The sequence below is a fragment of the Oryzias latipes genome, chromosome 20 (assembly GCF_053564925.1).
Source record: "Oryzias latipes strain Hd-rR chromosome 20, Olatipes_Hd-rR_3.1".
NCBI lineage: Eukaryota > Metazoa > Chordata > Actinopteri > Beloniformes > Adrianichthyidae > Oryzias > Oryzias latipes.
In genome coordinates this window covers 10,724,588-10,868,766 of record NC_136256.1, presented here as the reverse complement: position 1 = coordinate 10,868,766, position 144,179 = coordinate 10,724,588, and the positions used below count along the sequence as shown (strand labels likewise).

Sequence of the window (144,179 nt, the reverse complement as noted above, 5' to 3'; positions counted from 1 at the left end):
ATCAGAGACATGGACTGAGTCACCCTTCCCCTTCTGGCGCTCCAAACAGGAAGTACTTGCTGGCTCCCAGAAGCCAAAATGGCAGAGAAATAAACAGTTTGTAACTCAGTCATTCTGTTGGTCAGAATCACCGTTCTTGCTCTTCAAGCTTTTCTAACATGTGGATGATCCTAATTATTTTTTCAGGACATTTATTAATCAAGTCATAAACTACAATTTAGTATTAGAACCACCATGAAAGAAAAACAAATGAATATAAGAGAATAAATGTGGTAAAAATATGAGTTAAAACACTCAACATTTCATGAGAATAAAGTTGTAAAACTATAAAAAAATAAACATATTGTAACCTTACAAGGAAAAAGGCAAACTTTTTTCCAAAATAAAGTTGAGTAAGCCTCCGTCCACATTACGTGTAGACAAAATCCATCGATGTTTATGCCATAAGGCTGGATGACAGGAATCCATGGGCCGTAAAGCATGCAGACCTCTGCAACTATACTGCAGACGGCGTAAAACGGCGCCGGCACCGGAATTCCACTCCTGGTGGGTCAAGAATCATCTGCTGAAGAAGCCCAGTTTCCTGCAAATTCTTGTCTGTCTTCTTATACTTACAATAAGTCAACGTTGACTCAATTATAGACGCAGTCTTTCCTTTTTTGTGAAACAGTAACGCTTACAATGCAGTCGAAATCTCTCCGACTGGAACACAATATTGCTTTGTTTTGTTGTTGCTATCTTTTTCTTAGTACACAGCCTTTTGTCTCATAAATTTATGACTTTAATCACATGAAGTCTCAATTTATAATTTATGAAATAACTTTCGTTTTGTAAAATTATGACTATTTTTATCATCATTTTACGATGTTATTCTCGTATAATTACAACTTTCTTTCTTATGATACAACTTCATTCTCGTACATTTTTTACTTTTGTTCTCACATATTTGTTGCCCATTCTTTATCGACGTAACGTAATGTGTCTTTTCATTTTTATGGTTGTCATAATAAACTGACCAATCAGATGCCTGATTAAAAGTACGTGATCTAACATCAATTATTCAAAACGTTTAACTGTGTAGCCCGCTTTCCAGTGGAAGGGGTGTGGACTTCTAACCAGCTCACTCCTGATTGGCCAGAGTGGTTGCCATAGAAACATTGACTCAGACCAATCACTGCTTACTGTTGTTGTCTGGCTCCAACATGGCGGTGTCTGCATTGTGAAAAAAATGAATTCACCTCATTTGGCTGGAGCCGGATGTGAGCCCCGGGTGACATCGCACTCACTCAGTCCAGTTCTCGTATACAATCATGATGCTGCTCTGGGTCCTCCTTTTTGCATACAGCTTCACTCCTGTTGGGGTGATGGGCGAGGTTCAGATACAAGGTTCAGGTCTTGCATGTAAGCTTTCCTCACACTCTAAAAAAAAAAACTCAAATATTTGAGCTTTTTGCCACAATCGTTGGGTTAAATCTTCTAGAAACACTGCGGTTTAAAGGTGGCGGGGTGGGGGTGGGGGGTATGTGCCAAACGGGATCAGATTAAACCACAACATGTCAAAGCTCCATGAAGACAGCTCCATTGGATGTAGGAGCTGGGGGGGAGGCGCGGTCGGCTGCTTTTTAAGGCTACAGTCCCTCCAAACAGCCAACAGGAAGTGTAATGCTAAGATGTGTGGAGGCGCAATAATACTGAAGGGTTGGCAGCTCCTCTGCAGGTAAACCAAGCCGCTTGTAGTGCACAGGATTCTCTCATTCAACTCCCAACTTAACAAAATACTGACTTCTTTTTTTTTTGTTCATTGGCAATAAAAAGATATAGAAATATCTCCCAACTGTACAGCTTTAGAGGTTAAAATATGAGCGATAAAATTAGTAATACTGATAGAAAGAAAGGACTGAAGGGTTTTAGTAACAAATCATTTTTCTAAAACCAGTCGGCTCGAGCTTCCAGTCTGTGATCCTTCGTTTCTGGACAGACGGCCACGCTCTACTCCTTCCAGCAGGAGGCGCTGCGCTTTTCAGGCACACCTGGATTTCTACACAGTAGTGAAGTGTCGGAGGACCGCTCTTTGCCTCCTGCGCTCCTCCTCCTCGACAGGAGGAGTCTGATTGCGTTGCCTGCAGGAGTCTGCTCCTCAGTCAGTGTCTCCTTTCGTCTCCTTATTGTCCTTCGTCTCCCCTTCGTTCTCCTCTGTTTCCATCGCCTCGTCTTTCTCGGGGCTCCCAGGTGCCTCCTCCTCCTCCTCCTCCTCCCTTGACTTCACCTGCTCCTCCACCTTTTCTGTGACCTCCTCTCCGCCCTTGATCAGCTCCGCTCTCTCCTCCTCCTCGTCTCCTTCGTCTTCTCCTATCTGCACAACCTGGATCTCATCCATGTCCACCATGCCTTCCTCCTCCTCTTCGCTCTCCTCCTCCTCTCTGGTGCTACTCCCTCTTTCATCCAAGTCCAGCAGGGAGGGGGGGAACAGCTCGCTCTGCACCCGGCTCAGAGCCTCGCCGTCCTCGGGGCTCTCCTGCCCTGCGGCCTGGCTCTGCGCCTCCTTCTTGCAGTAAGAGTAGCGGTGGTTCATGTGCTGCGAGTAGGAGCCGGAGTGGGAGAAGCGCTTGCCGCACTTGTCACACTGATAGGGCTTCTCTCCGGAGTGGAGGCGCATGTGCTCGATCAGGTGGTGTTTGTGTTTGAAGGCCTTGCTGCAGATGCCGCACTCGTGAGGCCGCTTCCCTGCAGACACACACAGATAGAGGAGCGTGAGGAGATGAGGTCACCGCTACAACGTCAGAGCCCCTCCAACCCGGCCGGGCCGCAGAGTCCTCCAAATCACAAGCAGAGCTCTTGCAACACTCAACGGCGGCTGCTGGCAGAGCCGGGGTGGGGAGCTGCTGGAAACAAACTCTCAGACCTCTTCTGAGCATGTTGAGTAATACCTGCTGGAATGGGGGTGTCCACCCAAAAATCCCCCTCTGCTGTGAGTCATCGCTCCGAGAGGAGTGATGTGAGAAGTTCCGGCTTGGTGCTGCTGTGTGTGTCTGTGTGTTCACCTGTGTGTTCGTATTTGTGCCTCAGCAGCGAGCTGCTCTTTTGGAAGATTTTGTCGCACAGGTCGCAGGCGTACATGCCGCTCTCCGTCTTCTTCATCTTCTTCCTGGCGGGGCCCGAGTCCGAGTCGTTCTGCTCCTCCAGCATGGAGTTGGCCTCGGAGCTCAGGTCCGGCTTCTCCTCCTGAGGAAGAGGAGAAGTTGGTCAAAAAGCAGGAATGCACGTTGGGTTCCTCTCATTCACAGGAGGATGCTGAATCACCGCCCGCTCAGGCCTCTGTGGGATGACCGGAAACATAACATCACTCCCCCTTCTGAACACGGCTCCTCGCCTCTGATAGCGGGAGGATTTCTGCTGGAGGCTCTTCTCCAGGTTCATCTTTGTCAATCCACTTAACACAACAGCAGGGAATCAATGCAGGCGGCACAGGAGCTGCGTTTAGACAGAGTCCAACAGATCGATATGGTCTGAGGAGCAGAGTGAGGACGCCGTCCTCTGACAGCACAGCTACATCATTTACCTCCAGCTCCTCTGAGGCCACATTCTGACGATTCTGCAAAGCTTTCAAAGCCTTCAGGAAAATCTGACAATGATTAGACTTTTTTGGAGGAACTGAGATTTCTGGAGGAGAAGCAGAACCCGTGAGGTCTGAGTTGGACTTCCTGAGGGGTTTCTGCTCAGGTGCTCCTGAGCAACATGGGTGTGTCCAAACCAGAGGAGTCTGGTTTGGATCATAGTTATTTTCTTCATTATTCTGCTTCCTTGGGCAGGTGTGAAAGCTTAACTGGACTCGGGTGCGATTCTGGCCGCTGAAGCAAATAGAGGAAGTTAAGCAGAAACGTACTGATGTAAACACCAAGCAATGTCAGCTGCAATTAGACAATCTTCACAGACATGCTTTAACAAAAAGAATAAAAACTCACAATACAAATTAGAAAAAGTGGAAGTTGATTATATCACTGACTTCCACTCCCTTCAAGCAATTAGTCCATCTTCATTAAAATGAATGGATTCAATGTGTCATGTTCTGTATGGATAGGTGCAGATATGTCTGTTTATGATTTAGAGCAATTATAAAGTCTATTAATTATTTCATTTATTATACCATGGTCCCGATGAATACTCGATTCTGATTGGCTGCTGGGTATGCGTTAAAACCTGATAACCGCACGGTGAAAAAGTTCCGGTCGGCTAGCTTAAATGATTTGTATCACTGCGCCGGCTTCTGTAAAACAACCTTTTGCTTCATCATCTGGGCAAAAACAAGCGGTAAGCGATTAACTTTCCCTCTGAATTGATGCTTTATTCAACCCATCGGGATGATCAGCATATATTATATATCGCCGAATCTTGACTGCAGCGGTGGTGCTGCGCGACGCGGACTACCATGGTATAAGCGGGTTAATGGCCGACGAAGTGTGCGGTTACTACTTTTTATTAATGCACGCCGTGGAAGCCTGAAGTTCTGAACCGCTTCGCGTCGGACGGTTCAGGCTTCCACGGCGTGCATTAAAAAGTAGTAACCGCACACTTCGTCGGCCATTAACCCTTACTTAATGAATCCTTTGATAATCGAATTAACATACGCACATCCATTCTTTGACGGTTTATGACGGTTGATTCTGATGAGTGTTGATATGTTGACTGTATGAGAACTGGGCCGAGTAACTGTGACGTCACGCAGAGAACATGCTTTTCTTCCAGCTCCAGCCACATGAAGTCAATTCAGTCGCCCCTTTTTGGCGATGCGGCCTTCACGAGGTCGGAACCAGACGTCATCACTCAGAAGGGATCGGTCCGAGTTGGTCAACGTTTTTACGGCAACCACTATTGCCAATCAGAAGTGAGCTTGTTGGAAGGCCACACCCCAACAGCTTGAGCGCAGCCTCAGGAGAATCTGTCAATCAAACATTTGCCGCGGGTCCACATACTTTTATTGAGGCATCTGATTGGTCAGTTTATAACTTGAACTACAGAAAAAAACTAGGATTATCAAGAATATGTTGAATAAAGGTATCAGATCAAGAATGGTTATGTTTATGTCCCAGAGGTGAATGGAACAACGGTACTTCCTGTTTGAACGTGAGGGGGGAGGGGTCTCTCAGTCTGGTTCTCATAAACACATCACTAACCTGAAGTGTTGCATATCAGCGCAAACTTCAGATTCCACTGACTTCTGTTAATTTCCAAAACATTCAAAGAGTTCCAGTAATTCAAAGAATGTAAAGACTGGAGCTGAAGCTCTGGTGTTGAAGAGTTAAAATCCCACAAAGATTTGATATATCCATGTATTTTTATTTTATTGCCTTTTTCCTTTGTTTTTATTGCTTCAAACTGTTTAAAATAAACCAATCAATCCAACATTTAGCAGCAGCTGTCCTGGTCTCAACAACTTGAGTTCATTTTGTGTAAAGAAACATTTCTTCCGCTTAATCATTTAATGGAAGAAACACTTTTTATTTTGTGGATTCACCCAAACTTCACAGGTAAGGTAATTCTTGAGCAGTTTGCTGGACCTGAACTGACCTTGATTCCGTTGATATGGACGCCGTCGTGCGTCTCGCTGCCTGCAGGGCTGCTCGCCGCAGTGGTGTAGGTGTAGGCCAGCTGGGGGATCAGGATGGCCTGCTTGTTGTTGGTGGCGAGCGCTCTGAGGCATTGCATTGTGGTTACAATATCGAGGTGTTTGGCACTTGGCTGGTGGGCGTGCAGTGCGGCGGGGCTCCCCCACGTGGACGAGAGTGGCGATGCGTTGTTCTTTGTGCAAGTTAAGTTCAGGGGCTGCTCCTGTTTGGGGGAGCCAGAGGAGGCGGAGAGGAAGACGGGGGCTTTCACCGCCACTCTCTCCGCCTCTTCTCTGGCCGGCTTTGGCAGAGACAGGTCCAGGGGTCCCTCAGTGCTCTGTGGGGTGACAGCTTGGACGGGACCGCCTGCCGTCAGGTTTAGTGGTGTGGGGGAGGCCGGGAAACTGTGAGTGCCGTTGACTTCAGCCGGGGTAGCTTCAGTGGGGCTGTCCCGGCTCACAGAAGGGCTTTTAGTAGCTGCGTCCCCCCCTGGGATCAGGGACACCACACTGTGAGCCTCACAGGTGTCCTCCTCCTCTGAGGGAGGCGTGGGAGCGCCCAGGGATATCTGCCCCTCCTGCATCTTGTCAAACCATTTCTTGACCACGTGGACCGGCAGGCTGACAGAATCGGAGATCTTGGCCAGCTCATCCTTGGTGGGCTCCGCATTCAAGGCGAAGTAGGCCTTGAGCAGGGACAGGATGTTCTTGGATGGGTGGCAGAACCCCCCTTCTGACAGCAAGGCGGCGATGGCGGACTCGGATCGGTCCCGGCCCGCTCCGTTTAGCCGGAGGACGTCCTTCTTGCAGTGCTTCAGAGCATGGAGCGCCTCCAAGCCCCCAGGACAGTTTTCACACAGGAGACAGTTTTTAGTGGTCTTTTCCTCTTTGATCTCGGGGGGTTTGGGACCTCTGACGGTGAGGTCTTCAGGAAGCTTTTGGAGATAAGGGGACAGCGTCTCCTCACGCTCTTTCTTCAGGTTATGCGCAGTGAGCTGGCCCTGGCTGGGGTCCAGGCTATAGTTTATAATGATTTTGGCGTTTCCGTCCTGGCCGACGATGGGCAGACTGATGGCTGAGATGAGCTGTTGCTGTGGGGGGTGGAGTGTTCCAGTGGTTAACCCCGCGCTCGCCTGCACTTTGTTTTCCAGCACCTGGCGTATGACGCTACCGTCCACCGCCACCTTCAGGGCATTCTGCAGGTCTGCCAGGTTGATGCTGATGGGTGACACCAGCCCCATGGTGGGCAGGACCACCGCCTGCACCGTGCCCTGCAGAGGAGCCGCGGCACCGCCGGCGAACACCCCCCCGCCGCTCATGGCAGTCATGTTGGGCGGCGTCCCCAAGGCCGGCTTGTACTCGTAGTCCACAGGCTCAGTCTTGATCTGGTTGAGGGGCAGCTGCTCCTGCAGCGGCTTGGTGTGTTCCAGCTTTTCCCTGATCTGGGTGCAGAGGGCCGAGGGTGAAGTGGACAGGGTCGGTGAGGGGCCCTGGGTTTTAGCCCCCCCCACGCGCTGCCTGCCGTTCATTGAGATGATGCTGATGCACTTCTTACTGCTGATGTGGGAGCTGTATGAGCCGGAGTGGGAGAAGCGCTTCTTACAGTTGGAGCACTCGTAGGGTTTCTCTCCTGTAGAAAAGAACAATGTGCAGAAGGGGGGGGGGGGGTCCATTAGTAAATGAACTAAATGAGGAAGCTTGGCTATGAGGGTTACAACAGGAAAAGGCTCTAATGCATTTCAATGATGCTTAAACGCTGATGTAACGGCACCGCTGGGAGAAGCCCGGCTCTAATTGCTGTCCCATAACACCAGCACAAACACTATTATGGCACATTAAGGAGAAACGCACAACGCAGCCAACCGCCATGATGAATCTACAACCAGAGGATCGTAAATGAAACCTACAGTTGTCACTCTGCAGATGTAAACATCTGCATTCAACAGAGACGTGACGAGGATGGCGTCCACTCACCGCTGTGAATGCGGAGGTGCTCCTTCAGGTGGTGCTTGTATTTAAACGCTTTGCCACACTCGGTGCACTTGAATTTACGATTGCCCCCAGACTGTGTGATGTGCCTCTGTCGAGAGAGGGGGGGAGAAGTCCATCAGACAGATAAACAACGACAACACAACCTTTGAACTGCTGCTAATTCATGTCAGTGTCGCTGATCAATTTAGGGCAAAAGTTCATGTTTATTTTCATGCATATTTTTTGGACCCGCTGTAGTGTTTTTCCCATGTTCTTGACTTCTGATGATGGAGGATATATATAAGGAAATCCAGATTAAAATTGCATTTCTGAGATTTTCTTTATTCTAACTCTCGGTGAGTCAGGAGCAGATGAAAATTTGTATTTGTAACGTAGAAAAAACGCTCGGTGCAGCGCTAGCTCCCTGCTCCGCTCCATTCTGACGCATCCACTTGTGGACAACTAGGTCCATGTGCGTCTTCGTTTTCCTCCTCCAAGCTGGCATCTCTTTGAAAAAATTAGATAGCTCCAATTTTGCTCTCCTAGGTTTTTTTTAATTTGGATTAAAATGGTACACTCATGATTAAAAGACAACTGGGAACGCTGTAAAATAGATCAACAGATGATTGGAGTTGGACTTTAAAGTGAGAAGACTTGGGTCCTGTAACCCCCTCCACACATTGCAGGTGGTTTTGGCGGGTCCTCACCTGATCCCTTCCATTCCTGTGGACCGTCATGTGCCTCTCCAGCTGAGCGCGGTACGCAAAGCTGTAGCTGCACTCCGGGCAGCTGAAGCTCTCGTCCGTCTTCTCGTGCCGATACTTGATGTGCTCCTTCAGGGAGCTGTAGCGCTTGTAGCCGCGGGAGCAGTAGGGACAGGTGAGCAGCTGGGAGAAGGAGTCAGGAGTCCCTGATTAAAAAATGGGAAAGCGGCATGAGAAAGAGGAAGCATGTTGGGTGGGGGGCATTCTTTGATGTTATTAATGACTCGTCTCTGTAACATTCCTCCGCTCTTTGACTAATCACTGACAGATCCACCCCCACAGGTAAACAGCACCCAGGTAAGCAGAAAGATCAAAGCAGGTCTGGGTGTATTGAACTCTTCCTGCAGCCATGTGACTGTATGTCAGCCTCCTTTGACGGAAAGGAGGTTAATAAATTGCAGCGCTCACTCCCTTGAAAGTCCATTTTTGATTGGCTCTAATAAATCAGGGGAGCGCTGTGTGTCCGCGTGTGTGTGTGTGAGGGAAGGAGAGCCTGGTGAACAGCCGCCGCCCACCTGGAGCTGCAGCGCCTCAGTTGGTCGGCTCCCACACAGGTAAAGCATTACCTCGTTAACAGCTGATGTATTAAGTCTCCCCTGTGGGACAGGTGAGGGCCTCGGGATGAGAATGCACACACATTATCACCCAGGTAGCATTGAGTCAGAGCTCGCACAGACGTGACAAATTTACTCAGGTGTTGCCGTTTCTCTAACCCCCCCCCACCTTCCTTTTTTCCCTTCTCAGTGGAAACAGGTAAAAGTCAAAGCCCCGGACCGTAAAGGCTGCACTTAACAAAGAGACTGTTGACTATAAAGACGTCGGAGTGGTGTTAATGGGGTGGAGTTAACACCTGAGCTGACACAGAGCAGGTAGAGCCGTCCCCCGGGGGGATAATTACTGCTCTCAGATGGAAGCTGCTGTGTGTTTTAGAGTGGGAGGTGTGATTTTATTGAACAGCTCGTACCGTTCTCATCGTGGACGCCGGTGTCTGGCGTTCCCTGCCGTGGAGGCTCGTCGTCGGGGGCCTCGGGGTAGATGACTGCCGTGTCCCCCTGCTGGAGCATCTTCTCCACCAGGGCGTCTGTGCTCACGTCATCCTCGCCGTTTGAGGGACAGTCTTCCTTCACTGTGAAGGACAAACCGGCTCTGATCACACCGACACGCCCACAAAAACAGGCTCTTCACTGATTAGTCTGTGGGGCAGCAGGAGGTCTGGATCAGGACCCGGTGAGCAGGCCGGGATGAGGCCCGCAGAAACCTAACATCCTGATGTCCCCAACGGGATGAGAAAAGTCATTAGCATCAAAGGCAGGAGGCGCCGCGGCCTGTGTGCTTACTGAATGGGAAGCTTCCATTGGCAGTGTTAGAGGGCGGTAATAAGGTGATGAATTTTTTTCATGTGTTACAGCAGCACACAATTATCAGACCACACACCTCCCTTTGGAGAGGCTTCACTTTCACACTGTTCAGGAGATGAAGGTTGATGTTGGATCTGACGGTGTTCCTCCTCCTCATCACAGGCCCAGCCAGCAGGTCTGCAGGTCTCTCATCACCGCCCCCCTGCAGCTCCAGAGGCTGAGCAGCTGTTTTTCCAGTATCCAGTAAGGAATGACATCAAGCTTATTGTTTGCTGAAAACACGCTGGCCTACAGAAGGAAGACCTGCACCACACCAGCGTCCACGTAACCGTGTTCTGGACAGTTTTGTTGCATCGTGCCAGAGCACAGAGCAGACTGATCATGCCAACTTTACCTTGTAGTCAAACGCAAGTGTGGTGGGAGTGTGACTGTATGGACTAAATCCCAGCATGTCTGTTGAAGCTGATGTTAATATGCAGCTGTAGGATCATCCTGTGTGTCATTAAAGAATAACTGCTTCCTGACACAAAAACTGTGACGGGCCACAGCCTTAAGAAAAGGCTAGCTAGACTTTAGTCAACTTTCCAAGCAGTTTGACTGAAAGTCTTTATGAAAATGCAGGTTGAGAAAATAAATTGTTGAAACCAAACTTTATCAGTTGCAAGTCCAGTCCAGCATGGGCCACAAAAGATTGAGTATTAAACACCAACTCAGATGAAAATTGTGTTTTTGGAGTGTTTGACATGTTCTTGAGGAATTTTTCTGACGTTGGAGGACAGTAATTAAGAAAATTAAGCTAAATTTGTATTTCTGAGTATTTCCTAATTCAAATCGGGATGAATCAGGAGCAGACCAAAAAATGATGTTTGAAATTTTGTTGGGCGGCCCACAAGCTCCCTGCTCCGCTCCATTCTGATGCATCCACTTATAGACAAATAGATCCATGAACGTCTTTGTTTTCCCCGTCTGAGCTGGAATCTGGAGCAAAACTGTACTGCTGGATAACTCTGATGTTGCTCGTCTTTTTTTTTAGTTGGAGTTGTGACGGGCTGTAAGCTAGCAGGAGAGCACATACAGATGGGTGACAGGAAGTGGGGGCGGGGTTGCTCCATGCCAACACAACTCATAGGAGAATTTCTGTTACGCTCCTATCACTCTTCAGGAACTATGTCCTAAAAAACAACAGTTGTTTTTTTTTAGGTTGGCTAAAAACTGCATAATCATAATTTCTGGGAAGACTTTACAATAGATAAAAAGATGACTGGAGTGGGACTTTAAGCAATAACTCCAGAGGAGGAGTTAGATGTTGACTCACAATAAAACAACTCCAGTTTGGCACTGAGGAAGTTTAATTAACACCAACTAAAGTTAGATTTAGGAATGAATCCTAACAATCCTAAAACACTTTGGTCTTTCTTCCCCCTAACAGCCAGAGGTTTTACTGCAGAGACGGGTTGTGGTGGATCTGTCCCTCAGTGGACGTTTACGGGGACAGATACAAGCCCCGCCTCCCCTGGAGGAACTATGAACTGTGTCTGTTTGTAAAGACGGGGCCAGCTGTGATCTCCTCGGAGACGGGAACAGGTGTAGCTCTTCATGACTCACAGTGAATACCAACAGTCTCACACCGCCTCGCGCCGGCTTCCTCTGGTGCACCTCAACAAAGCTGTGGAACAATACGGCTGCGCTCATTTGTTGCTATGGTTATTAAAGAAACCTCCTGCCCTGTCTGAACCCTGAGAGACATCACACACACACACACAAAGAGGCTGTGTTTGGCGGAGCGCGTGTGTCTGAAGCAGGTGTTGAGAAAGTGCTGGGATCATCCTGCATTAGGCCGTCTAGCCCCCGTGTTTCATACAGCTTCTCTCCCATGACCTCAGCAGCACCGCAGACATGTGCACCGCATTCTTCATGTTGGGAGCAGCACTGAGGGACTCTGGGAAACATGCTAGTTGGATCTCTGACCAAGCTTTAAATGGAGAAAATCAATAGCAGCTTATGTTTCAGGTCACTGCTTTATGTTTTATTTGCAGCATATTACAGGCGTTTACCGCTGATGTGTGAGGAGACAAATGCAGAAGTGCTGATGGAGCAGCATCCAGCACTCACCTCAGGCTACTAAATGTTGAGCGTGTGTGTGAAGCTGCCTCCCAAACGGCATGTGTGTGCGTGTGTGAAAAGCTGCGACAAGCTCTTGTCCTTCTGTGTGTCTGTGTTCCTCGCTCAGATGCAGGCTGGGGGAGGGGTCACAGCCCTGCTGAGGTGGCTCCGTGTTATCCGGCGTCTCCCCTGACATGAGGCATCGCTCAGGACGTTTATGTGCTGACGCAGGGATGTGAACGCACCGCTGCGCGCGCCGAGGATCAGCTGGAGGAGCCTGGGGTCTGCGGTGCCGAGAGCCTCCGCAGATCTGGTCTTCGCGCACCGATGGTACATCTTCAGACAGAAAAACCTCAGACCACCCACTCGCTCCCCTCTCATCCTTCCATGTAACATGATACAGCCGTGTCCTGTGATGCATTTCCTGCCTGGGCTGACCTCTGACCTCTCCACTTCCTGTGGTCGTGCATTTAGAGCAGTTAGCAGATTATATCTTAGATTGGAAGCAATCAAACTTGGAAAAGACTTCTTAAGTACAACTCAGTCATTACTGAAGATACATATCTACCGGTATTTTTTTTTTTTTTCAAGAAAAAAGGATTTGCTGCGTTCAAGCTTTGGCAACAAGCGTTCAAGCAGACACTTGCAATAAAAAGTCGATGTAAACGGATGTATATCTGGCTTCCACTTTCATAACTCTTGTGTTCATGCCTCACTTTACAAGTTAAACAAGTGTGTTTCAGGCTATGCGTACAAAACGCGTGACCATTGAACATGCCTTTAAAGTTGAACCAGTTGAACTTTGACCAATCAGGGACTCTGATTTGGTGTCCAGTGTAAACACCGTAGCATTGGATGAAGGATCTTAACCCTTGTGCTATCTTAGATGACACCACCCATACTTTGAAGTGTTCTTCCTACAATGACAAAAGTGGATAAAGGTGGAAAGATTTCATGTAATCTATAGACACCAGTGAAGATCACAAATCATTGAAGAAAAAAGGTTCAGAGCACTGTCTAGTGGGTCTAGATGACCCAAATCCCAATGTTAAAGTGCCTAGGATAGCACAAGGGTTAAACATTATGGCCCGGATGTCTGCAGTGGACAACGCCCAAACAAACCCTCTGGGAAGGAGGCAGAACCATCTGAAATGTCAGAGTTTTACTAGAATTTCTACAAGAGCATCAGACATCCATCATCACCATGCATTCCCATTCGTTCCTCCAAACGAATGGTTTGATGTCTGGCGTTCCCTCCACCTCCACCTCACATCTCCCAATCCCCTTTACATGCTGCTTCATCTGCATGAAGGACCTTCAACATCACGCGCTCAGGAGTCCAAGCAGGAGCAGTCAGGAGGAAAAAGAGTTAAAAGTTTGCTTTGGTCCGCTGAAGTCTCAGGGGAAAGGGTGTTGAGGCTTTAATTTGGGGCGATGCTGAGGAGAAGATTAGTGGGTGGTGTTCACTTGTCACGGCCACACCAGAGAAAGCACCAGAGAGCGGGACGGAGGCACAGGAGGTGTGCTTGTTTAAAGGACTGCGGTTTTCCCCGTTTTATCACCAAACAGCAAAGATGCAGCTTGATGCACGAGCGTGTGTGAAGGCAGAGAAAAGATACGTCTGTGTGAGTGCAACTCCTGCCTTTGAAGGGTTTAATGCTCAGAGGGTCCAGCTCCAGCCAGTGACACCACTCCTCCTCCAACTCGGCCGTTCTGCGAGGAAACACAGCTGTCGAACCTCCATGAGGAAGAATATATGGAGCTGCTGTGTGAAGACGTGTTCCAGTGCAACTCAAACTGAGGAAGACTCATTTGACTGGAATTTGAAAGAGCCCCTCCCTAAACTTAAAGTGATATGTCACTTTTCATACGTGTGGGTTTGACCTCTCCATAAATAACAGCCCACACCTAACACATCTGTCACTGCAGCAAGCTGCAACACGCTGAAGTAAATGTTTCTGTGCCTGAACATCTAATTAGCTTTCATGAGAACGTGTCATGAATGACAGGTTGGGGGGGGGGCACAAGGTGCTCAAACTGTCTGGAAACTCGCGGGCGGCATGAGGTCAGCTGCACGCTGGAGAGGCCTTGAGCCCACTCGAAACATCCTTCAGCACCTGCCATTGTTTTGCAGGCGGCAAAGCGCGTGACGTCAGCCCTTCCTGTGGTAAGCAGCCGTCTCTGATGTCACTTCCATGCGGCTGGAGGTAGAAAATTCACGGCAGTCCCTTCAGTGCCCAGCAGACCTGTAAAGCTCTTCCTGGGCACTTGGCTGTCCGCTGTACTCGAAGGTCTCTCCCTCCGCTAGCATTGTCTCTGTTGAATGTCAGGCTTCCTGCTTCAGTCAGAGCCGCTCTGCCTCCAGTGGCGTTTCACAGCCTGACATCGTCGGGTCAAAGCACCAATCCAACGGCATATGATACCAGGTTTTTGGACTATAAGTCATAGCAGCAAAAAAATCATATATAAGTCGTACTTTTAGGAGAAAAGTGCAATGCTTCTGAAAAACGGCCCCAAGCCGGATGTAAAGCTGCGTTCAGACGCAGTTCACGCATCAAATTTAGTCAGAGGAGGGAAAAAATGAAAAGAAGAACAAAAACTATCATAAAGTTCAGGAGAACAATCAGCTTTTCCTTCATGTTTGTTCTGAACGGCGCTTCTTCTGAGTCGCTGTCAGTAGAAAATACTAATACACACATCTACAATGCTCTTTAGTGGTTGTTGGTGGGAAACAACCACTAAAGAGCAATTGGTTGTGAATAGGAAAATAACAAATATACCCGTATACAGTTAGTCACACCACTGGCGTTGAATTAACTCCAAACGATATGGTAGTTGTGTGTTTAACGAAGCCCATCGAGACAAATGTTGAATTGAAATTGAATTAAATTAACATGAAGCAAACAATCTCATGGTGTCTGTATGATGCGTTTCTTGAGAACTAAGCAACAGTCTCACCTGGGTCCCACTGGAGCACCCCTTGGTGTTCATCGTCCTGCAGGGTGCCGTCACAGTCGGCGCCGTCTTCCTCCACGATGTGCAGCTTGTCCTCGTCGTCTGAGTCTGAGCCGGCCTCCACCACATTGTTGTAGTTACTCACTGCACACAGACAAAGGTTCTGGTCAGGGGTCTTGTTTTTCTGAATCAGTCTTTGAAGCAAAGTGGGGACGCTGCCAGGTTTAGTGCGGCGCAAAGATAATGGGAGGTGTGCTGCGTCTGCTTCTTAATTATGAGTGCTCAATGTGAAAGGCTGCGAGCCAGCGAGGTTAAATATATGTGCTATGTCATTTAAATGTCAAAACTATTAAAGGCGCCGCTCGAGGAGGAAGACGGACCACGGAGCTGGAAACACCAATTAAACAGCGCAAAGCAACTTAAATAGATTAGATGAAACTAGAAATGACCCCTGTGGGGGGAGAGGTTGTTAAAACTGGAGGGAGTAAAACCTCCCGGGTAATAACTACCCAGTGAACAGGACCTATTAGAAGTAATGCATTTGATGCTTCTGATGGCCCAGCGCAGTAAAACCAGAGGAATAAACGGATCAAACGGTGACGGCAAACTTGGTGTTGTAGAGGAAGAGGGAAAATTCACACATGCACAACTGTTGTGTGAGGTTGGGAGTGGTGTGTGTGTGTGTGTGTGTGGGAGCTGGTGTGATCCGGTCGCCTGTGTGATGGGCTGCAGGAGCCAGGACACACATATTATTACCAAGAGTACATTTTCCTCACAGAATGTCTGCTTCTGATGCTCCTGTGTGTTTTTATGCGCTGTTGTGTCTTCTTTTCATTTCCACCCTGTTTCTTCCATCTCTCAATTCCACCTGTGTTACTTGCCCCCCCCCCCCCCCCCCCCCCCCCCCCAGCATCCCTCCGCTCCACAGAGAGAGCAACAGATCCACTCGGAGGCCAAATCAATTCTCCGGTGAGAGCAGCCCCAAAACACACTCGCTGAACATGCGCTGCTGCTACAAAGCACCTCACTTTTTTACTTCATCTCCTCTCTTCTGCGCTCGCCCACCGCTTTCTGAAGAGGCTGTAATTTTTGTGTGTGTGTGGTTTTTTTTTTTTTCTCCTCCGGAGGAGGCGTATCTGGGAGAGCTGTGAGCCTTCAATCAATGAGGATTGTTTCGCTGAGGTCTCTCTCCTTCTCCCAGCACCGAGCAGGTCATTACAACCGGTTGGTATTCACTCAGACTCGGTAGACGCGCAGGGTTCAGGCTGAGGGGGAGGCGGGAGGAAGGAGGTGTGGGGGCGGGAGGGAGCGAAAGGTGACGAAGGAGGAGGGAGAAGCTCTGTTATTTGTCGAGCTGTTGGTGGGGTCATCACCGCAGTGCTGCAGCTGTGAAATCCTGCAGGGCTTCGTGGAGAGCTTTCTTTCACTTGGATGTTTTTCACCGACCATGATGTAAACGCTGTTGCTGGCTGCAGACTCAGAGACCGGCTGCTGGTACTGCTGAGGCCATACAGGCTTGAATGTGGTACACAAAATCCCCTGTATTTAACCCTTGTGTTATTCTAAGCACTTTAAATTGGGAGTGGGGTCTTCTAGACCCAAACTGTGACTATGAGACACTAGATGACTATCACAACACACCGTCATCAAGCAATCAAGAACTCAACGCAAACTGCATCAGGAGGAGGTGAAAAAAAACTTCTATCTCATTTTTACATAATACTGCTGAGAATATAGTCTACAGATTCCAAGAATAGAGAGAAATAGTTGAAACTTCTAAGAAACTTTAGTTTCACACCATTTTCAAACACTTTGCTTCACCATTAGGGGTGTAACAATTCATTTCGACTACAGTTCCATTTATTTCATAATTTGTGCCTTTATCCACCTTTGTCATGGTAGGGAGAACACGTCAATGTAAGGGTGGGGTCATCTAAGATAGCACAAGGGTTAATTGATCTGATTCACTGATCTAAAAGCGACATCTTTAGCCAAAACTAAAGACTCAAGAGTCGAAATTGAAAAGAAATAGTTGAACCCACTAAGAACATTTTCTGCATCAGTTTTATTTTTGTATTAATCCATTTCCATTTAAAATGACGTCTGAATTTTGACTTAATCCTTGAACCTTTTTTGAATCTTCCCATTGATTTTTGAAGCTCAGTGTTTTCATTGTTATATTTGGGTTTCTGCTTCTGTCCACGTCATGCTCTCTCCAAATTTTGGTTGGGATTCACAAAAGCTGGTTGTGATTTTACTGAATGCATTCACTCGAGCACATTTGGTGTTTGTCTTCCAGCTGCCCGCTCATTTTGGCAGGTGTGAAAGCTCACCTGGACTCTGGTGTGGATCAAACAAGTGAACCGTGAATGTGAACTACAAAAAGTGGGCCTGGTCGTTGTGCCTTATGATTATTCAAAAGTAAAAAGTGATCCTGAAAAGAGCAAAACCCAAACTTGAAAAAATACGAATCTCGACAAAGTTAGATAATTGTCTCATATAGTCATATAGGATCTTATCAGTAGCTGATATTTTTTCACATGCATTTTTCTGTTTGGGGTACTGCTCCCGAATCAGACCCTGGAAACCAAAGACAGAGGACTTAGTTGCTCAGGGTCAGATGCTCTGTTCTGTAACTTTGTTTTGATCATTTTACTTTTCGTTTTGCTAAAGAAAATTTCAGATCGGGTTCAGATTTCAGGGGAGATTTTTTTAGTCAAACTTCTGTCTTTTCTAAATCTTGAAGTCTATGTTCTGTATTTGCTTCTTGGCCTTTTTTATGACCACATTTGGGATCACTGACAATGAAATCTACTAAGGTCAACCCAACACAATACAAATCATTACTCCTCCCCCACCATGCTTGACACTTGGTGTTAAAATGTCTGTACGCATCTATTTTTGACGGGGGTTACTTCCTTCGGTTTTTTTTTGTTTTTTGTATTAATATATTGAGAAAAGAAGGGCCGATCCACCATACCTTTAGAGTATTTTCATTGTTCTGTCACAAACTTTCAGGTTTACCAACAGATGATCAGGTCAATCTGCTTAGTCGTAGCTGACACCTTCCCTTGTAACTAATTTTTAAACAAGCAGCTAGAGGCTAGTCCCTGTAGATGTGATGTTTTTTTAATGGAACAGCTGTTTAAACTTGAGGATACATTTTAATAAACGAGTCAACAAAACAATAGAACACCACATGAGGAACTGCAGTCATCTTGCTTCCACTCCTGTCTGAGAGTTTCTCCTCCAGGTGACGCATTGTGCAATCAGCAACCCAAACAGGGTGCAACACCTCCCTGTCGAACAGACGTCAAGTCTGGGAGGATGTCTGGGGTCACTCAGGTGTGGAGTTAAGGTCAAAGGTTACAAAGACGACACCGTGTACCCTAGGACTGTCAGGAGAAAACAGTCAACTACAGAGCTGAAAGAGAAAATGGATGTTCTAGTGTGTGCCGTTGGAGGTGGCAACAGTGTGGGACCACAAAAGCTGATGTAAGGGTGGAAGAAAGAGTAGAGATGGTGGTGGTGTTTGCGGTGTGTGATGGGGTGAATAGACACGGCCTTCCTGTGCCAAATGTTTGGTGGTGTTGAGACAAGAGTGTTTGCTCCAGCAGGAGATGTAACACCTTGCATCAACAAAGGCTGCAGCCCCTTCTGGCTGAGCAGGCTGAGCGTTTGGACAGCTGGCCTTATTAGCACGAGCATGCTAGCACACAACAGGAGGATGACTCCTACGCATCGGAGACAGAAAGCCTCGGAAGGTGGAGGAGGTGGCGAGCTCACTTCTCAAAGTGAGCTCTTCTGCATAGTTGCAATGTCCTGAACAACAGGAGCTGCAGAACACAAAAGCACTGTCACAGAAGGAAACCTTCTGACAGACGTCTGTTGCAGATACCTGCCCAACGAGGCAACAATGACCGAACTGTCAATAGATTGATCTGCAGGACTTTTATTTACAGTTTTCTCTTAACAACCTTCCGCAAGGCGATGCAGGAACGTCTCAGAGCAGCCTGGAGTTGTTGTGAAAACAGGCCATAGATTAAGGATGCTTCCATGTGGAAAAGTATGATCCCATGGAATGGGGTCAAAAAGGAGGAGATCGCTAAGAAATTTCACATCTTCATTAGGTCTGTCGGCTGGCCCTAAAGTGCAATATCTTCAATGTGTAAAAGTTTGTCTTTCAGTTTTATTATTTTAGGTACCAGATGTATTTAAAGGTAAAACAAATTTACAATAGTTTACTCACTTTTAAACTTTCCACCAGTTCCTTATTTTTTAACACCATTAGGTCGTACTTTGTTTGGAATAAAATAGTAATAAAAATAAACACTTTGTTTTGATTAAAATGATGAATCCCTGTCCAGACTCAGTTTTGAGCCCCAAATTTTCAAAATGAGTCTCATGACGTCAAAAATACAACAAACTGGTGTTGATTTATATGTTTATTGAATATTTTTCCATCAGAAAATGAACTCGATTTTTCAAAAGGTCCATGTGTTTGACCTTTAACCTCACCAAAGCTAACACACACACATACACACATACCATGGGTCAGAACCGTCCTCTCCAGACAGTCCATGGACTCCATGTTAGCCCCACTGACATGAGGCAGCAGCAGCCACGGGCTGGGTTGTTATGACACCTGCCAGCCCGTATCAATTACTACCAAAAGAATGGACAAGTATCTGGGCTGGTCCAAAAACAGGTTCAGTATTTCCCCATTGGGGATGCGGGGGGGTCAGCTTGGCAAACAGATCTGTCAGCAGAGTGGAACATGAGGTGCCGTACTGGCTTCAGCCATGTTTCTGATGCTGATCTTGAGTCCTGGGACAACACAAACACTTGATATAATTAAAGCTTTAGTATGTAAATGTCTGCCTAAGTGATTATTTCAGAAATGACACAATCATTGCTGAGAGGGATAACCAAAGTTATCCTTCAGGTGGAAGGAAGGATTTTTGGACTCAGAGAAGCACATATTGACTGTGAACAACAACAACGTCTTAGAGAAATCAACACCCTTCTGTAGATTTATCACCTGTGGGGACTTTGGTGAGAAATCTACACCTATACTTCTTATGAGCAGACCAGCCGCTCTGCACCCGAATGTGTGGGAGGTATGTCTGGAATGTCAAACCAAAACACTTTTCTCCGAGTTCGGCTCTTGAAAAGACAGATCAAAGGCTGCGCTCTCCCCCATGCTACTAATTTCAGTCAACTGACCGACACGTATTGTGAAGTCTGCTGGTGTTCTGCTTGCGATTAGACAGATTGACTCATTGTGAGCAGCAGCGACTCTTTGGTTGCCCTTCTACCTCTCCCCTGTCTCTATCTTTAGCCTTGGTACAGGCTCCTTCTTTGAGGTGCGCCACACGTTTCTTCATAGTGTTCAGGACCAGGCAGACAGGCAGAAACGACCACAGGCATCCTTCGAGATGACCGACTATGTCGTCAGAAAGTCTGCCCTTGTGGCTCTGCGATGCCGTTTTCTCAGGGAAACCAACCACTACAAAAAAAACCCAACTCAAACCAAAGCAAAACAAAGCCTTGCCATTCAAAACCTCAAGTATCCTGTCTCAAGGTGAGGCGCCTCATTCAGTGCTGAGGTAAAACTGATGTTTTTTTTCCCCCCTCAAACAGCCGTCCTCCCACGGAGTCAGGAAGGTCAACTCCAGTCCTGATAAGGAAACAAAAGAATCAGGGATTTTCACGTTTGACTCGCTCATTGGCAGCTCCAGACTCTCAAGGATGTTTAGCTTTAACTGCACTTCACAGATACACTGTAAATACAAATAGAGCCCTTTACAAAGTCAGGTCCGTTCCAGAAATCCATGACTATCAGAGACTGGATTTCTATAGATCTGTGCAGAAACACGCTCACTGTCAAAACATCAGGTGATTCATGGTCATTGGACAGGGATGCCAAAAAGCAGAAGATCTGGACAAAAATAGTCCCAAACAGTCCTGACAATTAGTCATTTTCTTGCAGTACTACACACAGCTTCTGCTGATCTCAAATATTCCCTTCGCAGTAGGTTTTTTGGGCGGAACTCACAAAATCAACAAATGGGTAAGGTTGTGGGATCAAAACCTGCAGAGGTAACTGGTCAGTTATGGAAAAGGCAAGACAGAGCCTTAGTCTGCATAATGATGCTGATCAAGGTTCAGCATGTAAACTAATGAGCCCCTGCTATCATTCATCTTCAACTCTTTTCAGGACAACAGTGTTGCTAATGACAGCCATTGTTGTCTTAATCTAAGACGATATGTGAAAGAGTAAAGGAGACCAGAGTGTTCATGAGTGAAGGCAAAGAGAAAAACATCAGCTTCAAAGATGATAGAATTCTGAAAAAAAATAAAAATAAAAGGTCAAACTTCTTGACGTGCACTGTGTCAATTGACTGTATATGAGAACTGGACTGAGTGACTCCTCCCCCTGGCGTTCCAAACAGGAAGTAGCCTCTGGTTTCAAGAAGCAAAAATCCCAGATTTTCCTAGAGAAATACACAGCTGTTACTCAGTCTATTAGTCAGAATAGCCATTCTTACTCTGATGCCCTTTTTAACATGTTCCTGCCTATCCTAATTTTATGTCAGGATAATTTGTCTCTAGTGAAATGTATTCAAAGTTTAAACTGGCCAATCAGAAACCTATGTAGTCTTACGTCGAACGTGGACTACCAACAGGTCCTGATTGGTGAGAGTAGTTGAGAGTAGTGTGGTGCTCACACTGGGCTGTTGCTGCTCGATACCAGTACTTTTGTGTCACCTACAGCCGAAAGATGCTTGGTGTGAAATGAAAAAACAAGGAAAAACTCGCTAATCTTGCTCTTGGCTTTTTCTTTCACAGCTTTTTTTGAAAGCCTTGCTGTCGTATATTCCCAGATGAGCACAAACCGTAATTATTATTTTCTCCGACATTATCAATTTTTAAAGAGTTTGCACTTTTGTGAATGAACAGAGACGCCAGATGTCATTTCCAAATCCGAGTCCCTGATTGGTAAAAGTTTCATGTTCAATGGCAGCGCTTTTTGTATGTAGAGCTCGAAAACTCTCAGAGAAACTTGCATAGCTACACGTGAACGCGAGAGTTTTGAACGCAGAAGCCAGACAAGCACATTTTTGCTGTTTCCATAGACTTTTCATTGGAAGTAGCCGCTTGAATGTGAATGGCAGAGGGCGGTGTACACATAGGTTCATACCGACTTGGACCAATTACTGCTTACTGACGGCGTATGGCACCCACATAGCCGCATCCCCATCATGAAAATATAGTGACTGAACTGACTTTTGTTGGAGCCGGTAATAAGTCATTTTCTGTGGGTGATGCCACATTTACTCGGCCCAGTTCTCATTTACAGTCAAAGGCTGGGTCTTCAGTGCTTCCCAAGCTCCACTTTTGTCCTAATTGTGATGCTGAGCCCCAAATGACCCCCAGCACTGTGTACAAAGCTTAGTGGCCCTCTCTCTGACTTGTGAGCATGTTAATGAGCCAAACACATGCAGTTTGACTGGACGCAGCAGCTCTGGAGACCGCCGGGGCTTTCTTAGCTCTTCTAAATATGGACAGGTGGGCTGATAGGACCAGAGGGTGTCTTCACAGCGGAGGCCCGGCCATTAAATTATACAGTGATCCCATTGTTTATGTTGGAGGTGAGACAGTACCATCCAAGGTAATAACACCAGCACACCTAAGTGAGAGCGTGTGGTCTCTATGCCGAGCTGTTAATAGACAGCTTTGGCATGCCGGCCCGGTCCTTATAGAGCTCACATGACTTAGGCTGAGAATTCACAACAGATGGCCTCAACGAACCATCAGATTGTTCCCTTGGTGAACGCAAAAGTTACTCCAAGACCAACGCTGCCCACTTCCAGCATCCCCCCAGAGAGGAGGCCTGCATGTTCTCAAACACTCAGCAGGACTGCGCTGAGAGGTCCTCATGAGGCAGCCGGGCCACATGCAGGACGGGCAGGTGAGTGAGGACGATATGCTGCGGGAGGAGGAGGAGGAGGAGGGAGGTGAGGTGAAGAGAGGAAACATCTGCTGCTCATTCTGGTAAACCCAGAAAACCTGCAGTCACGCTTCCGGCAGCTACATTCCTTCTGTTCTCTTTCTCTATTCTTCTTTTCGGGTTCCTCACGGTTCATTTGTCGCCGTTTTCCCGTTTCTCAGTTACTTAACAGAACAAACTACGCTTGTTGCTCTCTTCAACTGTGCCGGAATTAACCTTGAGCAGAGACACAACACCAAAAACTACACACATATGTAAAAAGAGGAACACAAATATTTAGCCAGAACAGAAACCCCTCAGCACACACCTGGGTAAACAGTTGTTTCCCTTTCTGCTCCAGGTTAAGCACAACACATCTGCCGTTGTATAAAGGCAGACAAACATGAATGCAGCTGCTGCAGCGTTAGCCGCCTTCAGCTCTTATCAGAGAGTGCCGTGCGCGTCCCTGTCACCTCTGCTGTCTGACTCCATTCAGCCGCCATGCTCACACTGATGGCTTCTGAAGGCTGGGTGGCACCACAACAGGGCTCTTCTCCACTCGTGTCTCGGCCTGACTTTTTGAGTGGAGGCTAATATTAGAGTCAGTCACATCAGTAGCATCAGACTTCATTATGCAGCTTGTTTGCTTTTCTTCACTAACCATAGGTCGGGTTGGTGGAAACAGTGGAGAGCGTGCACGTCCGCGTGTGCGGCGGCATCAGGGTGGGACGCAAATGCATGCAGAGCAGAGGTTATTGCTTGTTATCAACAAGTGGCAGGCTGAACTGTTGGGACTGAGGTCAGAGATGTTGGGCAGCGAGGGAAGTAATGCAAGACTGAAAACAGAAATCACTCTAATTGCCTAACGTGACTCACATTTCCACATGGTAGAACTGTGGCTCACCGGTGAGCAGGGGAGTTTAAAAAAACACACAATGAGCAACAACATTGTTATCCAACCAGGTTGTGTGGTGCACGTCTATATTAGGTTAGTGTAGCACAGGGCTGTTGCATTTTAGGAGCAGGTGACTGCACATTCCTGCCTGTATTAGGACTGACAATTTACTGTGGAGGAGGACAGAGGAGGGAGAGTTGCACAGGGATATGAAGAGGGAGGCTGGGAGGTGCAGGGCCAAACAATGCTCCATCTGGAAACTTTTCATCAAACCCCGCTTACCTGCATGCAAACGTCCCTGCATCATCGAGGAGGTCAGGGCTATTGCGCTTATTTTTCAACTTTGAATTTTGGACCAAAGTTTGGGCTTTTTATGTAAATTAATACAAAGGTCGCAGGTTAGAAGCAAACTATGTGCAAACAGTCCCATAAAAGAGACAGCAAAGACAAACAGTGAGATGGAAGGATGGAAAAAGGTGGGAGGAGGAGAGGAGCTGCTAATGGCTTAAAAAGACAAAGCTGGCCTGTCACATGTGATGCTCTTCTTAGCTGATAGCAGCCCCAGGGAGGGAGTGTCACAAACTGTCAGAGATGAGGGAAAGAAAGAGCAGACTAGGAGATGAAAGCTGGGGAAAAGAGACAGTTAAGGTTGAGATAAAGGCGGCTGCGTGCGACAATTAAGGAAATGACAAGAAAGTGCAACAGCAGAGAGGAATGAGAGGCAAAACGCTTGAGGGGGGAAAATGTGTGTAGGTTTGATGGACGAGTCAAGCCCGGGAGTAACCTGACACATTAAAAACAAGGACGCACGCATTCGATGGCAGCGGAAAACACCTACAAGTGCTCTTTTTATGTTTTTATACCTGATTTGACAAAGTTGCAAGTTTTTTTTTTCCAGGGATCAGCAGGTCAGCACACCTCAGTGAAGCCCTCATCTATGCTGACAGCTTAATGTGGCTGCACTAATTCTGACACTCACATGCAAAGAAGCGCAGAAAGCCCGTCCTTTTTTTGGTAAATCCTGTGCTTTGTGGCATTTTGACAACAGCTGACAACTCCTGAACGTCAGCGCTGTCACAAGACTCCAGAGGCCAGGCGTCCTGCACAACCTCTGACACGCAGCGCAGAATCAAACACGGCGCCTGAGGCCGCCGCTCGCCCTGTCACAGTGCCTTCTTGTTACTCATGTGGAGAGCGGAGAGAAAGGGGTTAACGCACTAAACTTAGATCCACAAAAGCTCTTTTGTCACTTGGGTCCAAACCCCCACCACCATCTTCATCATCCCTTCTTTAATCCCTCGGGCAAAGTGGCCTTTCCCCGTGTGATCAGGAGCAGTCCCCTCCTCTCTGGACTACATCCACCTCCAGGGCGACAGCGACCATGAGGGGGCGCTGCCTGTTGTGTTGACCATTTTGAAAATCTGCCCCGCAATAGAAGGCCGGAAGGGATTCCTGTTTGTTCACATGGCAGGTAGGGATGTGAACCAGGCTTTAGAGGTCACATGCAGCAGCATGCTGCCCCCTGCACAGACTCGGTAACCGTGACTTAGGACAAAAAGATGAAAGGGCCCCTGGAAGAAAAAGCGCAGCGGTGATCTATGAACTCTCAAGCTACATTCACACCACAGCAACACTCGCTTAAGATACCACTTTCATTGAAAAGTCAATGTAAAGGCGCGTTTCTGGATTTGGTAGTGACGTATGGACGGCGTCCCAAACGTCAACCATTTGAAAATTGATCATGGAGGAGAAATTAATAATTGGATGTAGCATTGGAGGCTATGCGTAAAAACAGGCAGTGGAGCACTGATGTGTTGTAGGGGCTCTTCTCGTCCATTACGCCCATCGGTGCAGGGATGGTGCGTGGGCTGCTGCCAGCCCAGGGAAACCATTAGTTGACTGTGTCAGAATTTAAATGGGAGTATTGACAGTCCAGCTGGGCCGATCAATAGGCACAGATCTCTCATTCCTCTTTGGCATCTGTGTAAATGGGCCTGCAGTCAAACGCTGGCCTTGTTCTCTCCACTGTACAGAGAAAAATTAGGTGTTGCTTCTGAAAGGACGGAGGAAACAGGGGGAGCCAAATGAAAAAAAAAAAAGAATGATCACATTTATTTAAGAGGAAAATCTTGCAGTGGCGCTTTTAACTGGTTGTTGGTTTGATTCTGCTGGGTGTTGTTTCATCCATCTTACTGCAAATGATGCTGTTAGAGGCTAAATACTGAAGCCAAATGGGATTTTCTGAGCAAACGGTGCCCAACAAGGGCGGAAACTGGATGATTTCAGCAATCATTAGGTTGGCCTCTCAATGTGATGTCGTCCTCAATGTGAGGTCACTGATGAAAACAGCCAACATTTAATGGGTCAGGACTTTTTCAGACTAGTTTTGTGGGGAACTCCGGCACTACAATGAGTACCACAGGTTCTGGTTGTTTTGGGTCTGTGCTGTTCTGGGGGAATTCCATCGGTCAGTGCGTGACCCTGAACACTGGTCTTCCTGTTCATTTGTGGTGATGTTACTGAAAGTGGAAGAAAGACAGCTCTATCCAAGGATGAGCTTCCTTTTGGGCTATGAATCATAGCATTTGTGTGTGAATTTCTACAATGTCTCTGTGTTATCTTTGGAAGACGACACTTGTAGCGTTTGTTTATTTGGTCACCAACCATGAAGCTGAAGAAATGCACACATAGAGCGGCATGGTCCCTCCCTGCATGCAGTCAGCTGGAGTCGCACTTTGTGATGTGTGCAGATGTTGTCAAAGCGATCGGTGACAGCCTTTTAATAAACTCTAAGCCGCAGCGTGTTTGTGTGTGTGTTAGTGTTTTAAAGTGTGTGTGCAGCTTGCTGAAAGGATCTGGGCGTGTGATTGATGCATGCTTCGGCACAGTAAACACACACACACACACACACACAGTGGCAGTGGGTGGAGAGAGGGGTGGTCATATGCAGCTAACATTATTCATCTGGTGCTCATCTGTGAGAGCTGAGCCCAGCCCTCTCCATACTGATGAGCCAGCCAGAACCAATGAGTCATTTTACATACATGACTGCACACACAAGAACTGGGAGAGTGGGAGATGAAAATTGAAATTCATATGAGTTGTTCTTGTGTTTGGTTAGACTCCTTACATCTGTTGTTTGTGCGATGTAGAGAAAAGGAGGGTGAAGGAGGGCGGCCACGAGAGAGCGGGCAATAAGGGGGAGAGGTTATTTTGGAGTCTCTGAACTGTAATCACCACCTACAGCTGCTTCCTCCCAGGTGTTCGAAGTGGACATGAAGGCAGAGAAAGGGAGGAAGGGAGAAGAGCTGGCTCTGCAAAGGAGTGCTGAAGAGGTTCTGCTGATTGGCTTGCCAGCAATTAGTCTAAACTTCCATTAATCACCACATGATAGCCTCGTCTGCATCGGAACGGCTCAGATTTCCACCGCAGACGGACTGTAAAGTGTTTCCACAGGTTTGAGACCTTACAGACAAGGAGGAAGCTTTATATCGGGAGAAAGAGGAAGTTGAGGAGGACACTCTACCTGCCAGGAAACAGGATGGTGACTGCACTTGAAAAAGTTGGAGCAAAACCACGTGACTGTTGACAAACGACTCAGCTGAGTTCAGCACATGGTTCTATAAACACTGTTGAACAAAGTACATCGTAGGTGTGCCTAATGCTGCTTTAAAGCTGTGGAAGTGTGTAGGTTAACCTAATCATCTAATGCTCTTAGTCCATTAGCTGGCTTACTTCATTCCAGCACCATGTAGTAAGATGATGAAGCTGACTTCATCAGTCGGATTGAAACGGCTTCAACATGCTATCCTCATTAACTGTCAGAACAGGAGATCCAAATGTCAGGCCACTTAACCCGGGTTAATGTGGGAAAACTTCCCACTTTACAGTGTTTCTCTCATAAAACCAAGGGCAGTGTTAGGAGACAACACTGTGCATGCTACCTCTACCTTTAAAACTTGGTTTACAGAAGTAATGTTGCAGCTGCCCTGTTGTTAGAGCTGAAAATCCTTTTGCTTTTGGTTATTTTGAATAGTTTACACACAATCAATGTAAATCCGCTGATTCTGCCATGGAGAAAAGTGGCTTTGTGCAGTTAAGCAACACCTAATGTTAGTAATGTGTTAGATTTTTGTAAAGTGTTGCACATCAGAGCAAAGCCAATAAAAAAAGCTGCTTTTACGAAATGTTCAAGAGAATGTGTTACTTAGGTGTCGATGGTGACATCTCCGGTGTTACAGGGTTAAAAAGAAACTTTGACAAATGAATAAATACTAAACAAAACTAAAAATTAAATAGAATCATGGCCTTGGAATCTGTAAGAAACTATTCAAGAATTGAACTATTAACAATATGGTTCCTCTTTTATCGTACACACCAAACCAAGGATGCAGCATCTGCAGACTGGACGGATCAATCAGGTGCTGAATATTTATTTCTAGTAGTAAAAACTTCAAGTCAAGACTCAACCTTCATCCAGGTGAACCCCTTAACACCAGAGATGTCGCCGGTGACACAGAGATAGCACATGCTCTTACTGTAAATACTGTTAATCCTGGACAGTTTATCCGAACAACATAATTCAGCTGATTCTGACGCAGATAAAAGTGACTTTTCATTTCAGCTTTGTACCGATGTGCAACACATTACTAACATAAAGTGTGGTGCAACGCCGCAAAGCTGCTTCTCTACATCACGCCGTGGTTTACGTTGATTGCAAAAACACTTCAAGTGTTGCATCTCAGCAAAAAGAAAGAATGTCAACACTGGAGCTAAAGCTTCAGTGTTAAAGGGTTACGGATGTTAAGTGATTAGGCCCAAACAGCCCATATACCCGCAATGACCAATTACCTTTAGACATCTCATGTCAGGTTTCTGTCACTGTTCAGTCAGCACATTTGATGGAATATAAACACAGTTCATATCACTTCAATAAGAAACTTCCTGAACATCCTGCAGGCAGAGAAGCGGCCTGACAGGCCAAAGAATACCTTCCACCGTGGTTAAGATACATTCCAGGGGTATAAAGCCGCCATATTTCTGCATCACTGGTCTGCTGCTGGAATAAAATCCTTCCATATGCAAGAGTTCGGGTGCGTCCCTGTAAGTCATCCGTGGCAGCCTCCCATTATTGTCCAATAAAAGCTGCTGGCGCCTTGTGAGCCATACATGTCACCACCAACACCTCCACTGTCTGCTGCGTTTCCCCTGTTTTCTGCACATGGCAGCATAGTGATGAACTGACGAATATCCTTCACAGCATTGGTAAATTCTCCCACAAACAGGAAAACTGCAGTTTCGTGTGCAGTGTACAGAGTTTAGCTTTGAGTTAGTGCGGACACATCCGTATCTAGTGACATCCTGACATCATGCTTGATCGAGCACTTAACTCTGTTGCAGCTTGACAGATGTTAATCAGTCCACTGACAACAAACTAAGTCTCATACTGACATGCACAGATACATACTTGACAAAAAGCATCTATCCATTCAAGCACACAAAAGCCATTGGCAATAATAAAAAGAGCAACACTGAAAACCAGCCAAAGGTTAAGCGTGCAGCATTGTCATCCTGGTAAAACCGGCGTTTGGAGCCTGTACAAACTCAGCCTGGCTGATAAGCACGGCTGTGGCTTCAAAGCCTTCCAGATTACAGATTACCATCAAATCAGCAGCTGCAGAGAAGCTCCGGACAAGCACCTGCTACTTTACAGTAATGCCGCTCATCCACGGGGCCGGCATACAGGCCTCATCTGGACCTGCCCTCACAGGGCTTCACTAATCAGGGATGGTAAGAGCTCACTGTAAATGTTTCTGCCACATGTTTCAACTGGACTGATCCTCCATCCTCCTCTCCACACTAGAAAGATAAGTAGTACAGAGCTTCAACAAGACCTGACTGGAGCCTCAACCACAAACTGTCTAAACATTTGGAGTCCGAGGCAGAGGTCAGGACGGCATGCTGACATTCAGATGTAGCTCCATCTCTAACCCAAAGGCAGAGCACGCCTGACAGCAACATTATGGCATGTCGCAAAAAAAAAGAAAAAAAAGCCTCCGCATGCATATTTCACTCATGCCCACCCATCTGTTATCTATGAAAGACGAGGTGGGTGCACTCACACAGCAGCCGTTTGTCCTTCTAATGGAGGGGGACGCAGCAAAGAGCAACTCTCATGCTCCTTTAATGGGAATGAATAAAGGATGAGTCGAGGTTCAACACAGGTTAAAATCCTGTTTAGCACCTCTGGCGCGGCGCCTGCTTCTGGAGGCAGGAGGGGCCAGGCCTCGAAAAAGACAGCAGAGGAAGACATCAGGAAGAGTTTTAGCATCAAGGTGTGAAGTCTGTTAGTTGACTAACATAACTGACTATTGTCCTGTGTGACAGCATGAAACAAATTCATTTCCTCTGAAAAGAACATACAGCAAATGTGTCGGGCTAAAAATTCTGGTCTTTTTCCAGATTTATTGGGCATCGCATCCAAAACGCTGACAAACTGTCAAGTATTCAGTCAGTGACTGTTGACTGATGTAGTGATGAACAATTGAAAGAGCTGGAAGAGCTTTATCCTTCAAAAAAAAGTAATCGCTTACTATACTTACTATACTAGACATACATGGTCTTTAGTATACTACTCAACTATATATAATAAAATAAACTTCAAATGTAGTATTATTTGCCATGGGATGCAATAATGGAGCATCAGAACAACTCAGAAAGGTTAGGTTCTTCTTGAAAATGCAAACGTATTTTGACGCTACCTTCAGCTGCATTGCCATTGACTATGAAGTGGCACAAATTGGATTTGTGATACTACATTTGCCTAATGGAAACATGACAATTTAAAAATAACTCGCATTTATCTAAAAAAAGTTTTTTTGCTCTTAGAGGAGGTGGTTGTTTTAGAGACGTATCAACGTATTTCACAAAGCTGCAATGGAAACACTTTTTTCAACTTAAATGAGTGACGTGACCAACAGCCACATGGCAACGTGCTTCTTGGTAGGAACTGGCTGCCTTTAGCACTTCACAGCGGGTGCTACCAGAGGTCCCACAGCATCACAGCTTATCAAAAGTTGAGCATGTCAGGCAGAATTGTTGGATTCACAGCTCCTCTGTAAAAATCACCAACACCATTTCCCAAAGTCGCTTCATCCGTAGCCGCTCATACGTGTAAGGAGCTCGCCACTCCATGGCCTGATAAGGACGCCAATGTCTCCTCTCCTCCTCCTCTCATTACACTTTTTTTTCTCCAAAAGTTTTGCGCATATGTGCAATGGAAACGCAGCCAGTGTTATTCAAACTATGAGTTCAATATGCTAACAAGTTAGTTAAAAGTCACGTTTTCATCAAGAAAACACAACAATCAAAAACTTTGTTTTCAAAACTCATGAATGTAGAGACAGAACAGTATTTTAACAAACAGAAGCGAGTGAAGGGAATGGTTGACTCTTCATTCGTGGCTATGACTCTATGGGGTATGGAAGAGGACTCTTGAACAGCAGAGAAGTAGAGAAAGCTACTTGTTGACACTGAGTCTGGTTCCACACGCCTCCGCAGACCTCCGCTCTTTGATCCACCTTCGAAGAAAATGAAAGGCACTGGAAAAGGGGAAAATAAGCAAAACAGGGAGGAACAACAACCCGGGGAGACGAATCTAAATCAGTGGCTTTCGTAGAAAAGAGACGCTGATCCAAGAGGACAAAGCTGAAAGGAAACATTGTGATGGGACAACGAGCCAAGCTCGCTCAAATTAGTTGAATTATTTGACTCTGCTGCCTGTCTACAGCCGTTGTGGAGCAGGAGGAGGTGCTGATGGTGCTTCCTCAGAATGGATCAAGATGGCTGCCACCTGGCCTGAGTTAGGCAGCATGAGAGTGCTCATGGCAGCATTCTGCAACACCTGTGCTCAACAGTTAGATCACCACATCAAAACGAGTCTGAAGGACGGGGGGTGGAGCCTAAAGCGTGCCTGAAGAAGCCACAAAAGGAGCAGCTCTTTTCGTGATGCTTTTTTCCTGCAGCAGGATCAGTGACAGAGCACAGGAGGTGCTGTGAGGACTTTTGTTTTATGTGGATCTTTAGACCACAGCAGAAATTGGAATGTTTTTTGAAGTTTCTCCAAGGCTTCATAAGTTGTTCTATAAACAGGGGAGGGAGTGCACCAAAAATGGCTCCATTTGTCACCCCAAAAAAAAAAAAAAAGTATTGAAGCTGCTAACTGGGCCGTTTAGCTTGTAAAACGGCTGGGGTATATGGGGGAGATGTGGCTGATGGCTGGTGCCATGTGACATGGTGTGAGCGCATCTTATTTTAGAGTGAGAGGTTGAGATAAGGCGCTAAAGGGAGGGACAGGAATGCTGAGCTGTCCTTGCCAGCCTCACTTCAGGGTGGAGGTCAGTCAACACCCAGGTTCAATTCTGTAATAATCGCCAGTTAACTGCAAATACGTGAATGAAAACGATTGGGTTTGTCCTGAGAATTCACTTTGTTCTTGCAGGAGCTGTTCCATTTCTTTGAGTGATCCCAACATCCCGTCAAAGCTCTCACGCTGTCTCCTCTTCCCGTGCGTCTCAGTGTCCTACGCAGCAGCCTATTTAGCTGCCATGTTTACATTCCTGTTTAGTCAGCCTCACCCAGGGGGAGACGGCTGCATCTCAGCCGCTCTCTTTATAAGGGCTCAATCAGTCACACAATGGTTACAACTCGCTGGATCCCCCACAGGTTAAACTTCTGGGATTTGGGAGTATGTAAATAGAGGAAAAATGGTACAATGCTAGAGCTCGGAAAACCTTTCAACAGCGTCTCTCTCTCTCTCTTGTTATGCCTTCTGTGTAACAGTGACTCTGGGCGGGGTCGAACTACCATAACTGGATGGAGCTGGAGGACGTCCTGAGGTCCCCGGCACTTCACCGGCCTCATCATTAGACAGACTGGCTCCTGCGGCCTCCGGCGGAGTGCTGTCTGCACACCCTAATGACCACCGACTCACTCAGCACGCAGCATTGCCACATTAGTCCAGCCCACAACGGCCCCAAATAAAGAAAGATGAGAGGGAAGCGGGGATGTTCGGCGCCCCCACAGGCTTGTAAGACATCACTCTGGCCCGCATACACGTTATGTTCTCTCTGCTTAATTTCATTATGAACTCTTTCTTTATAAACCTTGGTGGCTGGCTCAGCATGTCCAGTCTCTGGGGACATTAGGCTTTAGAAACAATGTGATTAAGCATGGAAAAGAAGTTCTAACACAAAAAGTTAAGCTGAAAAGTAGAACTTTTCTCTTGTAAGTCCAAAAAGACTTTTGGTCATTTTTGACCGTCTTTGATGTCCCATCATCTTTTAAACTTTTGTAAAAGTGTTCCCAGCGGGTGTTTAATGATGATTATGCAGTTTTCAGCCAAATACACAGGTTTCTTCTTTGCCAGGATTGTTGTAGCGCACTAAGCCAGCCCCCATTTCCCATCATCCATCTGTTTACATGCTCTCCCGCTAGCTTACAGCCCCCAACCTATTATTACTGGTCCAACAAAAATGGCGAGAAATGTCGGAGCTATCCAGCCGTGTTGTTTTGAGTCTGATTCCAGCTCAGAAGAGGAAAACAAAGACGTTCACGGTTCTATTTAAAAACCTGATTTTCATCGGAGTGGGTATTTATGATGATGCAGACTAACATGTTTACAGTACAAAGAGAGGAAAAAAAACACACGTTGTTTGCGTGCCTCTGCTGAGCAAAAAAACACGGGTTTGCTAAATGAAAGCTCAGCATGGAACCCCACAGAGCCTGGTTCAAGAGATAGCCGAGGGTTAACAAGGCTGTAAAACCCACATGATGGCAGGACAGAGCGCTACTCTGTGCTCAGCTGACCACGGGAGGTAGGAGGAAGCGAAACTGTGGGATGAAGACAGGGAGAGGTTTTGTGTTGTCGTTCAAACAGAAAATCAAAAAAGAGAAAGACGGCGGCTTTGGTGTGAAACAGGTGCGCAGGTCAGGTTGTGGGACGGCAGCTGATCATGAAGAAAAGAAGAAAGGCAGGCTATGTAAAACACAGCAAGTGAAGGCAGTATCTGCCAGAAATACTCTGTAAGAACGAGTCAATGCCGCGCATTGATTACCTGCACTCGGGTTTATGCAACATCCCCACCTGAGTGTACAATGATGGTGAAATCCCAGTGCCAGGCCGGGGTTTGCGCAGCACTCCGCCTGCCATGCAAACGAGCAAAGTAAACTCTTTATGTGTGTCACGGGGGTCCTTAAATCAGACTGGACAATGTGAACTAATGGCCTGGAAACTAACAGCACTGAACTCACACAAACCCTCATGCAGAGACAGATGGAGGGGGGGGGGGGGGTATAAAGGAGGCCAAAGATGGAGGGACACAGACATGTTAAATGTCTGCAGGCCTCTGAGAAGGCTTTGACCGGGGAAGTGACCCGGGAATACAGGTATCCTGCAGGCATTAACCTGCAAGCTGCATGAAGAAGAGGGGTGAGGTGCAATCACCTGTCTTCATCGCCTTTCTTTCACAGTTGACGCCCCCCTATCTCTCTTGAAACCTAAATGCAGGATCATTTCCACCGGGACCCCGATGGGAGCTCAGAGACGGCCGTGCTTAATCGATAGCGCCAGGTTGCCAAGGCAACGTTGATTTCCTGTCTAAGTTTTTGCAGAGCGCCAGTGATTGCGCCGGGTGTCTGTTGCACCTGCCGCCTGCCCCCCTCCCCCTTGACCCCCCCCCTCCACCGTTTCATCCCACTCTCCTTATCCTCGGCTCCCTGTCCACCTTCCAGCGCCGCGGAGCCGCCACTCACAGAAAAGAAGACACTTTTACAAAAGGCAAAACAGATTAGACCCACTATGTCGCCTTTGAACAATCGGCGCGACTAGAGAATGCCGTGCCCCGTGTGCCCCCCTCCCTGTTCATGCAGATGATTTTTAAACAAACCAGAGTGCTCCGTCACCTTTCACAATGGCAGTGCGTCGCCTATGGCCCCCATCTCTGAGGCGCACCTGGGGAGCACTACCTCCAAGCTGCTCCCCGCCCCCTGAAATAAATAAATAAATACAGCTAAATAAACAAAGTGACACAAGAGGAGTCGACACGTTCAGCTTTCTTTCTTTAATGGAGAAGCCATTAATCGTGTCTGATAACCACAATGCAGGACAGAGACATGATTAAGTGTCTCACTCTCCTGTAGCTGGGTGCCTTTGGGGATAAACAGCCCAGGCTGTGTGACTATGTGTGTGTGTGGGCCGAATATTAAAGCAGGTGAAGGAGACACACTCCCAGCACTATCTCCAGGACATCTGTGGGATGCTACAGTACGTATGTTTTCACTTTCTCCAGCCAAGGCCTTCAAGCGCATCCATCTGGGACCCCACCCCACCACAGCGCAGAAGTTAACCACTCTGTAGGACTCAAGTTGGTGCCTACTTCCTGTTCAAAAAGAGGGGGAGAAAGAGCCGGGTTTGAAAGGGGGTTTGGTGTTCTTGTTTGAAGAGCTGCAGACAGTTTATACGTCCGTGTTGACATAATGGGACAGCTTCGGTCAGGGTGTCAGCTTTTGAAAGAGCCACAGTATCGAGTCATTTGTCCATTCAATAGTGCATCAGACTAGCACTAATTTGTCAGTGTCATGCATGCTGTAGGATGTAAAGCTATTGACTTTACAACACTGTACATGCAGCCATTATTCTAGACCCAAAGTTGACCTGTCCTTCCGATATGAAGGAAACAGTTGCATGCATTTATGTGTCTGCATAAATGCTGTTGTCTGTCTGCGCAGACCCTCATCATCAGAGTATTTATGGAATGGGAAACATCAATTCATCCCTTTTATTAAATGACATTGTGCTTTAAAATCACTAACTTTGAAGTATTCATAATTTTTTAAGCCCTACTCAGATGAAAATTGTGTTTTTGTTGTATTTAACATGTTCTTGTGGCATTTTCTAATGATGGAGGACATTGATAGAATAAAGCTTTAAATAGCTATCCTACATATTTCTTTATTTAAATTGATCTGAATCAGGAGAAGACAAAAAAAAATGACGTAGAAGCTACAGTCTGCAGGCCACAAGCTCCCTGCTCCGCTCCATTTTGATGAGACAGACAACTGGAATCTGGCTGGAATATAAACAGCTGGAGAGCTCTAATATTGCTTGCAATTTTTCTTGCATCAGTATTGTTAGGTTGGGGTTGTGAGGGGCTGTAAGATAGCAGGAGAGAGTGTAAATGACAGGAAGTGGTGGTGGGCTTACTGCTTCCCAACCATCCCAAACCCACAACTCAGAGGAGGATTTCTAAAATCTAGTGCCACTCTGCAGAAACTATGTCCTAGAAAACGAAAATTAAAAGGCCGGTGGGAACACTTTTACAATAAATCAAAAAATTATTGGAGTGGGACTTTAAGAAACCAGAAAAAATTAAAAGGTATTTCTTTTTATAAAATGTTGTTTTATTGTAAACAGTATTCTGCATATAAAGACTTTAAGAGAAGGCTAGTGACACCATACATGTGTTTAAAACAACTTAAAGCCAATTGAAGTGTTTATTAAACCAGTTCAGCTTCATATGCATCCAGAATACTGTCGGTATTCCTCCACTTGTTGCTGATTTACTTTCAATATCTATTTAGGAAACTTTGAAAGCATTTGTTTCTCATCTATAAGGTCAGAGATTAAAAAATGAATCACCTCAATGAATAAACCGCTGTCTTATGCGTGTACCCTCAAACAATCTGGTGCAAAGCAATGTGGTCAAGGAAAGTGTGCGCTGTGTGTCACAGAAGACGCTGGCTGTCGGACTGGATGGAGCTGATCCACGCACACACACACACACACATACAACAGGACGTGACGGCGTGAGAGCCAGAGAGCAAAGATCAGCCTGCACAGAGACGAGGCGCTGAAGCACACCAATCGTTTAGTCTTACACACACATTAAATCCAATCTGTCTGGACCAGAACCCTAATCCCCTCTCCACGGCCATGCAGACAGCAGACAGTAATCCTCCATATTTGTGTATTAATAGAAACAGCCTCCGAGGGGCCTCTCTATATGTTGTGATGTATGTTTTATTAGTTGGTTAATCTGCTTGTTTATCAGAGGGCTGGTCCATTCGAACATGGGTTTTAATAAAACACAGGCAGCCTTGACTGAGGGATAAGCTCCCCAAGGGCGGCTGGCTCCGATAGACTCATCATCAACAATAAACAGCTTTACATCAACATTATCTGTCACGGGACGATGCAATTATCAGGTGGAATTCAGACCCCCTAACAAGACGAAGGCCGGATAAAGCTTAACCCAAATATGAGCCTGCTACCTTGTTACTGTGACGCCTGCTTCATTCACCTCTGTGGGCATTTCTGCTTCACTATCTTTGAATCTCCTAAGTGCTCTACTGGAGCGGCGGAGGAACGACAGGGAACAGAGGTGAGATTCCTTCCCATCTGAATCACGTCAGCTCACCTCTCGGCTCGTCTAGACGCTGTGTCACTGCCACACCCCGCTGGACATCTGTCCTGATTCAATAGATCTGCCAGACAGCCGTTCGATTAGAAGGGCACCGTTTTAAATTAGCTGCTGAGTCGGGGAGTGATTGAGAGGCTGAAAAGCGAGGGAGCAAGGGAGACATTGTCTCTCAACAACGTGCCGGCCAGCAAAGTAGCTCCAGATAGGACTTTTTCCATGGAGGCATTTCATTCATAAGGTTCAATCTTTCCTGCATTTATAGACCCTCTCCAATGAAAATTGAGTTTTTGGTGGCTATAACATGTTTTTGTTGCATTTTTCTCATGATGGAGGCCATATGTAAAAAAAGAATTGAAGACTAAAACTGCATTTCAGAGTTTTTTTTTATTCAAATTGTATGGATAAGGCGCAGATAAAAATCCTTCATTTGAAAAAGCTTGGATTTGTGAAGCAGCAACTGAAATGGACTCTGTTCCATTCTGATGACTCCACTTGTAGACAAATAGATCCATGTATGTCTTCCTAGTCTGAGCTGGAATCTGAATCTAAAATATATCTGATAATAATATATCTGATATTACTCGATGTTTTGTGGTATCGGTAATGCTAGGTAGGGGATGTGAAGGGCTGTAAGATAGCAGGAGAGAGTGTGAGCAAAGGCATGATGGGATATCAATGGAGGGCTAGCAGTCCCGCCCACAACTCAAAGGGGAATTTTTGATGACTCCTGCTGCTCTGCAGGAAATATGTCATAAAAAAAGACACAAACCTTTAGAATTTGCCTAAAATATATATCAGTAATCATGATTGCCACATGAACATGTAAAAAACACCAAAAACGCCATTTTCATGGGCGTGGTAAGCGTCGATCCAAATGACCTCTGTAGAGTAAACAAACAGCTTTTAAACATCTGCCCAGGAGAGATAGAAAGAGAACCGGTGGGAAGCTTTTCCTCCCAGATCTGTTGATTAGGAGCAACCAGACATAAAAGGAGGAAATCAAACCAAAACAAAAAAAAAGGACTGAAGATCCTCACTAAGGTCACGCTCAGGGCACTATACAGACAATAATCAAGAAAATGTTCTCAAAAACTTTATTTAAACACACGCACACATCAAAAAAAGAAGAAGAAAAAAAGAGCACAGCCTTTCAATGCAGTGTGACCATGTGACGCTCACAAGGTAATCTCATGGGAGCATCCCCCCACCCCTGAGCTCCCCTGATGGACTGTAACAACAGGAAGCCAGCCTGGCCTGCATCATCACAGCCTGCCACACCCACAGATAACTGCTGCCTGGCTCACACACTGCCCTGCTGCCTTCATCCCTAACGCGCTGCACTTATCAGTTTAAAGCCTGATCTTCCTGAAAGTGTCCGCTGTGGGGCGGATGTATTAATGGCATAGGGCCTGGGGCACGCTGCAGCCTGGCACCATAACAAGGAAGAGGCCAGGCGCAGGCAGGGGGGGTGGGGGTGGGGGGTGGACCTTTCAGGGACTGAAAGGCCCTTGTTTATCTAGGTCTCTCTGGGAAGTCAGAGATCTGCAGTGAATAGGAACCAGTTAGGAGTGATGGCATAAAAGACCATGGAGGAAGATGGGGGCGGGGGTTGATTGAAATTCAGCTCAGGCCACTGTCATGACAGCTTACCCCATGCCAGCTGTGGCAGCAACTAAAAGAAGCAAGTGTGTCTTTTGTGGGTCAGGCTTTAGGCGCAGAGTGATCCATGATGTGTCGATGATTAATCATCAGAAATAACCATGACAGATACTTTATAACTTCCAAAATGCCCACTCTGATCAGGGGTCTCACCTAACCTGTTATGGGAATTACCGGGACACTCTTCAGTCCTAAGAAGTGAACTGTTTCTGCAGAAAGACTCCGATCGGATCGAGACCCTTTGACGAGTCTGGAGCAGGCGGGTCAGAGCTCCGTCTCCAGGCTTTCATGTTTTCTGCCCCGGTTTTTGGCCTGTGCAGCCTCTGATGAGGATCCTTAAATAGGCCGCCACAGGTGCTGGTGCTGGCTGGGCGAGGAAAGGATTTGGGGGGGGGGGCTCGGCTACAGCAGAGCAGCAGGAAGCCTCTTGTTTTCCCAGAGATAAAGGGGCTTTTAGGTTGCATCCTGGGCCGTAATCTCTCATACACTTCCTGGTTTTGTTCACTGTGAGGTAAGAGAAAACGACGCAAGTAACCTTCGCCCCGAGTTGCTGATCGATAGCCCCCTGATGAGGCAGGATGTGTTTGCAGTGGAGGTGTGTTTGAAGAGCAAAAAAAAAAAAATGACGACGCCACGCCGCAGGTTTCACTTTGAGGTGCATTCAATAATGGCCTTTGATCGGGAATGATTTATGGCTTCTTTTATTCTGAGTGCTGCTTCATTGAGGAGGATGATTGTAAAGGTATGCATAGAAATTCCTTTCTGACCTCTTCGTCTGCTTTTAGAGCACAATTAAAATGGTTCCACGCTCTTTTATCCTAATTACTGAAAAGATAACCCTCCTTCTTCAAATTCAAGCTCCTACTTAAGCAGTCACTTAGAGGCGGCCCTGTGCCTGAAAAGATCTATTTAGTAGAATTTTGCATAAAGGGCTTTATTGAAATGTTGCCGTTGAAGAAGAGTGTAAAATTCAGAGGAACAGGCCACACGCTCTCTCTGAAGGAGTTCCTCCTCTCCCTCTGCTCCTCTCTTCACATCTTTATCATGATCATGTCCTTCTTGAGAAGGCTGACGTTTGACCATGAGCCGCGTTTTCAGCAGCCTCAGATCGGCGCCTCTCCCCCCCAGCCCCACTGTGGTGCTGGCTCTCTCGTACTTTTGTCAGGTGTTATTTATGAGTTGTGTATAGCTGACTTGCTGCATGCCTGCAGCACCTGCTTTGTGCTGGAGAGCCGGTGCAGCTGCTAGAGACGCAGGGAGGGAACTTTGAGAGGAGCAGAACGCTGACCGGCCGTGTGGCGCTCACAGATTGCACAAGTATTATTGAACGTTGTAGAGGGAACAGCAAACAAACGCCGTCTTAAGTTTGACCGATAACCTGAAACTAATCACTTAAAGGCCGTGTTTTACTGACGGACTTGGGTCTCGATAAGGAAGGGGCTGTTGAGCAAACAGGCAGGAAGGCCTTATTATGGACATCCAGTACTGTCTGCTGCTCTCCCTTTTACTGAGCACTCCCAGCACACTTGCACTTATAGAAACATGCCTGAGGAGGCCCTGTGGTGTTTCACCCTTTCAACAGCTGAGCGCTGATAGCAGCGGGCTGAGCCTGGACAGGTGTGCTGAGACGGGTCAGAGGTGCCCGACTCAGTTCCAGCCTCTGCAGGGCCTCACAGACCCTCTGTAAAAATATTGTGCTTGGCTTTTTCTTGCACGAGCATGTTTGCGGAGCATATCGAAAGTCAACAGACTAAATATTATAAAGCATGTGTTCCTCACTGCAGAAAAAAGAAGAGAGAGATGGGACAAACACTGTCTTGTGTGGGAATTGTCTAAAGGTTCCTACAGTTATCACCACAGAAGAAATGACTGCATTATACACCTGCTCTGATGCTACATCCATGCCAGGCATGTGACACATGTTTAAGAATGTGCTAAACGCAGATACAAGCAGGGACGGCCTTCTTCTTCTTCTTTTTCGACTCTTTACTGGTGCATGTCCACCATCTCTAGTTTAAAGAGACTTGGTGTGAAATGTGGAAGCGGTGAAAATCTAGTGAATCTTGCTTCAGGCGTTTTCTTTCACAGCTCTATTCTGATAAGACTTGTCATATCATTGCGGTCGGGTACAAACCGTGATAATCAATTTCTCCTTCATGATCAATTATTAGGTGGTTGGCACGTCCGTGAATTTAAGTCTTTGTCATCCATTACTTACTACCAAATCTGAGTCCCTGATTGGTCAAAGTTCAAACTGGTTTAACTTTCAATGCGTGTTTAAAGGGCCTATACCATGCTTTTCATGAGCTTTTCATAGTAAACAATATCCATGTATATACTTTATTACCTTTGGTACACAAAAGAAGGATTTTTTAAAATTCAATATTTGATATTTTCTTTTCCAACCCAGAAGTAAGACGACTCGATCCCTGAGGCATTGGTGTTCTCTCTTTAGGTCTTGCCAGCATGTCTGCGTTTCACCCAAGAAGAACAAACATCATCCAAACTTTTACAAAGATAGATGTGCATATAAAAGGAAAGCATTTTGTCGATCACCACAAGTGTGTGAGCCTGGGGGCGGTGCTAGCAGCGCAGACTCTCCCTGGAAGGGGCTGTTCTCACTCATCCACGTCACAATGTGAGAACTCGCTCATTTTTTGTGGACTGGGAGGGGCTGGTGCTCAGAGAGCAGGTTAATAGAGGAATACTCAGAAACGTGTAAACGGATCAAAATACCGCTTTGGGGTTTTATTTTCATGAGGAATGAACATTATAATACAATTAAAAGCTTGAAAAATGTTTTTTGCATGATATCAGCCCTTCAATGGCTGCGCGTTTTGTACGTGGAGCCCAAAAACTGTCGTAAAAATGTGCGTAGCTACGCGTGAACGTGTTTTGAACATGGAAGTCAAAAATGTGAATATGCGCACGTTTACATAGACTCTTCGATTAAAGTGGACGTTTGAGCGTGCATGTGAACATAGCTTTTGCAGCAGCTGATGAGTACGCTTTGGATTGGCTGAAGTCTAATCGTGGTTTAATCAACTGAACCCCCACAGATGCCTCCTTGTATCCAGCCTTGTCTCAGGTTTGTCATCTCCCCTCATTAGCCCTGCATAAGTGTTTATCCATGCTGACATCCAGAATAGCAGTCAGCTTTCTGTCGGACTAACTAACAGGGTGACTAAGTTTTCTTTTTTCTGGGTGTTTTTCTTGATGGAGCTATCACTAGGCTGACCGAGCCTGGTTAGTTCAACGCACTGTGGGCATAGCGGTGGATTCGTTAGTCACTGTGGCCCCTGGGACATCGCAGAAAGGCTGTGCTACGGGAATCAGGATGTGAATATGAATGTGCAGCCCCTCAGGAGGGCCATTATCAGTTCTGTGTGCTATGGAGAGGAAAATCAATACGGTCATCATAAGAGGCTGGAAAAAAGCCAACAACTAGGCTGTGTTCAAGGAACAAAACATGGCAGTGGAGTATTCTACATCTGATGTCATCCAATTTTATCTCTGTTGATGGACTGTGGACGACAACAAGGTCAGGCCCGTCCAGCATCTCTGTAAGAAGATAAGTCTGGTGGTTTGGAGTTACACCAGAGGTTTTCCCCAATGAGTCTTTGGCACAAACACAAGCTGGTGTAGAAGCCCCACACCAGACCTCCTTCTGCCTATTGTGTCAGTAAAGTCTGTTTCATTAACCGCTCCACTGAGGACCCCGAGAAGGGGAGGGCATGGACGGGCGGGAAAGGAGGAGGTGGTGGTGATTATGAGGGGACATGGAGGGGTGTGCAGACAGACCCAGAGGGGCCCAGGGTGGGTCTGAAGAGCAGCCACCAAACATATGATTAAAATCACATATCAAGAGACGGCACCGGACATGCCGTACATGACGTTTACCTTCGCCAGGATGGCAATTCAAAGGTAATCTTTCCCTCAAGTATACGCTGCGTGGAAGGAGAATATTAACTCTCACCCCCACACCTGTGAGGATGGACCAGAGGAGGAGGAAGGAGCAGATAACACTTCTGGTAAAACAGCAGAAAGGAAAAAACCCGTCTGCGTGCACATGATTCACCAAAGAGGTTTTCTGCTCAGTTACTCTCAGCTGGGCTCTCCTCCCCGAGTCTGTTGGGACCGTTGGACACGACAAAGATCTTCTCTGAACAATCCTCACAGCATCCCTGTTCACTAATTGTACCTAAATGAACATTCATGATGGTGAGGGGCAGCCCAGGATGGTGCCATTCTGGGGGTGTGTGTGTGGGGAAGGGGGGTGGGGGGGTGGGGGGCAGGTTGCTCCAGTGCAACGGTTGTGTTTTTGTACAGTTCAATGAGCTGATGCGATGCTACAGGCTCCCACCGCCTCATGCTGGTTGTTACCCCGTCACTGCCCCACAACTCCAGCCCCTGCCCCACTCAACAACTGCAGGACACGTCTGTCCTTTCTGACGGAGGGTGCAAGTCATGTCATCATCAGTGAGGACGTCGCCAAGACACTTGCAACTCCAACTAATGCAGATGCAAAATAAGGTCTCCACGTTAAATACACGGGACAGAAACACCACGGGGACGTTTCCATGCCAACAACTAAGCATCAGGCAGGTGAGGGACACATTTCCGAGACAAAAATCTCAAACAGAGGGCTGCCTCGCAGACTCTTGAGGGCCAGAGGGCCGTGTGAGAGAAGGATTTAAAAAATTCTGTGAATGTTCCACAGATTCCACCCTCACAGGGACCTTTGCGAAAAGAATGGGTCATATGCAAATGGCATGCCCAGTATGAAGAAGGTTCCCACAAGCTGAGTGTGAAAAGGGCTCTCCCTCCCCATGCCGGGCAGCTGAATGGCCCTTTTCTTTTGGCCCTGAAAGTGTATGAGGTAGAGCAGGCAAACTGCAAAGGTAACTAGGCTCTTTCTCCTCAGGCTTTCTCACTAAAGCCTCAACACACAATGGTTCATTTAGGTATTCAGCCACGCAAACCCCAATAAAGCACGTGCATGCGCAGTTAAGGGGGTTACTGAAACTGACTCTGGGTTTAAAACTACCTCTTTATGAAGGGAGAACATCTTTTTATGGGCTAATGCTCCTCTTCTCCATGGGAGTAGCTAATCATTAAGCTGCCTTCACAGCAGCACATACATAGTCATAGATCACATCGTTTTCACTCTGGCATGGTCATATGAGCGGGCCTTCCCCTAACCCTACAAGCTTGAACCTTTCCTCACCGCAAATCTTTGTTTTATGTTTTTTCTTGATAATTAAGGACAAACCAGGGAAGAGTCTTCTTGGATTGGTCTGACCCTAAAAATGCATCTGGGAGATGGCCGCCATATGCGTCATACTTTGCATCTGCCAGCACCGACGCCTCCCCACTTGTCACCTGTTGTACCCCCCTCCAGCCCCATGGTCTGCCACAGTTGAACAGAGGAGGGGTCAGGGAGGAGTGGGGGAACAGAGGGAGGGGGTGAGGTAAACCCCCCAATCGCCCATCCTCCCTCTCTTCTTATTGAACAGAGTTGAACACAAACACAATTGGACATGCTGGAAGCCCCACAATAGCACAGAGGGGGGAAAGTGAAGTCATACTCTGAGAACGCATGGGTGCCTAGGTCAGGGGGCAATCAACAGCACCCCTAGCTACTGTGTCTTGACCCACCTCCACCCCCGCATACCCCACCCACCATCACCAAAATAAAGGACAAGCTGTGGAAGGAGGAGCGAGAGATAGAGCGACCGGGGTGGTGGGGGATTTTCTTCTTACTTGGCACTTTCAAATGAAGCTGGTGAGAAGCAGGGAGAGAAATGAAAAATTTCCTCCTCCGCTAAGCTTCCCAGACCACAGGGGTGAACCTTTAAATGTAAACAGGTGTCTTTTAAAACACCCAAGTGGCATGTGGAGGTCTGGAGCAGAACCAACATCCACTCCAGTCCTGATTGTGGCCCAAATCCGCTGCTGGTTCCACAGCACAACCATGCCATTGTTTTTCATTGTTTCCCCACAAATCTATCGTATGTGGCTGTTTAGTATCCGAGGCGTTCCGTTTACCTGATTCCAGGTCTGTGACACTCTCCAGCAAGCAGTTACATTGCAAACGCTCTATAAATGTAATGAAAATGCGGAAAAATGCCTTCTGAGTGCGAATTTAAATCTGGCCCAGCACCACAGCCCTGTTTATTTTTGCAAAGAAAGTTAATACCACACGCATTCCTCTGTTCCCCAAATTGCTGTGTTAAATTACCGTTGCAGGGAACGGCTGCTATTCCTGAGGGGAGCTGATTTGGGGGGGGGGGGGGGGGGGGGGCGACAAAGGAAGCTGCAGTATCCAGCCGATTGCAAACACCTGTCGCCCTGCTGGCTGTTAACACCTTTCTGTTTACAGCGGAAAATGAAGCTCACCTTGATGTTGCTACACCCTCTTTCTCAAGCACCTGGCTAAGTCCCTGGCATTAATCAGCAAAAAATCAACGTACATAAATTATCATTAAGAATGAAACAAAAATAAGATTTTGACACATTTTGCCAAGCCAGTAAAGCTCTACTCCTGTGTGGTTCATGGGACAGATCATTTGCCTGGTCAGAGGGAGGATAAAGTCGAAAATGTTTGACCCACACCACAATTCTTTGGATACTCCACTTCAGTTAAAAGCTCCAAAACTTTGGTGCAGATCAAAAAAACTGGTTGAGATTGAGATCTTTACTACAGTTTAAATACAGTTGAACTTCACATTAAGCAGAAAAAACAGCTCGCAGCATTAATCTCTATCAGTAGATGAGTAGTGGAGAAAGGTGTTGTTTTACGGAGGTTCATTCTGGTCAGATAACCAGCAAGACTAGTTTCTTCTTCATGCTTCTTTTTCCTTCCTGTTTTGGGCAATCGCCTCATGATTTTTTTTCCCGACGTCTGCTCCACTTCTGGCCTTGTAGGACCAAACCTGATCCACTTCAGGTTTGGTTCTGACAGTGCATCGGTTGAGGCAAACCAAAGCAGTCACAAAGGGGTGGAATATTAGCAATCCTTATTCTTTTAAAGGCTGATTACACAACACTGTCAAAGTATAAAAGTTAAGGAGAAGGTGAAACCATCGGAAGCAAAAACAAAACAAGCAAAAGCTCTGATAAAGAGAAGGACTAAAAAGTATCAACAGTAAAAAGTACAGCCACAGAACCAAACATCAACGAGAGTGAACTACACACTTTTTGTTCAGATTTATAGAATTTAAAATAGAATTTCTTTCGGAAATGAAGTTAGAAGACAACTGGAAAGAGATTCAAATCACCACAGGGGGGGAAAAAGCTGAATCAGCACGGCTCTGGAGAGTTTCACCGGTCAACACGCAGGACGAAGCTGATAAGGTCTTCCAATATTGCCCTCAACACCGGAAACGAACCTGTCCCACCAACCAAGCACTCTTAAAACGTGGCGATATGATAATTTCTCGCGTCCAAAAGAACCTGAATGTGGACATTTTTGCCAACAAAAAAGGATAAAAAAAGCACATAAATGTGTTTGGATCGCAGCAGAAACTCCGTTTGCTCTGGTTTTACAGTAAATTTAACGGGCTGGGATCAATGAGGAGACAAGAGAAGTCCACGGTCCCTCTAGAATCAGAATTCCCAGCGCGCGGCAGGACAGGATCCGCTCTCCTTATATGGGCTGCGCTCGCGCTGCTCACACAAGCGGCGCGTGAGATATCCTCGCGCTCTGGATCCCCGCTAGCTTCCAGCGGTCACTTCTCCGTGGTCAAAATAGTCAAAAAAGATCCCCAAGAAGGACGAGTGTAACGTCGGGGGAAAAATGCAAGGATGAAAAAGAAGTTCTGAAATTGACAGCTGTTCGAAAAGCGCGTCAACTCAACACACATTTTCACATTTTGTTGTCTTTTTAAAGCGTCAAAAAGTGTCCCTTGCAGCACCAAACTAAGAAATGTCCCCGCACTATTCTAAGCTAGAACACAACAGAAAGATTGGATCTGAGAGTTTACTTGTTTTTCTGTTCACAATTAAAAATAACGTGTACCTGTGAGGTCTCTTCTCACTCTTTTATTTAAGTGGTTGGTCGCGAACCGCAGCAAGAGTCAGGTATTTTTTCACAGAAAACATGTCCAAGTTTAGAGCCGGAGCCCTAAAACTTAACAAAAACCGAACAAAATCAATTAAAGTCTCCACTTTCGAGAAGACTGACTCATTTTTAGGCGTCAAAAGGGGCAAAAAGTGACGGAAAGATCCTGTCCGCTCCTGACAGAGTGAGGTGCGTATAACGGTCCGCGGCGCAGCGGACCGCTAGGCGGAGGGAGAGACGCCACCCAGGTATAACGGTACAGCGCACAGGCTGTGATACGGCGCTCACTTGCTACTTCCCACCACTTTCAGTCATTAAAAACAGGACTTCTGTGCCGCTCAACTTTCGGCCAAAATTACTCGGACGCTCAGCAGCCTCCAGACCGCCTCTGACGGAGGGAAGCACCGCGCTGGAAGTAGTTTTACTCACCGCTGGTCCTCCTCGGGTTCGCCTGCTTTCTGCGCTTACACCTGGGGCCATCCGCCATGATCCTTTCGTTGTGTCTAAATGCTGCCGAAGAGTCACCTCCTCTCTCACCCCCCCTCTCCCCCCCCCCCCCTCCTCCCTCCTGTCTCCCTCCCCTTCACCTCCCCTTCTCCGCACCTGGTTTACGACACTCGGGCTTTTACGACATCACCTTCCTGCACATCCCGACCCAGAGCGGTCCGGTCCAGGTCCGGGGAGTGAGCGCGCTGTGCTCCCACCACCCCCACCCACCCACCCATCTCCTCTTTCTCCCTGTCCCACGATCACGAACCTGCGTGATCTACTTTTGAGTGTTTGTGTCATGGATTCATGAAACATAGAAAACAAGTTCATCTTCGAATTTTTAGCAGCATGTTTAATAGGCTGCTTCATTATTTACTCATTAAATTAGACTATTGCAAATGAACTCACATTCCCAAGTTACAGACCAGCAGAGGTTAGAGGAGCACCAAATAAAAATTCAAACCATCACTCTTCCACCACCATGCCTAACAGGTACTATTCAGACATGGTCTTTTTTTTACATTATAGTTGAATCACATTTAATCAGTGATTTTCTAGCTCTACTATTATGAAGTAATAGTTTTTTAAAGCTAACTCACCTGTAAAGTTTGACACAAAAATTTCAACCTTTCCAAATACTACCAAAAATAAGAAACAAGATTTGTACTTCAAGAATGCTCTGAGCTTTATAAAGTTCCACTCCGACTGTCTTTTGATGTATTTTTGAAGTGTTTACAGTGATCTCTTATTTATAATTACACTGTTTTTAGCCACAAAACAAACAAACTAGGACATAGTTTCTGCAGAGCGGCAGGAGTTCATTAGAAATTCACCTTTGAGTTGTGGGCTAGACCGCTGGCATGGAGTAAGCCCGGCCTCACTTCCCATTATCTCTCTGTTTATGTGCTCTCCCGCTAGCTTACAGCCCTTCACAACCCCAACCTAACATTAGCGGTGCAACAAACATGTTGTCTGATATTGGAGCTATCAGATGGCAGCTCTGATGAGGAAAATAAAGACTCACATCAGCCTGATCGCCCACATGGGGACGCATCAGACTGGAACAAAGCATGGAGTTAAGAGCTTGCTGTAGTACATCATGCTTACAAGCTTTTTCAAACTGCATTTTTTCGTCTATTCGTGATTTACAATGGTTTCAATAAAGTAATACACAATTCAATTCTAAGATTCATTTTCTTTATAAATGTCCTCCATAAAAAAATAGGCCATTGCTTGTTAAAAACACAATTGTCATTCGAGTGGGTCTATAAAGTTTCCAATACTTCAGTAGACTACTGGTTGCTTGTTTTTTTTTTTCCTTTTTAAATAACAAATTAGTCTGGTGCTCACAGAGAATGAGTGGAAACCCCTATGACGTTAAGGAAACTCTTTGTTCTAACTATAACATAATATTATTTGCTAGTTTAAGTCAGTAGTGATTTACACTTTAGGTAAGCAACTCCTCTAAAATATTTCTAACCCTCTTTTTTTTCTTTTGAGGTCAAAATGCGTATTAACTTTTACTTCTAATTTTACCTGTCTTGTGAACTTTTAATCAACTGAACTAAATTTTGAAAACCATGCCAACATCTTTTCGGCTGATATTTAATTTAGAGTGTGCTTAACCCTTGTGCTATCTTAGATGACCCCACCCTTGCATTGACATATTCTCCCTACCATGACAAAGGTGGATAAAGGTGGAAAGATTTCATGTAATCCGTGGACACCAGTGAAGATCACAAATCATTGAAGAAAAAAGGTTCAGCGCACTGTCTAGTGGGTCTAGATGACCCAACTCCCAATGTTAAAGTGCCTAGGATAGCACAAGGGTCACGAGTGTGTGTTATAATCCGAACCACCTTGTATTTGGATTTATTCTGGTTGTGTTTAAGCAGTTTTGAGAGATACATGACACTCTGTCCAAATGTTTGGTTGAGTGTCATTGTAAATACGCTAATGTGGCTAACATGTAGCACTGTCGCACTGTGTTTTTTTTTAACGTGCTATAAGAATGGGAATTAGCGTAGTCACAGTTAAGTTTGTTTTAGTGATATCATTCTGTTTTTTACGTGCTGCATATAATGTTGGAAGCTATAGATATTGTAAATATGCTAATGTGTGTACAAACAAGTTCTGGAGTTACTGTGTTTAGAAAAAGTCTAATTACAGACTTATCTCTCTTTTGTATTGCTCAATGTGCCTTATACTGTAGTTTGGTGTGCCTTATCTATTACATAATTTCAAAAATAGGCCATTGAATGACGATGCGCTTTATAATCTGGTGCCCCTATAGTACAGAAAATAGGGTACCCTTGAAATTTCAGCTAACATCAGTATTTTTCTTTTTTTTGGTGGTTTTAACTGTGTTTTGTTTCTACAGCCAATTTTTCAATCAGAACACTTCATTAACTACTTCATACTTTTAAACGTCCTTTAATATTTTAGCATGCCTTAGCATCTACAGTGCAGAGGTATAGCTGTTCACATTCACACATGCATCTTAGCAGGAAATACAATATATTGTTGTTGCTAATTTAGTTAAAAAGTGTATGTCATTTTATTAGACGTGTACCAAAGTTTTGTTTGCACTGATATCAGACAAGTTATAAAGTCTACGTAACTGAATTTATTTTTAGTTTGCAAATCAGTTAAGAATTCATTACGTACACAGAGGTTTTGAATAGTGCAAAAAAATGTTTTATCTGATGTGTCATGACTGAAAAAAATGTAATTTTTTTCTCTAATTCTGACCCAAAAAGCAGTTAGGATTTAAAAAGATGCGTTTGTGAAGCACAGTGGGTTAAATCAGGGCAGACAGAGTGTGGATGTGTTAGAGAGGAAGAGGTCATGAGACTGTCATCACTGATTCAATCCTCTACCTAAAGAAAGACCCCGCTGTTCTCCTGATCCGAGCGCAGTGGCAGTGATGAGGAGGACGCAGACACGCAAGCACAATCAGCAGGTTCAGACTGTGTCCAATCAGACCTAAACACACTCACAGTGCTTAACACACAAGGCCCTGTGTAAATAAGAAAGAAAAATCCAGGATCACATGTCTGAGGTGAATTCCACTGGATGCTTGATGGGAAGATGGGCTGTTAACTCAGAGCAGAATGAAAGGATGCTGGAAGTCCCATGACTCGTAACGGCAGGACAGAGGAGCAGACGCTGCTGAGAGGCTGCAGCTTCGCTTTAAGCAGATGACTGCAATGCTTCTGCTGCCTGGACTCCTGCTATCTTAGATGTTAGTTTTTTTTTTGGCCTTTTGTTGAAGCTGAAACTTTAAAGTTTTATCCTTTTGCTTTGAGGACTGAATTGGAAAAAAAAAAAACAGCTTTTAAGGCACAAGCCTTTCTGGTCGTGTGATATTAATCTATTGGGATTCAAAATAAATCTGATCAATTAAACAAATTATTTATGAACATTAATATAGTTTTAAAAAAACTTTGAATCAAAATAAAACATCTTATAAATGTCGACTGTCACAATTTAGAATTATGTAAAATAATTTATGAAATAATACAGATTAAAAGATAACACTATCTTGGAGAAAAAAGGAAAACCAAATATACCCTGTGATTTAGTACCATCTATATTCACCTTCAGAACACCTTCAAGTCCTCGTTATCTGTGTGACTTCTCCAGTCTATATCTACAACAACTTTGCTTCCAAATTTCGTCAGTTCTTATCTAATATTTTCCATCTCTCCTAAGGTTTAGTAACAGCACGTTAACAGGTTAAATTCTGGACTTTGAATGGATTAATAAAAAGAAACGGTTTTCTTTCCAGCCTTTCTATTGTTATAGTTGTTTGAAAAAGGCCTTTTCATTTTCCTGTGAGGTTTTGCTGCGTAAACCTTCCATCTCAAGGCTTGTCCTTCTCCAGAGGTCTTTAAGGGATGTTCTTGTGCATGTCTGGCTCAACAAGCTCCTCCCCCAGTCCAGAAGCATGTGTGATGGGTTAATTGCGGATTTTAAAATGCTCCTTTTAATGAGTGTTTGTTTGTCCCTGAATGTGTGCATGTGATGGGCTTGTGACTTGTCCGAAGCATGCCGATCCTTCGCCCAAAGACGGCTGTGAAAATAAAGACGGATGACCCAGTTTCAGTAAAACAGCTGGACTCACATCCCCCAATCGTCACCTTTCCATCCCATGCCTGGCAGTGGATGTGAGGAGTTTCTGACAACAAGCTGACCCTCATCCCCCATCGTCAGGTCTCACAAGACAATGTTTAGAGGTCTTGACGTTTGTTCAGACCATAAGAATCAATGGCGTATACCTATATAGCGCTTTACCACCTTCCTTGAATGCCCAAAGCGCTTTAACGTCACAGTCCTGCTCAGCCACACACAGTCACACACTGATGGTGGCTCCGCTGCTGAACAAGCTGTGACCACCATGCAGGAGCAATGTGAGGTTCAGTATCTTGCCCAAGGACATTTCATTGTAGTTGTTGGAACACTCTAAGCAACAATGTTCCACATCCAAAAATAAAAACATTACTTACCCCATTGATTTGACAGATTCAAAGTCAGACCTGAACCCAAGGTTGCTTTTGCTCTGGACATTTCCAAAGGCTGGGTTTGAATGATGAGTAAACACAATTAAATATTACACCTTCTTTTGGTCAAGCTGGATGTCACACATGAAAGTGAGCAAAATATAGAAAAAAACTACCTGAGAATTGGAGCTCGGAATAAACTAAAAAATGACACAGGTTGTTGGATTTTTGGCTAAATAAAGCATAATTATTATCAAAAGACCACTGGGAATGCTTTTACAATAGATGAAAAGGTGATTGGAATGGGAGTTTATACAGTGTCAATGGAGGAGACATTGCAACTTTTGAAGATTCCTGCTGTGAACTTTCTTTTTTTCTGTTCTTAGACTACAGAGCTTATGACTTTACTGTCTTTGGTTCTTTTATTCACTATGTTCATTAAGAATGAGCACTCACGTTGAAGTAAACCACCTTACTTGCAAAGTAATCGGAGACCATTGTTCTTAAGTGGAAAGAGTTCTCTTGCTAGTGTGCACTAGTTCTCCTGCCAAATGAATAAGCCTGTTTGTGGAAACGCACTCTGGTGCAGATTAAATGAGGAACAAACTTTTAGGAGTGACTCCATCTCAAATTTGCTGGTGTGAACCTTGTGAATCATCCTTGTTCTTGTTTATAACTCTTTCTGTGATCAATTGGTGAAACCTAATTTTAAGTATGTGTCTTTACAATTTTTTTATTAGATGTGCCTAGTTTTCGGGACTCACACCTGATGTGAAACAACTTGCAAGTCAGAGGAAGTCTTTTATTTTCTTATGGATTCATGCCACACATGTAAATACAACATCGAAGTATTTACACATACAAACCTTTGTGATTGCTGGACAATCAGCTTATCATTCAGCTACATGTGACAGCTTGTATACAGTGGATGGCAGGTCTCCGGGGTGAATAATTCAGTAGCAGTGGAGCGCTCCAGCTCTCAGGGCAGGTTGCCCAGACAGAGAGTAATAGGTTTAGTATAAACAGTACATCCAAACTTGCTGCAGGTGGCTTCTCCTGCCTCAGAGACAGCATGAGCAGAGGGTGCCCAGCTCTGTTCTTTTGTATCTCTGCTGATGAAAAACCCGGAAACAGTCTGCATCAGCAGAGATCGATGATAAGCAGTCCAGCTAACCGAGCTGGTCAGAACGGAGTTCCATGGAAAATGAAGATGCTTGCCACCCAATGAGAAATCCTTTCTCGCTTTCCTCGCTGCACAACAACATTAACATGAAGCCCCTTTTGCACTGTCAGTGCAAAACAAGGAATTACAAGCACATTGCCAGATGACATGTCACATGTAGCTAAAAGCCCTCACAGGGATTTATTTTCTCCCCTGGACTAGGGTGTTTTGATCCGGAGAAAATTCATTCTCCAGCAAATGGGAACATGATGGAAGCAGTTATGCTAGCAGATAGTCGCCGGCGCCCTGTGACCCTTCTTGTATTTGGATGACTGGGGGTTCACAGAGGGCAATTACAAGACATAGATGTAATTCTGCAAAAACAAGCTGCTCACACCAAAGCTAACATTTCAGCTAATGAAGATGAAGGTAGTTTTTACCACAAGGGGACATTCAGCTGAATAATGACACGAGTAATAAAAGCCAGATATTGTTTAGCTAAAGTGGGCCTGAAATCAAATGTAGGGCTGACTTTTGCTCTTTCGATGGGGAGTTAAAACAGAGGCGAGGAGGGTGGAGGGATAAGCATCCATCCGCCACTACATTAAGGGATCATGCTGCTCCCTGAAAATGAGTATTGATCCTCTTAGGTCCAGGATCGTTTAGGAGATTAATGTGAGTACTGGCTGAGCCCCACGGTGTTCCACACAGGACTGGGGGATCGGCTCAGCGGGATGTCCCAACAGCCTATTGGGGAACAGAGACAGAAGGGCCGGCCTAGAAGCCGGGGGGGGGGGGGGGGGGGGGGGGGGGGGGCTGACTGGGCCACAAACTCTGTGCCATCTGGGCTTTTAACCGAGACAATCAGCTGGAAGAGTCGGAAGGGCGAAAATGAAAAAGAAGGTGCAAAAACAAGAGTGTCACATGCAAGGCGGCAAAAGAGAAGAGGAAATGAGAGTAAAAGAGAGGAACAGAAAGTGCAAAAACAAACAGAAAAAAGCAGGACAGATGAAGAGGTACACCCGGCTCCTAACAGAAAGGGAAGAAGCAGGAGGCAGTGATCGAGAGAGACCGAACTGCTTAATCTCTCCCAAGAGGCAGCAGCTAAATGTGAGGTCCTCCTCCCCTTGTTTCTGCAGACCATCAACCCCCCCCCCCCACACACACACAACATTATCACAGCCACTCTGCTCAGCTGCAGCCCAGCCTGCCAGCCATCCAGTGAAAAGACACACGCACACCGTTTAAATGGCTCAGGTGGAGCCGTCAGTGCAACTGATACTGTTATGAGCAGAAACGATCAGTTTCAGCCTTGAAGTGCGCACCGCTGCGCACGTCGAGGGCTGGAAGAGGGAGTGGGGTTCGGAGGGAAACAGCATCAGCAAATAAACACATCCCATAGAAAGCCTGAGAATTTTCTCAAGCTGTTCTCTTGAGGTCAAGCCGGCCCCATGGGGAAGCTCCTAAAATAAATAACAAGTTGAGTATTCACCAGTTGCTGAATGCAGCCTGGCAGGCTCTGAGCACCAACAATGCAGTGTTTTGGGGACTAGATGTCAATCTGAAGACAGAGTATTCTTAGCTCGCTTCCGTCTTTCTCTGTGGACTTTTTGTGTCTCCAGACAGGAAGTAGCTGGCACGCTTCCTGGAGTTAGCCACACCTCAGATGTGTGAGTTGGAAGAAAGGTGAGCAGAATTAGAGAATTACCTTTGCATCTTTTTGGAGCAAAATTGAACATAAAGTGCTCATCACTTTAACTGTAAACATGACCCTAAATATGTATAACTGCTCTGCGGTGAGTTCAACAAAGTAAAAGAAAAACAGCAAAAACAAAGCAGAAAAGCTGCTTTTTACTGAATCCTTAGAGGTCTTTTTCCCACAAATAAGACCTTACATATATGGTTTGGAAAAGTTTTAATTGCATCTTTTTTGAAAATGTTCCAAAATATATGACTTTGCTCTGTTTTTTGTATAATTTTGCTAAAGTCCCCCCAACATAATGGTGGCTTAATTCCCCCAATCCAACCCTAAGCAGAAGAATCCAGAAATAGACCTCCCTTTGTTTTTTTTGGGACAAATCTCTTTGTTTGTATGTGATTTATTTGTTTAGATTCATATTCATTATCATATATTACATAACAAGAATAATATTATTTATTATGCTTGCATACTTGACTGTTAATGTTTTCAAAGAACTTTGTGTTCAGCAGCATTTTAGCAAAACCTTTATTACCAGTGTGACTCCAACCATCCATCCTTTAATCCATTAATCCATCCATTGATCCATTAATCCATCCATCCATCCATCCATCCATCCATCCATCCATCCATCCATCCATCCATCCATCCATCCATCCATCCATCCATCCATCCATCCATCCATCCATCCATCCATTAATCCATTGCTCTCCCTCCCACCCACATGTTCTTGATAACACAGATTTTTTCCCCCTGATTTTTGTCTTTGCTATTAGTTATTCAAGCTATAAACTGACCAATCAGATGCCTCAATAAAATAAATAAAATATCTGGTCTCGCGTCAAAAGTTTGAAATGTTTGATTGACCGATTCCGTTTTAAAGTGGTGGGGTTGTGGATTTCTGACAAGCCTACTCCTGATTGTGAGAGTTGTTACCATAGAAACAATGACTCAGACCGACTTAGACCAATTTCAAACTCAGTCCAGTTCTTTTATACAGTAAATGGTTTCGGTTTAACCCTCTCCTCTTTGGCTCTCAGACTAAAATGGTGAAGAACCAATTAAGTAACTTTAAATCAACTGTTTACAAACCAGTGGATGGCACGCCGCAAGGATTTTATATACTTTGGCAAAAGGTTGTTGACCAAAAAAAAGCCTTTTTGCTGGAAAACAGAATGTTAAAATGACAGAGGATGAATGTAAGGATACATATTAAAAAGAAAAGACAGATGCAGAAAATAGTGTTTTCCAACCTTTTGACTTTTGGAAAAACAAGAGACAAAACAAAATCTCATAAAACCAATACAAAATTGATTGACCTGATTGAGTAAAACTGTCAAATCTTAGTGTTAAACTGATTTGGAAAAACTTCTATTTTTATTAAGAGTTTGGTTGTTTACACAGATTTCCCAGAGTTCCTGAATCATTCTGAAGCTGCGTTCTTGGTTGAGCCATGTCCTCGAGGCACAAAGTGATGTCCTCCTTTAGAACCAATGCTTCATATCCTTAATGTAATAGACCTAAGCAGTACAAACGTCCTTTGTGTGTCATTTGACACCTCCTTTATGTACAAATCCTCCCCGAGGGAAGATTCGTACATAAAGCCCCATACTCCCATGATTCCACAGTGAAGTGTGTCCATGGGGCAGCCAGCTTCTGACCTGCGGGTGAACGTAATGCTGCCTGTCTACATGGCAGGCCAAGATATATACTTGTTTTGGCTGGTGAGGAGTGTGTGTGAACTTATCCTGGCATACGCACGCACATACACATGAACTATCCTGCCGCGGCCGTCTTCGCCCCCTCCCTGTGGCTGTAAGGAGACATCCATCCTCTGGAAAGCCCAGTTTAAATTTATTCTGTATTTATTGGAGCTCCTATTGCATTTTACTGCTCATTTGTCCTTGTGGCTGGAAGAGAGCTTATTCTCCCCCTGAAGACGCCAAGGTTGGTCTATCAAGGTGTTATTTTTGGAGCCATCTTTTCTCACAGTTGAAATCAGAGGGTGTTTAAGTAATATGCATGACCTGAGCAATACTGCAAGAACCACATGATGTTATTAACCAGCAAAAGACTTTTTTTGCAGACTTTTTCTGCTCAAATTAGCTTGTCAGTTTATGTTTGTATGAACATGAAACTGGAGATGGAAGTTATAGTTTGGTCAGACTCTTAATTTGGTGCTTATTTTGTCATTCACTTTATGAAATGGAAAGTTCTTGGCGGTTCACTTTCTTAGTTCTTCTCTTAATTTAAAAAATGGCTCTTTAAATATTCACTCCGATGAAACATTTGTTTTTATATTTCTTATGATGAAGGATATATACAAAGATAATGAAGCTGAAAGTTGCATTTCTGAGTGTTTCTTTATTCAAATTGCTGTGAATCAGGAGCAGATGAAAAATGTTGTTGGAAAAAGTTTGTAAGGGGGATGAAGAACCTACGACTGCAAGCTACAAGCTCCCTGCTCTGCTCCGTTCTAAAGCATCCACTTGTAAACAAATGGATCCATTAACGTCCTTGTTTTTGTCCTCCGAGTTGGCATCTGACTCAGCTGTATGGCTGGATAGGTCCAACATTGCTTGCTGTTTTTGTTGCATAGGTTATGTTAGAATGAGGGTGTGAGGCAAAGAAATGATGGAAAGTGGTAGCAGGCTTACTCCATGCCAACACTTATGCTCACATCTTTAACCCTTGTGCTATCCTAGGCACTTTAACATTGGGAGTTGGGTCATCTATACCCACTAGACAGTGCGCTGAACCTTTTTTCTTCAATGATTTGTGATCTTCACTGGTGTCCACGGATTACATGAAAACTTTCCACCTTTATCCACCTTTGTCATGGTAGGGAGAACACGTCAATGCAAGGGTGGGGTCATCTAAGATAGCACAAGGGGCTAAGTGGAATATCAAATGAACTCCTGCCCCTCTGCAGAAACCATGTCCTAAAAAATGACACAGATTTTTAGATTTTTGCTAAAAACTGTATAATCATAGTTTAAAGACCACTAGGAACACTTTTACAACGGATCACAAGATGATCAGAGTGGGACATTAAATAATTAAGACACAAAATTGATTTATTTCAGTTGCATCTTGGAGATATAAAAAATTCTTGCTCAAATTGGGTTTATTGAGTCTCCAAATAAAAGTTATTCATGTTTCAAGTTGTGCTTCCAGAATCAATGAAGACATTTTCACTGAAGGTTGAACAGTTCTTCAGTAAGATGGTTTTCTGCTTACGAAAGAACACATTGTCATCTTCAATATGAATATTTTAGGGCAGAAAATGGTGGTGTGGACGAAAAACCAAGCCCCTTACTTTCTGAAAGCACCAATTGTTGCAGTTCCTCAAAATACCCTTTGAGCTGGTGGTAAAAGGGAGCAATTTTCAATTGGAATGGGGTTTTTGCTAAATTCAGGTATGAGTGAGTGAAATATCTGATTTAGTTTGTGGAATTTTAGACCTAAGGATGTAACAGTGGAACTTCCAACCCCCCTCCACTTCTCTATAGAACGAAACACTGAACACTGTGGCACCAGATGTTGTAGCATTAGCTAAACTAATGTGGGAACTGGTGTGCTTGCAAAATAAACCAAACAGTGTTGCTGTTCTCCATTTGCGCTCTGTGAAGAAGAAACAGCAGTTGCTTTATATTCAAAGCCACTCTGGGGTCTCGTGTGACTTCTGTCTCCTGTGTTTTGTTACATGCCTAAATGTAAACCTATAAAGTATACAGATGAAAGTAAAAACATGCCAGGAAGTATCATCTTTTGGAAATGTATATGTGTTAATCCCATGTCTTATTATTGAATGCCTTTTATTATCAGATAAAGAACATCCAATTATCCTGTCTACATGTTGCTGGAAAAAGTCCTATACCTTGGAAAAACAGATGTGGATCAGATAATTGGTACATGTAAACGGGTATGTTGAGTCCGACAATGAAATATCAACTTATACACAAAAAATGAAGGTATTGAAAACTTTTGGATGTTTATTGTTTTGTTTTCTATACATGACTACTGTCTGGGCTTGCGGAATATATATTTTACCAGCTATTTTGATTGTTTAAAACGTTAAAAAATTTAAAAAATGTCTTATTTTCAGAAAAAACACTTCTAAAACCAATGTTTAAAATCTAATAGTCTATTTAAACAAATTGAAATTTGTCTTTTAAAAGTTACAGGAAGCATTGATATTGTGCATTAAGACTACTAAAAAAGATGAAATCATACAGTCCTTTGTTTGCAACTCCTTTTGAACAATTTTTTCTGGTTTGTTCATCACCTTCCCAGAATCTGCCCATTTGATTATCTTTTCACTGAACATGTTTGCATTGATGATAAGCTGTATTCACAATGAAGTAAAAAGAATGAATGTGAGGATTTTACTGCATGCTACTGGTGACCTGTTGGGTGTACCACACCTTCATCCAACAGCTGGGTTGGCTCTAGAAACCCTATGATCTCAAAAGGGATTCAGCAGGTTCTGAAGATGGGTGGATTGATGATGACTACGTACTGGTACTTGATTTGTAAAGCAAAAAGTATCAGAAGAGACTCTGTATGTTACGATTGTTGTATATTTTTTACTTTAGCTGGTGTTGTTTGCAGAATAGATTTTTCTCCTCAATCTACATTTTTGAACTCCGCACAGCTAAATTCAAACTCTTCTAAATAATCTGAACAGGAATTGTAGGCCAATAAGCTGCAAAGCTCTACTTTTGGAGTAACTAAAATCGTAGCATCTGGGACATGATTGGGCAGTCATCGTGGACTCCTGACATCAAATTCTCCTAACCTTAACCCTTTTCCCTAACCTCAGTATGCATACTTTTATAGTATAAAGCTAAAGGCTGACCCAGCAGCTATCCTCTTAGGCTAACTTTTATCACAAGACTTAGGCATGAGTATTTGGAAGATAGTATGGATACGTTTAACCCTTGTGCTATCTTAGATGACCCCACCCTTGCATTGACGTGTTCTCCCTACCATGACAAAGGTGGATAAAGGTGGAAAGATTTCATGTAATCCATGGACACCAGTGAAGATCACAAATCATTGAAGAAAAAAGATTCAGAGCACTGTCTAGTGGGTCTAGATGACCCAACTCCCAACGTTAAAGCGCCTAGGATAGCACAAGGGTTACAAGCATGTTAAATGATTAGTGGTAGGGCCTTGCAAAGCTTAGAACACATCTAGCTTTTCATTTGCAGACCTGGTTGGCACCAGAGAACTGGAACAGTTTTTCCTCACTTGGAGACAGTGGCTACTTTTGTTCATTGATGTTACATCTTTTTTTGGATTTGTCTGCTGCATGTATTTCCCCACATTCCTAACAAGAAATGTTAGAATATTAAATGTTTGAGATGTGCTTATTATCAATTGACCATTTACTGATTAAAGTCTGGGCTTCACAGTGATGTTGTGGTCAGCACTCTCTCCTTTCAGCAAGACGGCCCTGGTTCAAATCCCACCTGGGACCTTTCTGTGTGGAGTTTACATGCTCTCCCTGTGTTTTCTCTAGATTGCAGGTTCGATTCCCGCCTTGCACGCCCATGAGTGTCCTTGGGCAAGACACTGAACCCCGCCTTGCCTCTGGTGGTAGGCGGGCGCCTGTGTTTGGCAGCGGAGCGGCCACCAGTGTGTGTGTGAATGTGTATGTGACTGGGTGAATGGGTCTGTGACTGTAAAGCGCTTTGTCCTTGTAGGTAGAAAAGCGCTATATAAGTATTCGCCATTTACCATTTTTAATTGTCCTTAGGTGTGCATGTGAGCCTGTGGGCCTCCAACAGACTGGTGACCGGGTCAGGTTGTACCCCACCTTCACCCAACAGTATCTGGGTTGGCTCCCACAACCCCATAACCCTAAAAAGGATTCAGAAGGTACAGGAGATGGATGATTGAAGTCTCATCAGTTGCCACACAATATTTGTTCCCGCATTTGACCTATCCTTTTTTTGGTGTGTGTGTGTGTGTGTGTGTGTGTGTGTTTAGGGCGGGTGTTGGTGGTATCACCTCCAATACAAACCCTCAAGGCTCGGTGAAAAGCAATGGGTTCCATGCTTTAATCTTTGAACTAACCATGGATTTTCACCTTCAACCTCCCAATTCCAGAGTGGGTGATCGTCCACTGGACCACTGAGCTTGTTCAATCTATTTTGTTGACTTGCATTTTTCATCTTTTTATGGACATGCATTCCAAGTTTGCATTAAGGGTTCAGGATTTTTTTCCCCTGTTTTATCCAATTGCGTTTCTTTTTTTTAATTACAAAGAAAAATGAAAGAAAACATAAAAATCCTTTTTAGGAAGGTAAATCTGTTGAAAATGAAGAAAAAACATAAAAGAGAAAAATCATTTAATGCGTTTTTAATACATTTTTTTTATTAGAAGAAATAATCATGGTTGTGTTGGCATTAATTCTTAAAAAAAGTCAAAACTGCTATATTACAGTCAAACTTTATCGAGAGAAGAGTAAAAAAAAGGCCTGTCCATCTCACTTTATTTCAACTGCAAAAAAAAAGCAAACTTCAGAATTACTAATGACTGCTTTGTGGCTTTGATGTCTGGACATTGCGAGTCAAGTCTTACCTGAAATCAGTGTAAAATGCCCCAATGGCTACAGTAAAGCAGACCTGTGACTGCAACAGTATGTACAGTACTGAAGCCGCATGAGTAAACCGCTCGTGGGAGGTTTTGATGTTTGTATGTGTGCTCATGTCTGTGATGGCCCACCGTTGTTTTCGCTGGATGAAAATGAATACCTCACACCTACTCTTTTCCCACGTGTGCTCACATCTGAACATTTTGAGACCAAAAAAGTGCTATAAATGAGAGTCCAAAATGCCAGCAATTATGACGGTGTCCTTTAAGTCAACCCCTCCAAATTAAGCCCTGGTTGTCAAGCTGATTGTCTCCGGTGCTGCGAGCAGCTCGTACTGCGAAACAGTTTTCATTAAGGCGGGATTGCCATGGGTCCTAGCTGGCAGCTTAACGTAATTTCACAGCTCAGCATCCGTGTGACCACTTCAGGGTCCAGCCCAGGCCACCCACACCTTTACAAGAGGCTGCCAGAGGTGCTGAAAGGGTGACGGGCTGCTGGTGAGTTTTAGGGAAAAGCTAGAGGAGGGGGACGGTTCAGTATGAAACTGCAGCACAGGAAATGACTCTAATAACATTAAAACAACCAGTAAGGCTTTACAAATAAACATGTGTGGAGATGGAGAAGGGAAGTTAGGGAAGTTGCTAAGCAAAAGAAGTGGGGTTTTTTCTGTTTTACAGTGGAAATTACATAATTGTTCAAATTAATATAAATCCTTTCCTCTAGATTCAGCACAAATATATTTTTAGTGGATGTTAACTTCCTTTTTTATGAGTATTCTTAAATTGCCCTTTTTTCATGTGTGACAGTTGTGCTACCACTATTTAAGACTTGTAACTTTCTCTTTCTGATATTCTATGAACACACTCGGCATGTGATGCATGTTCAAGAATTAAACAAGCATTCTTGAATGTGCTCATTGTTGGAAGAGTTTTGGTGCAAAATGTATGAAAGACTTGGTGTCATATAGTTACGCAAGGCAAAGGCAGCAATTACAATAAACACTACTCTGACGTCAATACCAAATCTGAGTCCCTGATAGGTCAAAGTTCGACTGGTTTAACATTTGATGTGTGCTCATTTCCACATGTTTTGTATGTAGAGCCCAAAAACAGACTTATAAACTTGCGTAGTGATACGTGAAAGCTTTGAATGCGGAAGTCCAAAATGCGCATTTACACACGTTTTCATAGAATTTTCATTGAAACTGGTCACTTTAATGTGCATTTCCAAGCGCAGTGTGAGCGTAGTATAATACATTGATTGTCCGACAGTGTGCATGAGAAGAAGGGGTTCATTTTTGTTTAAACAAAGATAGACTGTGACGGTTATTTTCTAATGATTTTGGAGAACAACATGGTTAAAGAAAATATCATTGTGACAAAAACCAAGTCTGTGGTAGTTTCGCATCTCAGATGTAAATCCTTTTATGGTTTTTCTTTATGCATTTTTATGCTGATGGATTCTAGCATGTATGTGTCGGATTTATGTTTATGTGCAGGTCTTTTCGAAATAATTGAGGACACGCACTTGATTTTCCAGAGAAAGATCTATCACAGGAAACTCCATTTCCTTTATTCCCGTGGTAACTGAAACCAAGTTTCCGGTAAAAATAGATACTGGAAATCTAAAGTTACCAAGTTTCCCTTTTCTGCTCAAATTGTCCTGCTTGTCACCTTTCCGTTTGTCATCAGGCTTCCGTTTTATCCAATCAAATCAAACTTGGTTTATAAAAAAGCGCTTTTCATAACTCGTGCGACTCGAAGCACATCAACATTTTAAACAAAAAAAACACAATATTACCATAAAAACCCAACCCACCCTTCACCTTTTCCACTCCCCTCCCTTAACACACATGACACACAATAAATACTGATAAAAGTAACTTCTAAAAAAAATGTAAGGCTTGGCTCTGCTGTGTTCACCTGTCTTTATTTGGAAGTTCGGCACTTGCTTGCACCAATAGCCTGACTGCCAGTTCCTTCTCTTCCTCAGTTAGGATCATGTGCCCTTTTCCTGATTCACTTTTCGTCATAGATAGAGGACACAAGTTGGAGGATGGACACAGGCAACGCATATGTTGACTCTAAACAGTAACAATACGAGGATCTTTTCCAAAAGAAATTTGGAACTTTTTTTTTTTTTTACCACCAAACCACTAATCACAGGGATGGCCACAAGAATTAGATGAAGGAAGCTGAGGGGATAAAGTGTATCTGAACTAACAAATGTGGCAGTGAAAGCGGTGGTTAATTAAAAGAAAAAGAACAGATGAATTATCCAGTCAAATGACAAAAACAAGATTGATCACTTAGTTTTGTCTTACATTCAATATTTAAGTGAAGAGGACTGGAGAGTGAATGGAAAAATCAATGGAAAAAGGAAGTTACAAAAATGGATGTAGATGGCTGTCAAGTCCCATGACCGGGTTGGGCCGCTGAAGCAACCGCCATCGACAGGGGGAGTGATCCCACATTATCTCTTCGGACTAGGCCCGACTGAGACACGTGTGAGGAGCCCCAGCAACCAGGCGCTCCCCTGCAAGCCCCAACCCCAGGCCTGGCTCCAGAATATGGCCTTAGATTTGGGATGTAACTGAATGTACCTGGTTTCTACTTATGAAGGGGGTTCATAGTGGGATCATAAAGGGGTGAAGCAGGGGCAGGAGGGGGATTTCCTCTCTGCTATTTGCAGATGATGTTGTCTTGTTGGCGTCATGAAGCTTGGACCCCCAGCGTGCATTAGGGAGATTTGTACTTGTGAATCATCTGAAGCCGTAGTTCATGACTCGATAAAGGTAGTTTTTCCTCTCTGGTGGAGTGTTGCCGGCCGGAGGGGAGAATTTTCGTGAAAAGAACCTGAAGCGATAGCATAAAAAACCATGAGTAAGCCACAAATTCATTGTTGGTATAAAGCTGGACTATTCAAGCAGAGAGTCATTGGGGAAATGCTCCCTTCTTAAACCAGCCTCCAGTGGTCAGATTAGGCACTACAACATTTGATACAGCTTGAAAGAAAAAACGTCTGAGAAGTTTGAAAGAAACAACATTCATAATTAGAGCAAACCATAAAACGCAATAACAAAAAATCCAAACACAAATGTTTGCAGTCAAGTTTAAAGTCCCACTCTGATCCTCTTTGATCATCACTGTCATTTTTTTAGGACAAAGTTCCTGCAGAGTAGCAGGGGTTCATTTAATATTTGCCTCTGAGTTGTTGGCAGGACTGTTGGCTCAGAGCAACCCCCCCACCCCTTCCCATTCCTGTTGCTGAGGGTTCGGGGCAGGGGGCTTGCAGCCCACCCAGCTTATTTTTCTACATGACAAATAAGCTCTTTTTCAAACAGCTATTTTCATCTGCTCCTCATTCACAACAATTTGGATTTGGTAATGGTTTATTTCAAGCAATCAAAACGCAAATAAAACTCAACAAGACCATTAACATAGTTGATCTATACAGAGATGTATAAAACATAGTTAATTTCAATAAAGAAATACTCAAAAATGCAATTTAATTTTTTTTTTTTTTTTATAAAACTCATCCATCATCAGAAAACTGCCACAAAAAATGTTTAAAAAAAACATGATTTTTATCTGAGTCTGTCTATTTTGTTATAGGGGATCAATCCCTACTGTAGAATAACAGTAAAATCCTCAACAATTGTTAGTGTCATTTGTGTCAAGTGTTAATAAAACCTGATGGATAGATGTATAAGAAAAACAATAAAAAAGGTAGGGGACTCAACTGCACAAGTTATAGAACGTCAAATAACTAAACTCCCGCAGACAGAAACAAAGTTAGCAAAGAAAGAAATATCGATGTTACCACGGCTTTTTGAAACAGAAATACATCAGCCAAACAAGGCAATGAACAGAAACATAAACAGAAACAAATGAGACAGCAAAAGAAGGGGCCAATGAAGACAGAAACAGCTATATTTGGATTAACAGTGACAGTTCCTGCATTCAAACACACCATTTTTATCCCGACCACAGTCCGGCAGCATTCCTCCCAAACGTGTGGGCCAAACTCAGCCAAAGTCTCTCATTAAAGAGCGCGCAGAGCCTTGTAAATCAGCAGTCACTATGACACCTGGATGAAAAATGAGAGCGACAAAGATTGCCGCTTCATTTCTGTGGTTAACAGCTTTGGAAAGAGTGAAAAGGCCTCAACTTCAGAGAGTTGGAGGGCGGATGAGACAAAAAAACAGGACAATTTGGATTGTTGCAGAGTGAGCAACTAAACAACATGACACATAAAGGAAGCTTTGCTTTGTCTGTCTTTTTTTTGGGAGGTTTGAAAAAGTTGTCATAATATTTCTGGACAATTCCAAATGAATGTTGACATAAGTGAAACTTATGAACATGCACCTGCAGTACTTTTTACATTTAATGGCATCAACAACAAAATAATATTAGAGTCACTATGCAGAATAACATGATTAAATAAAGGAAATATTCAGATTTTTCAAAGTTTTCTTCTGCAGAAGAGTTCCACTTCTAAAAAGAGTAGGGGCCCTTTCCGTTATCTGTTGTCCAACTACTATGACAATGTTTTTTGTGCAGAAATTCTTTGAGAAAGGTTTTTGAACTGGGACACTTAGATGCCCTTTCTGACTCTCCCCCTTTTGACACATCTGTACCAAGTTTCTCCCTCATCAAAACAATTCAATGAGCAACTTTTGCCACTTGTGAGGCTTATTTGATTTGTTCAAAGTGATGTTTGGTTCATGCAGAAAACATGGAAGGGCATAAATCAAAGCTCAGTTTTAGATGCTTAGGTTTCATTCTGACAGGATTGTTAGAATCTCAGTTTTAAGCCTTTTACTGGAGTTTTGTTTATGTTGTTTTATGGTGGCATGATCAGTCCTCCTCTTTGGACAAGCTACCACCTAATGCTTTAGTCACATGCACCTGTATGGCGCTTGACCTGTGCAGGTGCTGCAGGTTTGTAAATTGTCCGGACCCAAGGAGGGTTGTCAGCAGGAGCAGGTGCATCTTAAGGTGTGTCTTGCAGTTACCATGAGGCATGTGAGGCCACCTGTAGGGACATCTTGAAAATGGAACATATGATTGTCGTGCGTGTGGTAGTGTTTCATGAATTGTAAGGATAATGTAAGTTACAGGGGATGGCTCCTTACTGAACGCACACAAATACTGCACATGCGGGAATGCTTGTGATAAATACCTCCCCATAGGATGTCACAACTATGCTCTGATTTTCTAATTTCCTAATTTCTAACAGTCAGGCTTCACACAAGGAGCACACACTTTTCACGTGAACAGCACTAATGGGCACCTAGCACCCTGTGCAGGTTCCAGGGGGGTTGAACAAATGAAAACTCTGTACGAAGCACCAGTGTCCAACCTACCTTATTACCCTTACCTGCTGTTTAAGTGTTCAATACGACCGTCGCCCGCAGCATGCCTGTAGAACAAAATGTTCATAACATTTTCTCTCTAGGAGCTCACCAAACGGTTTACAACCTTCCTGTTTCCTGTGGGCCACCTGGATGCCCCGTACAGGTTTGCTCATTTTTTGCCATCAGACCTGTAAGGGCAGTTGAGACTAAGGCATAACTTCCTGTCTATGGAATTATATTTTACTGCAAAAAATCTCCAGAGGAATTAAAGTTATCATTTCTAATGTATTTGGTGTGCTTGTCTGTATCTATTTACTTGAGTGAGCACTAATTTTAATCTGGGAAAAAGCCTAAAATTGCACGAGTGCAAATGCTGAATTTCATCAATCCACTTGTCCATCCATCCATCCATCCATCCATCCGTCCGTATGTCCATCTATCCATCCAGTTTTTTTTTTTTTTTAAACTTGTCCTGTCCAACAGCTGGGCAGACAGATGAGAGCTGACGGCCTCTTGTGTTGGACATATTTTACTTTAACAATAGGGGTTAATCTTCATACAAACCAGAGGTATGTCTGAATAAACCCCTTTTGTAATTGAGGCCAAACTTTATTAATTTCAACCATGTTTGAAAATCTTGGGTGTTGGACCGGACGGAAAAGGAAAGAAGGGAAGAAAAGGGAGGGATGTTAGAGAGAGAGGGGGGTAGGAGGGTGATAATAGGAGGGGGGGGGGGATAAGACCATGAAGCAGCATAAAGCAACAAGTTTACTGGTTGTTTATCGTTACGGTAAGGTTCAAATGTAGTACAAAAAGGGCGGGGCCTGTCCACACACACACTCAAATGTTATAAACACACCTGTTAGCTGCAAAAATGTCCACATGTCGACATGTACACAAAACAGATAGTGTTCACACGCATACTTATGCCTTAAAACCAACTAGTGTGAAATATTTCAGTCATTAAACCATGCAAACTGTTAGTGCAAAGGTGAGCTAACACCTGTGCTCAGGTGAGTGTTTATGTTCTTCTAAAATGGATGGTGGAACGTGAAAAGAAGGAGGGAGAGTGCCCAGCCATCCCCACCCCAAGACCCCCGCCGCAGCAGCAGCGGCAGCCGGAATCCCCCCAACGCCAAACGGGAAAAGGCAGGGAAAAACCGCACCCCAAGACCGCCACCCAGACCAGGGCCAGCAGGAGCGCCGCGAGGCCCCCAGAGCCAGAGAGCAGGGAGGCACGGAGGGAAAGAGAGCGCCGCCCCAGCCCAACCAGGAGAGCAGCCCCCCCGCCGCGCCGGGAGAGCCCAACGCAGGGCCCCCCCGGAGAAGGACGCCCACAACCCCAGACGAGCACCCCATCACCACCCAGGAGTTCCGGGCATCCCCCCGCCCCAACCCCAGGTACGAGCCAAGACCCCCCAAGGGAGACCCACTCCGCACTCCAGGCAGCCACTCACCCGGCCCACGGTTGGTCCAGGGAGGAGCAAGGCAGGGGCCCGCCGCCCCCGCCCAGGATGGGGGAACCCCGGGGAAAAAAAAGGGGGCCCACAAGGGGTGTTGTAAATATGGCCCGACCAGGCTCGGCCACAGTTGGAAATTTGGCGGGGCCCAGTGCTCAGGGGCAAGGACCAGGACCCACCCCCCAGGGACACGAACACCCCCGGCTCAGGTGTAATGTAAACCCCCCCCACCGCGCGGAGAGAGAACCGCCGGGCCCAGGAAGCCGGCACCCAAGGGACACGGCCGCCGTTGCCAAGGTGCCCGCACCCCCCACCAGGGAAGGGGCAGGGGACAGATGGACCTAGGTCCCACCTTCCTTGCAAAATGTGTGTATGTGTGTTTCCATCCAGCTTTTGAACCCACTGAAGGCCAGTCCATCGCAGGGCCACACAACCACACACACACTCACAATAGCACACATTCAGTCACACCTGGGGATAATTTAGAGTCCCCAACGTAGTTATGAACCATGTTTAATGATAATGATAATTGAACCAGGGCCTTCTCGCTGTGAGTGCCAATCACTACACCACCATGCAGGCTTTGACTGCTGAATTATTATTATTACATTGTGAACCACATATATTATCTTCTTGCATCATTTAAACCTAATGTGGAAACAAAATCATATGTTGTGATCGTTGATTGAAACTAGTTTTTGCTTTAATTTTCTTTGTGCTTTAGATTCAAAACAATCCATCACAAAAACTGTCTGCCATCATCACTTCGGTTTTGCTCTTAAAGAGTCAGATTACATCTGCTCACCTCCAGCTCTCACCTGCTTATCCACCAGGTGTATCATCAAGTTGGCTTGAGACCTGAAGTAATAATTTCGTTCAAATGTTCTCTAAATGTAAAATTAACTAAACATTTTCTATGAAACATTTTTGAGATGTTTTCACATTCTTTCTAAACTTAAAAAAAAATAAATTACATGTTGAAACATATTAATGACTCAAAGTATGGGATTTTTTATCAAAAACCGTCATAAAAATTCCAGTTTTTCAAAAGAAATGAAAAAGAATTCCCCTTTTATTGTAGCTTAAGCTAATTTGGTCTGAACTTTTTGTTAGACATTTCTTTTTTGCGTGTTAACGTTAAAAGGAGGAATCAAAACTGCATGAAATTGCTCACATTTTGTTGCATTTGTGCGTCTGACTGCGGCTGTTTATGCTCCAGATCATAGCAGCACAAGACTAAAATAATGCAATTTAAATATGTTAATCCCTTTCTTAACAGCATTGTACATGCAGAATTGAATCTCCATGGGCGTCTTTAGCCTGTACACACAGCCGCTGTGCATTTTCTAGTAAGGAACCAATCATAACGAGGAAGTAACACAGCCTAAAAACAGAAACACTCTTGCAACAACTCGGACAGAGATGATCTGGCGTCTTCACAGCGGGCTGCAGCTTTCGCATTCACGCTGCACACTGTTGCATCAATCTTATCTTGCTCCCATTTTGAGTTCTTCTAAAGAGTTGCACTGCTTTCTCTGATGTGCTCTCTTGAAAAAATTCCCCCAGCTTGCCATGCTGGCGTGTGACACGGTGACGGTGTGGGAGTGTGACTTTTTAGAACGCCAAGCGAGTGACACTCAGACTGGGGTGACAAACTTATCACATCTCAGAGACCTCAGAGTCATTTTCAGTATGAGATCAATGGGCTCAGGTAGACTCTTACCTTGGTAAAAGGAAGCCCCTCGCTAAAACGATGCTGTATATGAGTCAACAACAACAATCAGCACAGCCTACACAATATGAGTCAGGGACAAGAGATGCTCATGCTTATTCAGCGTGTCCACTGAGGTGTGCAGCGTCTTCATTTAATATTTCCATAAGGCTGCATATGAATGTGCGCCAGGCCCTCCCTGTAATAAGAAGGTAATGTATTCTGCGCCAGTGGCAAAAAGGTACGCTTGAAACATCCCTCACTGGAGCAGGAGTTTTCAACCTGACAGTGGACACATACATAATTAAGCCAACTGAAAAAAAAATGAATATTTCATCTTGGAGCATTTTCATCTCCAAACATCAAAACACCTCAATGTCTCACATAATGAGCAAGGTAAATTCCTTTTATTCTCAGAGGGAATATGCAAAAACCAGCCCTCACTCGGAATGCTTTGTTTAAAAAATACATCAGCTGGAAAAGAAGAAGAGGAACTTACTTTGCTTTGGGTTTAGCCAGGATTTCTGCTGTCCTCAGAGGACTTGTTTACTCTAACTTGTATCATACAGTAGTCATAGTTTGGCTTTTTGGTTGCTTTACAATAACTTTATAGGTTTGTTAAAGTATCACCTTAAATATTTTCATTTACATAAAAACTCCTGTGTTTGTTGAACCTCGTCAAGGCCAGCGTACACCAACAAGCCATAGCCCGTTTCAGAGGTCATGCTGGTGTGATCGCTAAGATTACGGTCCCATATCCCAAAATACCACTGCGCAGAAACCTAAATGCAAGTTTTTCAGCAAAATTGGCAGGTGACCACTTGGTGGCATTTGTATTTGGGAGGCAGCAGTCACATTTTTACACGCTGCCTGGTGACCGCGAAGGTTCTAAGAATACGTTCAAATCAAACTGCGACCGGGCAATTTTTTTGGGGGGCCGCCCAGGCACATTTCAACGCTGCGCAGTGGGAACTGGGGGGCCGGCTGCCCTTGGCCGGTGTTTTACCCCCAACCAGTTGCTTGGTGCTTGGCCTGGCGCCCCGGGGGGTAAATGTTGCATCCACAGCAGAGGGGGTAATGGGTTTATTTTATTTCATTTATTTTCCTTTTTTTTGTTTTTGGTGGGGGGGTGAGGTACCTGGGAGGGGGTCGTTGTGCTAGTCCCTCAGGAATGTCAGGGGCATGAGTGATGGTGCTGGACCTCCTGCCCTCAGGTCCATCCCTTGCTGACTGTCTCTCTGCGCTGGCACTGGCTCGGCCTCGGTCTGTGGATGGATGGCTGCCTCCTGGCTGCCTTGTCGCCCTTGGAGGATAGGCGCCCTCTGCGGCTGGCTGGGGGGGCCAGTCGCTCTAGGGGGAGCCTTTTTCCCGGTTACCCTTGGTGTAACTGGGAAGAAGGTGTAGGGGTAGGTCTGTCACTCTGCCCCTACACCATGGCTGCCCCAAAGTCCATACTCCAAGTCTCTTGAAAGGATTTTTACGATACTTGGGGTAATATTTTAAGTTTATTGAGTTTGACCATCAGTACCTGTGATGCCAGAGGACCATTGATTGCAACTGGCCTCGCAGGCCACGGGGCAGTTAAAAAGTGATTTATAGTCATTGATTTAGGATTCACTTGGAGCACTTTTTTTTTTGTTGGCGTTTGTTAGTCTGTCTCAAAGGCATTTCAAAAAACGTTTTGTATTGTTAAGAGTTTGGAGAAGCGGAGATTCCTTCCATGTTCGGAAAGGTTTTTCTAACCAGGCATTGATTGGCATCTCTATATATTACCCCTGGGTGTGTATATGTGTGTGAGTGTGTGGCCCTGTAACAGATTGGCAACCTGCTCAGGATGTACCCTACCTGTGCCCAACAGTCACGACGACGAGCAGTTATCACATTGCAGAAACAGGCAGAGAAGGTTAACTGACAGATTTGTATTAGTTAATGTAGCTAAAGTTAAGCAGCAGCAGCAAAGTTCTTCTTGGTCAGGAGCACCTGTGAAAGCACATAGGTTTAAATATTTAGGTTTTACAGCTGCAGCATGTATGTGTAAACCTTGTCTGATTGTGGTGACTCACCTCTGTTTTCTGTGTCAGGAATGGTCCGCCAGCAAAAGAGGTCCCTAAGCGTACAAGAACCTTATATTGGTTCCTGGGAGGGAACTAAAATCATTGTAAAGTTAACAGGTTAGATTTAGAGTAGTAATTTTATTATTTGAGTGAATTATTGATATGGTTTAGGAACAGTTAGTGATTTCTATTTTTGTATGGGGAGATTGCCTATTTTTATAGGGGTTGGGGAAACTTTGAATGTACATATTTTTAATATATATTGTGTAAATAGATTATCTATGTGAACCTGGGTGAATGGTAGCTCCCAAAGGAGAAATCCTATAAAGGTGGGAGTTGTAACCATTGGGAGGTTGTTGTTGGTTAGAGCTTGGGGCATGACTGTGAAATGGCAATGGGAGAAAATGGAAAATAAAGTTTTGTGCTAAACCCAAGTCCTGAGTTTCTGCCATGATGAGGGCTTCCGAAACTACGAACTGAATGTGACACTGGGATAGGCTCCAGCAACCCCATGACCCTGAAAGGGATACATCAGATTCTGACTATGGATGGATGGATGGACCAACTTTGAGTTGATGTGTAATAAAAGCTGCAGTCATTAGTGTCCTCAAAGCGCTACATTTGCCTAAATGACCCTCTAGTTCTCATTTCGGACACCGTGACCCAAAGCCAATTAAAGACAGTCAGTATGAGTTAATTAATCAGAGTGGACCTGGCATCAGTTGAGCAGGGAATCTTTCTTGGCTCCATAACTATGAGAAGTAGGAGAAGTTCCAACAGAACTGAATCGCACAATTTATGAGCATTATGAAACTGAAATCTGAACCTGTTTAAAGGCATATAAGATTTAAAATTTAAAGCGTAAATTAAAGTATTCTGTTTACGGAGCTAAAGCAGCAGCGTTTGACTGGAGAGGATCACTTTGACCACTAAACCTGACTCACACCTTCATAGAGGGGAATTAACCTGCCACGGCCTGAAACGCTTTGCTGAGCACTGGTCGATACTGTCATTATCCAAAAGCAATTCTTAATTCTATTTCGCCCTGAGCTAAAGATCCCCATATTGATCACAAAGAGGGGATGCTGCAGCTGCTTCTTTAGTTAAGTCCACTGTGTGCAAGAAAACTGCTCTTGGCTCTTGTGTATAGTCCAGCATGTCTATGTAATGTTTCAGAATGATACCTGAGAGTTTACCTCAGTGTTTTTAAAGAGTTGCATTAAAAAAACTGCTTTTCCCGTTTTGTTAAATGAAAAATGAAGATAACAACTGCTGACCTCTATAAGCACTAAGCAGAAGCTTAAGCTTCAGCGCTTTCACCTGAACTGATGAGTTCATGTCCTTTTTCTGAACGCTGCTGGATGACAGGAATCTTGAGTGACGTGCTTTTAAAAGCATCTTTTTGTGCTTTTTTTCCCCTCTGTCATCCACAGGAGCAGGCTGCACCTTCATGTGCCATGGCCTGCACACGTTGGCTTGTGACAGCAGTTAACGAAAAAGGACATTAGTACCCTGAGGTGATCGCACTGCCTCAGCAGCAGGCTTCAATGCAGCGAGAACGTGGTGTGAAACACCAGCAGAAGGCCTCCACATTTGTGTGTCCTTTTCCCCGGTTTGTAAAATAAATGTGATGCGATGCAGTAATTACTAAGGACTTCTTTAGATCTCTTATAGTGGCCAATAAGCACAAATGGTCAAGAAATTTGAAAATCCTGCAAAATCAATCAGCTGTTTTCTGTAGTTCCTGTAGGAATTTAATTAGACAGTAAAACTGTGTGATAGCCTGAACACGTAATACTAGAAGTTCTAACAGAACTGATGGCAAGATTAAAAAATATGTTGAGTAATTCATTCACTGTCTTCTAAACCCGTTTTTGTCCCTTTCGGGGTCACGGGCGGCCGGAGCCTTTGTGAAAATGGCTGTGAATAGGGGCTGCTCTGTGGTGTAGTGGTTAGCCCTCTCACCTTACAGTGAGAAGGCACTGGCTGAAATCCTGGCTAGAAACTATCTTTGTGGGGTTCGCATGCTCTCCTTATGTATTTGTGTGTTTTTTTCCCAACAATTCAGCTTCATCTCCCTGTCTAAAAACAGGTTTCATAGGTTAACTGATTACTAGCTTTGAGTGTGTCTGGTCGTATGACCTGCATTGGACTGGCAAACCATCAACAGTGGTGGACAACATTGTTGGTTCCCCCCAGTTAAAGAAAGAAAGTCCACAATGCTCACTGAAATGATTGAAAAATTTAAAAGTAAGAATAAATTAAAACTTATTGCAAATTAAATAATCAAAATCAGCTATTACTTTTGAGTTGTTGATTAACAGAATTATTAAAAAAACAAACTAATGAAATAGGGCTGGACAAAAATGATGGTACCCATAACTTAATATTTTGTTGCACAACGTTTTGAGTCAATCACTGCAATGAAACGATTTCTGTATTTGTCAATGAGCCTTCTGCACCTGTCCACAGGTATGTTGGCCCACTCCTCATGAGCAAACTGCTCCAGTTGTCTCAGGTTTGACGGGTGTCTTCTCCAAATGGCATGTTTCAGCTCCTTCAACAGATGTTCAATGGGATTCAGATCTGGGCTCATAGAAGGCCACTTCAGAATAGTCCAACGCTTTTCTCTCAGCCATTCTTGTGGGTTTTGGCTGTGTGTTTTGGACTGTTGTCCTGTTGGAAGACCCATGACCTGCGACTGAAACCAAGCTTTCTGACACTAGGCAGCACATTTCTATCCAGAATGCCTTGATAATCTGGAGATTTCATTTTACCTTGTACAACTTCAAGACACCCTGTGCCAGATGCAGCAAAGCAGCCCCACACCATGACTGAGCCTCCTCCATGTTTCACAGTAGGGACGGTGTTCTTTTGGTTGTATGCTTCGTTTTGAGTCTATGACCATAGAGCTGATGTGCCTTACCTAAAAGCTCCAGTTTTGTCTCATCTGTCCAAAGGACATTTTCCCAGAAGCTTTGTGTCTTGTCAACGTGCATTTTTGGAAATTCCAGTCTGGCTTTTTTATGATTTCCTTTCAACAGTGGTGTCCTCCTTGGTCGTCTCTCATGAAGTCCACTGGCTCAAACGATGACGATCAGACCCTGATGTACCTGGATCTAGGAGTTCACCTTCAATGTCTTTGGAGGTTGTTCTGGGCTCTTTGGACACAGTTCAACTATCCGTCTCCTCAATTTGTCATCAATTTTCCTCTTCCGGCCACGTCCAGGGAGGTTGGCTACTGTCCCGTGGGTCTTAAACTTCTGAATAATATGTGCCACTGTCGTCACAGGAACTTCAAGCTGCTTAGAGATGGTTTTATAGCCTTTACCTTTACCATGTTTGTCTATAATTTTGTTTCTAATGTCCTGGGACAATTCTTTCCTTTGCTTTCTGTTGTCCATGTTCAGTGTGGTACACACCTTTTCACCAAACAGCAACATGACTATTTGTCTCCCTTTAAATAGGCAGACTGACTGATTATGGGTTTGAAAACAGCTGTGATGTCAATTAAAGGACATACCTGAGTTCATCATGACCCCCTGGGTAAATAAGTTCTCAGTCTTTTAAGGAGGCACCATCATTTTTGTCCAGCCTCATTTCATTAGTTTTAAAAAAAAAATAATTCTGTTAATCAACAACGCAAAAGTAATGGCTAATTTTGATTATTTAATTTTCAATTTTTTTTTATTTATTGTTACTTTTGAACGTTTCAAATCATTTCAGTGAGCAGTGTGGACTTTCTTTCTTTAACTGAGGGGTACCAACAATTTTGTCCACCACTGTAAGGCAGGAGTGGGCAAACTATGGCCCAGGGCACCAAATGCGGCTCATTAAACTATTTAATCTGTCCCTCTAAACTGGAATAAATTATGTACGTCCTCACAGATGATTATTTTGCTTTTAAGTATGTTTTTGTTTACTTTTAATACAAAATTTATGACTGTTTTTTATTTGTATGAATCTGTTATTCAGGTGGAGTTATGGACATTTTAATTGTTTTTAATCTGTGATTTTTTTTCCGTGGTGTGTTTTCATCTTAAACATTGTCTTGATGTTTGCGTACATATTTTGTTGTCTGTATTAATGCAATGGTTTTCATTTATAACAAGTGTGTTTGAAAAGTTTAAAGTTCCTTTTGCAATAGAATGTAACATTCAAAAAGTTCCATTGACCAAAAGATTGAGTTTGCACTGACTTAGAATAATTTTCTACTAATGCTTTTACTTTGAAAAGCTTTGTACGGAAAGACCTTTGTAAAGAACAGAATTAAAGTATTGATTGTGAGTGGATTGAACTTCAGATTTAAGCTGAAGAAAAAATACAAGCACTATTACTGATCCTAAAATGAATGAAAATAGAACATTTTAAAATGTTTTTATAAAAATACAGAAAATATTGTTAGAATTTATGAAGCGAGCCTCAAAAAGAAAGGTGCATATAATTCTGTGTGCAGCCTGAAATTAATAATGATAAATGTAGCAAAAAAAAATAAAATAAAGAAATAAAAATGACACAAACTATTTCAAGACAACATAGAAAGTAACACATGACTGTTGTAGATCATTCTTAATACAAAAAGGGGAGATTTTTCTACATGTTGCCTTCTACAGTCTATATTTTGGAGAGCTGAGTAGTTTACCCCTTTACCCTGAACCTTCTAAATGAAATTTGGTCATCCCTATCCCCTCACACATACAGGACGGGCCAAGTCATTGATCTGGGATTCACCCTGATGTTCATCTCTGAAATCGCTCAATGATCTGAAAAACATAGAGGGAAAGACGAAGCTCCAGTAAGAGACAAGGTCAGTATCAGAGGGCCAACATCAGGAAAGTACAATAATAACCTTATTGAATATGTTTTCTTCACTGCTACGTCTATTAAAAAGTAAAAGATTTTGATTTTTTTAAGAGAAATAAAAAGCTTTTGATCCTAACTGGGACAAGTTATCACAGTTTTCCTTATAATCAGTTTTAAACGGTTCTACTTACAGTTTGATGATGCACTTTATCAACACTGAGCATGAAGGATGCATTTTAAAGGTCATTTAATCTTCTTTCTCTTTCGGCTTTTCCCATCAGGGGTCGCCACAGCGAATCATCCTTTTCCACCTCACTCTATCATGGACATCTTCTACCCTAACATTAGCCAACTTCATGTCCTCTGTTAAGACATCCATGTATCTCCTCTTTGGCCGTCCTCTTGCCCTCCTGCCAGGCAGCTCCATCTCCAACATCCTTCTACCAATATATCCACTATCCCTCCTCTGAACATGTCCAAACCATCTCAGTCTGGCTTCTCTGACTTTGTCGCTAACACAGGCAACATGAGCCGTCCCTCTGATGTACTCGTTCCTTATCCTGTCTAACCTGGTCACTCCTAAGGAGAACCTCAACATCTTCATCTCTGCTACCTCCATCTCAGCCTCTTGTCTCTGTCTCACTGCTACCGTCTCTAACCCATAGAGCAGAGCTGGTCTCACCACTGTCTTGTACACCTTTCCTTTGAGTCTTGCTGGCACTCTTCTGTCACACAACACTCCTGACACTTTCCTCCAACCGCTCCAACCTGCCTGCACTCGCCTCTTCACCTCTTTTCCACACTCCCCATCACACTGAACTGTTGACCCCAAGTACTTAAACTCCTGCACCTTCTTCACCTCAGCCCCCTGTAACCTAACGCTTCTACCTTGATCCCTCTCGTTCAGACACATGTATTCTGTCTTACTACGACTGACCTTCATGCCTCTTCTTTCCAGAGCAAACCTCCACCTCTCTAGCTGTTCCTCCACCTGCTCTCTACTCTCACTGCAAATTACAATGTCATCCGCAAACATCATTGTCCAGGGAGATTCCTGTCTTACCTCATCTGTCAGCCTGTCCATCAGCATAGCAAACAAAAAAGGACTCAAAGCTGATCCTTGGTGTAGTCCCACCTCCACCTTGAACTCCTCTGTCTGACCTACAGCACATCTCACCACCGTCATACTTCTCTCATACATGTCCTGAACTACTCTGACATACTTCTCTGCCACTCCAGACGACCTCATACAGTACCACAGCTCCTCCCTCGGCACCCTGTCATACGCCTTCTCTAAATCTACGAACACACAATGCAGCTCCTTCTGACCTTCTCTGTACTTTTCCATCAACATTCTCAAAGCAAAAATGGCATCAGTGGTGCTCTTACGGGGCATGAAACCATACTGCTGCTCACAAATCTCCACCTTCTTCCTAAGCCTGGCTTCCACTACTCTTTCCCACAGCTTCATTGTGTGGCTCATCAACTTTATTCCTCTATAGTTGCTGCAGTTCTGCGTGTCACCCTTGTTCTTAAAGATCGGAACCAGAACGCTTCTCCTCCATTCCTCAGGCATCTTCTCACTCTCTAAAATCCTATTGAACAACCTTGTTAGAAATTCCACTGCTGCCTCTCCTAAGCACTTCCATACCTCCACAGGAACGTCATCAGGACCAACGGCCTTTCCGCTCTTCATCCTTTTCAGAGCCTTCCTAACCTCATCCTTTCCAATCTCTGCTACTTCCTGCTCCACAACAACCACATCTTCCTCCCTTCTTTCCCTGTCATTTTCCACGTTCATCAGCTCCTCAAAATACTCCTTCCATCTTTTCTGTACACTCTCCTGGGTTGTTAGCACCTTTCCATCTCTGTCCTTAATCACCCTTATCTGTTGCACGTCCTTCCCATCTCTGTCTCTCTGTCTGGCTAGCCTGTACAAGTCCTTCTCTCCTTCCTTTGTGTCTAACCTGTCATAAAGCTCATCGTAAGCTTTCTGTTTGGCCTTTGCCACCTCTCTCTTCACTCTACGCTGCGCTTCCTTGTACTCCTGTCTACCTTCCTCAGTCCTTTCTACATCCCACTTCTTTTTAGCCAACCTCTTCCTCTGGACGCATTCCTGTACTTCCTCATTCCACCACCAAGTCTCTTTACCGTCTTTCCTCTTTCCAGATGACACACCTAGCACCTTCCTACCTGTTTCCCTGATAATTTCCGCTGTAGTTTCCCAGTCATCTGGAAGCTCATCCTGACCACCCAGACCCTGTCTCAACTTCTGCCTAAATTCCTCACAAGTTTCTTCATTCTGTAGCTTCCACCACTTGGTCTTCTTTTCTGTTTTCCCTCTCTTCTTCTTCCTGACCTCCAGAGTCATCTTACACACCACCATGCGGTGCTGTCTGGCTACACTCTCTCCTACCACCACTTTGCAGTCAATAACCTCTCTCAAATGACCTCGTCTACATAGGATGTAGTCCACCTGAGTACTCCTACCTCCACTTCTGTATGTCACTCTATGTTCCTCTCTCTTCTGGAAGTAAGTGTTGACTACAGCCATTTCCATCCTCTTCGCAAAGTCCACCACCATCTGTCCCTCCAGATTCCTTTCCTTCACACCAAACCTGCCCATCACCTCCTCATCACCTCTGTTGCCCTCACCAACATGCCCATTAAAGTCTGCTCCAATAACAACTCTCTCTCCTCTGGGAAAACTCTGTATGACCTCATCCAACTCACTCCAGAATCTCTCCTTCACTTCTAACTCACAGCCAACCTGTGGCGCATACCCACTGACTACATTCACCATCACCCCTTCGATTTCTAACTTTAAGCTCATCATCCTGTCTGAGACTCTTTTCACCTCTAGAACACTGTTTACAAACTCCCCCTTCAGAATCACACCTACCCCGTTTCTCTTCCTATCAACACCATGATAGAACAGTTTGTATCCTCCTCCAATACTACGTGCCTTGCTGCCCTTCCACCTTGTCTCCTGCACACACAGTACATCTACCTTCCTTCTCTCCATCATGTCTGCCAGCTCTCTGCCTTTCCCTGTCATTGTGCCAACGTTAAGAGTCCCTATTCTCAAACCTATGTTCCTGCCTTTTCCCTTCTCTCTCTGGCAACGGGCCCTTCTGCCTCCCCTCTTTCTTCGACCAACAGTAGTCAAATTTCCACCGACACCCTGTAGGTTAACAGCATCGGTGGCGGTCGTTGTTAACCCGGGCCTCGACCGATCCGGTATGTCTAAAGTGTTGTGGATGATTCGCATGGTTATTTTGGCAATTTTTACGCCGGATGCCCTTCCTGACGCAACCCTCTCTATTTATCCGGGCTTGGGACCGGCACAGAGGCAACTGGCTTGCAACCCCTGTGGCTAGATTAAAGGTCATTTAATGCATTGCGGAAATATTTTACTGAAAAGATTTTTAATGGATCTTATCAATCACGTCAACCGTTTTGCAAGATGATGATGAAGAACTCTGGAAACACAATGCATTAAAATAAATAAGTTAGCCAAGTGTAAACTTATTTATTTATTTATTTATTTTATTGGATTTAACTTTTATTTATCTAGACAAGACAGATTAAGAGCAATATTTTATTTTCAACTGTGGCCTGGCACTCTACAGGGATCATTATCTTTCCACATAAATGCAACACATAAATATAATGCCAGTTTCCTTCTTTTATAAAGATATAGTAAAGATGAATAATTTAAAATGATGGAATGACAACAATACCTCTGATTTTTGTTAACATGCGACTGTAAAATAGCTTTTGTTTTTTTTTGCTAAGAAAGCTAATAAATTGGACAATACATACATTCTTTAGAGCCCAAAACAGATGGAATTGTTGAACAATAAAAAAGTTAATAACAAAACTGATCATAGAATATGGTTTAGACTTTTAAATGGTTTAATAGAAGTCAACTTGTTTGCAAATAAAGCATAGATTCTGTACAACAGTTCTTTATCGTGCCATCTATCACTGCTTCAAACCTTTAACTTTAAAATAGAAATAGTAATAATTAAAAAAGATTGATACATTTAGCAAAAAATATATCTCAAACCCAGAATTCTTTTAGATTCACAGTAATTTGTCATTTTTTTGCGGGTATTTAGATGTACTTTTAATATAAAACGCCAGTTTCAAAGGCAGAATAAATCTAAATCCTGTTCTCAATGCAGGCTCTTCAATGTGTGACACCCTTCTGGAGAAAGTTAACTCTACGCATGCGCACGGTTCTCACAGACCACAAACGTCGACGACAAGAATCCCACAGACTGTACCATTTTACAACAACAGGGGTTTTGGTTTACCAGCACATCCTTAAACCGCCATACCATACTCAGAACAAGAAATATTTCTTCTTAAGATATGGAAAATATAGTATTTGTCAATAGTATATAAAACAGCACAATAAATTCAACAATAAGAAAATATATATGGAAAGACTCTCCTTCATTTGACCCCGATGTATCAAGTTGGAGGTTTGGCTCAAAATGGCCGGAGAGAAACAGTTGTAAGAATCGACGGCTTTTCATATTTTTGGTGGAAAATGAGCCATTCTGTCGTTTGAAGGCACTTCCTCCCGAAACCTGGCGATTCGGGTAAGATCTTCTTAAAGTTTTACGAGCCTTTCTATCCTCCCCGCTGTTTTTATGCGGAGAAAATGAGGTCAAACATGGCTGGTTTGCAATGTTTTCACGATAGCCTTTGCGGTCTTTTAGAAGTCTCTGACTTTAGTTCGGGATTGCAGCAGAAATAACGCATTTTAACTCATAACAGCTATCGCAAAGCGAGTGCATCTGCATGAAAGTGTATATGCAATGCAATGTGGGCAAAATAGTGTTGCTGTAGATGGCTGATTTCCGGATTAGATGTAATGCAGACTTGAGCAGGCCTGCAGCTGTACTAGCCCTTCAGCTGTGCGTCGCAGGAATACGTCACCAAAGCCACGGTTTCCTTAGAAACCTTCGTAAACAAACCCGGAATCCAAGTCCTAAGAACTGTGGGAGGTGGAATTTTAAGGAAGAAGCTTGTGACGTTTTGCTTGGTGTGGACTCTTCCCTGTCACATTGGCTGACTATTATTTCTGTTTGTGCTTTCTTACAACATCTTTAGCTCTCACACTTTCATTCATTGAGTCCTAAGACTTGCTATCTTGTAGTATTTCTGACATTAGGGAAGTAGCTCATAAGCATTGATGAAGAATGTGGTCAGGCTGTCAGCTGACCTTTGTTTTGGTTAGTTAGTTTTCTTTGGCACATAATGATCTGAAGGGGCTTGGATGTCAAACATCTCTGTATGAGTTTTACTGAGCATTTTAGCATCAGTTCAAGAATGAATGACGATGAAGCAAATCCTTTAGGCATATTGTCAATAATATGTTAACAGAGCTAAGATCGTGACTTTAGAGATTTGAATCATGTCGTGTTTGGTGATCACACCACATCCACACAGGTGTGCCTGTGCAAACAAGCGGCTTTGCGCTGATATGTGACTGCTTTTCTCAGCTCAGAATCAGCGGATTCACGGTGATTGCATAAACCAGGGGTGTCCAAATCCAGTCCTCATGGGCCGGCCTCCTGCTGGTTTTTCCAGAAATCCTGCCTTATCTGCTGCTGATTACCTGGAGCAGGTGTGTTTAACCTGTAAGGAGCTTCAATGGCAGGTTGGTAGAAAAACATGTAGGACACCGACCATTGAGACCTGGAACTGGACACCCACGTAAACCGTTCAAGAACTACGCTATATTAAATGTTTATTTAGAGCGACATATCGGATATTAAAGGGTTAATTATGCCAGAGCACCTAACAGAGCAATCACACCAGCCATCCAAACAATACCTGGCAGTCAAACTGACTTGGGTATGATACAATTCACCTAATGTGAATTTCTTTTCCTTTTTTTTCCTGGCGGTTTAGTGCAGTGTGAGCAGCCAGACGGGTTACTTGTGTTAGCCAATTGTAAGCTGGTCGCATAACTACAACACTCAATCCTTTACTTAGTCTCAACATGATATATTGAAGCAACCCCACATCATGACACTACCACCACCAGCTGCTGTGTAGGACCCAGGCAAGGTTGATGCCTCACTTCATCTGACATATTTTTCAAAGATGGATTGATGCTTAGAGAATGACAAACGTTACATTTTTCAGTCGTTAAGTAAAAGTTTAAAGTTCTGCTAAGTGTTTTCGTGTATCAGACAAGCCTCCCCCGTTTGAAAAAAAACAAAACAAAACCCCCCAAGTGTTTCCAATGGCTTTTACTTTCCTTGACGCACATTGATCTGAAGTATGTTTGACGAGATTTTTCTGATAAGTTTGTCATTTTTATACAGCATTTCAGTTCCACAACTTTTGTTTCATTTTGTGTTTTCATCTCCCACGACACTTTGTTCAACAGTTTTGTTGCAATATTGACTTTTGAATCCACTGGATCCAGTTTTTGAGGTCTTTCTTCAGTTAAATCTATTTGAAATCACTTTTGTTGTCTTTGCTGCTTTGCAAGACTGGATATATGGTGGATCGATGCAAATCTAAAGTGTTAATAATTCTGATTTGCACTATCAAACAACTGAGGTTTGATTTTTACTGCACTTCCAGTTGTTGACAGGATTTGGGTCTCGGTTGTGCGCCGTCTTTAACCACTCTTTGCAGCAAAAGTGTAGCTCCTGTTATGTCAGCCCTGTAATTTCAAGAGAAAAAAAAGTAATTTAGAGCTTTCTTGATGCGAGAATAAATAAATAACTTTAAATTGTGTCTTTAAGCGTTTTGATGATGCACCTGTCACAAAGACAGATTGCTGTTTGCATCAAAAGCCGTCCCAGATGGCAATTCTGAACTGAAAACTGAACTACAGAAACCGGAGTAAAGCTGAGCAGACAAACGTAAACATGATAAAATGGTCCCCTTTACAATAATATAATTGATGGAGAGGTAAAATGAAAAAATAAATAAATGAGAGTAAAATTGAAAAGGTTTAAATGTCTTTCAGTGCACCTGTAGGCTGTTGGCTGCTGGGAAGTCCGGCTCCCTGGAACCACAATCTAAGCAAATGAAGGGTGGCTCAAGACTTTTAGCACAGGACTGCATGTTCCTAGGTAATCCTGCAGTTGACGTCAGCCAGCAGCTAGAGCTTCTGTCAGTGGATTTCTATTCAGAATTCGTTGCTAACGAACGTTTAAAAAGTAATGTCTTTGTCGGTGGGAAGTAAAACTGTGTGTCATCTGGAAAAAAGTAGAAAATTCAAGGATTATTTGTCTGCACTGCATGAGCTGTCTGAGAAGTAAGACAGAGAATCAAGCTGTTAAATCATTGAAATGAACTGAGCTGATGGGTTTTATGTGTTTTTATGGAAGTTTACTGACCCCACATTAAAGGACATTTATCTATTCTATAGATGTAGCATTCATTCGTGAGCTTTCAACAGCATTTATAGAAAAGAGGTACAATATTTCAATGCAGGGCTCCAGACTGCGACCATTTGCTCGCATTTTGCGACAAAAATTTGAGACTGTGCGACTGAATTTTACATCCAGTCGCACATGCGCGACCAGTAAATTTGCCTCCCCCACCCTCCGTATTTTTTTATTCATTAAACGTGGAAGCGGCCCGTCAATGATCAATGAAATGAGCAATGAAATCATCAATGAGACGCGAGCCCACACGCACGCAGACAGACACACACACACTCGTGAGACTGGAGCACACGCGAGCGCACACTCGCATGTCATTGAGTGATGCCTGAGGCGGCCAATGCGTGTGAGAAGAATAGGGAAAGTCACTGCAAGTGGCTAAAATATGTGGAGGGGCGGGGCCTAGAGATAATCGAGCGCGCGTTAACGTCTGTGGGAAGGAAACGAAGACAAATCATCACAACCTGATATGTGCGTCTGAGCTATGAACAGCTAGCGAACTATTGATTCGTTCTTTCGACCTGCGGCTAGTATACCAGTGCCAGAGTCTACAGCAGGGGTCTCAAACTCGCGAAGCAAACCACGGCTCTCATGCGCGGCTGTAACGACAGCACACCGCTCCCGCGGGAGATGGTCAGCTGAGGAGCATAAATGTCCCACACCTACATACGTGACAGCTAACGGGGCTCGAACATAAACACGTGTGAGCGACAACACGATTTAGTCTTAGACGCACTTAAAACACGTGTGGAAAATGCAACGATAGACGTGTTTGAGATGAACCAGCGCCCGGGGGGGGGGGGGGGGGGGGGGGGGGGGCATGAAGGCGAAGCTGCAACAGGAAGTTGGAGTTGTCCTTAACATTCAATTTAATAATTATGCCTCTCCCCCTAAGTATGATCTGTGATATTACATCTTTTATAATTATTTCAATGTTTTGTGATGTATGTAGCCTTTTTTTAATCAGTTGGTATTTTAAATTATTTTAATTGATCAGTGAACTACAAAAACCCATCAGGACGCATGTCCCATAATGCATTGTTTTGTAGTCTGTATGGCAGCTTTCAGTCAGTTCAGTACTAAATTTCCAGCTGTGTTTGGTCAGGTTGGGGTCTTGCTTCCGCCCCTTTCTGTTGATATTTTGGTTTTGATTGACAGGTGATGTTAGAGCAAAAACAAAAATATGTCTCACACCAGGTGATCTGTGCAGCGTTACGTCCATCTGGGTGATCTCAAATTATTGTGCATCTTGGCTGCACCTATTTGGTGTCGCCAACATGAATTTCCATCCCCTAATGTTTACATACATTTAAGTATTGTTCTTAACTGTGAAATGACCGAAAGGTTATTACGGTAATCACTTGTTACTAAAAACTTTTTTTATTCTAAATTTATGGTATTTTGTTTACTATTTTTTTTTTGTCATGACAGCGATGCTGCTGTCAGTTTACCTTCTTGTTGCATCTTCAAAAGTGCAGAATAAAATCTGACACTGAATTTGAAAAAGCAGATTGTAATTTTTGCATCTATAATTAAAGTATTTATTTACTTTATTTATTTTATTTAGTGTATTTATAATACAGTGGAAATTAGAAGATCTGGTTTGCATGTTGATTTACGGTATGCGCCCCTAAATTTTCAGGTTGTGCCCCTAAAATTTTCATTTAGGGGCCACAGTGCTCCTAGTGAAAAAAGTTAGTCTGGAGCCCTGCAATGGCAGTAAAATTTAGTTTTTTTAGTTTCAAAAGCACAAAAGTAACAATTCAAAGAATCAAACTCCTGTTTTGCATGTTCTACGTAGACAAACCGTGGGTGACAGACATGGTGGCTCCGCATCAATCTCTTGGTGGTATTTTTATGAAGTTGATCATCGGGTCACTTTCACATTGACGTTCCTTTGAGCATCTACTTTGTTTGACAAATGTAAAAGCTCCCCTGAGCTCTGGTGAGGATTAAGAAGCTGGAGAACGGCTGTCTTGGTTCACTTGTACACAGACTCCAGTGTGAATTGTCCAAAGAAATTCCGTGGATAAAAAAAACTGAAGGAAAAAAGAAAGGGACCATGTATTATGAGTAGTGAGCAAATTATTGAATAATTTTAAATTATGACAAATGTAATAATAACTGTCAGTTGGTAGCTATGGAGCAGTAAGGAGGTGTAGGGGCCTGTTAACCCTTCAGTGTAGACGTTCTTTTGAATTACTATAAATCTTCTGCTGTTTATGCAAGTAACGTGTTTTCAGTGCAATCTGAAGCAGAGAAAAGCAACCTTGAGCTAACATACAGTACAGTGATCCCTCGCTATAACGCGGTTTACTTTTCACGGTTTCGCTACTTCATGGATTTGCATCGTGCATTGTGTTCTGCATTCTGATTGGCTAAAAAGTCACTCCGCTTCTTCTCTACCTGTGCGTCAATAACGTTGCAGTTTGTCGTACGTAGAACATCTTGCCAAATTTACAACACGTACGTGCAAATCATCTTGCAATTTCGTAGAAAAAAAGAGCGACAACAACTGCCTATCACTATGTTCTTCTCCCGAACAACAGCTGCACCGCGGGCTTCAAAAGAAGAAAACACTGCAGAGCGGAGTCAGGATGCAGCGGCTCAGTCTGTAGAGCAGTGAAATACACCTGAGTCACTACTTGTCCCACTGTTTTTCATAATCATTTTACATTTTCTCCCGTTTAATCCAATTACTCGGGACACGGTGGGCGGGGCTAATCTCCGCGATTTGAAGCCTTCTGTTCACATCGATGATTCTAATTATTATTTGACAGTACAGTACAGAGTAATTTGTTGAAAAAAACTTTTTTAAAGTACTTTGATTTGTGAAACAAATGCTTGAGACTGTAAAATGGTTTGTTCTTTCTTTTCAATGTATAATAGAGTTTTTAATTGTATAATAATTGAAAAAAAAATAGAGGTTTATACTTCACGGATTTTGCCTATCACGGGTTCTTTTTGGAACGTAACCCTCGTGAAAAACAAGGGTTTACTGTACACCACTTTACAGTAGTGAGGTGTTTACGACGTAAATCAACTCTGTTCTGTGGAATAAAAGCAGCTTGGAGCCTCTATGCAGAACACTTTAGGTTGCATAACGTATAGTGTCAGTCCATCTATCCATTTTCTTAAGCCGCTATATCCCCTCTGGGGTCACAGGGTTGCTGGAGCCTGTCCCGGCTACTGCTGGGTACAGTGGCGTTTTGCTAAATGTAGAACACTAACATTAATGTTAAACACTTAAGGGTTTCATGAACGGGTTTGTGATATAAACAGCCTCTTTTCTTGCCTCAGAATCAGCTGATTCACGTTGATTGTGGTCAAAGAGTTGCAGTATGTTAGAGAAGTTCTTTAACTATCATCTAAAAGCTTCATATGAATTCTCCTCCTCTGCTTCGGCTTCATGAAATGCAAGACTAAAATGTTCCACAGTTCCTTTCAAAATAAAGCTTTAAAAAAACGATAGTTTTCACTTTAGGCCATATAAGAAAAATGGATAAAGGCATACCTCAAAGCCTTTTATGGAATTTGTTTGTGCGCTACAGTAAATAAAGAAATAAAGCAGGATCTGTCGGCTTTTGGAGGCTGCAGTCAGATCCCGGTTAGTCTTGGGTGATTTGTCCGAATTTTCCAATCACAGATGATTGTTCCATCAATCGTTGGCCAGGACTCATGCTGATCACGCTGCATTTTAAGCTTTGGGTTTGTCTCGTCACACTATTTGCTAAATTACAACATAACTACATTAAATAATGATTACATTAGGAGACGTGGAAGGATGGTGATTTGACAGTCGTTGATTTATTGCTTACGGTCTGAAACCATGGGAGCTCCTGATGGTTATCGGGAACAACAAGAAGATTTAACACAGCTTGGTTGCAATGCAACAAATCCTTTTAATTAAGACTGAAATGAAAAGCACATTGCACAATCTCAACATTGATGAACTTTCGTCTTTCTTGGCTGTATTTTGTCTGAAGTGACTGTGCAGGTTTCAGTTTTTCTTATTTCAGGAATAAAAATGGTGTGATTTAGAAATTGTACATAGGAATTTTCCCTTTTGGTTTCACCCGCTGCTGTTCCACAGTGATACATATGTCATGATTTTTGCTCGAGTTGGAGTTTTGCAGGAGCTTTATGACCGTGGTGGTCTCCATGTTTAGTTGTTTAGAAGAACCCTATCTTTCTTTTCCTGTTTGAATTGCTCTAGATTGAGTAATATTTCGAACAAGAATGGCATTTTATTTTGAAGGTTAAACGGATGGAGCCTGTCTGATTAGATTTGTGTGGTTTTGCTGCATCAGAACACCTAAACAGGTTGCGTGCCCGTCTTTGTTGGAGCAGATGCCTTCTTCTGGGATGTGTGGTGGGGCTCCACTGGTAGGACCACACTGACTAGAATGGCTGATTAAAAAAGAAGAAAAAAGAAAAAGGTCGGCTCCACACGGCTAGACCGCAAAGCTTTCCCTTTATTTTTTTTCCCCTCAAAGGAGCCAGACTTTCTTCTTCTAAAGTGGTTTGAAGTGAAAGTTCTCTGGCCTCTCTTAAAAGTCTTTGAGTGGTTTTCCTGGCGCTCATTTTCTACTCATTTGACCATTTTCAAAAGCATTTTTGTGACTGTTTTGTGCATGTTCATAAATTATTGCTCACTTATGACTTTCTGTTTTTTTAAATCCATAAAACAAAAATTAAGAAAAAGAACTGATGTGAAATCCTCTGACAACACAACGGTAATGATCCTTAAGACCACTTTGAAAGGATAAAAGAAAGAAAGTCGTCACAGAAGAAACGAGTCAATATGAGGGATGCTTCAGATGGTGGCTCATCACTGTTAATAGATTTTAAATGAGATTGTGTGTATAGTTGTGAATCTGTAGCATCTGCAACTTGTTAGCAAAAAATTAGCATTAGAAACTGTTCCTTAAAATACCAAGAAAATGTTTCTGTTTTTAGTCCTTTAGCAGCTTGAGAAGGCTTTTTTTAAACGTCAAAAAATGATGTCAGAGTGTGACAAATGGGTTTCACCTTGGAACTGAACAAAGTGTTTCTAGTTTATTACGGTTTTTAACCTCTTAGAAACCCCCTTTAAGATCAGCCATCCATTTCCCAATCCTGCTGAATCCCCTTTAGGGTCGTAGGGCTGCTGGAGCCTATCCCAGCTACTGTTGGGGGAAGGCTGTCTGTCTGTCTGTCTGTCTGTCTGTCTGTCTGTCTGTCTGTCTGTCAGTCTGTCTGTCTGTCTGTCTGTCTGTCTGTCACAGGGCCACACATTCACACCTACAAAAAAATTAAGCCGCTTATAAAATTATAAAGCATGTTTTTAGACTGTAGGAGGAAACCGGAGTTCCCTGAGAAAGCCCAAGTATGCACAGGGAGAACATGCAAAGACTACACAGAAAGATCCCACTGCGATTCGAACCTGGGTCTTCTAGCTGTGAGGCAAGAGAGGAGAAGGCTCTTTTGGTAACTCATCCAGGGCTTGTTGTCCAGTACAACAGGCCAAACCGTGCCAAAAACACAAGCGGGCTCATTGCTCACTGACCTGACTGCACTTAAAACACTCAGTTTAACTAAAAAATAATGGAATAAATGTTGAAGTTTTGACACTGGGGTAAACAGATGGTTGTTTTTTTGTGCTAATTCTGACCAAACTAAACCTTCAGTGGTCTTTTGAGGAACTCCAGTGTTTGGTTCTTTGCAGTTTGTTTGAAATTTGGAAGGAGGGGGCTTATTTTGAACCCTTGTCTTTACACCGTTCTGTTCTTAGACACATCTCTGCTAGCAGGTCAAGTGTTGCCCAAGAACAGATTAGGAGCAATCACAGCAACCAGGTGAACCGTACTTTGGAGGTAAATGTTCTCTGACACAGAACTAATGAGAAGTTGTGAGTGGGCCATTAGTCTTAAAGTCCTTTTGTTGTGATCACAGGTTGATAGTCAGTCTTCTAACTCATGACCACAACAGAGGACTGTGGCCACACCTCCATTTGTGTTTCCTTTGATGGAGGGATAACTATGAATTGAGCAACTTGTGAGGGAATTTAACATGGGAAATAAACCCAGGATCACAGAGGAAATGCCTTAAAGGGGGGTGACGATATGCAAATGAGGTGCACAAATATGCCTTTATACCACAATTATTGATCGAATTATTCGAATTATGCAGATTTTTGGAATCTAAATCGGTCAAGGTGACCGATTTGATGCTGGGGTACTGAGGAATGACATTCCAACTTTTATTTTGGAAAACAAATGACTTTGAATTGGGTAAATGTAAGTCCCATTGAGCTGTCAGCTCTCCTCAGTCAGTCGTTTGTGCTGCGTCATTGTTTTAAAGCTGAGCGCTCGCGGGTGGCTTCATCTGGAAAGTTACCTTCAGTGTTTGTTTCAAACATCATCTTTGCTCATTTGGAAATCTTTTGGGCCCACACATTTTCCTTTTAAAGACTGTATTGCAAACTCAGATCAGGTTCCTAGATGAGTCATCGCGAGGAATCCCCCTAAGACAGATGAGTTTCTCTGCCGCGGCCTCCTTCGTCACACAGCTCACTTTTGGAAACGTCTGGCGCTGTGCGTGTGCAACGCTGTCATCTTAAAAGATGGTCTGTCCTCAGAACACAAGTGCAAGGCCGACATGTGAACCCTGCTGCCAGGGTAAACAGCCGTCAGTGCGTCGGGAGCGTTTGGTGTTTGCCGGCAAACAGTCCCAGTGTGGTTTCACATGTGGCTGGATGTGGAGGATGGTAACAGGCAGAAGAAACTGAGATGCTTGTCTGACATTTCCTCTCAGTCATAACTCGGATCGCGTTGCATCAACACACCAGATTTTTGGGACTGAGGCGCCACTCATTGCCAGAGCTTTGAAGTAGCAGTCAACGTTGTGGAAAACACACACTGAGTGTTCCCAAACCTTATGAAATTTTTCATGAGAGACGTGATAATGCAGCCAAATGTTGAGCCGGGCGTTCTGCAGGAAGTGGCGAGCAGGTTGGGCTCTGACGCTGCTAATGACTCGATTTTTCTGTGTAAAATCCCGCTGTAAACCTTGGCCTACTTTTCCAGGGATGTGGGTGCTACATAAATGAAGTCATTTTCAATCTCTGGCTAATTAAGCCCCAGATTCTGAGAAAGAATTCTCCTGTTTTGAGGAAAACCTAAAAGTTCTGCTGAAAAATGAGGAAGTCCTCCAACTGTTTTTTTGTTTTTTTGAGCTACACCTGAATGTGTTTCGTCAGTAAAGTGCTGCTCACTGTAGTCAGGAGTGGCGAGTTGAAGAACAAGGAAAGTGCATCTCTAGCTTTAATAATAAATGGGGAACATCTTGCGGATGGAAACGGGAGGATGTGGTCCAGTAATAGTCGGCTGAACGGCTCTTTCTCTGTTAAATTGTTGGTCTTGCTCGACTCTTGTTTCCAAGAAAAGTTAATGAAAATTACATGTGAGACCTAATGACTGACTTTTACAAGACCTGTTGGCTGCAGGCATGTTATTATATTAGGCTGCTCCTCTGAGCATTAGCATATTTCCTGGAAGCGCTCCACCTCGAATGAAGCATTTTGTTCTGCGTGTGGTTGAAGGTGTCGCTGTGGGGCGACATCTCGAGAGGCCTGATGAGAGTTGAAGCTGGACGATGACAGGCCACTGAACTTCAAATCTGCAATCAGCAGTCCGCTAACAAAACTTGAAACTCCTCAAAATAGAGTTTCTCTGTAGGCTATTCCATATCTGGTATTGCCACCAATGTGCTCTTAAGCAAGAGTGGTCCTTTTAGCAATGACAAACTTAGTCGAACTCAACAAATTCAGGGAAGTCTCCCCGGGTTTTTCTGTAAAACACCAAGCACATACTTTAAATAAACTGAAATAAATAGGTTTGTTCCATTTTTGTCATGAAGAAGTGGTTTAGTGGGTTATTCTAATAAGTTATTGGTATCACTGGGTTCTCCCAAGATTCTTTTATTAGACAGAAACTTAAAAAAGGGTTTGTGAGGAATCTAATATGAGCTGTTTTGTTTTTAGATGTACTCTCATCTTGCATGTTCTTAAATCTTAAATCTTTAATGTATGGTTTAGGCAGCATTGGTAATACAATTGTTAACTGTAAAGCTTTTGGTTTCTAGTTGGAGAAAATGTTTAGTCCCTGTTTTTAAGGCAAGAAAAACTCATTTTATTGTGGAGAAACCCAACCATTGTATTGCTCCTTTCTAATTTTGATGCATTAAAAACACAATTCCTTACCAAATCTTCTTCAAAGTATAAAAAATATGTATTTTTTGGGGCTGTGGTGCAAAGGGAGAGAGGTCCCTGTGATCCTCTGATCGGTGGATCGCAAGTCTTCTTTGGGACAGATCATTGAGTGTATGAGAACTGCACCGAGTGAGTGTGACGTCACCCATTGAAAAGGATTCGCTTTCGGCTCCAACCAAATAACGTCAATTCAGGCGCCATTTTTACGCGGTACAGACGACGCTATGTCGGAGTCAGACATTGTCAGGAAGCTGCAATTGTTCCCCTGTTGGCCTGAGTCATCATTTTTATGGCAAGTTTACTCACCAATCAGGAGTGAGCTTGTTGGAAATCCACACCCCTACCACTTGAAAGCGGAAACTGTCAGTCAGTCAGTCAGTCAGTCAGTCAGTCAGTCAGTCAGTCAGTCAGTCAGTCAGTCAGTCAGTCAGTCAGTCAGTCAGTCAGTCAGTCAGTCAGTCAGTCAGTCAGTCAGTCAGTCAGTCAGTCAGTCAGTCAGTCAAATGTGTACTTTTATAAAGGCATCTGATTGGTCAGTTTATAATTTGAATAACTTTTAGGTAGCAGAAGAAGAATGGTTATTCTGACAGCTATAATGACTGAATAATACAGGTAGCTGTTTATTTCTCTATGGCTGTCTGAATTCCTACACTACTCACTACATAGTTATAACTATAAATAAAGGATGTTCGCCATTTTGAAGTGTTTCCGAATCTATGGCTGTGTCCGAATTGCTGCCCGAATCCCTAACTTATAAAAAAACAATATAATGCAGGACTATTTCATGCCCTGGAATTTTTAAATACAATTCGGACACCATGCTCACTACTATTTTCTTTTTTTCTTTTTTTAATGCCAAATATGACATCATCGAATTCCCAATGCTAAAATCTAACTAATATGAACGTTTTCTGAAAATCATTTATGAATCCACTGTCTTCTGAAGAGAAAAACGTTAATATTTTCTTTAAAAAAATACACTTAAATACATTTTTCTTTGCCAAAATTGTTCAAACGCAGTGTATTGTGGTTTATATTTGCCAGTCTAGTGAGCATCAACGCACACTAGGTTTTTGCAGAGACTTCTGGGAAATTTCAAGGGCAATAGATTTTGGAATTGTAGATTCAGACTGCAGAACAAAATGATGAACGCACTATATAATGCACTAAGTAGTGACTAGTGAAGGAATTCGGACACAACGTACAATTACAAAATCCAGTGCTGTAGAAATTTCCCAGAAGTCTCTGCGAAAACCCAGTGTGCATCAATGCTGACTAGACTGGCGAAATTAGACCACAATGCATTGCGTTCAAACAATTTTTAAAAAAGTACTATTTAAATATATTTTTGATAAAACAATGATCTTATTTCATTTCAAGAAATTGATCAGGTCTTATTCGCCAATTAAAAAAAAAAGTAGTGAGCATGGTGTCCAAATTACTTTCATAATCCAAGGCACTACATAGTTTTTCAGTAGTTAGGGATTAGGGTGGGAGTTCGGACACAGACTTTGGGATTTTGGCTTCTTTGATGCAGCAGGTACTGTTGGAACACGGGGGGGGGGTCACTCAGTCCAGTTCTGACATGCAACCCTTCGTCGCCTCCTGATGGTTATAGGTTGTGGCCAATTGAGGCAGTGGAGCTGCCATCAGTGTGTGAATGTGTGTGTGTGTTTGTGTGTGTGGGTAAACGGGCTGGGAAAGCGCCTTAAAGCAAAGTGTGTCACATGTAATCATTGTTTGTCATTGTTTTACTATCACAGACAGTTACAGATTATTGTTACTGTAAGAATTTTACAAATCTTTAAATTAGTGAAAAATAAGAACTAAAGAAGTACTTAATTTTTTTTTAAATCTTTATTTTCTGGGGCTACACAGCAAACTCCACACTTTCTGTGTGGAGTTTGTATGTTCTCCTTGTGCATGCGTTGGTTTTCTCCGTGGACTCCGGATTCCACCCACTGTTCAAAAACATGCTTCATAGGTTAATTGGTTACTCTAAATTTGCCCCTAGGTGTGAATGGGTGTGTGACTGTTGCCTTTTGACAGACTGGCGACCCGTCCAGGATGTCCCCTGCCTTCCCCCACAAGTGGCCGGGATAGGCTCCAGCAGCCCCGTGACCCCGGAAGAGACAGAACGGCTTCGAAGATGAATGAAAATTGAATTATTTTTCTGATTAAGTGCTTTTGTTTGAAAACCTTTAGTTACGTGCTTCTGTATGTTTCACAGTAAACTGTAAACATGAGAAAAACCAAGTCGTCACTTGATTATACTGTTTGAGATGAATATATACATCTGAATCCCAAACCCATATCTTTCCTCTGTGGCCCCTCCCACTTCAGCATTGCTCATGCAAGATTTGTTGCTGAATGACGTTCACTTTCATCCCCAGCTATTTGGCTTCTTAAATGTGATGTCACCCCTCCCTCCCTTCATTTCTCTGCCTCTCATCTGGCCGCACACGTTCGTCTCTCCTCATCCCACAGCTGTGATTGAGGCGTCAGGGCTGCTCCCGCTCCCGCCCGTCCCTGGATCAACGTACCCTGCCATTACTCAGTCGTTCCCCTGCTCTGCAGCTCCACGTCAGGCTCAACAGAACCCGCCTGGAGGCTGGTTTGGTTCAACCACAGACCCTGCTTGGCGGAGCCGCTCCATCTATGGCTTCAACTCTTTGGAAAATGATGTGGGTCGAGGGGGTTAGTCAACTTCTGGAACTGAGTTTTCTGTTTGAAGTGAGATTTAGAGGCAAACTGTACCTGAAAGTCTTGTTACGGTTGGAGACACAAACTGCCCCACCACCACCACCTCCCCCCCCCCATGCATCACTTGTCCAGTTGTGATTTGCGGGCCTCATCATTTTATGGTTATGCAATGTCGGCTCTTTGACAAGTAAAGTGTCTTGTTAAACCTCTCTCTGCCCTATTCCCATAAAAGTGAGTGATGCGCGGTGGGAGTGCGGAGGGCCTCCGTGTCCCGTCCGCCGCCCCGCCCCGCACAACGCGGGCTCGGTCCCGCTCGGCTGCCAAAGAATGACGCTGCAAAAATTCTCACCGGCTCGGCGTTATCGCTTGAGTAATAGATGCTGAGTAAAAATGGTCTAATTTATGATGATCAGCGATGGTGTGCGCCTCCCCGCTCAGCCTGCAAAGTTTTACAGAGCCAACAGCATCCATCTCCTGTTTAGCCAGTTGTGCACTCTAGTGGAGCCATAACTCCCTTTCTTCTATCAGCAGGCTTTCAGCTCCTCTGTAATGCATTTAGGTTTGACATATGGCTGCGCCGTGCAATGCTAGGTGCATATCGCCTCACAGGAAGGCCTGTCCAGGTTAGGCTAATCCTCTCTAATTGAAAGGGAGGCAGCGTTGTGGTCCGGGGTATGTCGCTCCTCTCTTGGCTTGTTTTACAGTAATGAGACATCTGGGGTTGGAGAAGGAAGCTGACCCAGAGGGCCATTAGGACTGTCACAGACCATACATCTGAACTGATTCCTATCTGTTTATGAGCACTTTTTTTTGCCCCTAGCGCTAATATGGAACAGTTTTGTCTACTAATGCTAGATTATTGTTTAAAAAAAAATCTGAATCTTTCTTATAGGAGTACAGTTATTTAAGGAAAGGAAAGAAATGCCCAGAAATGAGCCTTAAGGCGATTGCTTGAAAGTAGAGCTTGGCAGGCTGATCACTCAATCAAAGCTCAATTTCACAACACAGCCTGTGGATGAATTGTGCTCCTTGTTTCCAACTCATTTGAAGCCAGTCTCTTAGTTCTGTGATCGTCTCAGCCTTAGCCGGAAATGTTGTCAAAGATATCTGATCCTTAGGAGCAATTGTGTGGAATAAACAAGCCCAATAGTTGTTAAACTATACCCAGTAAGAAGGTGCTGTAAAGATGAGGATCATGCCCCTGTCAATCAAAAGGCCTCACCCTCATTTTTGCTCTTTTTTATTATAATAAAATGTATAAATAAATCAAAGAAGTTCATAAGATACAAGTTTATTCTACTCGTAAAGTTGAAGCATTTTATTCTAAAGAAAAGGGTTTATGATTTTAAAGAGCCCCCTAGTGGCTACGTGGTGAACTACACCAAGCTCCAGTTTTCTTTTCAGACTTCAGTCCTGGTCAAGATCTTGACCCTTTTGTTTCGACTACCTTAACGCTTCAACCATTTATGCAATTAACGTTTATCCAGTGTATTCTGAAGCAGAGAGGAGCAGCTTTGCGTTGATGACCGTCACTCTACAGTAGTGAAGTGTTTATATTTACTAAACATGAATCAGCTGATTATGTTGTGGAGAAAAGTGGCTTTGCGTATCGACATTACCACACTTACTAATGTCAAATATCAAGTGTTGCATATCGACTTAAAGCCGCTTATCTCCGTGTCAGAGGATTTATGTTGTATTTAGTGTGTATTATTTAGGTATTGCCGGTGACATCTCTTGTTTTAAAGTGTTAATATTTGAATTACAGTAATGGATGATTAAGGTCATTAGGAAGTATGAGCTTGCAAGGCTCTGTTGGGATGCCCCTATAATTTCAGTCATTTTTTTTACATTTTATGTTCATCTGAATGTAGAACACCTACAAACTGTTTTTCTTTTGCAATGAAAATCGTTCCAAACATGTTTTCAATTAATTGACAGAGAGTGAAGGAAAATCAGTGTTTCAGCATGACTTAAGACATACGAGGTAACACATTTGTGGGATGTTTTTGTTTTCCTTCTTAATTAGATGTGTTGTGCTTTTGCTTCAGGAAATCCTCTAAAGAACCAAATTCTTCCAGATAATATTTAGTGTCATGACACTAACCTGAATGACTTTTCCCTTTAGCCGATTTGGGGAAATTACAAATTAGTTCAAATCTGAGAATGTAGCAACAAATCTTGGGTTCATGTTGACTTTGTTCTTTGGATGCCTATTACTAAAAAATATTAAAATTTTACAAAAACTACCTGTAAATGACAACATATACATGTAAAGTAATCATAATAATTTTCTGCTTTCTTTCTGTAAATGTAAGAAGCAACATCAAAATAGAGATGAAAAATGTGGTTTTTCATTTTCACATTGGTTGTTTGAATATTATCTCCATTGTTATTAGATTTCTGTACATTTGCTTGAGTGGGATGTTCGTCTCAGCACTGGGTCCCTCTCAAGAGTTTGGCGGTTTTGCCTTTTCAAACAGGGTAGCGTTTGAAATGTCAGGAAAGCTTTCATTAGCAAAAAGCAGGTGAAGTGTTTACTCAACCTTTTACGAGCCACTGTTAACACATCTATCTGTGGTTTCACTGTACTCAGAAGTTGACTTTATTGCCAATACGACTTGCTTGCTTTGATGTTCCCAATGATTAATTTGTCACTACTAAATCTAAGTTCCTGATTAATCAAAGTTGAACATAGTTTAATTAGCAATGCGCGTTCAATGTCAACTGTGCGTTCTGTACATAGAGGCTGAAAATGGTTGTAAAAACCTATGTACATATATTATGTACATAGTTTACATATATTATGTAAACGAGCAAACGATAACTTCTAGAAAAATCACACAGTTGAACATTATAACCAGGAAGAAGAGAAGCATGAGCAAGAAATCTGAATAGCCCTACTGACAGCCGGGCATTGATCAGCACCTTGACCTGCTCAGTACGTCACAAAACCTACAAGACATTTTCCAACTTTGTAGTGATTTGTGCTCACCTTCTTGACTATATTTGTTTTTTTTCCTGTCTTTGTTCCACGGAATAGGCCTTTTGAATTCATATTTTAGCGAAATGCACCAGGGTTTACTTGGAAAAGAACAGATATAAGTTAATAGTTTGCCCGTTTACTCCACTCCAGAGACAAACCTTCACTAATGAAGCGAGTGAAAACAAACTGGTCTCGACCAAATAATCTCCTTATGCTACAAGCAGCCAAGCCCATCTGTGGGCTGATATTTTTGCAAAGCAATAAGCATCCAGCAGGTCTTCAGCTATGATCTAGGTAGACCTTCAAATTGTATTTCGTTTTTCACTATCACAAGCACACTACCCCACATGCTTAAAGAGAACTTTTCCTCTGTTTGTGTTGTCAGATCTGAGTGGAACTACACAAAATTCCTGTACCTCTGCTTTCTTTCCTTGTGCTTCACTGTCAGAAATAAAAAGGTCGACCTGCTCCCACTTCAGTATAACTTTATATTTGATCCAACTTGAGAAAAAGAATAAACCCACGCTCTGACAGGTAGGACTTTGACACTGGCACGGTTACTCGACAGGCGTAAAGTTGACACTAAAACTGCTGTAATCTACTATTTGGTCAGTTTCAGAGGTGAGATAGCAGTAGTTCAGCATGTACCTGTCAGTATTAAATGATTGGTTATTTCGGGGGGTTTGTCAGATGAAGTAATGGCTTGCAGCTGCATCATCTGATCCTGACATACTTGAGCCTGCCTTCAGGGCGGAACATGAAGTTCCGAGTGACTTGCGAAGGCACCAGCTGTGATATAAAGTACCAGAAAGAGGGGCAGTTCATCTTGGACCATGTCTCTGAGAGGTTACGCCAAAAACATTGGGGTTTGTGTACAGCTCCACCCGATTTTTGACTGGGAACATCTGATATAAAACTGAGGTTTGTGGGAAAGAGAAGGACTCAGGAAAAGACTCGGTTTGTTGACATTTATGGAGGACAACTTCTGCCTAAAAATGCTTCAAAATCACCATTGGAAATGCAGGATTGGTGTTGCAGCGAAGTAGCAGGGATGCAAGATCTTAAGAGGAGCCTCACGGCGATGCAGAGGGACTGTGGGTTGAACGGGGCTTCTCCCTGTGAATCGCAGCTAATTAAGGAAGTAATTAAGATCCACATCTTTGCTCAGAGGAGGATCCTGAATCATCTATACAGTTAAATGGGCCATAAGTGTAAAACTGAAATCATTCAGATTGCCCTTCTGCTTTCCCAGAGGGACATCTGTGCTGCTTATAATGCACATGCGGTGTACATTTCGATGAAAAATGACATTCAGTAGATGCTTTTAGATGCTTTGATGCTATCACATTTGAGGAAATGTTAGATAAACAGATTATAAGCTCCTGCAGTCTCACCACTTGTGCATAAAGCCAAAATAAACCTCTTCCTCCATCACAAATGTAACTTTGAGGTTTTTTTGTTTGTCTTTTACAAGTTCTATACATTTCTCTTGGTACTGTTAGGCCAGCGTTAGAAATAATCAGATAATATGGGCACCAAATGGATACTAGAATTAAAAAAGTGAATTTTTTCTCTTTGTTCTCATCACCTGTGTTGTTATAATTAAAGTTTCAACAGCTTAGCAGCATTATAATTTAATTTACCATTTTCTCCTGGTATTGCTCTGTTGTCGTTATTACTGTGCAAATACCTTCTCCCCCTCACAATAAAAAAAAAAAGCCAGTTTAGCATATTTATCATTTTTGTTACATATTAAAGATGCACAACTTTATATTTTGTTGTATTTGCTACAAAGTCTAGCTGCTGTGTGCAAAAGTGCTTGAAGACTTTTTAGAAATGTAAACTAAAGCCACCATAAAGCTGTACGTTTGTGTTTTCCTTTGGTATATTTTTACATCATCATCTGCATAAACCTTTAGAATTCAGTTTTTAAGGATTGTGTTTTGAGGGCCATGTTTTTTTCTCCTATGGAACTGAATCTGCCCTTGTAAAATGTTATGCTTGTAATAAAACTCTTTCTCTTTCTTGAAACCCCTTAACAAACATTTTCTCAGACTTTACAGCGGTAATTGTTCCTTTTACTTTCTTCCACTCAGCAGTTTTAGTTCTTAATTTCCAAACCGAGGGACAAACAGAACAGCTTTATTATTTACTACTTCACTAGGTCGCTCGCCTTTACTTCCTATTTGGTCGAGTTTTGTTTTATCTTTGTGGTTTCTTCTTTTGCCTATTTCCTTTTGATGCAAATACTGTTTCTTACATGACTGAGAATGGTGTTGTTGTATGACTGAAGTTGTTTTTAGTCTTATCCGTGTACATGCTGTTCACAACTTAATGATTGTTTGGGTTGTTAAACAGAAAATTGTATTAATCCATGTGACAAAAGTGGCTAAAAATGACTATGCATATTGTTGGCTGTGTACATATTTTTAGATATGAAACTTGAAAGATTTATACTCGAGTTCTCGTGCTAGCTGAACTGACAAAGGAAAAAAAAAACTTTTAAACGTATCTGCTTATTTTAATGCAAATGGATGCTATGATTGGGGCGGCCGTGGTGCAGCGGTAGGGCGGTCAACCCATGATCATAAGATTGCAGGTTCGATTCCCGTCTTGCATGCCCATGAGTCGAAGTGTCCTTGGGCAAGACACTGAACCCCACCTTGCCTCTGGTGGTAGGCAGGCGCCTGTGTTTGGCAGCGGAGCCGCCACCAGTGTGTGTGTGACTGGGTGAATGGGTCTGTGACTGTAAAGCGCTTTGTCCTAGGCTTGGTGGCAGAAACAAAAACATGTAATAAATAAACTTGAGCCTGACAAAACCATGGGTGCAACATAAGAGTGACAAAGTAGAACAGATGACCTAACAAGGAAGAACTGAAACCCAGACACTTAAATACACAAAGGATAATTAACTGAAATGAAGACAGCTGTGAATCATGACAAATCTGAAACTGGTGGGACCGAGAAAGGGACATGTAAAAACAGAACACAACCGAAAAACCATAACATAACTTGCAAAAACCAAACCAAAAGTTCACCAGCCTCACACTTATCTATTTAAACCGGTCTGGTCTAAAAAAAATGCTACTGGATTTTCTGGATTAAGAAAAATTATTCAATATTTGGATCAGTTAAGTTTTGGATGTAATAAAACTTGTACCTGATTCAAAGTTTTGTAATGAATGTCTGTCAGTGTTCTCTGCATTTGACCCATCCACTGATCCTATTATCATCACATTCACAGTATTTTGCACCATGCATTTATGAATTTCGGCATCAAGTAATACTGCTGTTCATCAGGCTATCAGAGATGGGTGGGGTGCAGAAGGAGAATGGTTGATCTCTGATCGGAAGATTGCAGGTTCAGTTCCTGCCCTGCAGGTATGTGTTGAAGTGTCCTTGGGCAAGACACTGGACCACTCATTGCTCCTGGTGGTTATAGGTTGGCGCCAGTGTTCGGGAGTGGAGCTGCCATCATTGTTTAAATGTGTGTGTGTGTGCATGGGTGAATGCACACATATGCTGGACATAAACAACTCTCAAAATCTGTAGAAGACACATAGACTGTAAAAACACAGGATGAATTGAGGTGTGACGTCATCCATAGAAAATGCCGTACCTCACGGGTCTCAGCAAATGAGGCAAAATCCCTCACCATTGCTTTCTGATACGGGTGCCGCCATGTTGAAACCGGTCAACAGTGATTGGTCCGATTTGCTGAGTCATTGTATCTATGGCGACAGTAGTTGCAATTGATATGAAGACTCAGAGCGACTCAGAGTCTACGAGAAGACACTACTACTGCTGACCCCTGAACTGTCCATTTGAAATATTATCATTAATGTTGTGTTAAAAAGTACAGGAATTAATGCAATTGTACAACCAGGTTTTAATATTTTTTCCCCAGAATCTTTTCAGGATTTTGTCCCGGATTAGTAATACTAATCAGGAGTTATCTGTATTAAGATTTGCACAAAACCCCTTCCTCTGTTATTCCATGATTTAGAAAAGATCTACATTGATGCAGATCAGGAGGGATGTTGGGTTGAAACTAATGCTAAATGTATATTTTGATAAATTAAAGACTTGTTTGCATCTTTAGATGACCTGCTTGCTCCTTTATATGGACATTAATACATTATTAGAGATCCAGACCAAAGTGTAATGCTTCATATCTCTTTATGTAAAGCTTTGAGTCTTGATTCAAAGACTCGAGGTCTGAAGTCCCCTGGAGACAGATGTTTTAGCACAAGTGTTTGTGTGGGATATTGAGAAAGGTCGATGTGGTTCCTTATCTCTCTTTAATCTATCACAACTTCTTAGGACTACCCTTCATATACTCACATTCTGTGACTACTTCATTTTTGGATCTACTTCTGAAAACCCTGCAGTGTTGTATATGGAGATGCTGATCAGTAGATGCGTAGGAGCCCATAGCAGCGGTAAGGCTGTAACACTCAGTTTCACTGGCTGATAATGACTTGCTGCTCAGGACACAAAGCAAAAACCCCCGTTTCCTGAACTGTCTTTGGCAATTTGTGCTGAATTCAGTGCAGTGCCTGAACATTTCCACTTATGTTTCAGCTCCGTCTGGACTGCGTACTATAGTGGAGAACATGCTGACTCATGACGGTGTTTTAGGGGAAATTAAAACACGGTGCCAGTGTTTACCTCAAGCCCATGCCTCCGTTTTTTCCCGGTACTTTTTTTTTGTCTCATACTTGTGTCTCAGTATTAGTATTTCATAAAAAGGAATGTAGGTTGCCAGTAAGCGGAAAAATTGTGGCTTTTAAGTAGGACTGGGTTGATAAAATCGATTTAAACAATCTGAATCGATCCAAGTTTAATGGGTCTATAATTGATCCATAAAAGTAGAGATCGATCTTTTATACATTTCGTTTTCTGGAAACCTAACACCTTTAAAATGCTAATGATCGGCACATTTTTGTTGATGCTTCTCCGTTTGAGAAACCATGTTACACTGTGTGGTGTTAACAATCTCATGGTTTATCATTTCACTCATAAATTTTACAGTATGTGAACTGTATCTTCAAAACATATATAGATTATTATTGTATTTCTATACAAATATGTCCAAATGTGTAAACCGTGTAGATTCACAATTGACTGGAGTCGAATCAAACCGAGTGGATCTAAAGAATGTGAATTGAATCGATCCAGGCCCTGGTGAATCAGATCAAATCAAATTATTGGTGATACCCAGCCCTACTTTTAGTTTTTTTCAGACTATTTACATGATGTCACTTAATGAAAATGTGTAAAACATCTGACTTTCCTTTCAGGTTACAATATCAATTCGTCACATTGGTCAAAAACCTTCCTCTTTGTTTCCCTCTGGGGCTTAAAGGGGGTTGCATTCCATGTTTCCTGCTCAATTCCCCGGGAACCCGCTACGCTATGCCGCTTTCTTGATCCTAAACATTCCCAGGCTCCTATAACCTTTTAGTTTGCCTCCTCTGTGCAAGACCCGTCCCAGGTGAATGAGTGGGCGAACCTCCTGTTTTTAAGGGATAAAGTCTATACTTTTTTTCCCCTCACAGGGGTGGGAGATAAGGGGACTGGACGAGTTGTGAGCTGTGTGCTGGGAAAGCATAATTTCTTGTGTGTTCTACTGATGTAAGGTTGTGTGAAAACCTGTTTTCCCAACCATGATTTGTTAACGATGGTATTTCTTCAGAAATGAGGCAGCGTTTATGCTGAATTCCCCCTCCTTAATTTCCCAGGTTTTAGATGTTGAACCATGCGTGGGTCTTTTCCATCTCCAATTCCTTTCCAGTCATGTCGTTCCTTACTAGAACATCTGATTGACAGTTGAGACAGTTATCTAATATTTGTCAGCACAGGCTTCAGATGGCTTCCAATGACAAAGAGGGTCCAGGCTGTGCTAACATAACTGGCTGCAGCATATGACCTAGGAGCAGACCCGGGCCAAGATTATTTTTAGCCCAGCGATGATCAGGGTAATTGCCCTCCCAGGCCTAATCATTTCCAGGCTCTGCAGCTCTCCAGCGACTGGAGGGGAGGCCAAACACCCACTAACCTCATGTTAAAGAGATGTTTGCATCAATGGGGCTGTCAGAGAGCTCCGCTGACGAGACACATTAGCACTATATGCTTCCTCCTCACGTGTTCTTTAAGCGGATTGAAAGGTCCAGCATTTCTGTCTCCTGCTGCATAACTATATTGCTAATAGAAAATAGTCTTGGCAGCATCCTGTGCTGGAAACATTGTACAATTGCCCGTAGCTCATCCTGACAACTAGGGCCTGCTTGATTAGCCTCTTATTATTGGTTAAATCCTTTCACTGCTGCCTCCTGCAGCAAGCTTAGCTCCTCCACGCAAGCTTAACTTGTTCCCAAAACAGAGAGGCTCTAGTCCCTCCTTCCTGCTGCTGTTCCTCCAGCTTCAGTGCAGCATGGGTGGAAAACTTTACTTTTTGCCACTGAGTTCTCATCACATGCCACACAAATTCCTGTTTGTGTTGAATAACTCAGCTTCCTGTGTGGTTCCTGTCTCTGAGCGTTGTCCTGGTTAAACTTGGGGCAAGTAAACACTTTTGTCTGACGGTGGGGCCTTTTAAAAAGAGATTCATGGTCCTTCCAAATCTTTTTTCTTAACAGAAAAATGGTTATTTTCTTTTTATTATTCTCATGTATGACCTTTTTTCAGATCCCAGTTGAAGCAACCACAATGATAATGATACCATGATACCATGCGCTTTAATTCATAGAAACTAGGAGAGCCCAGTATCAGTAGAGGATGACACAGTGCTTACTAATTGCTTGGATGAGCTTGAAAATAATGAGAAGCATATTTTGTGATGCTAAAATGCTTCCATGGAGAGGCTTTTCGGAGAAATGGCCAGAAAAGTGGTACTTGTCCTTTACGTATTGTGTTCCTCCCATGAAGCGACCCAACAGTCATTAGGCGCTTCAGCTATTTCATAGATGAAAGCCGTCTTCGGAAAGTTAGAAATGCCAAAAGGTTTAAGAAAAAGTGATAGAGAATGAAAACATAAATAGACCTAGTCTTGTACAATCAGTAAGTTATTGATAGAAAACACCTTGTTTTACCCTGAAGTAATAGAAATCAGAATGGAGCTACAAGGTTCTATAACTGCCGCAACGGGTGGATAAAGGCTTTCTACAGGCAAAAAAATGGGTAAACCTGTATGGGGCATGCTGCCTGCCTGCACGAAATGGCATGGTCAGTCTGGTCATTGAGCACATCGAGCAAAAATATTAGTGCACATGTTTTTTTCTACAGGTGTGCTACAGGCAACAGTTACACACAACTGTTACACAACACAGGAGGTAATGTTTGGTAGACGTAGGTGAGACTCAGGGGTGGTGTAGGGCATTGTATGATAGCATTCCCATGAGTGCCTGCAGCTTACATTATCCTTACAAACACTTCACAATACATTTACCACACGCACTACAATGGTACAATCAATTTCCAATTATGTGTTTTAAGGTATGAGCATCAAAGGAACTGCAAGAGACACCGGGCACCCCTTAAGATACAGTCACTGATCTCTATGACACTCCACAGGCCCTGCTAACCCGAAAACTTGTACACCTGTACAGGTCAACCCCTATATGGGTGCATGTGACTAAATCTTAACATTATGTTAGTTACATGGTACAATGTGTTGTGTCACTTAAGTTTTCTTTTTTCATTTATTGATGAAAAAAATGCGAAAAGTGGGTACCGCCACCTATTGGACTGGATGGTAGACACGCATCACAAATTGTTATGGGCAATGTGACGGTAGGCATGGAGTCAATCAAACTAGGGGAACAATCAATCTCAACCATGGTTTGGTTTGGTTTGCCTGGTATGAGTAAGTTATGAAAGTCATAAAGTCTGAAGTTTAGATGAGGTTTGATTACAATTTCAACAGTTTGGAGTGATTCGTTCTTAAATCTTAAGAGTTGTTGGTAAGTTTGGTTGGTAAAAGTTTCTGTGTGGTTTGAGTAGATTATGTTTGGAATAAAGAAGTTAAAAGAAAAAAAACCTAAGCCTGCCTCCTCCAAACCTCTGCATTTTGAACACCGTGGGCTGTTCTGTCAGAAGGTGAGCTGAGAGCCAAAAGCAAAAAAAAAAAAAAGGAATAACCGAACTGTGTTTGTCAGCTTTTTAAACCCTGAAATTGATTTTTTTTTTCTTCTGTGCTTTTCATTCTAATGACAGTCTAATCCCCCTCTCCTGTTTCCCTCTGTTATAAATAGAGCCTCTTTTCCCCTCCGCTCCACTGTGCGCTGCCTCTGGAAATTAGCACTCATGATGAGTCTGCGCCCTCAGCAATCAATTTGCCATAGCAAGCCCCTCCTAAAAGGTTACCTGTGGCAACTGAGCCCCGGTCACGTAACTTTGAGTTTGCTTCTACTGCCAATTTTTATCCAGCCAATTAAATAAATGGCTTTGTCTCGAGAGTCAGCTGAATGAAATGTCAAAATATTGATGCTAAATAGTTGCACGATTTCAGGGCATTTGTCACAGGGGGAGGGTGGGGGGCTGTTGGAAGTGGAGCAGAGCGAGAAGGGGGCGTGTCCGCCTCTGGCCTTTTTTAATAGTATTAGTGGAGCTGCTTATTTAAGAGAGTGTAAGATATTCCCGCTTAGCATTGGCTATTTGTCACAGTTTGGCTGTTTTGGTGCTATAAACTGAAGAGTGATTGTTCTGATTATGGCCAGTTTTGTTTGATCATTTATTAAGGTTGAAACATTACTGAAAATGGTGGAGTTTTAGTTATTAGAGCTACATAGTTGATGAAACACCTTTTTTTAATCTATGATTCATGATTCTTCTGAATGTAACATGATTTGCACATATTTTAACTTTTGACACTTGATACATTTTTGCTATTAATGTTTTCGAAACAGTGTTATGTCTATTTTACTTATACAGTATTATTTTTATTAATCATATACATAATTTTTATAACTAACATAATCTGCATATATTTCTGCATTTGTCATGTTGATTTCTAAAAGTTATTTTTTACCTAATAATTTAAGTAATTCATCTTTGTCATGTGCTTTATTGATACCTAAGGATCCTATTGATACCTATTTATCCTGTTTAATACATCACTATATGAATGCATAACTGATGATTGTATTGTTTTTGTGTTAGGGCTTGGCGATATGGCCTAAAAAAAAATTCTCCGATTTCTTTTTTTTTTAATTCGATTTCCAATTTTTTTTTCCAGACCCCCCCCCCCCCCCCCCTTCTTAAGTAAAGCAAACGGCAGACAACTTGAAGCAAATTTGGCTTTTATTTAATCAAACGCAAGACAAATGTAACCCTCATTTCTGGGATGAATAATAAATAAATGAACACACTCTTGGAATCAAACTTGTGGCTGGTTAGCTCAGGGGTGGGCAATTCCAGGCCTTGAGGGCCGGTGTGTCTGCATGATTTCCAGATACTCTTGCCCTACTCATGGCTGATTACCTGGTTCAGGTGTGTCCAGCCAATCAGAACATGCCAGAGCAGGGTATGCTGGAAAACATGCAGGACTGCGGCCCTCAGTGCCCACCTCTGGGTTAGCTCATATATGGGGTGTAAGGTTTTAATTAAATTAATAAACCCCGTCTTCTTCACAGTTTACATGGGTACCATGTCTTTAGCTATATGCAAAGCGACTGCTTCAGTGATTGTTCTCCACCGTGCCCCTTCCTGTCATATGCGGTGCCGTGTATAAAGGATTTGGCTACAGTTAGCTGTTTTTTAGCTATGTTTTTTTGGTCACTGAGGTTTTGTTCGCCTCGGAGAGTCTGGCATTTTTCATATTCGGCTGGATGTCTCTGTTTCAGGTGTTGGAATAGGTTTGTGGTGCTGCTGCCTTTGACTGCGATGGGCTTTAGGCAAATGTTGCAGCGTGGGGTCTCTTCCTCCACCTCCGTGGCTGTAAACCCAAACCAGTTCCAAACAGATGATTTTAGTCCTTTCTTGGGAACAAACTTCCCATTCTCACCAGTAGCCATGTTGTCGCTTGCTGTGTCATGTGTGCTATGATGTTGTTGTTTGTCGCTTGCCATACTGCCTTGTGTAACTAACGCCACTGAAACTCTGGGGAGCCAAAAATGCGCCATTACACAAAAACTCGATGTAGTTATTTTTTAAATTGCCTGTAACAAAAAATTCAAATTAATTCATTCAATCGATTTTTCGACCAGGCCTATTTTGTGTATTATTCTTATGTGATTGTTTGAAATAAACCATTTCAAATCAAAATCAAACTAAAAAAATCTGTCGTTTGGATGAACAGCTTTACCTGCCAAAACCAAGATGGTAGACCAATAAAAATGTGGCAGAGTGTTATTTTTGTTGGAGATGTAGGAGAGTGGATGTGGATGTTTTGTGTAGTGTAGAGCTGCTCAAAGAGACTCCGTGTGCTTTGCTGCCAACTAGCGGTTGGAAAGTGAAGTGGAAAACTTAAAACGTAACTTATGTACCGCAAGTTATATCGTCATTACAATATTGATCACTAATATCGCATACCGCCAGTTATCCTCATATCCTGCAGCCATAATTCCATGCTTGGGTGAAGGTTTTTACTTGTTTATGCTTTCCTTAATAGTGCTTTGTCTACTTTGTCTCCTTTCATTGTATTTTTTATGTAATGACGGCATTGCAGGGACAAATTGCATTCATTATTCAAATTACCCTGTATACCTGTCCAGGAATTGTATGCTGTCATTGCTTCTTCCGTGTAAATACCTGGAGTAAAAAGTGTGATTGTTTTTAATATTTGGCTCAAATAGTAAAGTGTATCTCTCTCCTTGAATTCAACAGGAAATACAAATCTGGAAATAAAAATTTGTCATTCTAACTTTTTGGGTATTTTGGCTTATCCTTATGCCTTGCCTTTGCCCTATAGTCACTGGGACAGGCTCAAGCATCCCCGTACGCCAAAAAAGGATTCTGTGGGTTTGGAAAATCGATGGTTGGATGGTTTATCTTTTTGCCCATAAGCATTTTAGTGTTGTCCTAGACTTGAAATATTTGTTGTCATCGTTTGGCGCATTTTGTGGTCATTATTGAGTCTGTTTTTTAGCTGTTATTTTGCTTCTAGCCAATTAGAAATGTTGTGTTAAGCTACGTTAACACCCGGCATGTGACCTGCATTCAACAACTCATTATTGAACGCACTTTCAATGGACAAGCAGGGAGGGGCTTATTCTTCTTCTTTTTCTACCATTTACTAGCGCATGCCCACCACCTACAGTTGGAAGAAGCTTGATGCCAAAAGTCAAACAGAGTAAGATCACAAATCTTGCTCCAGGCTTTTTCTTTCACAGCTCTATTCCGAAATACCCAAAACTTGGTGTCATAGAATTCAACCCGAGCACAAATCACAATTATTAATTTATCTTCCATGATCAATTTTTAAACGATTTTCCCTTCATGAATCAAAGGGAATGCCATGCATACTTCACTAACAAGTCCAAGTCCCTGATTGGTTAAAGTTTGACCAGGTTTTAACTATTAATGCATATTCAATGGACATGCATATAGTGAGTAGAGCCCAAAACGGCCGTAGAAAAACTTGTGTAGCTACAGTTGAGGGTGAGTTTTGAACGTGGAAGCCTGAAACACAATCCGAATTTACACAGACATTGAAGTGGTTGCTTTTAATGCACGTTGCCGAGAGCAGTGTGATTGTAGCTTCAATTAAAAATAAGAATAATTCAAAAATAACAAGAACATTTGACATTTTTGCTTGATTTGTGTGTGTGTGTGTTTGGGGAGGGGTTTGTAACAAAAAAATTTTTGAAGTTCAACTGTCAAAAAAACAGCAAATAAGTTGATACCTTAGAAGATTGCCTTCACAATAGGGTGTCTGGTAAGGGACAAAAGATAAACACATGTGATGTTTGCCTAGTTTTTAGATAATCACAACATCAAAAGAGTGGGTTTTTTCTTTGGCAGTTTGTTATTTAAAGACTGCTGTAAGGTCTGTGGGTCGCTCTGATAGTGTTTGTTCCTTCAAGGCTTCAGCTCGGAGTAGAAAACAGCCTCGTCCAAAGTCTGATCTCAGGCCAGCTCCAGGCAGTCCAAGGTTTTAGCCCCCAGGTCTTGGCCAGAATAGAAATCCAGCCTGGCTGGCAGGTTGAGCTCATCATTAGATTTGTACCAAAGGTCTGAAAGCTGATAGCACCAATCCTCTCTGCACTAACGTTGCTGGCACGCTCATGTCTGGATTCCCCCTCAGAGAACGAGCCCACCTTTCTTGGCTCCCCAGCAAACCCCACCTTTACTGATCCTATCTGTTCTATCTCTTTTTCCCCCCCAAATCTGTCTTTCTTCTTCATCTTCCCTCCCAGCTCGTCGTCAGATCCACAGGGCCAGATTTTTATCGCTTTTCTGCAAGTCCTGCGAGGGGAACCTTGAGGGTCTCAGTGGGATCAATTTAAAAGGGAAGTGCTTCTCTCTCCTCCTCTTCTTGGCCCTCTCGGCTGATTGGGTCGGCTTCGCCAGGAACTCGCAAGCTTTTGATCTTCGCCGTTCCCACCCCTGCTCAAAGTTTTTGTCAGAGCTCGCCTCCAAAAGAGCAAAAAGAATCTGTTCCACTTTCTGAGAAGTCCGCTTCCCTCTGCACCTGCGAGAGACGAGTAGCAGTTTTGTAAACCCACCGGGCGGTACTAACAGTCAATGGAGTGATTGACTTCTCTTTGAAGATGTGAGGGCAGTCCATCTCTTCAGGTCGAGGTGCACCGAAGAGATCCTGGAGTCCTCGGGCAGCTTTCTTGGAAAAACTGGTGGGAAGTTGCCAGGAGCTTCAATGCATTATTCACTTGGTGTGAAGAACAGCCCTTTCTGTTACAAAGTACAGAGATGCACACGATGGTGCCTGCAAGCTTTTCCATGCTGAGTTGTGTTGAAAAACCACAAACTACAAAAAATAAAAAAATACCTTCAGAGAACGTTGGGGTTTCTTTTCACTGCTTGTATCAGAGATTTAATTTAATTCACATTTCTTTATGGCTAAATACTTGAATGTGCTGTTTGAAATATTAAAAGGCCTAATAGGCATAATCAATCATTCTGGACCCCCTTTTCCTGTACAGTAACATGAACTTCTCAATGCATAAGTTTGAATGCTAACATTAGTATTAGTCTACTTAAGTGGAGGCTGTGTGTTCCAGAGAATGTACATTATGTTTCATGCTGTAAAGCTGAAGACCGTCTAAAGCAGGGGTGTCAAACTCCAGGCCTCGAGAGCCAATGTACAAACCAACCAACCTGCCGTAAAACCTCCTTACCTGATCCAGGTAATCAGCAGGGTTTCTGGAAAACCAGCAGGAGGCCGGCCCTCGCGGACTGGTCTAAAGAAATGTAGCTGAATTAGTCTGCTGTCAGACCAGGACCATCCTCTACATAGTTTACATTGGCCAGGAAGGCCAATCAGTTTTACACCTTCATTTTGTGTGGCTTATTCTTACACATGACACACTATGGAACACTGTGGATACAGGTGGTTTGAAGGTAAAAAATGATTAAGCCTTTACAAGGCACACAAAAAATGTTCATACATTTTCTTATGCTGGCATGATGCAGGCAACATACAAGCAGTGAAGTAGGTCAGATGCAGGCGGGCCATACAAACTTTTTATTTTATTTAGACCCCCCAAACTCTGAGCAAGGGGCCGGTAGTGCTGTTCTGTTCAAGTGCGCACTGCTTACCCGTCGTGTGCTTTGTGCCTGCAGCCTGACTGTAGGAAATGAAACAATTAAGCAACTACCCACAGCATCCATACGGGTCAACCCCTCAAATGTAACTAAGGCATTACTAAGACTAAACTTCAGCTCTAGTGACTGGATTACACATTTAAAGGTTTTTACATGTTTATGTTATCTGTCTTTACATTTAATAATTACCATGGATGCAAAATGTTTTGGCAAATATGTGCTTAAAATTATTTTTAATTACAGACTAAACTTTTGGTCTGTCACTGAGTTTTATAATAAACTTCTGCTTTAACAAGAACACCATGTTGGCCATGGAGGCAATAATGTGCAAAAGACTAACAAGTTTACTCTGTTTTGACAATCTGTCAACTTTAATAACTCATTCTTTACAAATCAAATGAAATGGGTTTGCATTGCAAATATGCATTTACATACACATTTTGTTCAAATTTGTCCCACTGACTTCTTCCCTATCTTTACCATAGAACTGAAATTATTTTTGTCTTCGTTTGAGCGTGATGTTGATTGTATTAAAACAATGATGTTGTTGCATAAACTGAACTGAGCAAGCCCCACTTTTGTTTACCCCTTGAGTTTTATACTATTCAAAGTAAGGTTTCTGGTAAAATAGAGGAGCATGAGCATCTGGGCTTCCTGGTTGTGTCCTAAACTGTCCTCCTCCCTTTCTGGGTTAGGTTGCGGTGTAGAAACACTCTGTCAGCATTTGGACAGGAGCCAGGTCTGCTACCCTTCTCTCCCTCCCCCTCGTGTCTCTTGCCAGGTCACTGGGGGTCACATCGCCAGTTTTTCTTGTCCTACCTTTGTTGACCTCTCATCTCTTGGGAAAAGCTCCAGTCAGGACTTAGGATTAAAATTCCTGATAAAGTTCGCCGAACCAGGCCACAGGTTCTTGTGCTTTTGTTTTCCCCGGGCTTAACGTGGCCCTTGTTTCTCAGCGGAGGAGGTGGTTTCTCAGCTGCTCACGGAGAAGACACAAGGCTCTGAGGTATCTCGGTTGGAAGTTTCTGTTGCTGTATAGAAATACCCTGAATTTCCAGGCCTCTTGGGTCCCAGGGTGATGACATCATTGCCGTACTTGTGCACTAATTGAGGTTTAATGCTAGAGTAGAGCGAGCAAGACTGTAATTTTCCCAGCCCGACCTGGAATAGAGACGGCAGCTTTTCATGTGGTGGAGGCTAATTTCGGCTAAAGCTGTGGGATACCTCGCTCTTTTCTCCTTCTCATTCTGCTCACAGATTAAACAAAACTTGGAAAAGCGGCTTGTTTAGAAGGTTTCTTAAGGTTTAGACTTTAGGTTTAAAGTCCAACTTTAAAATGGGTTTATTAGGATGCTAGGCAATGCTTCAGTCCAAATACCAATGCAAATACAGCTTTAGCTGCTTTACATGCCACATGAATGAATGTCCTGTATCAAGCTCCAACCTTCTATACCAAAATTTGAAACAAACCAGGAGGTACTAAATGCTGTTGTTCTTCCACTACCACCACCCAAAAAAACAAATCACTGGAGTGCACAAGTTCTTATTGATTTCAGTTATAAAAGTTCTGGTTTTACACCCCAAATAAACATGTTTACAACCTGGGGTCAAATGCTTCTTTGAAGTGCATTGCTTTCCCTCCCATTCTTGATAACTCCCGGGTGGTGAATTTCTTTTTTTTTTTGTTGTCATCAGGCATTTTGCTATTTTACAAAAAATTACACTGGATTAGAGTTGGGTTTTTTGATTGATGGGTGGTAGATCCAAGAGTAGACTCAAAAGAGCTTCAAACTTTACTTTGTCAATTATTGTCTTGTAGAATCTATCGGGTGACATAAAAAACTATGTATTAAGTCTGTGAGCTGCTTGTAGAATTGCTAGTATCTCTAAGCCTCTTTTGGCCAGTGAACCAAAAAAATACAAGCAGCTCAAGTATGCAGAGTGACCAGCAGAGTTTTTGTTTGTCCTTTGACAAAAAGCTAGTGGCCCATATCTGTCCATAAAAGTAGTTGTGATTAAGGCTTAGTAGTAACTAGAGTGTGGCGTAGGGCCAGTGTATGACCATGTCACCTGCATGCCATAAGTGCACGCAACTTACATTAGCCTTAGGAATACTTAACAAAACACTTTACACACACACGGAAATCGTAAGTTCGTTTTTGAACAGGCCTAAAGGGACAAACCTGCACTCCTGAGATGGGCCTTGAATCACCGTTCCTCTACTACCCTTCACGGGCTCGGACAACCCGAAAGTCTGCAGTACCCATTCAACCCCTATACAGGTGCATGTGACAACACCATAAACCAGTAGATTGTGAGGTAGAGCAAAGATGCAGTTATGGTCATTGCAGCCATACACTTAAAGAAAAACTATGTTGCTGGACTCATCTCCCAATACCAATAGTGTGCTGACATAATTGTTCATAATTTGTTTTGGAAAAGATTAGGTGTAGGTTTTAAACTAAAACTGATGGCTGTCTGCCTCTTGCTTTCGCCTGGTTTCATATTTATATAATTAAAAAGCTGTCTTTTAATGTTTAGAAGTTCTCACGTCTTTATATGCACATTTTGGGATTCCACGTTCGAAACTTTTGCTTTCATGCGTCAATATTGAAGATTTGAAGATTCTATGACCGATTTTATTTATTATTTTTTTTAGGCTCCACAGTATGTACAAAATGTGTGGCCAATGAATGCGTGTTGAAAGTTAAACTAGGTTGAACTTTAATCAGTCAGGGACCCAGGGATTTGGTAGTGACACGTGGATGGCGACCATTTAAATTCAACAAAGTGCCAACTGTTGAACAAATTGATATACATTTTTATCCACCCATATAACACTTTGTTGGAAAACTTAATGCAGAACAAAGTGTTATATGAGTGAAAAAGATATGGAAATAATCTACTTGTATTCTGCTTTGTGCCTATGGTGTAACCTGTTATATTAGCATGAATGGCTGCCATGGCTTGAGGGGGCAGGGTAGTATTGTCAGTATTTCAGAAATAGTTGTTACCACAGGCCTCCCTGGGGATCACGTCTGCTTTTATCAGACCTCGACTGTCCTCTCTCTCTCTGCTGAGCTTCCTTGTAATACAAAAGCAGCACATACAGCAGTACGATTGCAGACTCCAGCAGGACCGCTGTGGCAGCAGGATGCTGTGATCAGGCCTCACATGGAGCAGCTTGTGAGTGAGAATTAAAATAAGCAGCAGATGTCATTTCACATTGTGTATGAGTGCCTCTGTAATATACAGTGGCTTGAGGGTGCGATTTAGACATGAAAGATTGTTTTGTGATTAACTCTGAGCACATGCTTGCTCTCAAACACACACACGCACGCACGCACACACACACACACACACACACACACTCACACACACAGTGATCCCATTGTACCAGTTGAGCCTAGCTGGCCTCTACTTGGGCTAAAGCCTTTTCACTTCAATTCAGACGATGGAGGCTGCTAATGAGCGCTGTCAGAGGTGACATAACAAGCTCCTGCTCGGCGCCTGAGAAGTCGGAGAGACAGAAGGAGGACCAGGCTAATCCTGGGAAAAGTTCACCTCTGAAACACAGAACCATGGTTAGGCTGGGATGACTAAGCTAGAACTGCAATTGAAGTTCTGCAAACCCTGGCCCAATGACTTGGAATTAAAAATCTTGTTTCACTTGACAGAAGACATTAAGAAAAAAAATAAAAAATGTGATTAAAAAGGTTTAAATCAGAAATTTAACCTTCCTTTCTGTTCTGGAATGCTGGTAGATTAAACAGCACAAGTATTAACTCAACAGTCTTCTTTTTTGATTTGACTGAATCAAACTACTTAAAGAAACAGTTTAATTATAAGGAATGTTGTTGCTGTTATTGCCTTTAATACATGTGGTTTTATTTCTGATCAGCCTGATTAAAATAAAATTCCATTTGGGATACAACATAAACATTTGCTAAATTTTGTTGGTCTACGATTTTCTAGCAAATAACATAATTTTCAAAGCAATTGCAGGAAGATAGAAATTGACAGAACTGTGTCAATTTATCCTGTAGGGCTGCACAATAAATGGCAAATTCATCTTTATCGTGATATCAAGCTGTGCAATACGCATATTGCAAAAGATGGGGAAAATTTCAATAATTGGTTCCCTTAAATTTGCTCAAACAAACTTATGGCAGCTTGAAGTATTTAACGAATCAAATAAATCGTTTATGCATTTGACCAATCAGATGGACGCCTTCATGTTGTTGACCAATCGGATGGGGCCCTTTTATCTTAGATGTTCGCCTCCTATGTAGACGAGGGTCATTTGGACTATGATTTAAGTTTTGTGGACTCTGATTTAAATTAAGCTGTTGTAGTGAAATGGAAATAATGTTTTTGGTTGTTTTGTTATTTGTTTATTTATCGCAAGCTATATCGTCATCGTACCATTGATCACAAATATGGCAAGTTTTCCTCATATCGTGCAGCCCTAGTACTGCGATTGTTCGTCAGCTGATTCACTTTGAGTCAAAATTGGGTAGAAATGTTTTCTTCAATGAACACAATTTTCTAAAAAAAAAATGTGATACCAAACAGATCTGTACTAACATGAATATTACAATCAATATTATGAATCACTTTAATTTTAACTGAAAAGTTCAAAATCCGATTTGATTTGTTTTCCCACACAATTCAATTTAATTTAAAGCATTTTAAAAGATAGTTGGTAAATTGCAGAATTACTAATAATATGATGCAAAACAGTAAAATGTAAAGGTGGTCATTTCCCCTCTGCTGGTTATAAAAGAAACTACTCTTGACATCTACTACTATTGACCAAACGGTGTTCAGAGCATGAATAAAGAACATTCATTTTGCCTTTACACATTCAAACACAATGAATAAGAATATTCTCTTTATTGGAAATTAAAGAGTATGGTGTAGAATATGGTGTGCACATAAATGTAAGTGTTGAATTCTGCGGTTCACACGTTTTGTGGCTGCAGCGCGCCTGTTCTGTCCCTGTTAAAACTGTCACTAACAGACCCTGTTGTTCACAAGTGTCTTTTACTGCACAACAGTGGAACATTAAAGGTCTGAATGTCCACATTTGCAGGTTCCTCTGTTTAGGCTGCAACTCCGTTCCCATGACACCTTGGCGTCTTCTCCACAGGTCTTTGCTGCTGTCCCAGATCTGTTTAAATCTCTTTCTCTGGGCTGTTTTTTTTTAGCTTCGATGTTTCTTTGAATAAAATGTATACATTTATATATGTTAGTTTATCATCTGTCTTTTCTTTTAACATCTTCTTGAACTCGGCCTGACTGTTTGTAGTTGTCATGCCAACGGAGTTGTTGTTCGCAGTGTGCCGACAACAAAAACGTTCCGTGCGCATTCTATTTCGTGGTTCTTTTTGAATGGCTGACCTCGGGCCAGTTGAGAAAAAGATCCAGCACATTAGCAGCTACATCAAAAGGTGTATTCAGACATGAAAAACAGTTTGACTCGGAACAGGTGCGTTTAATTTGTTCTGGATAGAGTGCTGATCCTTGCGTTTGGTCCGTATTCAGCCTTTCCTCATACGAACCACAGCTTGTCAACAAAACCATGTGACTAACGATCTCTTCACTCAATGGTCATTACAAGGTCATTACCAGGCAAAGCAACTAGAGGCAGAAATTATGGAAGTCCTGCGCTTTGCAGTAATTTCACAGATTCAAATTTATATTTCGCTGATCACTTTTTACTTGCCTTTATGGTCCGGTATAGACATGCTGCAGGGCGCTTACTGACAAGAAAACGACCAAGAAAGTACGCTGCTAAGTGTTTATGACATATGAAATTTGTTGGGAAAACAATGAAAACCAATGCATTAATTCATCTTCTAAACCCCTTTCGGGGTCACGGGGCTGCCGGAGCCTATCCTGGCCACTTGTGGGTGAAGGCAGGTGGGGTAGGGGAAGAATTCGGTCTTTCACTCTTTTTTTTCTGTTTGATAACATGACAATCGTTTGCTTAACATTTGTCCGACTTGTACATCTGTTGCTTCATTTCTACTCTGTTCATGTCTGCTACGGTGGCTGTTTTGGCTCAGTTGTTCCGCTCCGGGATCAGATTGTATTCAAACTGAGGAATCTGAGTGAACTGAAGCTCAGTCCGATTGGAAACGAACCGAGACCACCTTGAAAGATGGGTCAGAGAGCGGTTCCTATAGTCCTGGACCAGGATCCGCTTGGGTGTATTCAGATTGAAAGTATGTTCTGGATTATCGGGGGAAACAAACTCTGGTTCACTTCAAGTGAACCAAATGTGTCCACTCTGAATATACCATGACTGAACACGCTCAACTTTCTACACACTTATGTATTGGCAGGTGATCGAATGGTCGTTCTGCATGTAAATTAAGTGACGCACTTGACGGCGAGTTTAATGATTGACTGACAGAAAAAATATATATATATGTTAATATATATATGTTAGATTCTTGCCTTTGTATAAAACATGGTTGATTTCCTCTGATTTAAGTCCTCTTTTCCTGTAAGTGCTCCTCACAGGAGTGGGTCATACTTATATCTACTTTGACAGGAGGTACAGTGTACTGTTGTGCATTTGACCTGGAGCTTAACATCCACAAAGTTGGTTTTGTCAAAGATAAGCATTTCCTTTGCTTCCCCATCCTGACTCATTATTGTCAGCACGTTTCGAGCGGATGGCTTGCTGTGTTTTTGTGGTTTAAGATGAGGAAAACACAAAGAGCAACCTTCACTTTTCAGGATCACGTGGCCTCCACTCCCATTTTTTCAATAATTCATCCAGACAAGTAGAATGATTATTCCATGAATATTCACTAAAATTCCCTCGCCGTGCTCCTTTTCTCTTTAAGTTTGTGCTTGTCAGTGTTTGCTAAAGAGTGAGCAAATATGTAGCTGTGTGTATGGAGCACCTTTATGCCCGAAACAAAGGAGGTGTCAGGGCAAATTAGCCCCCCCACATCTGAACGCCCAGAGAGCTTAGGGATGCACCACAGGTTCTGCTGAGTCGTACATGAGCTGCCGTGTCTGCCTCCACCTCCTCCACGCCCGCCCTCTCTCCACTCCTGAGTTGCTCTAACAAGGTTGTTGGAAGAGGATAAGGCGTGTTAAATGAATAATTTACACACAAGAGCGCGCCTTATTTATTTAGGATGCCTGGATGTGACTGAGCGGGCAGCCTGCGTCCCCGACTGCACCGGCACTGTCGGCTAAACGGACGCTCAATGGCTTTAATGGAGAACAGGGCGACAGGCATTTAGAGAGAAAGTGTGTGTGTGTGTGCACTTGTGAAACAGGCCATGCCGATCCCTGCGAGTGTGTTCGCCATGTCACGGCTGTTAGCTCAGCATCATTGCTCCGTGCACAGATCACAAAAACTTCAGTTTGAAAAAAAAAGGTACCAGAAATGGATTTAACAAATTTACACTTGTTCTCTGTGGATTTCTTTGGTAAATGCTTTCAACTCTTACTTTACAATTTGAACTAAAGTACTATATTACGTGTCACAACCAACACTTCAGTGGTATAAATGAAGGATCTAAAGTGATACATAACAAATATTTGAATGTTCTTGTTTATTTTTAAGATTATGAAGCCTTTAAATAGTGTTTGTCATCTAATATAGTTAAACACATATCAAAAATTGATTTTATATAATTAAATTACTATGTATTAAAATTGATGAATAATCACCTATCAATCTATAATATTGCTATGTTCACACCAGGCATGTGTAGCGCTTACATAGACTTTCATTGGAAGTGGTAGTTTTAGCGTCCATTGCTGAGGCCCTAATAAATGTAGCTTAAAGGTTTGAAGGACACAAGTTTAGTGGTTTTAACCATTTCTACAAAGTAGCTGAAAGTCTAGTGAACTGGACTTCACTTCTGTACTTTTAGTGGGACAGCACAGGAAATGCTCAACAGTGATCAACAAGACTGAGGCTCAAAGCGTACTTGTACATTGTTTATTACTTTTTACAACCAAAGAAATATCTCCACTTCTTTTACAAAATACTTTTTTGTTAATATTACAAGACGATTTTAATATTATATTTTTAAAACGTTCTTGTGTATAAATTAAATCACACCATATAAAATTAACCAACAATTTCAAACTATCCTAAAACAGGTTTGTCACAAAAATCAGTTTTTATTACATTTAAATAAAAGTAACAACCTGAATGTTTATATTTTTTTTCCTTTTTTTACGAAACTCCCTCTGTCATCATTACAGGTACTTGCAGAAATGTTGTCATTATTTTAAGGTCATAGAGCCACTGTCTGTTTTCAGAGCCTTTTGCAGCAGCAAATGTGACTTCCAGTAGGTCATTCCATTTTTTTTGAAAGACTTTTGATTCTTAAGGTTTTCCCCCTGAGAAAATCCCACACGTATGAAACTCTTATCTATCTACTTTTTGGAACCCACAACTTGTAGTCTTTGTGGCTCGCATTATTGTTGGTGTCAGTGCAACAGTTTATTCCATCCAGTTCACAGAGATGCACCCACGGTGCTTTAGAACATCAAACCCAATGGGGGAGTTTTAGCCGAATAGTTTTTCAAAATAATAATAATAATAATGCTGATTTGATCGCTTGCTGATTCTGTAGGTTTGAAACTGACAGACTGTCATCCTACCAGTAGATTCATTGAAATGTGAGATATAAAAGAAAATCAAGAAATTGCCTTTAAAGAATTGATATACATCTATTTGCATTTTATTGAGAGAAATAAGTACCGGTATTTGAACCCTCTTGCTGGAAAGATTTAATACTCTGTGGCAAAACCCTTATTACCAGCACTGAGTTCAGACCTTTCTTGTAGTTCAGGGGTGGGCAATTCCAGGCCTCGAGGGCCGGTGTGTCTGCATGATTTCCAGATAGTCTTGCCCTACTCATGGCTGATTACCTGGTTCAGGTGTGTCCAGCCAATTAGAACATGCCAGAGCAGGGTATGCTGGAAAACATGCAGGAATGCGGCCCTCAGTGCCCACCTCTGTTGTAGTTGATGATCAGGTTTCTTTTTTGGTCCACTCTTCTTTGTAAATGATTCCTAATCATTCAGATTTGGTATCTGCTGCTTGGCAATTCTGAGCTTTAGCTCTCTCTATTGGTTTTCTATAAGGTCCAGAGACTGGATGGACCACTCCATGATCTTGACCAGCCTCATCTTCAACCATTTCTTGGTTGCCTGGGTTTATGTTTGGGGTCAATAACCTGTTGGAAGACCCATCCATGACCTATTTGAAGTCTCCTGGCATAAGGAGGGAAGGAGGATTTGATGGTAGATGGCTCTGTCCATCCTCCCATCCACATTGTGAAGTAGCCCTGTGATTTGATGCCAAAGAACTCAGTTCTGACCACAGCACCTTCTCCCAATTTCTCTCTAAATCATGAAGGTGTTTATTGGCAGGCTTCAGGCCTGAAGTTTGCCAACGAACACCTGTGCTGTAGAGTTTCACCAATGCTTCTCTTGGTGACTGTGGTTCCAGCTGGTTTGAGATCATCAACTAAGTTCTGCCATGTTGTTTTAGGCTGATTTCTCTCTGTTCTTATCATCATGATGGAAACCCCATCAGGTCAGATCTGGTTTGGAGCCCAGACCTAAAGGTGGACGGATGGTCATGTTGTAATTCTTATAATTTGGCACCAACAGGTGTCACCTTAACTTCCAGCTTCTTGCTGATGGTTTTGTAGACCATTCCTGTCTTCAGCAGGTCTGCAATCCTCTCCCTTAAATCTACTGAAAGCTCTTTAGTCATTCCATGTTGGAGAGTTTGGAGTCTGATTCTGTGGAAAGCTTTTTTACAGGTGATTAATTCAAACAGGTCTATTCAATTCAGGTCACAGGTTGATTCGGAGAGTCTTAACTGCTCTGTGTGAACCAGAATTCTTAATGGGTACTATGGGATCAAATGTGAATTTTCCTGCATTAAATGCAAATAAATGTATATACGTTCTTTCTTGATTTTCTTTGTACAAAATCAGCAAGAGATCAAACACATATTTCCCCCACTGCTCATCTACAAACATGTATTTTTATTGACTTGAGTTTGTTTTTTTTGCTTTTAAATTAATTTAAATCTGAAGCCTTGTTGAACTGTAAATCAAACCTGTTATCTTGCTGCAAAGTGACTTTTACTTTCCACCTTTCAGATACCAACAAGAGTCGTGTTCTGTCTTCACAGGGGGAGTGTGGTGAGGGGGGCGCAGGACCCAAAACCTGGCACCGTCGTGAGTGAGGGGGACTGTGGGAGGAGCTGAAAAGTCTGATTCATCTAGTTGGTAAACTTCTTCTCTTTAAAGACCAGAAACTGGTCTGTTGATTCAAAAACTCATACTTTGTTCCCTCAAACAGCGCACTGTCCTTGACATACTGTATTCCCTAGATCAGTTGTCCCAAACCTTTTTAACGCTGCAGGCCGGTATGACATCATACAAAGTTTTCACGGACTGGCCTTTCAGATGTGGCGGGGGATTATTGTAGCAACGCTTCGATGAAGGAGGAACAGAGACGTAGCAAGACGAGCTCTGAGCTTTTAAGTTGGCGACGACACCCCAGCGATGTCATTGTACATCGCACAGGTCTCATCCTCCTCTCCCCTTCCCACACTCATGGTGCAAAAAAGGGGTACTGTCTATTAAATGTAGCTTTCCTTCTTTTGGCTGGGCCTTTTCCCCTTGGCAGAGAAACTGTTTTACCCGTTTTACCAGCTCCTGAGCTTTATTTTAGCGCTATCACTTGACCGAAAGGAGCGCCATGGCGTGCGCCAAGAGTGACATAGACGGATGTAACAGAGAATCGGGCAATTTTTCAAATAAAAACATATTTCAGATTCCAAAATAAATATAATGGAAGTAATGTAAGTTATTTATTCATCCCGTGGGGCCCGGTACCAAATGACCCACGGCCCGGGGGTTGGGGGACCGCCGCCCTAGATTACATCATAAACTCATCATAAACGCCTCCTAAACTCTCCCTCCCTCCTGACCTCCGTAACATAGGCTCTTTACAAACTTTCAAATCAAAACTCAAAACTCATCTATTTATTTCTACCTTCTCATCTTGATTCACTTTTAAATTTTGTCTATTTCTATTTATTGTTCTTTTAATGATTATTTTAACCTTTGTTTTGTACAGTGTCCTTGGGTTTCTTGAAAGGCGCTTTTGAATAAAATGGATTATTATTATTATTAAAAAAGAAAACCTTGAAAGCTTTACTTTGGGATCGGTTCATCTTCCTTTCTATCATCTTCCCTGTGGACAGAGCATCAGCAAAAGCAACACCCCATCTCACCTCCTATGTATACATATATGTGTGCTCGTCCCAGGAGAATAAAGTCCCAGAGCTCCTGCTGACCTCATTACAAAAATAACTCATCCATCCAGCTGTCATTTCCTGTGGTTCCCCCCACTTTTCCATCTTAAATATAAGCGATCTTCTTAACCTTTCACTTCCTAGTCTCTCCATCACCGTTTGTGTTGGACTTCGCTTGAGATGAAAAGCTTATGCAAGTGCTTGTAACAGGGAAGTTTCCTTTTCTCTTGCCATTACCAATCAGGCCTGTACCTAGGATGTCTTCTAATCATGAAACACCTCTATCATTGAAAGTTGTGTTTATGTGCCTTGTTAGCATTTTAAGGTTGAGGCTGCAGTCCATCTCCAGATGTCTGTGCGGATGCTTTCCTTTCCTTTGTGAGAAACACGCGCCTCTGTTAAGTTATCAGCAGAATCAAAGCTGACTTTGATCTGACTTTGACATTTTCTTATCATCACAAAGCAAATGTTAGGTTCCTTTTCTGTGCTATATATGAAACCAATGACTGTGTCACCACTGAGAATTATGCAAGTAAGTAAAGTTGGAGTACTGTTGCTAGGGCTGCAACGATCATAAAACTCACCCGGATCGTGTTTGGTTTTAAAGTCACAGTTCGGATCATTTTTTGGATCTGTAAAATGAATAACGTTTTTTTAAAGCATCAAACATAGATTTAATATTTGATACTTTATTTATCCCACAATGGGGAAATTCTTCTGCGCATTTTGACCCATCCCCTGGGGGGAGTGGTGAGCTGCAGACTAGCCGTGCTCGGGGAGAGTCGGGATCGATCCACCCGCCAACCCTTCGGTTGTTGGACGACCTGCTCTACCGCCTGAGCTAAACTGCTGCCTGGCAGATATATGAAGTACTTCAAAATATATACACACAGACACAAATGTATTATAACATCAACATATTTGCTCATTGAGGCTTATTTATAAAACAAAGCCTTTTTTACTTTTGTTATTTTTAACTTGTCCTGTCCAACAGCTGAGCAAACAGATGAGAGCTGAAGGCCTCTTATGTTGGACATATTTTACTGTTACAACATGGGGTTATGAATCTTCTGACACACAAGTTGTATATTTAAATAAACCCCTTTTGTAATTTGAAAACATTGAGATCTTTGAACTCAAGATATTCCTTTATATTAAAAAATTCCAATATAAACAAACGTGCTTTGAGACATTCCATTTTAAAAAAAATCAATTAAAAAAAGTAAGAGAATCAGGGATGTTAGAATTTACTACTTTTCTTTCCTTCCCTTCCCTGTGTTCCCTACTGCTATAAAGCTCCTCCCACTGTTTCCAGAGGAGCAGCGGTTTTCTCCTGCCACAGTGCGGGACAGCTGCTGCTCCTCACTGGGAGAGACTCTGGGTGATCCATGGTACAGGTGTGAGCCGAACTGTGGCTATTCATCCGTATGGCTCACGGATGCGCCCCTAAATGCTGTATTTAAAAGTGTTTATTCACAATTACTTACAAATGTTTCCAGTGTATTCAGACTGGACGTATTTGGTTCACCCCAAGTGAACTAGTTTTCTGTTCCCCCGATAATCTGGAACAAATTTTTAGTCTGTAGAACCTGGTCTGAGAGCTGGAACCACTCTCAGACCCATCTTTCGAAGTGGTCTCTCTTTGTTTCTAATTGGACTGATCTTTGGTTTCCTCTGAGATTTCTCAGTCACTCCATGCTCGGAGCACAACAACTGGATCAAAACGGCCAGTGTAGCTGGGCATTGCAGAATGTAAACAGAGTAGGAAGGTAGCAACCGTGACAATAAAACACAGCGACTCATTGAAATGTGGTCTGATAAATGAGAAATCATTAAAACAACTTTTAACGTGATACACATGCTCCTCAACTATCTGTATGTCATAAACATGTATCAGCATACCTTCATAGCCCTCATCTCCACAATAACCGCATTGTACCATGCCTTCTCTGTATCAAAGTAAAAAGTGTTGTACCTGATATTAAAACAGATGGTCAAAATTGTTAAGTGAACTATAAAGTTTGAATAAGTGAACTATCCCGACAAGGATTGCCAAGCACAGGACTTCCATTATTCTTTTTCTCTTTGCCCTACCCCGCCCTCATTATTCCTGGCCATCAAGTGAAGAAATATTCAGTTATGTGGCTTTATTAATAAAGACCAAACGAGAGGTTCAGGACTTGATCCGGACCAAATTAAGCAGACTTGGTCCAGACCAAAAGACCAGTTTGAATACACCCTTATAGTTGCTTGCATGCAAGGGTTCGTGTTGTCTCAGTTCGAATGGGTAGATAAGGCTAACTATTTTTAAACCCAGATTTTGGTTTGGTTTGCTTTAACATTGTAGGTTCTGAAGCAAAAAGTCCAAAATTCCTAAAAGAATTATTCAGGTCAAACACAGCTCATTAGACGTCTCTAGCCAGAAATATTGGCCCTCTTGCAAAATTAGTTAGAAAATATGTTCCAATTAAAACTGTTTTGATATAAGTGTTTGTTTTTGCTTGCACCGAAACAAAACAAAAAAAAAATAGAAGAAGAATCAAACTTGTCAAATTCAAACACAACTCAAAAATAAACTGAAAAAAATTATTGACACCTTGATAAATTTGTAAAAAATACTTGGTCTCAGCCATGTAATGATCTTGTAATATTTCAAAGGTTGCAATCAGGTCTGTAACCACCCAAAATGGAGAAATGGAGAATCAACCTTTGCAAAGAAGTGTAAGAGGTGTGAGGATCTCAAGTCCACAAGTCCATTTCCAGAGATTTTACTGTTCCTGTGTCCATTGTGAGCAATATCATCTAGAGGTTTACAGCCCATGACTTTGTAGCAAACGTCCCTGGATCTAGACAGAAAAGAAAAATTAAGGGAAAACAACTATAAAGGATTGTTTAAATGGTGGATAGAGAACCCTGACTAACTTACAAAGTGATCTGTAGACACGGAGTACAAAGCCACTAAAATACAAGACTGGGTTTTCAAAACCTTTGTGACAAAACCACAATTCTTTTGGGAGAACCTACAATGTACATATGAGATAAAAGTAGAAAATTTTGGTAAAGGACATGGCACTGTTTATAAAAAAAGAAACAAGACCGTCAAAAAAAAAAAAGAACACAGTCCCGATAGCCAAACAGGATGGAGGTTCAAAAATGGTTTTGGAGTTGTTTTGCTGCCTCTTGCACAAGTGGCCTTGACTTTTTGAACAACATCATGAATTGTGATCATTACCAAAAATATTTAGGGCACAACAAGATAGTGCCCTGCATCAAAAACGGAGTCTCCAGCAGAGGTCATGGGTCTTCAAATAGGTCTTATGGGAGGTGCCATTGCCTGATTAATATTGGGAAGAAATACACAAAGAAGACTGGGTTGTTGAACCTCTACCTCTTCATGACACAACGGCAACCCTGTTCAACATTCTCCAAGGGTTTGTCTTGTTTAGTTTACACCAGAAAAAGGGTAGGCTTTTACACTTGCCAGTTCAAGGTATCCAAGGCAACAAATCCTGGTGTGAATTAATCCTACCAATGGGAATGCAACTTAAATCTCTTCTTGCTTGAGTTTAACTTTTTATTTTTTGCAGTAGATGATGGAACAAAGAAAGGCCATCTTAAAAACGAGCTCTCTGGCTGTGACCTGCTTTTAGAAGCCTGGGTCTCACCTCAGCAGACGAGGAACTATGGGGATCGTCTACATTTTCTTTGATCTCTCTGTGTCTCTCCATGAGCAGCGTCATTAAGGAACTACTTGCATGGTTCCTTCTTCAGTATGGTACATTCCTCTCTGTTGGTGCCCTTCACTCCATGGCTGCCTGTTCAGCCTTCTGCAACACTGCTGTTTCTCTGTGCTTCAAAACCAACACAAGTTGGGAATGCAAGCCAAAATCACTCTTGTCTGTCCTTCACTGCTGAGTTGCTGGTGTGTATCTGTGTTGTGTTGCCCCTTGGGGTGGGTTACCTCCACCCCCACCCCCATCTCATCTCTTCTCCTCCCCACCTTGCTGTTTATCTGTCTCTTGGCTCGTCATGTCCCTGAACCTGCTCTAATTAGCATCCCACACAACTCTGTTTATTTACTCAGGTGCTGTCAGATCGGGAGGGAGGTGAGAATGAAAGCAAGTCAGGGAAAGCGTGCAAGAGAGAGGGCTGAGAACAGGAAGAGAGGGAGAAAAGATTCAGAAAATCAAAGAGCTATGAGACTGTCGCCCCGGATGAAAGGTGTAATGATGGTTAGAAAGACATGGTAAAGAAAGTCTAGAAAGTAAGAAATGGAGAAGTTTCCCACCTCTCCATGTCTCCCCTCCGCCGTTTCCAGTGTTTCGAAGATGTCGGGCGTCTAAATTTAGCAAGCTGAAAGCTTCCTTCTTTCCTTCCTTCCTTCTTTCTTTCCTTCTGGGGCCCTCATTAAAGTTCTTCCAATGCACTAAGTAATCATTAGGATAGGGGCTGGGAGTGGGGTTGTTTTCCAGGTATCCTCATTGGAGTCCGCCTCTGTGTGGGGCCTTCTCTTCATGTTGTCTGTATGGATGGATGTTACCCAGAGCTGTAAAGGTTAGAACTGTTGCTTGTAGGAGTAAATGTGTTGTTCTGCTTGATAAAGCAACATTTTTTCATACTACCTGTTATAACAAAGCTCTGGACATATTTTTGTTACTGCAATCCAAAAAAGTCTTTTTCCCCACTCTAACCTTAACAAATAAAAGGAACGCATTGATTCTACTTTGACTTTAAACACCTACTCTCTGTGGTGTCATATCTACGAGCTTATGCAGCATCACAGTGTGTATTTTCTTTCCAGACATAAATTAGTTTCTCTTTCCAGTCTTGATTTGGCAACAGTGAAATGCTTAAACAGCAAAACTTCTAAATCATGTACCTAACTTTATGGCCTATTTGTTTAGTTTCAAGACATTGCTAATGCATGTGTTCCCCAAAGTATCTTTAGATATCTAACGTGTCTTTCCTTTATGCATCATCATCATCAACTTTTTTTTTTTTTTTTCAATACTGTCAATCAGCACAAAAGTGATGAATGAATGAATGAATGTGGAGCCCTCTTTTGCTAGTGAGCTAAGTCTGTACAACAGCTGGTGGTTTTTAGATTTCACTACAGAACTGTGGCTTTGTAAATCAGTCAACTTTACAGTATGTCACTTCCAGGGATGTGGTGCATGTCTAATAAGTCAACTCAGAAGTAGTTTGCTTGTACTTGAACAGGTTTTAAAGGTCTTATCCCGTCCCTAGATTCACTTCCATTCACCGACTCTATCTGACATCTGTTAGCTTTTACTGCTCTCCTTTTTTTTTCTTTCTTCCTGTTGCTTCCCCTCCTCTCCTTCCACCCCTCTTTAGCGTGGTTTGACCTATTCTGAAGTCCAAATGTCACGGCAGAAAGAAAGGTCAGGTAAAGGTTTGCTGTTGAGCCAGGTCTGAATGGCTAACACAGTGCTGGCTGCCTGAGGGTGCAGTGGCGGTGAACAGGGGGCATTACCTCGACACCTTGAACAATCACCTCTCCATGCATACATGTGGATGCTCTGCTGTCACGCCTTCTGCACTAACACAGCACATGACTCTGGTCGCTGCATGTCAGTCATCTGAGCATTAGCCAAGTGGATGAATCCAGATGATTGATGGTGTTACAGCTTCCTCTGGATGACCAGGGCAGAGGTCAGTGGTTGTCAGGTATTTATGTTGCCCTGTCTCTTCTTTATATTCACAGGGCAACCTTTATGCAGTGGCCATTACCAAGTTTTCCGTTCTTTATGCCCTAAGAGTGATGAGGGCTTTTCTTTTCATTATCTAAACTGGTGTCATGTGGGCGATTTTTGTTTGGGGAATCACAGGTCAGCTGTGGGATTTCTTTAGCGATTAATCAGCATCCATATTTGGGATGGGGTAGCCAGATCCTAATTAGAATGGATTTCTCCTTGCATTGATTTGCACAGGTGACAGCAGACAACACTGGGCTCTGTTTATCTTTGTGCACCTGGAAAAATGTAAATAGCATATGCTTCTCTTCTATACTCAATTGCAACGCCTTTGTACTCCCGTTGTCTGGTAAAATAGTGAAACGCTGCAGTTGGAAGCTTCCGAACTGCGTTTGAGTGTGTCTTCTTCTCCTTGGCTCTCTCCTACAGCAGGGCTCAGGGATGATACAAGGACGTCTGTAAACACCTATTTCATTTTCTTCATGAGCAGTTTTGCTGCAGACTCCTGCTCCCTGCAGACTGTAAGCTACATTTCTGTGTATAGATGAGCAATTAGCCGAGAGAAGTTAGCAGTTTTAGACAGAAAATGGGTCAATTCATCAATCAAAAGAAGATATGGACTGAGATTGTCAGCAAAACTGGCAGAATACTGTTTTGTTTAAAGTCTGTTGCAGTAGATGCATTGTACTTTAAACCCTAATTTATGGGTCCCACATGCTGTGTATATGTGTTTGTATATGTTAGACAACAAGGAAGGAGACTAGTGAAAGATGGCCGCTGGACATGGCTTCCCACAGTTGGCTGGCCCCGACCCCCCCATGATCTGCTCTCTTATCTAGCACAGATCCTGGCCTTTCATCTAAGCTAAAACCTGGGGGAGCTGGGCCTCTTCTGGGTTTTTAGCTCTACCTCGCTCACTTCATTCCACATCCCCCCCTTCATCTCCAGGCTCTATCTGTGAATCCCAGATGAGTGCAGCTCTCACCTACAAGGAAGATAACAAACCCCACATCACTCTGCTCTGTGCTCGGCTTCCCTTAAAACACCTCTGATCAGATTCTTTAGAAAACTCACCAGAAAAGAAGCTTCCTTCTCTTGTCCACTACTTTTTCCTGCAGACATCTGTTTTTATAGCACTTTGGCGCACAGACTTTGACTTTTTTGTCTTAAAACTTCACAAATAGACAGGTTTAATAGCCTTGAACCTATTCATAAATATGTTTTCTTAAGATACAAAGCACCACCTATTTTCAATCTTTACCTCCTAGGGTTGGGCCCATTTTATGTTTGACTTACATGCATCACTATTTCTTCATACAACACAAACCCAGCTGCCCAAAGGCTCATAACTGCAAGAACCTGAATTATGTCAGGGAAAGTTTTCTGCATCTGTCTACAGATATCTTGACTCAACCCTTATAAGAAAACGGCCCTTACCTTTCTCAACTTCCCCAGACAGCATGTTCAGCTCCTTCCATTGATATTCAATAGGATCTGGATCACAGGCCTATAGAGGAACACCCTACTAACTTGCACATAGGTTTTGTGTTTTTGGTGAGTCTGTTTTGGATAATTGAACTCTTGGAAGACCCGTGACCTGCAACCGCGACCAAGCCTCTTGACACTAAGCACCAGATTTTGCTCCAGAATGCCTGGAATGTCTTGAGATTTCACCATGCCCTGCAAATAGTCGAGAAACCCTGTGTCAGATGCAGACAAGCAGGCCCTTAACATAACCAAGCCTCCTCTATGTTTCTGTTTGGGGTATGCTACATGCTTTTTTCTCTGTAAACACAGAGCCGATGTCCTGGTAAACAAATTCTGTGGTCCATGTCTAGTATGGTACACGCTATGTTGGCAAATAGTACTGTGCTGACTCTTCGTCCTTTAAACAGGTAGATAGACTAAATGCAATTGAAAGACGTCTGTAGTGATATTTGGAGGAAATACTGTAGTTCAACATGTCCCTTTGTTGAAATTATTTTCAATGTTTTCTAGTGAGTACCGTCACTTTTGTCTGGGCTTGTTTTAATTTGTTTTTTTAAACCCTTCTGTAAATGTATTTTTTCATCACTATCATTTCAAGTGAATTCAAGTGGGTTTTTTTTAGCTTTCCCAAAATTTAACTAATAGTTACCTTTCTTTCACTTGAGAGGTCAGATTGATATGAGGGTGCTTGTTTCCCATAATTGTCTGCTTCGTTTGCCATGTGTGAAAGCTATGGTGTAACCATTAAGTAACTAAATCAATTTATATTTCTACGATCCAACCAGATCAATCTGTCTGAGGCAAGATGTTGATCAAATCGACCTATACCATAGTATAATCATTTAAAAATTAGATTAATTGATAACCGAAATCAGAAAAACCATTTGGATTAAGACATGGTAGGCTTATTTTACTGTTAAGTGAAAATTACCAAATGCATCACAGCATACAACACACATGTGACGTCAGCAAAAAACGATCAATCCATCATTACATTTAAAGTGGAAACACTTTAAATTTAGCAAAGACACGACCATACATGTCTCATTTGTATTATTTTGATGTGGAAAACAACAGCGGGCTGAAATTTAGAAAACTAAAATGTGAATGGATTTGCCATTAATTCTGGTTTACTTGTTTCTTTTTACTAATTTTTAATTTACACTTGATTATCTTGTAAGAAACGCAAGGAATCTGGAAAACTTCACCTTCTCTGTTCAGTACCCAGTTATTTATCTCTGAATCACACTGGTTGAGGTTTTGGCCAAAGATGTCTTGGATGTATTTTTGGTCGGTGAATTGTTCAAAATGAACCAACATCGACCTTTAATTGTATCGTCAACCACAAATTATGATATGAATGGACGAGTCGTACCACTAGTGAAAACGCATCTAAACTGGACCAAACCTAAATAAGCAAGCAACGTAAGCACAAGGCATTTTACTTGGTAAATAAAAGCAGCTCTGTACAAGTTCAAGTTTTTATTTGACATTTTCTTTGTCAGAGTGTTTCAGACAATAGTCTCACCACCAATGCATGATGTCTGAAAGGCATTTAGATTGTTTTAAAGACTCTCTTGTGTGAGAACAAACCTAACCTAACTGAACAAATTGAGGTAAGAAATCTTTGGACGTTTTTCACCCAATCGAGCTAAGTGTACTGGACTTTTCTGGGGTGAGACCATCTCTAGATGCCCACAGGGCCACATTCAGCCCTTTAACCCATTTTTCCTATGAGAAGTCTTGATGAATTTCATGTCTGTTTTGAAGTTTTCATCACTGCTCCTTAGTTGAGATGCCAGAGAAATAATGTTCTATTTTAGTCAAGTTTTAGTCATGTAAAAAAATGTTGATTCAGGTCAAATGTTCTATACACTTAAAAAAAGTGTCACCAAGTGTTGTGTATCTAGTTTAAACACATCACTACGTCCTCCTATGAAATGTCCATATCTTTTGTGATATATGCAATTCACAAGTGTTTCTTGTGTTTCTTCCGAGGGTTTTAACCAATGGTTCTTTACGGGAGTTCAGTTTTTTGCTGTCCACAATTTGTGGTCTGTTGAGAATGAAACAGTTTTGCGTATTTAACGTAATTTATACGCAATTACTAGATGCATGTGTAAATTTGTGGCTTTCCATGACCATTCCACGTAAGGCCACGTATGTCTAACAGACTTTTAATTCATGTACTACCAATGAATAACTTTCATATTGCGTATACGGCGCATGTATCGTAATAAAATTATAGAATTGATGCACAAATCCTTAATGAATTGCATCTAAACAGCACAATAACCACGTACGGTTCATGTTCCATGTTGATTTACGTTTTCTTTGTGTGGTTTATTTGTACTTCTTTCGTGGTTTTAACGTGGTTCAATCGTGATACATCTGTGAAAATTTCACATAAAAGACCACAACTCTTCTCATGTATGACCAACTTCCTGGTAACTTTTCAGGAAGATGTAATTACTTCTTTTAAGAAAATAAATCTAATATGGAATTTCTTGTTGAGTCCTTTGATCTTGAAAGCATCCCATTTTATAATATATATAAAACAAATAAATCTCAAATTAAACATGTTTTTTTAACTTGTATTTGTTTTTTCAAGCAGAGGTTTTCTATATAAAGATTTTCAAGAAACAGATTTAGATTTTGGAAAACAGGAAAGTTTTATTTGACATATAACTCAATACAGATACATTGGATAAAAGCAGGAGAGAGAAGTTTAAAAGTAAACATATTCTGAGGAACAAATTTATCTTAAAATGTGTAAATCCAGTCTGTAATGGGATTTTGGTCTAGGAACACAGATAGTTTGATGGTTGCAACACTTAAAATAGGATATATTTGGGGGAAAAGTGTATACATGTCCTTACTAACAACATTAAATATCCCTAAATATGAGTTATGGCTGACTTCAAAAATATACTAATTATGAGAAAATTGAATAAGACAAATTTTACTAGCTCCACTGGTAAATTTTTTCACTAATAAAAAAGCAAAAAGATATTGTAATCTATATTTTTTTACTTGTTCTACTAAATACTTTTTTTTACATTGTATACCAAAATGAACATTACAAAGCAAACCTAAATTGGCCTTGAAATGATATATTGTCTGTGTGTTTAAGTGACTTTAAATGATCAGAGGCTAAAATAGATTGTGCTTGATTTCACAAGTGTTTCAGCATACTGCTGCGTTTAGTCAGAAAAAAAGGGATTCTGCAGTGTTAAACATCTGACTTTGAGGGAAAACAAAATCAAATCAAATGCCAAAAAGTGAACAGTAATCAGACTCTCCAGCTGGAATTGCTAACATTTGAAGGAGAACAGGTAAAGTATTCTCAGATGATTGTTCACTGCAGATGAGGCTGAAAGGAAGTGGAATCAGAGAAAGCTTTAGGGATGCGACTTGAACACAGTCTTCTCCATGTTTTGACATTTTACAGAGCAACACTTTCAGCCCTAATAAACTGCAGTCCTGGCCAGCGACCATGTGTCTGTTTTGGCCGATCAGCTCATTCGTTTTGGCAAAACTAACTCTTCATGTGACCCACGCCCAGACTGGAGAGTGAACGCTGATATTTATTTGATTGTTGTTTATGTATGTTGACCAAATTCCAGTCCATTCCAGGTGAAAGCCAGGCCTGCTCCCACTCTGCCCTCCTGTTCAACCCTGACCTGTTCATACTATAAACAGCAGATCCTCACCTCTCACCTCACAGACTTCACCTGATAATCTGGCTTGTGAATTCCCCCTCCCCTACATTCAAACACCTTCATTTTTTCTCCGCCTGTCTAAGATATTTTGTCCAGAACCCAGGTTTTCGCTTCACCCCAGCTCTGACCTTTGACCTCTGGGAGATTGGAGAGGTTGGCGTTTCAAATCAACCAGCAGAAAGAGGATCTGGGATCCTCGTTTGTGCACGTTTTTAATGTCTACGTTGGCTAATTCTTTTGAGTTGAGAGACAACTTTTGGCCTTCACATTTGCAACTTTGGGATGAATAATTGATGATGCTTTTCCAACAATATAATTGATAATAAATCGAGTAGTACACTTTTGTTGGAACATAAATGTCTGCCGGCCTTTTAAGTCGAATTATATTTAGAAATTTGAAACCTCTATTAAGTTGCTGCGTTCAAAACAAATTTTTAAGTTACAACTTGTTGCTGAGCTGATGGGGCTACAATGAAAGCTTATTTAGCCAAAAAAAAAGGTTGACTGCTTGTAGATCATTATCAGCAGGAGGACGCGCTTAGAGTGACTTGCTTTCTCTTTTCTTTCCTTGAAGATCCTCCTGAGGAGACATAATGATGACAGGGCAAGTAGACAGCGAGAGTTACATCAGTACCTAAAAAAGAAAGATCTTTTTCATGTCCCCCCCCCCCCCCCCCCCATGTCCATGTAGTTGTTAAAGCTGCTAAAGCAGCTCATTAGGTTAATAGATGCACACACACACCACACTAAGAGTATACACACAGAGGGGAAATAACGGGCAGAGTGCTGGTTTCAAATATTAATACTGCAAGGATTACAGCAGTAAGGTTGTGCTGTCGATCCGTGCAGGAAGGAAGAGAGCTACATGTGGCCTGAGGCTGTGTCTCCTTCACTTGTCTCTTGGATCTGAGTTCTGCTGTGATACAACTCAGAAAGTACAAGTGTTTTTAAAGTGATGGCTCCAGGGCCTCAGGCTATCGGTGCAAGCTTACACTGGAATAAAACGGGGTTGTAACGCCTTCCAGCAGGAATGTGAAAACCCGTCCAGCCTAACAACAGCACTTTGTTACAAGCATACCTTTATCAATTAGTCACCTCATTTCTGACATCATCCTTATCTTTGGGCTGGGCAATATGGCAAAAAAAGGAACTATTCCCACGTACATTTTCTAGAAATGAAAATGACTTCATCTGGGATGATTTCTGGTTTACTTTCTCTTTTTTTTTTTTTTTTTTTTTAAAAGGAAGGACACACTTCTTTCATAGTTGAGGAATGTCCTGTTCTTTACAGAAACTATGTTGATGTAAAAAAGAAATAAAATGTTACTGAAGGAATTAAATGTAAAACATTTGTCCACCTTTTTATTAACAGACATTTGGAGATATAACATCTGTGACTTTATTCTGCCCATTATGTTGGTGAACATGGTGCATTGACCTTTGCCACTTTTGTATTAATTATGCTTCTTTCCGCATATTTAGACATTTTAAAGTATTCCTGTTAATAATGTTTTGGTTTTAGTGATGGATAATTTAAAGATTTCTTTTACATTTGAAAGCTTTCAACCTTAAAATCTGACTCTCCTTGACTTTTTATATTTTGACACAACAAACGTCTACTGTTAATTTAGCTCTAAATGCCTAACCATTCCAGCATCAGTTAAAAGCCGTTGCCTTTATCTATAAACTTTCACCTCTTTCTTAAATTGCCAGCAGGAACACACATTATGATGTTTTTATTATTCCGTTGTATGTTCAGCCAAAGTCACAGTCGAGGTGGAATCAGCTATCCACACAGAGGAGGAAAATCTTTAGCTTTATGGAGTCATAATGCAGTGGGGGCACTGTATAAATAATCTCTGCACAGAAATACTTCCAGCTGTTAAACAATATGCCTGAGCACTTTTTCTTTTCTTCTTTACTGGAATGTGTGGAGGTTCATGCTTTAGAATGGAATTAAACATCTTATTTTCATTTTATTTTTTTTCACGTGGAAATGACTGCGTTGGACATTTTCCTTTTGTAACACCTCCAGATTGCGCCCTGTGCCAATCGGTGTTGGAGTTTGAACTTTGGCTGGATCAAATGCTGCTATTGAGAGTCAGGTCATCATGTGGAATTGGAACCTGAGGGTCTGCTTACAATTAGGCCCTTTGAAGCTTTCCACTGTAATCTCTCCCTCCTTTTGATATAAAGATGCAGTATTGATATAAACGAAGGCAGTTTTTCCTCTGTTTGTATAACCGTACCTTTTGATTGATGGAAGGAAACACTATTGTAGATTGAGATCATAAAGGCTTGTTTAAAAGCTCCCTTTGAGGTTATAGTCCCTTCCTAGATTTCAGCAGTAATTCGTATCATCACAGCTTGAAAAGGTGAAATTCTGTATAGAAAAGCTTCATCCCTACCGGCAAAGCATGAAATGTTATTAGTGAGCAAGGTATAATTTTTTTCAAGGGGCATCCTCTTTGCCCTTGGACACATTTTTAGAGCTGGTCAGTGGAAGGGGAGAAGAGACAGAGGCCCTCTTCAACTGGTAAAGTTGCCGCCGTCGGGCAACTTTCACGCTCCACCAACTGACTGTTCCAGGAAATGGGGGTGGAGGGGGCACGAGGAGCCCCTTTAAGATCCTCAGCGTGTACCATGGCTGCATGCTGGGTGCATATCAAAGGTGGCAGTCTGTCCTTAGCCTGGGGGAGAGACATGGCTCTGTGTGTGACCAAAGATGCATGGATAATAGGACAGCTTGTCACACTTGTGCGAATGCATGTAGTTTTTGTCAGAGCGTGTTTATCTCTGCCCCTGCTCAGCTTGCAAAGTGATGAAACCATAAAAAAATGGAGACAGTGTACATTGAGGTCAAATTTATTCAATCAAGACCTTAAATCTCTGAAGCCACCTCAGCTAGTCCTTACTATTTTTTGCTATGGTCTTACCTATGGCTGACATTTAAATTTGATGCATAACAGCTAACTTAATGCTTGTTTTCTTTGGTTGCAGTTGGTACCAAAAGAGACCATCAGATGAAGAGCCTTCAGTTTCGGAGCATTGCCCCCAAGGCCCCAGCTGTGGTGCCCTCCCCATCCCCTGCAGCCCTGTCCTGCCAACCCCCATCTGTCTTTCCTGAGGCTACCACTGCTTCAAGCCCCAAGTCCATCCTTGTACCCGCACAAAACTATGCTCTCATGCAAATAGCAGGTCAAGAGGGTACATTCTCTTTGGTGGCACTCCCCCCTGCTGTATCCTCTCAGACGCCACAGCAACAAACCCAGTCAAGTCAGAAGAACCTCAAGTTACCTATTCCCCGATACCAGTCAATGAGGAACAAGGGGACTTGTGATAAGGTCAAATCCCCAACATTGGCTTCCAACTTAAAAGTGGCCTCCAATGCTTCTGTGTTGACTCAGACAGTGGTGAGTGGTTTCAAGAAGAAGATACAAGAGGCTAAGCATGCAAGTGAAACCTTTACACCAAAAGAAGAGCCTTCAGAGCAGGTTATTCTCATAGACCCAGCCTCCTCAGACATCTCAGTCAGCGCTCTACTACCAGAAAACGCTGTCCTCTATCAAGGTTCTCAGCTGGAGCAGACGTCCGACAGCTCAGAACGGTCTGCGGGTCTCATTCAAAAGGTTGAGTTTCCTCCTCCTGCTGCTGCCACTAGCACCACAGCCAAACCCTCTGAGGAAAATAAAAGTACTGTGCGGCTGTGCCAGTCGAAAATTACTGCCGCTCAGGCTCAGAGCGGCATTGCTGTCCTGTCACCGGCCATCTTTAGTAAAGCAGTTCAGATTATTCCATCTCCACCGAAGGGTAAGCTGCCTATTCTCCCCTACTCTAAAATGAAGAGTACCCTCATCCCAGCGACCAAGTCCAATAGCTTATCCCCAGAAAGGAAGAGTTTGTCTATACAGTCAGGACTACAGAGCCCCTTAGAAACTCCATCCAAGAAATTTAAGTCGGCTGAAGCCACGAGCAAGAACCAGGTACCAAACTGTGTTCAGTTTGGTACCTGCCAAACTGTGCCCCACATTAAGGAAACACCCATGTCTGTTACACTGCAGAAACCACCTGGCAAAAAAAGGGGAAGAAAGAGGAAGACCGTGGAAGACATCTTGGCCTTTGAGGCTCGAAAGAAGAGGTCTTTGTCCTTCTTCCGAAGAAGGGTTCCAGAGAAAGTGCCAGCTATTATTCCAAGTTCCAAACAGAAGGAGTTTGACATTTCAAAGAAATATCGCAGCATTCGACCGAAGCCTGTGTTGGTGATGGAAACCGTTCCGCAGCTTGTTAGCTTACCTGCCATTACTCCCAATAGCAAAGAACAAGAACTCCTATTCGGTCCCCAGATCGCTACGACAACCAAAGTCCTTGACTGTCTCCCACAGCCAGCACCAGTAAGTGTCCACCTCAGAGGAGGCTCCCAACCCAGAATGTTCTTTGGAAGCCGTCCACTCTACCGCTGCTCCATCTGCAGCCGCTGTTTCCAGTTCAAGCACCACCTCCAAAGCCACATGAACACGCACACCAACAATCGGCCCTACATTTGCCCTTTGTGCCGCAAAGCATACGCACACCGAGGAAGTCTGAGCACTCACATGAAGCTTCACCACACCGAGGTGAGACCACGCCGTTCGCTGTGCTGCGAGTTCTGCCAGAAGGCTTTTGGATATGTCGGAGTGTACTTTCGTCATCTGAGAGAGGTTCATAAAGTGGTGCTGACAGTGGAGCCATCAGTCTGCCAACACGAGGATTCAAACAGGTGAGCCCGTTTTAGCTACTTTACTGTGACCTCTACCCTTTCAGTAGGGTTTATGCATACATGACGGATTGCCTACGTATTTCTTAACAGAGCCACCTCACTAGAACCATCGGATGAGCAAGATCCTGAGGATCCCGTGGAGCTACAAATCAAATGTGGCCGCTGTCAGGTTGTCACTCCCACCTTTGCTGACATGAAGATGCATTTGCTGTACGTCCATGAAGAAGACATTCCAATCCCACCTCACGATGGCCAAACGTTGGGCAATCGAGACGCTGAGAACGAGCTGGTGAAGCACGCTGCCCATTACTGGCGACAGCTAAATGAGAAGCGCAACCTAGTCAAGTGTGGCAGCTGTGATGAAGAATTCTTCTCCCTCTTCAAGCTCAAGAAGCATATTATGTCCCAGCATTGCGGTAAGCCGGGGCAGGGCGGTGGATCATCATCCTTACCAGATACCACTGGGAGCTTTAGCGTACTAGCAGCAGGTGCCAATTTTAACTGTGTGCTCTGCAGCAAAGTGTTGGACACTAAAGAGACGGTTATGGAGCACTGGAGGAGTCACCACCACTGTGAACACCCCAGCCTGTTGTGGGATGCTCTGAGCTCCTACCCCGGGCAGGAAGAGTGGGAGGCAGACGGCGGTCTGGACACTCCTGATCCAAGCCCAGATTAGATATTTAAAGTAGCTCCTTCTCAAAAACACTCAAAATCATCAGCACAGGGTTCAGAAGTTGCATTAACACTTTTTAAATAAAGTTTTATCTTTACACACCATGGGGTATGTGAAAGGAAAGCAGACTCTATCTAACCTTTAGGTTTTATGAGTCACAACATGAGGCATTACAACTAGTTATGGTATTACTATTAGGTTACTATAACTCCAGCTCCTTAGAACCTTCTACACTGAGTTATTTTGCTTAGCAAAAAGCTGGAAATATCAATTAGGAAATAATAACTTGCATGAGCAGTTGAGGATCATCATGCTACATAGAAAACTTTGAGTCCTAGCAGGCTGTCCCCTCTATTTTTTGTTTTGTTTTTGTCTATCAAATGTCATCATCTAAGGTTGTATTTACCTAGAATCAGGAGTTATGCCGGATTTCCCCTGGAGCATCTGCGGTGCGTCTCCATTGCATTGCGTGAGGAGTCCATCTTACGACCGTCCGTCAGTTTACTCGTCTCTGTTGTGTAATTTGTTCAGCCATCACTACGTCATCAACATCCAAAACTTTGTCAAATTACAAAGACAAAAATCATTTATGACATAGTTTATGTTTTGTGTGATAAATTATGTTGTTTTTAAACTTCCAAAATAACACTTTGGTCGTTTGTGGCAAAATAGACAACGGATGTTACCCACAGAGCTTGTTATGTGTGTTTATCACGTGGCCATGCCACTTTAGATAAAAATTTAATATGCTATATTTTTCTTTTTTTGAAACACAAACCTGTTTCCTGTTTCTCTGACCTTTTGCTGTAAAATCGAGACGTCAGACGGACATCAGGCACAGACATGGCGGAGGCGATGTAAACGTTATTAATGAACGTTCTTTTCTTTTGTGTTAACGCGATGGAGACGCACCACAGACGCATCAGGGTAAAACAGGCTTGAGTTTAAATAAAACAAACAAACATATAAATGAAAAAGAGCGCAGGTTTTTTTTTTTAGATAAACCTGCTATAAGAGGAAACAAAAAGACTACCATGAGTACCATTTCCCTACTGTTATGATTGCACTGTTCTGCTTTAGGATTTAGAGACTTTTATTTATTATCCTGTTGGAAAACTGATTGCAAAGTTGTTGCTTTTTTTTACCCGTTTAAATATGTAATCCATCAAGGAGTAAAACTGTTCTAGAGGCTTGTCACTCTTTGAGTCATCCAGAAATTTTCACTTTAACTCTTTCATTTCACTCTTTCCTTTTTTGACGCACGCAGCTTCTACCACCTAAATCCACATAAGATTACTAAATGTTTTAGTATTTCCATAGTTTACTAGAGTTGGGCTGCACCATGTGCACCTGTCTGAATTCAGGGGTGCATTATTATTATTATCTTTTTTTTTTTCTTTTCTTTTTTAGCTCACTTGGTGCCAGTTTTAGACTCAGATGAGGTCAGGACTGGGTACCAGAACTCCTTTGATTTCTGAGGAGTTCATATTTTAGTCTTTAAGACCTTATTATGAAATTCTGCACAAAGTTTGCATGGCTGGATAGCACTTACAGAAACTAACACAGCATTGCAATAGTAAAAAAACAAAAACAGAAAAATCCTCCCTTAGCCTTAAATTATTAAAGATGGTAAAGGTCCATATCCGTGCAAAGTTTTAGTCTCAAGTATTGAAAGATCTTGGAATTTGTATTGGCAGCTCACCATCTTACTAAAGTTATTACCACCAAACCAGCACCTAAAGGACACTTTGTGGCCTTTCTAATAGAACAGAAGAGGAGGAAAAAACCCATCTTTGATGTGGCGCATCATCGCTATGGATTTTCGTCAGCTGAGTTCTTGATTTAACGCCTACGTGTGTGTTTAGTGACATGCCAAGGGTCTATCTATCTGGTGATTGTATAAGTAAGTACTGTTTATGATTTAGTAACTATGGATTACCTGCTGACCTGTCGTTGCCAGCTCATGTATGCACTTGTGGAGTTTCGTGCACCCAGACTGAGTACATATAAACTGTTGTCAAGTCCAGATAAATATGCTATTTTATACTGTAGGTTTATACAGAGGTCTTTTGGTCTATATGCTTGTGAAGGGTCCTGTCCGGGCCAGCACTGAGACCTTTATGTTTCCTTCTTTTTTGGTTTGGAGGAGGGGGGGCATTAATACATGTAGCTCCGTTTGTTGTCTATGTTGATCTTTTTTTATGAAGAAAAAAATAATTCACAGGGTCAAGTGAATGTACCTGAATGTTTAAAAAACAGCTTTTTAAAGTATATATATATATGCCATATAGACTCATTATATAGATAGACTATAGAGATATATTGAGAATTTAAAAGAAAAATAAATATATATATATATTTACATAGTCACTTCTGCTGCTTTTTTCAGTCCCAGTGGATTGCAGTGAGATGCATATAATATTGATTCAGAAGCCATCTAGAGCTGTCCTTATATGTCTGACACTAAAGATAGGAGTGTGAATGGAGGTCAACCCGCTGAGCTGCACTGCATGCTGGTCCGTGTTGTCCTGCACTCTCAAGCTCTGACACAAAGCAGGAAGTGACAGAATCCAGGTCAGTCTCCTTTTTTCCTCAGCTACATGGAAACCTGCATAACTGTCTGCACAAGTTGGGAAGTGACACAATGTGTTTGACTCACTTCATGTGTTGGTTGTGTCCTTGGGGAAAAAAAAAAAAATCAATGACTGAAAGTGTTTGTGATTGTGACTGTTTGTGTATCTGAAGAACCTGATGTGAGAATAAAGTTTTGCTTTGTTGAAAACAAAGACAACATTTCTGTCCTTCTGCGTTGATTTATCACCTTTTAACAGCCATGTAGCAGTGACCCTTTATCTGTAGGATTGAAGCTCTTTGTAAACAAAAACAAGTGAAACTAGGTGCATTTTACTGAGAAACCACTAGTCCTCATGTACTCCAATGGAAAATGGCCCAACTTTGACACCAAGATACGTGGTCCTGTACTTTTCATATGTTTAAAAGAATATGCACAAATGTCTTTGGAATTATGGGCAACAGCAAATCTTCCAGTCAACTGTCCATACCTACCATGACACCCACAGTCTTTGCAATTTATGTGATATAATTGATGGGTTTAACTAAAAAAAAGAAATTTAGTTTAGCAATCGGTGAAATAAAAAATAAAAAAATATGTGGATATCATCACAGTCTATAAGCACATTAAACAAACCAGTGTTTATGGTGCAGCAGTGTTTGTGTGTGTGTTTGTTTTATTAACCAAGCATCTACCAGCTTTTGGCTCTAATGCTTTTGGGTCCATATTTTGCTTTGGTTCAATATATTCAAAATATCAGAATATTTTCCGTTTGGTATTGTTTTTGCCAATAGGCAAAATAAAGAAAAACCTTTCTGTTGGCTCATACTAACCCTGGCGTAAGGTAATAAAGCAATACCTAATTCTTAAATGTAGCGAAATATGCATTTGCAGCTTTAAACGTAAAGTAGTATGATAAACTTTCCACACGATTCGGTTCAGTGGTGTAACAAACAGGTCGGTTTTAAACCCTTGTAGCTTGACAATGAAACATCTGACTCATCCATGGTAAACGTTCACTGATTTTAAAATCGACCTAACAAGATTTCTCTCTTCCATCCATTTGGACCAATCTTCTGTCTTTAGACCAAACATGATGAGCTGATCCAGGTAACACAGTCTTAAAGTGGCACACTTATATTTTTAATGGATGGATCTTGGCTGCACTATGAACAGTTAGTTACTCATTCCCCTTCTAGTGCTACACCAATTGAGCGAAAAAGCTAGAATAGATGCAGCATCAGTTAACATTTGAACGTTTAGAAGCTCATGTGTTTATGTGTTCAGCGGGCTACAAGATGGGTCAAGCAAAGTGGGTTAGCCGAAGGGCTTTCAGGAGCGTGCATATGCCTCACCTCGGAGCTCCTCCCCTCAAACTGACTCTCCATCTGTCTGCTTTAGCGTTGTGACATTCCAAGCCCTGCATTCGGCGTATTTTCGAGAGGTTTCACATAAATTTAGACTCTTCTTTAGTCGATCAGCTGATTAACTGTCAGAATTGGTATGCATCCAAGACCTTTTTTTTAATTAAAAAACATGGAGAGATGAGGCACTTAGTCTGACTTTTTAAGACCTCATCTGTTAGAAAAGTTTTCCCAATGCTATCCACATAGTCACACAGATCTAGGCGTAGCAGGAAAACATCTTAAAGAAATCTGGCACTAAATTTAGAGATGTTATCTAGAATTAAGTAAATTAAAAGCATGACTTTATGACAAAGAGGACTCAAAGAAACAACTTGACATTTGACACATCAGTCAAATAAGTTTGGATGAAGAAATTGACAAAAATCTCTTTTAGCTTTCACCTGTGAAAGCTACGAGGTATCTAATCAGTAAATCTTAAATCTATCAGGAATTATAATTTTTCTGGAAAAACTGAGGCAAACAAACATTTCCTTTCACTAAATATTCTAAATGGCACATACTTGTATGGCGTTCCTTCCTGAAACATTTTACAGTCCCATGCACACACTGATGGCAGCTTCACTGCCAAACACAGGCATCAATCTATGACCACCTGGAGCAATAGGGGGTTCTTTGTCTTGCCCAAGGGCATTTCAGCACATGGCCGAGCAAGGCAGGAAGCGAACCTGCAATCTTTCAATTAAGGGTTGACCACTATACCTCTGTGCCATGGTCTCCCCAAAGAA

General features: G+C 42.8%; 2 protein-coding genes and 3 long non-coding RNA genes across 8 annotated transcripts in view; 3 read left to right on the top strand and 2 right to left on the bottom strand.

Moving 5' to 3' along the window:
- The window catches only part of zeb1b (zinc finger E-box binding homeobox 1b), a 48,382-nt gene extending 869 nt beyond the window's left edge, over positions 1 to 47,513 (bottom strand). Inside the window, exons 1-8 of the mRNA XM_004080900.5 lie at positions 47,270 to 47,513; positions 14,757 to 14,897; positions 9,302 to 9,463; positions 8,281 to 8,483; positions 7,577 to 7,682; positions 5,566 to 7,232; positions 3,042 to 3,222; positions 1 to 2,724 (exon numbers count right to left, since the gene is read on the bottom strand). The exon at positions 1 to 2,724 is cut by the window's left edge and continues 869 nt beyond it. Coding sequence (XP_004080948.1) covers positions 2,138 to 2,724; positions 3,042 to 3,222; positions 5,566 to 7,232; positions 7,577 to 7,682; positions 8,281 to 8,483; positions 9,302 to 9,463; positions 14,757 to 14,897; positions 47,270 to 47,327 — 3,105 coding nt within the window. The 5' untranslated portion in view covers positions 47,328 to 47,513 and the 3' untranslated portion in view covers positions 1 to 2,137. The remainder of the gene's footprint in view (positions 2,725 to 3,041; positions 3,223 to 5,565; positions 7,233 to 7,576; positions 7,683 to 8,280; positions 8,484 to 9,301; positions 9,464 to 14,756; positions 14,898 to 47,269) is intronic.
- LOC144988398 (uncharacterized) lies at positions 4,205 to 14,267 on the top strand. Of its 2 annotated transcripts, none has more exons than XR_013652312.1 (2): positions 4,205 to 4,308; positions 6,754 to 14,267. It is a non-coding gene; the product is annotated as an uncharacterized LOC144988398 (long non-coding RNA). The 2 variants fall into 2 exon arrangements; XR_013652311.1 differs by having other exon boundaries at positions 4,211 to 4,308; positions 4,744 to 14,267.
- A 10,053-nt stretch (positions 47,514 to 57,566) lies between the features above and the next one.
- Positions 57,567 to 65,107, top strand: LOC144988125 (uncharacterized). The gene is made up of 2 exons (XR_013651931.1): positions 57,567 to 60,578; positions 60,690 to 65,107. It is a non-coding gene; the product is annotated as an uncharacterized LOC144988125 (long non-coding RNA).
- Positions 63,157 to 72,374, bottom strand: LOC144988124 (uncharacterized). Its single transcript, XR_013651930.1, has 4 exons — positions 71,891 to 72,374; positions 71,673 to 71,807; positions 65,270 to 65,386; positions 63,157 to 64,152 (listed from the first exon to the last, which is right to left on the bottom strand). It is a non-coding gene; the product is annotated as an uncharacterized LOC144988124 (long non-coding RNA).
- Positions 72,375 to 80,982: 8,608 nt separating this feature from the next.
- Positions 80,983 to 142,246, top strand: znf438 (zinc finger protein 438). 3 transcript variants are annotated; one of them, XM_011488708.4, is made up of 4 exons: positions 80,983 to 81,297; positions 121,972 to 122,068; positions 137,027 to 138,782; positions 138,873 to 142,246. In XM_011488708.4, exons 3-4 carry the CDS (start codon positions 137,050 to 137,052, stop codon positions 139,456 to 139,458), a joined length of 2,319 nt encoding a protein of 772 aa, XP_011487010.1. In that variant the 5' UTR covers positions 80,983 to 81,297; positions 121,972 to 122,068; positions 137,027 to 137,049; the 3' UTR covers positions 139,459 to 142,246. The 3 variants fall into 3 exon arrangements, with proteins under 3 accessions (XP_011487010.1, XP_011487011.1, XP_078794906.1); XM_011488709.4 differs by having other exon boundaries at positions 81,165 to 81,297; positions 121,972 to 122,064; XM_078938780.1 differs by lacking the exon at positions 121,972 to 122,068 and having other exon boundaries at positions 81,180 to 81,297.
- The last annotated feature ends 1,933 nt before the right edge of the window (positions 142,247 to 144,179 follow it).

Coding starts and splice junctions, on each gene's coding strand:
- znf438 (XM_011488708.4), top strand. CDS start 137,050: ATGAAGAGCCTTCAGTTTCGGAGCATTGCCCCCAAGGCCCCAGCTGTG. Junction 138,783..138,872: donor CAACACGAGGATTCAAACAG/GTGAGCCCGTTT, acceptor ATTTCTTAACAG/AGCCACCTCACTAGAACCAT.